The following is a 124,123-nucleotide window of genomic DNA, read 5'->3' as shown; positions in this document are numbered from 1 at the left end:
GAGGGCCATGTGACACATCAAACTTATTGGTAATGTCACAAGAAAAACAATGGTGTGCTTGGTTTCAACGTAACTTTAGTCTTTAGTAGAAGTAAGACTGTGTCAGAGAAGTTAAATTTGCATTTATAAATTATGCGTACATTATAAATATAAGAAAAGAACCAATTATGGATGAAAGAAGATAGTTACGCTAAAATAAAGAAGGTATTAAAAACAAAGGGCTAACTGTGAAATAGGCTGAACTGACCACACAGCTGGCAAAATAAGAATCTCATTTTGCTAAATTAAGTAGGGTTAGAAAATCAAACGTTTATGACATCATCCACGCTGCCTGCAAAACCTTTCTGATTTGGCTGCTCTGTTTTCTGATTTTACTGAGTGTCCGCTCAAATTAAAACTCTTTCCTCTGCTCAGTTCAGCTACAACTCTCCCACTGCTCCACACAGCCAGGTTCTCCATGAGTTCAATCACACACTCTGACCCAGCTCCAGCTCCCATCTGCAACCCATTCAGCCCTGCAATAATTGCTCATCTTTGATCTAATTACAGCCCTGTATATATTTATCTATCAGTCACATCTGGCTGATGTTACGGTATTCTTAATATCTAAATATGTATAAACAATGACTGTTGCTAGGCAACCAAGCATGGGCAAATGTTGTTTTACAAAAAATGACGTCCTCAGCAGTTTTAGATATTTGTCGTAATTAATTTTTTTTTTGCCAACTCACCCCAAAATTCACTCTATGATAAATAAACTAATTTTAGAAAACATCATGAAATATGAGATCATGGGTTTTAATTAGTGCTGTCAGCGTTAATCTCGTTAAAATGATGTTAACGCCATAACCTCATTAACGTGGCAAATCTCCGTTAGCGTGTTAGCGCGAATCACCCCATGCATGGGGCTGCACGGCGCCAACACGTTAAGGAGCTAACGGCGCTAACACATTGGGGCAACACGCGCTAACTCGCTAACAGAGATTTGCCGCATTAATGCGGTTATGGCTTTAACGTCATTTTAACGAGATTAATGCTGACAGCACTACATTTAATTAAACAGAGTTACGTGGTTTTTAAAATGCCAAGGGATAAAAATGACACTGGTTCTAGTGTTAAAGGTGAGTTTAAAAACATTGGTTACCTGGTAAAACACTGTTGCTAGCTGCTAACTTTACCAGAACATTTCGGTGCTAGTCTGCCTGCTCTCCCTGCACTCAGCCATATGCTCAATAAGGTTGATTTAATCTTCTTATATGCCATTCAATGTAAAGTAAATGTAAAGTTAGCTAGCTTTCAAGTAATTGTCAAGTTCTAAGCTTGTTAAAAATGTGTTTGTTGATGGGTATAATTTTACACATGATACTCTATAAAGGTGACATTATCTACAAACAATTTATTGCATGGAATTGGTGCTATAGCAGGCAGGATGAAGGACCCAAAAGCAGAACTTACGGAAAGAGAAGGTTGAACTTTATTGTGCTGTAGCAAAAAATACACAGTAAACGAAAATCGAAGACCAGAGAACTAGAAACTAAGGACGAGGAACTAAGACACCGAGAAACCATAAACTATAAACTAGAAGCAAGAGTGACGAAGAGCATAGAGGAAACACACAGTACATGCAGTGTTAGTATGACACAACAACAAACGAGAAGACTGAAGACTAAAATACACAAGCAGGATAAGGAGAGGATGGAGAACAGGTGGAAACACAGCTGGGACTAATCAGACAGCAAAACTCAAAACGAGGCTATCAATGTAAAAAAAGAAAACACCAAAGACATCTACAAGGACACAGACTCGACACTGACTGAGGACACACAGGAAACATGGAACATAGGAGGAGCACAGAAACACAACCTAGAGACTAAATTATGAAATAAAAGCCTATTAATAAATTCAAAACACTGGGTCACTGACCCAGGACCATGGCAAAATGTATTTATTTTTCAATACCAAAATGTTGATTGAAAGTACATAGAGGCATAAACAATAACACAATCAATTTTAGATCCATTTGTGAGTCTGCATTCCCAAAGTTTGATTGAATTCAGAAAAAGCTGCAAGTTGCAAAAGAGAAAAGCTATAAACTTTAAACTCCATTTAAAAATAAATGGTAAAAAGTCATCTTCACCAGAAAAGTTTAACATACATGCTGGTTTATGGTCTTTATATCTTCTGCTGCTTCCATCTATCTTCTACACAAATGCAAAAAATTCTATCAAAACACATTTTTTATAAAGAGAGGTTGTTAAGAATATTTGTATTTCTGCTGGATATGGTGAATCTAAACAGCACAAAATTATTTTCTGTTGTATCTAAAAAAAAAACGGTTCTACCCAACATCCTATTACTCCTAATTATACAGTGAAAACAATCACATCTTGCAACCAGATTAAGCATGTAGGCCAGCTTTACATATCTTTTCCTCGTGCTGTCCACACATATCTGAGTGGTATTGTGTGTCCTGTGATTGCCAGCTGTGTATTGTCTGTATTCCCACAGAGAAAGAAGCCCATGTGACTGAGCTCTGACATATGTCGCTTTTACCTAATGGGCCCACACAATCACTTTGTATTGTGTTTACACAATAAACAGACTAACACACACAGCATGACTCTTGGGATGACAAGACTATTGTCTTTATCAAGGAATATCTACAGTGGCAGAAGGTTATTGAGGACACCACACCGTAAATATATATGGACCACAGCTGCTCTCAATGTAATATTCGCTCCACACCACACTTTGTTTACAAATTTTTAAATTTGAATTTAAATTCCAACTATTTAAATGATTGGCGGGGGGAGGGGGATTGTTTATTATTGCTGTCAGGGTAAGGTTTATAGAATCATAGTATAATAACCGTAGTGTATGTCTGTTTGTATGTTCTCTATCATCTTCTAGGTGAGTGGACTGGTCCCTCCCCTCCAAGCAGTCGCAGCAGATGCTGCCCCTCCCTTAGCCTCGGTATGCCAGAGGTTTCTTCATGTTAAAAGAGAGTTTTTCCTTCCCACTGTCCCCAAGTGCTTGCTCAAAGTTGGTCGTCTGATGAGGTTTTACTGTGTTATTGTAGGCTCTTTACCTTACAAAACTAAGTGCCTTGAGGCAACTGTTGTTGTGATTTTGTGCTCTATTTAAAAAGCAAGGAAATTTAACAGGCAGCACAAATTTTTAATCTTCCCAGTGCAGCTAAGCAGCTACTGATTATCGATAAATATGGCTTATTTAGATAACTTGATCAATAATAAATAAAAAAGCTGAAGTCTAGAAAATATCACAGCAGAGCAACAGTATGGGACACTGAATGAAGCAGCCCTTGGGTATTAAATCTCAACAGGCTGCTCACAAAATATCACATATAACAAATTTGTTATATTATTACAATCAGCATTTTGTATAAATTTACCACTGTACAGATCATGACCTAACATTAAAGCAAAGACCCATACTGCAAGTGTTTCTTAGTAATTATTAGTTACAACTAAACAAATTCTGACCTTAAAAATGTAACCACAGAATTAACAACAGTGTAACATTTTTTAAAATAAATTAATATACACAATATTACCAGCTTCTTCTTTTGACACTCAGACATAGCTAAACAAATGAATCCTTCCACTTGGCACCATTTGGCCAACACTATCATTTAACTTCAATATAAATATTGAAATATAAATATTATAATACAGAAATACATATGAGATAATCTGAAATTGCATTAAAAAGTATTCAGAAATATTTCACTCCAGTTTCTCCATAAGAAAAAAGTTTGTTTTGTTCACAGACTTTTTCTGCTTTCTTTTGCGGAGCATTTGCCGTTAGTTGCTGCCCCTCCCTGAGCCTGGAGCCTGCTGGAAGTTTCGTCCTGTTAAAAGGGAGTTTTTCCTTCCCACGGTCGCCGAGTGCTGTTGTGATTTGGGACTAACAAATAAAACTGGATTTATAATTTACATCAACCAATATTATTCCTGCCCGCAAAGCCCCAGAGAAATGTTGCTAGGGGCTAAAATCCCAGTCTGCCAATATCTGTCTTCTTCTCTGTTGAGTGAAAGAGTAAACATCATTGAATTCTAATGGAAGCATTGTCTTAGACATAAAAGCTTCATTTAATAGACTGTATATTTAGAAATATCTATGCTGTAATGGCTTTGTGTATTGCCATTTTTTTAAGTGCTGTTGTTTTTTTCTGCCAAGGCTCATCTAAGCTTCTCCAAAGCAGCCTTGCTATCATCTACATACTCTAATACTCCCACAGAGACCAGAGCTGTTTGCCTATTTCAGCTGAGCAGAGGAGATCACAACTACCAGTCTATCCATCTATCCTCAGAGTCCCATGAGTCCAGCAAAGCTTCTACCAATGTCCCTGTGGTAATGACTAAAGTGGGGCCTCCATCAGAACTGATAACAATTCTCAATCCATCAAATGGTAATGTGTTTATGCAGTTGAACTGTGTATACTGCCCTGCAAAAGCAAAACAGAAAAAATACCCATTTAAAGTTTAAAGTGAGGAAATCTCATTTTTGGATTTATGCTTAAAATATTTTTCTGCAAATTTGACTATAAAAATTATTCATTTTGCTGATACACTACTCATTTGCTCCTGCATACTCATGTCATACCGTGCTCTTGTGAACTAACTGTGATGCATTACTGCTTCAAAGTGTATCAGCTCTCTGATAACAGTTTGACTGTGGGTCACCTTTGGATACTCTGCATTACCTTCAACAGCATGTTTAAGGTGGTCCAAGTCACTACCTGCCAGTTTTCATGCTTTACCAACATAAAACCATTAAAATATTCAAAATCTGAACATCTGAGTCTTTGCTGTCAACTTACTCCTGAATAACTCAGTGTCACTCCAACTTCTACATCTGCACTGTTATGTACACTGGGGTTCCCAACGGAGGTTTGTTTACACTGCATCCCACCCCAGCTCTTCTCTGTGACAGGCACTGGCGTCATCACAACAAACCACATTGTTGCCCGGCATCCTGAGGCGACTGGTCTGTGTTGGTGGTATTGTTAATTCCACGTGTTTCACTACCATTCTATCGTTAACAAAGCATTACTTGTACATGACATCATCACTGGCAGGAATATTAATTTTAAGTTCTTTACTTAGATATGGCAAAATTTTAGGACTTACACTAGTGTGGCTTGGACACTGCTGTGTGGTGGTGAGCTTGCTGTTACATATCATCCTGACATTGTGGTTTAAGAGCTGTCTGTACCTTCTGTCACCTCTTTTGAAAGAGTTTTTTTTTTTTACATTGGCTGGTTTTAAGCAGGTGTAGGTGATTCTGGTTTAGCACCTGCCAGAAGCTTACACTGTCTTCAGTTTTGGGCTGCCTGAGCTGCTTATCTTCGTTACCTCCTTGGGGACGTCAATGTCCATCCTTATAACAGCCCCTGTCCTGCAGAATTTATGTCACTCTTAGACTGCTACAGCATGTAAAAGACCCCACTCATGTCAAAGGTTATGCACCAGACTTAGTGTTTTCCACTGGTACAACCCCCACTGGCCCACAGTGTATTAAAATCGCTGTCTCTGATTACCACATCATTCTTTTCTCTGCTTCTGTCCTCCTTTCCCAGGCAGTGTCAGGTATACATCACATACAGGAACATCAAGTCTGTTAATACATCAGATCTAGCCAGCATCACTGGGATTTACTTGACCTCTGACACTCCCAACCACAAAGCGGATGGCAAAGTGGCGTATTACAGTAGTGTGCTGTCTCAATGATTTGACTCTATGGTTTCATCCTTTGTCTTGTGCCCTGGTTCACCAGTGCATTAAACTCTCTGCCATTCTCAGAATGCTTTCACTTCATTCCCTCTCCACTGGACACCTTGTGAAAGCTCAGTGAAAGCTAAGATCTCCAGCTGTCCTCTGAATCGCACGCTGGCAACCTTCATCAGTTCTTGCCTACCTAACCAGTGTACCATCATAGTTGACATCATCAACAAAGCCTTAGAAATCAGACTCGTACCCTCAGATCTAAAACAAAAAACCAAAACCTTTCATTCATCAGTAAATAGGAAAGAGCAGTCGCTGCCCAACTCCAGCACCATATGTCTATCCATGAACTTTTCGGAGCTTGTTTCAGACTACATCACAGAACCTGGAATGTTCTTATCAAGAGCACAAATGACCTCCTCATTGCTGCGGACTCTTCCCACGTCAGCATTTTTGTTCTCTTGTACCTTTCAGCAGCTTTTGTCACTCATTCCATCATTCTTGAGGGTTTATCTAACTAAGTTGGTCTCACTGGTGTAGCGTCCTTTCAGTCTTAGTCTTGCCTTAGTGGCAGGACACACTGTCACCTGCTGAGACTCGTGTTCTTCCTCTGCTCTAGTCAATCAAGAAGTCCCTCAAGTATCTCTGCTGGGGCCTCTTCTTTTCATCATTTGCATGAAAATTTCCCATCTGCAACACTTGTTCATCCTCTCATTCTCATCACATATTCTAGCCAGTGCCCTCAGACTCTGCAGTGGACACCCTGCATGCCCTCATCACCTCCTACTTGACCTCTATAAATGCATTCCTATTTGGTCTCAGTATCAAAGCCTTGGATGTGCTGAACTATGTTCAGAACTCAGCTGTCAGAATTCATAGCCGCACTAAGTCCTGGCAACCCATCACCCCCACCTTCTCTGCTTCCAATAACGCATAATGAAGTCCCACATCTATAAAATCTTTCAGCTTGCTATCTGTTCTTCTCCTTAAACCTACACCCCATCCCAGACTTGCAGACAAAGGCTAGCTCTTCATCCCTCACACCACAATACAGTCTTTCAGGGACAAAATCTTCAGTGCTGCTGCCTCTCTGCAACCGGCTCCTCTCTGAGATCCACAATGCCCCCAAATGACATAGGGGCACATGTGACAATATTAAAATAATTATGGACTGTAATCATAATTATGGATATATTTTATTTAAAGAAATGAGTTCTTCCACTTCCATCTTCCACTGCTATGTTGAAATGTCCACAAAGGCTTTTTAGGTTTCAAACTGGCTTAGTGTAATTTGATCCATGTGTTAAAGGGATGTCACTTGAATGGAATTTTAAAATCTAATGGAATTCTGATTTCTCCTGTTTCATAACAAAAGTGTAATCAAATAAAAAAGTTCAAAAAGGAATGTCCTCTTCAAAAACAAACAAGAGAGATTTAAATTTGGTTCAATTTTCATTGAGTACAAGTCCTTCTCTGTCCCCTGTGCTCATGCTTCTGCCATGCACATTGACTCATGTACAATGTGTCTGACCACCAGTGGGAGTTTGGGGAACTGAAGGAACTTGTAGGGAAGTAAATCTGTGAGTTGTGTTATGCGTTAAACACCAAACTGATTTGAAGATCATTGCTAATTTTGCATAGATGCAATTAGTTGTTTTTGTGGGGGGCAATTCCTTATCACCAAGAAATTTCCAGGACTTGATGTATTTGGTTGAGTAACATTTATAAAAGATGAACGAATCAGTACGTCAGAGACAGAAATCAGTTAACCAGTCTTGATCAGTGATCAGCCAAATAGTGATCTGATAGCAGAAATCTAACTGTGAAAAACAACTGATTGTTCTGCTTGACAGCAGCATGACCAGTAAAAATGCAAACTGATATGATTGCAGCATAATGGTTTGCACAAAGATATTTCCTCTAAAAAGAAAATGTAATATGTACTCTAACAAGTTGTAACTCTATCTCCTAATGCTAACACAGCAGCCAGTAATCCACTAATGTAGCATCTGCCATTTACTTGTTTTCACTGTTTTTCTTCCAATCCCAAATCTGTCAGTTCACCCATCTTACTTTGTTGTAACTTTATTCAACAAACATTAGCTCCAACAGGTCAACGAGTTTTGCTTGAAGCACATAAAGATGCCTGATATAACTTAGTGAACCTAATGTCAATAATGTATCTACTGCAGTTTGTATTCTAATTTTACAATGAAGCTCTGTCCCCCATCTTAACCTGGATTAATTTATTTTGAGATAACATATATTAATTATAATAGAGTAATGAAACACATATACACTGAAGAAAGTCATGTTCTTTGCTCCACCGGCACCCAGTAGCTCACCACAAAGATTACCCAACAGCTCGCATGGCCTTCATTCACTAATTCAAAATAACCCTTCCTGCCTGCAGCAGCAGCATAGCTCCCGCCAGCCAATCAAGGGGTAGAGTTCCATCGGCAGAAACACAACGGGTACCAGCAGCTCTTTTCATAACCAGTGATCCGAGACTTGTTAGCAGCCATGTAAAAGCCACACACACACCCTCTCTCGCTCTCTCCACACACATTCACACTGGACCTTTTACTGGGTACATAAAGAAAATGCTGTCAGCCCCACATAACGGAACAAAAGTCTTCTTAACAGACAATTAGGATTTTTCCTGCTGTTTTTGTCTGCATCCATGCATGCCTTCACTCTTTCTCCCACATTATCCCTATTTTCACTCCGGTCCCCCTCTTTCTGTCAGTGTCTCTCTTTTCAACCCCTAGACTGACCATCCTTCAGGCCTGTTTAGGCTGTCAGTTTCTGCTAACACCAAAGCAAAGGGAAATGAAAAAGAGACCAGAAAAGTTTAAACAAAGACCAGTGAGGGAATGTAATGTGGCTAAAGGCAATACAAATATGTCAATGCCATAAAGCCCTGTCCTCATCTGTTCAAACAACACGGGGGTAACGACTTGTTATACAATGTTATTTTGCTTTACTGCTAATATTAAGCTCTAGCATTGCACTAGGCTGGCGGAAGGATTAATTTTATAGTAAAAATTGAAACTGCAAAATCCCAAAAACTGCAGTCCTTGGATGATCCCTTGAGGCCGACACCAAAAGTGAGTGAATCTCTATGAATTCTCAAGTTAAAATGGCCAGCTTTACTTTCAGCCTGTTATAAAAATGTTTAGGTCTCTTTAAGGGATTTCCCCTTTTTAATAAATGTATTTTATATATATATTAAGCTATAGCTGATAGCTGTATGCTAGGCTTCTAAGTGTTTGATGAAAAGGAGTGATTTTCATAGTAAATGATTACCATGTGAAAACAGCACACATGACAACAGACTAAAGGGGGATTAAAGTGCATGTAGAGCTTGAGACCGAACACCACATGTTGAAATTAAAGTAAGGATGTGTGTGCACAAGTGTGTCTTCTCCTCTAACATAGCTTATGTAGGGTTATTGTAAGTGATTCAAGAGGAACATAGATATAATCCTCTGGATAGTGATCGCTACGCTGCAGCACGCACACAAGCTTTTGTTTTTCTCCCGCTCTCTCCAATCAGGTCCTTTGAAAAGCTTGTGGCTCTCTCCATGTCTTGCTGGGTCAGATTTTGGTGGCCCAGTGAGGCTGGAAAGATGAAGCGCTGAGCCGGGGTCAAAGCATCCAGAGATGACAGACTTTAGAAGTCCTGCTTGCCCGATGCCCCTTCTGTTTCATTAGCCACCACCTCCTCCCATCATCACCCCACTCTAATTTAGATGACGAGCGGACAAGCGGGTGAGGGTGCATGTGTGTGTGTGATGGTGGGGGCGGGTAGAGTTAGGACTGTTTGTTTGTGTGTGTGTGTGTGTGTGTGTGTCCAAGTTTTTTGGTGTGTGTTTGTGTTTTCCATCTCCCATCCTGACAGGATTCCTGTGATGCAGCTCTTGCTTTTCTCCCTGTGAACAGCAAGCAGCCCTAATGACCCCACTCTAATTGCACAGTGTCAATATTGTTGCATTTAGATTCCCATAGCTCTCATACAATATGCACAAAGATGGATGGCTCATCAGAACCCAATACGCTGCCGCTCAGCAAGTTGGCCGAGGTGCATAAATGCTGGTATCATGTTGCAGACTGCAGCTTTGGTGAAATCTTTACTTGTGCAGTGCGTTAAATTATATTTATTTCTAGAGGCACCCCTGTTTTTAAACTTCAGTATCTCAAAGTGATGCTGACAAACTATTTCCTGCATTTATTATTTCTAGGTTGGACTATTGTAATTCATTAACAGGCTGTCCTAAAAACTCCTTCATATAGTCCAAAATACTGCAAAATACTAGAATAAGACAGCATATTTCTCCCATATTGGCTTCTCTTGATTGAATCCAGAAACAAATGTAAAATCCTTCATATAAGGTCTTGAATAATCAGACGCCATCTGTTCTTAAAGACCTCATATAACCATATCACCCTAAAAGAGCACTTCACTCTCTGTGGGCCTACTTGTGGTTCCTAGGATAATAAAACACCCTCTTCTGTGAAACCAGTTTTCAGTTTGCTTGTAGAAAACAGACACCCCTCTCTCTTTTTAAGATTAGGCTTAAAACTGTTATTTTTGATAAAGCATTAGGCTGGATCAGGTGACCCTGAATCCTCCCTTAGTTATGGAGCAATAGGTCTAGGCTGCTGGAGGATTCTTCACTGTGTTTGTACTCTGCAGTTAACCATACGCTGTTATTAATGTCTGGATCTCTAAAACTGTGCCTTTTGTCTCATCCTTATAATATACGCACCTTTATGTGACTGTTGATGTGAAATTGAATTGAACCACCGTACAAGGGATATTTTTGCAGAAACCAGTTATCACCTCAGACCCTATTCACAGGCCTAAGACGCCAACGCTTCTTTTGGCTTGTCCTTTGAGGGTTCGCCACAGAGGATCATCTGTCTCCATCTCAGCCTATCCCTAACATCCTCTTCTGCCACACCAACCCTCTGCATGTCCTCTCTCACTACATCCATGATTACTCCCTGAGGTCTTCTTCTTTTCCTCCTGCCTGGCAGCTCTCTATTCAACATCCTTTGTCCATTGCATCCACAATCCCTCCTCTGCACACAAACCCTCTCAGTCTTACCTCTGTTACTTGTCCCTACTGGTCACTTCCAACAAAAATCTCAGCGTCTTCTCATCATATCAACCAGCTCTCACCTTTTATCAGCCAAATTCCCTACATTTAAAGTCCCTACCCTCTCATCATGACAGATATTACATTCTGATTGCCTAGAATTAGGAGCGTCATTCCTGCATCATTTCCATGAACAGTAATCTGTTCAAAAGTAGAAATAGAATCTGAAAGAATTCTTTGTTCAGAGCGTTCTCACTCCCGAGGCGTAACATGTCGACGTTTTGTCACGTCCCGCGGCGTTCCTGAGGAACGCGAAAGGAGACCTTCGGCGTTCTTATGGTACGCGGCGGGTTATGGCTGGAATCCAGTGCAATGACGCTCCCGCGGCAGTAGACGTTCCAGCCCTGTATTCCAGCCCTAAACCTAACCTTATCCCTAGCCCTGACCATAACCTTATTCCTGACCTTAACCAGGACTTTGATGATGTTAAATAGCGTGTTTCTAAGCGATTTGAAGAATAAGAGCGAACATGTGTAGGTTCAGTCCAGACGGTTCTCATATTTCCTCTTTTTCCGAGGTCGTCATTTAGGAACGTGGTGGGTAGCCGAGAACGTAATATGGTGACGATTTGTCACCTAGCGTAAAATGTTACGCTTTGGGAGTGAGAACGGGTTGCTTTGTTATATGTAATTTAATTTCAAATTCCTCAAACTTTTAATTTACAGTCTTGCATGAACTCTTCAGTCTTGAGACAGCCATTCCTACTCTAATCTTACCCCTGTAGCACCTTTTCAAATACTTTTTTCATGAGCCCTGCACACTGATAAAGACTAACGGGCTTAGGTTACAAACACAGTCCATTTTTTTGTCCGTGCAATCGAAAAGAGTAGATTATTTACAAGGACAGCAATAAAGCCAAGGCAGTGGCAGCGCCTGACATTGAACATTGAGTTACTACCCAATACATTGACTGATAATAGACAGACAATCAATAGAGACACTCGAACTTTATTAACATCTTCAGTTAGTTTTGAGTGGGATCGTTAAGAGAACTGTTACCGATGGTCACAATTAAACTTTAAAAAGAAACCATAAACTCTGCACTTGTCAAATTAACCCAAATCTATTTTCAGAACAAAGACTCTGGATTAGGACTGAAGGCTTTCGCCTGGCCAGCTGTAATGCTGATTCAAATCTCTCTGGTAACATAATTATATCTGCGCTCCCTCTTGATTTGAGGGTCATGAGAAACATTATAATACTTTTCTGTCTCAAAAGCAAGAAAATCGAAGGATTAAACATTAAAAATCCCTAATCTGTAACTAGCAGCTTGGCCGTATTCTTGCAAAAAACCCTGCGTCTGTGAGAAACTTGTTTCTGAAGTGCACGGATATGTGGGAAGTAGCGCTTGCTGGGATTTATGGGAGATTAAGGCAAACTTTCGCTTTAAGATTAAATATGTGTAATCTTTAAACCAAACAAGACTGAGGGATTAGGAAGACTTCTATGACTAAAGAAATCCCTTATCAACATGACGTGATGCTGTGATAATGCCTTGAAAGAATAGTTTAATCCTGTGTAGTTTGCTTAGGATGACTGGTTGCTTCTGTCCAAAGTCTTCCCCTTTGTGTGAATTTAATTCTCCATTTGGAACCAAATATTACACAAACAGATGTTTATTAGAGCTCAATCAGGTTTAAACAATAAATAGAGTTTGTTAGTTGGTTGGTAAATTCATCTTTTCTTTGAAGTCTTTGAAGGTTATAGGTGTAGCTTTATTTATTTTTCAGCAGATGCTATTTAGTGCATTTATATTCTGAAATTGCCACCCTGCGTTGTAGTTTTAATTGTCCTACTGCTTTTCACTGTCTTTTGAAAAAATAGTCGTTTTTGTTGCTTCGATGCATTATGGAGTACTTAAACCAAAACCTGCATTGTAAACACACTTGAAACGAATACAGATTAAAGTTTAAACTCTTGTGCAGTAAAATGTGTTGCACTCTGTAATTATTTCTCATTTCTTGTTGGCCCCTAATATGTTAATGTTTCTCTCTTGGTACCAGCCAATGTAAAAAAAAAAAAAAAAGTCCTGCAAATGCCCCTGAATTATAATAGGCCTAATGGCAACTGCATGTATAAACAAAACAAAGTGACAAAAAAAATTAAATAATTATAAATCAACACATTATGTTATATTCTGAATCATCTGGCTATACAGCTGTTATTTTTTATCTAAAATGTTTGGAACAAACAGATTACATAATTAGTTGTTTGCAGTTAGTTAAAACATGTTTTAAGTAGGCTGTAAAAATCCATTTTACAAAGATTTTCACCAGCTACTGTTTCTAAACCTAAATGTAGCATCTGCACATTAGCTTAGCTAGTTATTGCTGAGACTTCAAAAGTGTAGCTAAAGCTATTTTACTATTTTTTTTTTCTTGTTTGACAAAATGTAAACATCTGTTTGAATGCTTATCTCTTTATCTTTATAGAGGAGTTTATTATATTGAATAAATCAAAGAGTAGATTTTCCCCCCAGTTTTCGTTCTAGTCTTTCTTAGCTACCCAAAGCCTAACTACGCTAGCTTAGCAGTCTATCTTTTGATTACAATAGATTTTCACAATAGATTTTCACAATTCAAATACTTAACCAGTATTTGAATTACTTATTTTTTTTACATGAGGATTATTTTATTACATTATTAGATTAGTAGATATACAAATAAATAAATATGATTTCCTGAAAGTAACTTGGCCCTTTAGGACACTGCAGTCTAAAATTAGCTGGCATTCTGTTAGCTTATAATGTTATCTTGTTTTGCCGCTCTTGTCAGCTGTCCACAGTGGGTAGAATATTTCTTATCTGCTGTCAATAACGAATTGTGAGAATATCAAGAATAAATAATCGTCTTTCTGTAGGATTAGTTAAAATCCAAACTTCAGGAGAGAGGGTTTTAGGTGAAGAGGAAAAGGATGAGATGGATATGAGGAGAGTAGTGAAAATAAAACTATAAATATAAAAAATGTAAAATGATCAAATGTTTGAAATAGATACTGGTGACTTTAAAAATTCTAATTACTTATAGCTAATACAACTATTTATCTCCCTACTATTTATTTGATGCTGCTGTATCAGATAAATAGTTGGGGGTGATTGCTGCACCCAACAGCAGAATATAGGCACTGTGAGGAAAGAAACAGCAGCGATAATTTCCTTTAAACAACATAAGTTGTTGGACGTGATGTCACATGCCAAACTTCACTATATACATCTGCTCAAAATAGCCTCTGTGTGAGCTGACTGTCATAATTGCTTTTTGTTGTTTTTGATAACACGGTGGTTAGCACTGTTGCCTCATAGCAAGAAGGTCCTGAGTTCAATTCCACCATCAGGCTGGGATCTTTCTGTGTGGAGTTTGTGTGGGTTCTCTCCGGGAGCTCTGGCTTCCTCCCAAAGACATGCACTTAGTGGGAAAATAAGTTAATTGGAAACTCTAAATTGGTTGTCTATGTGTTAGCCCTGCGACAGACTGGCAACCTGTCCAGGGTGTACCCCTGCCTCTAAGACAGCTGCGATAGGCTCCAGCAACCCTGAAAAGGATAAGCGGATGGATTTTTGACAATCTACTTCCAGTATACACGCCTATGACACCTGCACATTTGTGGTAGTAGTGTTGCCACTCTATTATACCATATTAACATTAACTGCCTCCTATAGATAATCTATTCAGACTGATGGCTGTTCACATTCCCTTAAGAGCTAATATCTTCTCTTGGTGGTGGGTCAACTCCAGGGGTGTTTAGGAGAAATGAGTGCTTGCAAAGAACTGATGCTGCAAACTAGCAATTCATTAACAGCTTTTTGTGCAGATGTATGTTACACTAATTGATGTATGGCTGTCACAGCTGGACTTACGCCATTATTTGTAAAGTTCGTCATTAATGAAAGATTAAAACTATCCAAGTAAATGCAAAGCCAAATAAAAAGCTAGTTGATTGTGGTGTCTGAGTCTTCTTTGTGCAGCTTTTACTTCAGCTGAGGAAAATCCGTTCAGCATCCTGTAAATAATAATACTGAATCGATATTGAAAAGCATGCACGCTCACTGGTCATTTTTGACCCTTTTTCTGCAATATGTCTTGTTTTGCATGTCACAGAGGAGAATATAAATATCCAGATGGACAAAGAAGACATTACAGTAATGCTCAATGGCCCAGTAAAATCTGCTATCATCCAATATTTTAGAGTAAGAGCCAGCCCCTCTGGTGTTGTATGTGAAAGCTTAGGGAATCATTACCATGGCCTCTGCATAACCTCCATAAGTCAGGACAGTGTCAATAACCCGGGCTTTAAAAAATTGATAAGGGTGATCACCCCGCTCATGGAAAGAGCATTTCTGAGCAGCAGACGTCATTGTGAGGTGATTCTCATATATAAGTCATGGCTTGCATACAGGATGCATCTCTCTGAATATCGCTTCAGGTCAATCATCCCCGCCGTGTTGTTTGGGTCTTATCAACATATTGCTCACCCAGCCCAGACAGATGATTGAGAGAAACTATTAGGCTTAGATCATTCACAGATAGCCCCGTGCACCTTGATGCTTTTCCATTTGAGCAACCTTTAAGCAGAAATGAATGTGACAATTTTATGGCTGATATAATGCAGCGTGCTCGCAGTCTTCCCAGGAAACTCTTGTTAAACAATTATTCATATGTAAGAGCTGGCCTCTTTTGCACTCAATGCAACATACATGACATATGTGATGTATGTAAATGTGTCTGATCCAAATGCCAATTTGGTGACTCCAGCTGAGTGCCTTAAAGAAATCCTTCCTGTGTGACATGTGGAAATGTGTCAGGGCTGCATTTATTCATGTGAACACTGAAGGGGCATTCCTGTCCAGAGGCCCCGGAGACAAAAAAATGTGGAACTCCCCAGAGGAGAGTGACCTGGAGGACAGACTCACGCATACCAGCTGGACTTGGTGCACATATTCTCTCCCTTCCTCCCACACACACATTGCTTCGACCAGATCTGCTGGATTTACTCCTCATTAACGTCACGGTTGTAACAAGAAGAACTGGACATCCTGTATGACGTGTTGTCTCTGATATAATGTGCCAAATGTTCCAAGCACATGGGTGAATATTGATCCCAAAGCATTCTAGCAGCTCGTGTCCTGCAGCCCTGAAGTGATGAGAGCAATAAATCCAAGAGCGGCATGTAATTAGACGTAAGACATCTGTGTAAACATCATGAAAAAGGTCTTTGTCATGCAGCAGTTTTTAAAGGGAATAACCAGTGTTATTAACAAACTGGAATTCATATGGTTTCTTGTTTTTTGTGGGATTTTTTGTTTGGTTTTGGTTTTCTTATTTTCTATTGCACAGCAAAAACAGTTGTTGCAACAGTGGAGGAGAGGTGGCATAGTGAGACGTGACAAAAAACAAAATTGATGAAAAATAGGTCACAGCTTATGAATTTGTGTCTATTTATTATACATTATACATTTCATAAGTCAGAAATTAACAGAGGGAGTTAATATTTCATCAGAATAAATGCTGGGGCGATTTTTCCCTTGGATAAGAACTATGAAAGGAGGCTCATCGCCAGTCATGTGGTGGTTTCATAATAACTATGAGCTGCTGCCACCTGGAGGAAGCACAGGGAAATACATTCATTTATAGTTTGACTTTTACATACATGTGCCCACTTACGCATCTTTCTCATATAACGTAATGCTTCCATGACTCATAAGTAAATGTTATAGTTATGTTGTAAAGACATTGTTGAAGGGGCCAGGTGTCAGATGTGCATTTTCAAAGACGAATAGAATAGAATAGAATAGAATAGAATAGAATAGAATAGAATAGAATAGAACTTTATTAATCCTTTGGGGAGGGTCCCTCAGGGAAATTATGATTCCAGCAGCACAACACCAGTTCACATTAAATTCAAATAAGAAAGAATACCAAGCAGGTACAAATAATTAGGAACAAAATATCAGTAATAACAAGAATTTTAAAGGTAATATTTAAACAAAGTCCAGGAATTAAAGATTTTTTGGAGGGGGGTGTCAAAGTAATCAAATGACAGACTGAACTGAAGAACATATAAAGTTACTCTTAAATTTACAGCCACTTTACATCAAACTATTACTCCATGTAAACCTGACCTGAACAGTGTGCAGAAGAACACAAAACATTACTTACTGTTAGGTTCTGGCAGGTCTGTGTATTGAAGTTAGCAGAATCGGCATTATGGGCTTGTGGGTCCAGACCACTTCTATATATCATGAATCAAAAAGCTAACTGGCAACAATCATCCTTAGACCCATATAATGCATTAATAACCCGCTCAGTTCTTCTTGGATGCACATCTTTCTTGCAGCAACGCGGAGTCTCCCAGATTTGATTTGTAGCTATAAACATGATAATATTTTACCAAAAAGTGTATATCAGCTCCCATTTATTATTCCCAGTTCATTCACAACACAACAAGCAGAGAGATCGACAAAATAATAATTCAACTAAGTCCACTTGTACTGATAGCACCTCAAAAAAGAGAGAAAGAGAGAGAAAGAGAGAGAGATGTTGGGAGGAAAACAGTTTATTTAGACTCCCAACAAAGTGAACTCATTTCCTTTAGGAAATGGGAGGAGCACTGAATTAGGACCTGAAAGAAGGAAACAAAAGTCAGGCCCAAGGACCAGCCCTTCCATGAGAATACGGTCTGGTGGCATTTTCTAAAGATATATTAATGATCAGTGTAATTACCTGTTACCATGACTGCATGAAAAAGAAAAATAATTAAAGCTGCAAGCAGCGTTATGAGGGCCCTCGCACCCCCGGCACGTCGAGCCACTGCCAACACCTCAAACCGGCACGTCCGATGTGATGTCACATTGATGGATTTCATGCTTTTAATCACCAGCTAACATTTCATCTTATTCATTCATGATTTGTTAGTCGTTCCACTAGGTGGCGCTCTAACCCTTATGTACAAATGGCATAACAAACATTTCCGAACTCGAGTCTCATTATGCCTGCGACCTTTGGGTGAGATTGGACATTGTGTTTTTGAGTGACAGCAGATTACTTCTTTTTGGCGAGTGATTGAAACTCCACATGCCGCCATGACCACCCCGTTTCCCTGAACGTAAAAAGCTTCGCAATTTAACAACACAAAGGCCTTTGGATTCCACACACTGAAGAATAGTGCAATCTGATGAAATCCCTTGGAGGAGTTCGTCAAAGAACGATGCCTGAAAAGAGGGGAAAATGTTGCCAAAATTGCACATTAATTTTAAAATGGCTGACTTCCTGTTGGATTTGGGATATTGCTCCAAGAGACTTTTTTGTACATCTTGATATCTCCTATAAGCTTACCAGGTTTCAGACTCATACATAAAACACAGAGCAGGGGCTGTGATTTTGAAATTTTGTAGGGGGCGCTGTGGAGCCATTTTGGGATATTCAATGAAAATGATCACATAACAACAAAGCCTTAACCACATTGGAGGTGTGCGCCAAATTTCAAGACTTTTTAAACTTTCCAAGCCCCTCAAAAGCCACTTCATCTTTCATGGTGAACCGCGTTGCCACCAGGGTGCGCCGTTCAGTTTAAAGTCACAATTTTTGCACTGAAGCATCACGAGGGACTGATGGTGATATTCACCGCTTTTGAGGTGGCCACGATGAACCTGTGAAAATCAGTACAACAAAATTAAAGCCATGACATTTCCTGTTGCCACTAGGTGGCGCTGTCCGTATTTCCGACAATGGGCGCATCAATCTGTTCAGGGCAGGTCTGACATCATGCCTGTAAAGTCTGGTACTGATCAGACTGGATTTCATTGAGTTATACTAATTTGTTTGTTCATGGCGTGACATCAAAGTTCGCCATGCTGCTGGGGTCACACCCTTTCGCGAAAACTCACAGTTTTCACTGTAACCCAAGACCAACTCCTTAAGGCTTTCCTGGAGAAATTTGAGGCTGCAGATGTCACCCATCACTATACTGTACCCCAAAGTGTAAAACATGACATTTCCTGTTCCCACTAGGTGGCGCTGTCCTTGATGTCAAATATGGCAGTTGAAATATGTTCAGGGGTGGAGCCTTATCATATGTGTGCTGTTTGGTCCAGATCGGAACATGTATGACAGAATGAGAGGCAATAAGATTTTCATGGCGAGTCATCGAAATTCGCCATGGCGCCACGGCCTCATAGTATTGTGAAAACTCAAAAGCTCCGCAATTTAACATGGCACAAGGGTGTAGTTGACACTGTCCAAATTTGAAGGTTATGAAATGAAACCCCAAGGAGGAGTTCGCAAAAGTTCGAGGCATGGAAATGGCAAAATTAGAGCCAAAATGTCACCTTCTCTTCCAAATGGCGGACTTCCTGTTGGGTTTGCGTCAATGGGCCCACAGACATTTTTGTTCGTCTTGGCATGATACACATGTGTGCCAAATTTCATACATGTAGCTCAAACGATGTGGTCGTAGGGCTGCATTTAACAAGGCATAGGTGGCGCTGTAGAGCCATTTCCCAGTGCTCATATGTAAAACCATTAAAATACAAAATTTTTCACCAGACCTGGCATGTGTGCAAAATTTCATGAGTTTTTGAGCATGTTTAGGCCCTCAAAAAGGCCCTTGTTTCGCCTGAATAATAATAATAATAATAATTAAAGCTGCAAGCAGCGTTATGAGGGCCCTCGCACCCCCGGCACGTCGAGCCACTGCCAACACCTCAAACCGGCACGTCCGATGTGATGTCACATTGATGGATTTCATGCTTTTAATCACCAGCTAACATTTTATCTTATTCAACCAGGATTATAGTCATGCCACTAGGTGGCGCTCTAACCATTATTGACAAATAGCATAACAAACATTTCCAAGCTCGAGTCTCATCACACCTGCGACCTTTGGGAGAGATTGGACATTGTGTTTTTTAGTGACAGCAGATTACTGCTTTTTGCGAGTGATTGAAACTCTACGTGCCGCCATGACCACCCCGTTTCCCTGAACGGAAAAAGCTTCGCAATTTAACATCACAAAGGTCTTTAGATTCTACACACTGAAGAATGCTTCAATATGATGAAATCCCTTGGAGGAGTTCGTCAAAGTATGAGGCCTGAAAAGGGGGGAAAATGTCATCAAAATTACACATTAATTTTAAAATGGCTGACTTCCTGTTGGATTTGGGATATTGCTCCAAGAGACTTTTTTGTACATCTTGATATCTTACACAAGCTTACCAAGTGTCAGACTCATAGATGAAACACAGAGCAGGGGCTGATGTTTTGAAATATTGTAGGGGGCGCTGTGGAGCCATTTCGCGCTATTCAAGGAAAATGATCACATGCCAACAAAGCGTTCATCCATTTGGAGGTGTGTGCCAAATTTCAAGCCTCTATAAACTTTCCAAGCCCCTCAAAAGCCACTTCATCTTTCATGGTGAACCGCGTTACCACCAGGGTGCGCCGTTCAGTTTAAAGTCACAATGTTTGCACTGAAGCATCACGAGGGACTGATGTTGATATTCACCGCTTTTGAGGTGGCCACGATGAACCTGTGAAAATCAGTACAACAAAATTAAAGCCATGACATTTCCTGTTGCCACTAGGTGGCGCTGTCCGTATTTCCGACAATGGGCACATCAATCTGTTCAGGGCGGGTCTGACATCATGCCTGTAAAGTCTGGTACTGATCAGACTGGATTTCATTGAGTTATACTAATTTGTTTCTTCATGGCGTGACATCAAAGTTCGCCATGCTGCTGGGGTCACACCCTTTCGTGAAAAGTCACAGTTTTCACTGTAACCCAAGACCAACTCCTTAAGGCTTTCCTGGAGAAATTTGAGGCTGCAGATGTCACCCATCACAATACTGTACCCCAAAGTGTAAAACATGACATTTCCTGTTCCCACTAGGTGGCGCTGTACCTGGTGTCAAATATGGCAGTTGAAATATGTTCAGGGGTCGAGCCTTATCATATGTGTTCACTTTGGTCAAGGTCAGAAAATGTATGACAAAATGAGAGACAATAAGATTTTCATGGCGAGTCATCGAAATTCGCCATGGCGCCACGGCCTCATAGTATTGTGAAAACTCAAAAGCTCCGCAATTTAACATGGCACAAGGGTGTAGTTGACACTGACCAAATATGAAGGTTATGAAATGAAACCCCAAGGAGGAGTTCGCAAAAGTTCGAGGCATGGAAATGGCAAAATTAGAGCCAAAATGTCACCTTCTCTTCCAAATGGCGGACTTCCTGTTGGGTTTGCGTCAATGGGCCCACAGACTTTTTTGTTCGTCTTGGCATGATACATATGTGTGCCAAATTTCATACATGTAGCTCAAACGATGTGGTCGTAGGGCTGCATTTAACAAGGCATAGGTGGCGCTGTAGAGCCATTTCCCAGTGCTCATATGTAAAACCATTAAAATACAAAATTTTTCACCAGACCTGGCATGTGTGCAAAATTTCATGAGTTTTTGAGCATGTTTAGGCCCTCAAAAAGGCCCTTGTTTCGCCTGAATAATAATAATAATAATAATAATAATAATAATAAGAAACGGAGCAGATACAATAGGGCCTTCGCACTCTCAGTGCTCGGGCCCTAATAATAATAATAATTAAAGCTGCAAGCAGCGTTATGAGGGCCCTCGCACCCCCGGCGCGTCGAGCCACGCCCAACACCTAAAACCAGCACGTCCGATCTGATGTCACATTGATGGAATTCATGCATTTAACCACCAGCTAACATTTCAACTCATTCATTCATGATTAGTTAGTCGTTCCACTAGGTGGCGCTCTAACCATTATGTACAAATGGCATAACAAACACTTCCAAGCTCGAGTCTCATCACACCTGAGACGTTTGGGAGAGATTGGACATTGTGTTTTTGAGTGACAGCAGATTACTGCTTTTTGGCGAGTGATTCAAACTCTACGTGCCGCCATAACCACCCCGTTTCCCTGGACGTAAAAAGCTTCGCAATTTAACAACACAAAGGTCTATGGATTCCACACACTGAAGAATAGTGCAATCTGATGAAATCCCTTGGAGGAGTTCGTCAAAGAACGATGCCTGAAAAGAGGGGAAAATGTTGCCAAAATTGCACATTAATTTTAAAATGGCTGACTTCCTGTTGGATTTGGGATATTGCTCCAAGAGACTTTTTTGTACATCTTGATATCTCCTATAAGCTTACCAGGTTTCAGACTCATACATAAAACACAGAGCAGGGGCTGTGGTTTTGAAATTTTGTAGGGGGCGCTGCAGAGCCATTTTGCCCTATTCAATGAAAATGATCACATGACAACAAAGCCTTCATCCATTTGGAGGTGTGGGCCAAATTTAAAGCCTCTATAAACTTTCCAAGCCCCTCAAAAGCCACTTCATCTTTCATGGTGGACCGCGTTGCCACCAGGGTGCGCCGTTCAGTTTAAAGTCACAATTTTTGCACTGAAGCATCACGAGGGACTGATGGTGATATTCACCGCTTTTGAGGTGGCCACGATGAACCTGTAAAAATCAGTACAACAAAATTAAAGCCATGACATTTCCTGTTGCCAGTAGGTGGCGCTGTGCGTATTTCCGACAATGGGCACATCAATTTGTTCAGGGCGGGTCTGATATCATGCCTGTAAAGTCTGGTACTAATCAGACTGGATTTCATGGAGTTATACTAATTTGTTTCTTCATGGCGTGATATCAAAGTTCGCCATGCTGCTGGGGTCACACCCTTTCGCGAAAACTCACAGTTTTCACTGTAACCCAAGACCAACTCCTTAAGGCTTTCCTGGAGAAATTTGAGGCTGCAGATGTCACCCATCACTATACTGTACCCCAAAGTGTAAAACATGACATTTCCTGTTCCCACTAGGTGGCGCTGTCCTTGAGGTCAAATATGGCAGTTGAAATATGTTCAGGGGTGGAGCCTTATCATATGTGTTCACTTTGGTCAAGATCAGAAAATGTATGACAAAATGAGAGGCAATAAGATTTTCATGGCGAGTCATCGAAATTCGCCATGGCGCCACGGCCTCATAGTATTGTGAAAACTCAAAAGCTCCGCAATTTAACATGGCACAAGGGTGTAGTTGACACTGTCCAAATTTGAAGCTTATAGGACCAAATCCCAAGGAGGAGTTCGTTAAAGTGCGAGGCATGGAAACGGTAAAATCAGACCCAAAATGTCACCTTCAATCCAAAATGGCGGACTTCCTGTTGGGTTTGCGTCAATGGGCCCACAGACTTTTTTGTTCGTCTTGGCATGATACACATGTGTGCCAAATTTCATACATGTAGCTCAAACGATGTGGTCGTAGGGCTGCATTTAACAAGGCATAGGTGGCGCTGTAGAGCCATTTCCCAGTGCTCATATGTAAAACCATTAAAATACAAAATTTTTCACCAGACCTGGCATGTGTGCAAAATTTCATGAGTTTTTGAGCATGTTTAGGCCCTCAAAAAGGCCCTTGTTTCGCCTGAATAATAATAATAATAATAATTAAAGCTGCAAGCAGCGTTATGAGGGCCCTCGCACCCCCGGCACGTCGAGCCACTGCCAACACCTCAAACCGGCATGTCCGATGTGATGTCACATTGATGGATTTCATGCTTTTAATCACCAGCTAACATTTCATCTTATTCAACCAGGATTATAGTCATGCCACTAGGTGGCGCTCTAACCATTATTGACAAATAGCATAACAAACATTTCCAAGCTCGAGTCTCATCACACCTGCGACCTTTGGGAGAGATTGGACATTGTGTTTTTTAGTGACAGCAGATTACTGCTTTTTGCGAGTGATTGAAACTCTACGTGCCGCCATGACCACCCCGTTTCCCTGAACGGAAAAAGCTTCGCAATTTAACATCACAAAGGTCTTTAGATTCTACACACTGAAGAATGCTTCAATATGATGAAATCCCTTGGAGGAGTTCGTCAAAGTATGAAGCCTGAAAAGAGGGGAAAATGTCATCAAAATTACACATTAATTTTAAAATGGCTGACTTCCTGTTGGATTTGGGATATTGCTCCAAGAGACTTTTTTGTACATCTTGATATCTTACACAAGCTTACCAAGTGTCAGACCCATAGATGAAACACAGAGCAGGGGCTGATGTTTTGAAATATTGTAGGGGGCGCTGTGGAGCCATTTTGCGCTATTCAAGGAAAATGGTTACATAACAACAATGCTTTCATCCATTTGGAGGTGTGTGCCAAATTTCAAGCCTCTATAAACTTTCCAAGCCCCTCAAAAGCCACTTCATCTTTCATGATGAACTGCGTTGCCACCAGGGTGCGCCGTTCAGTTTAAAGTCACAATTTTTGCACTGAAGCATCACGAGGGACTGATGGTGATATTCACCGCTTTTGAGGTGGCCACGATCAACCTGTGAAAATCAGTACAACAAAGTTAAAGCCATGACATTTCCTGTTCCCACTAGGTGGCGCTGTCCGTATTTCCGACAATGGGCATATCAATTTGTTCAGGGCGGGTCTGACATCATGCCTGTAAAGTCTGGTACTGATCAGACTGGATTTCATTGAGTTATACTAATTTGTTTCTTCATGGCGTGACATCAAAGTTCGCCATGCTGCTGGGGTCACACCCTTTCGTGAAAAGTCACAGTTTTCACTGTAACCCAAGACCAACTCCTTAAGGCTTTCCTGGAGAAATTTGAGGCTGCAGATGTCACCCATCACAATACTGTACCCCAAAGTGTAAAACATGACATTTCCTGTTCCCACTAGGTGGCGCTGTCCCTGGTGTCAAATATGGCAGTTGAAATATGTTCAGGGGTGGAGCCTTATCATATGTGTTCACTTTGGTCAAGGTCAGAAAATGTATGACAAAATGAGAGGCAATAAGATTTTCATGGCGAGTCATCGAAATTCGCCATGGCGCCACGGCCTCACCGTATTGTGAAAACTCAAAAGCTCCGCAATTTAACATGGCACAAGGGTGTAGTTGACACTGACCAAATATGAAGGTTATGAAATCAAACCCCAAGGAGGAGTTCGCAAAAGTTCGAGGCATGGAAATGGCAAAATTAGAGCCAAAATGTCACCTTCTCTTCCAAATGGCGGACTTCCTGTTGGGTTTGCGTCAATGGGCCCACTGACTTTTTTGTTCGTCTTGGCATGATACACATGTGTGCCAAATTTCATACATGTAGCTCAAACGATGTGGTCGTAGGGCTGCATTTAACAAGGCATAGGTGGCGCTGTAGAGCCATTTCCCAGTGCTCATATGTAAAACCATTAAAATACAAAATTTTTCACCAGACCTGGCATGTGTGCAAAATTTCATGAGTTTTTGAGCATGTTTAGGCCCTCAAAAAGGCCCTTGTTTCGCCTGAATAATAATAATAATAATAATAATAATAATAATAAGAAACGGAGCAGATACAATAGGGCCTTCGCACTCTCGGTGCTCGGGCCCTAATAATAATAATAATAAGAAACGGAGCAGATACAATAGGGCCTTCGCACTCTCGGTGCTCGGGCCCTAATTAAAGCTGCAAGCAGCGTTATGAGGGCCCTCGCACCCCCGGCGCGTCGAACCACGCCCAACACCTAAAACCAGCACCTCCGATCTGATGTCACATTGATGGAATTCATGCATTTAACCACCAGCTAACAATTCATCTCATTCAATCATGATTATAGTTGTCCCACTAGGTGGCGCTATAACCATTACTGACAAATGGCATAACAAACACTTCCAAGCTCGAGTCTCATCACACCTGCGACCTTTGGGAGAGATTGGATATTGTGTTTTTGAGTGACAGCAGATTACTGCTTTTTGGCGAGTGATTCAAACTCTAAGTGCCGCCATAACCACCCCGTTTCCCTGGACGTAAAAAGCTTCGCAATTTAACATCACAAAGGTCTTTGGATTCCACACACTGGAGAATGGTTCAATATGATGAAATCCCTTGGAGGAGTTCGTCAAAGTATGAAGCCTGAAAAGAGGGGAAAATGTCGCCAAAATTACACATTAATTTTAAAATGGCTGACTTCCTGTTGGATTTGGGATATTGCTCCAAGAGACTTTTTTGTACATCTTGATATCTCCTATAAGCTTACCAGGTTTCAGACTCATACATAAAACACAGAGCTGGGGCTGTGGTTTTGAAATTTCGTAGGGGGCGCTGTGGAGCCATTTCGCGCTATTCAATGAAAATGATCACATAACAACAAAGCCTTCATCGATTTGGAGATGTGTGCCAAATTTCCAGCCTCTATAAACTTGCCAAGACCCTCAAAAGCCACTTCATCTTTCATGTTGAACAGCGTTGCCACCAGGGTGCGCCGTTCAGTTTAAAGTCACAATTTTTGCACTGAAGCATCACGAGGGACTGATGTTGATATTCACCGCTTTTGAGGTGGCCACGATGAACCTGTGAAAATCAGTACAACAAAATTAAAGCCATGACATTTCCTGTTGCCACTAGGTGGCGCTGTCCGTATTTCCGACAATGGGCACATCAATCTGTTCAGGGCGGGTCTGACATCATGCCTGTAAAGTCTGGTACTGATCAGACTGGATTTCATTGAGTTATACTAATTTGTTTCTTCATGGCGTGACATCCAAGTTCGCCATGCTGCTGGGGTCACACCCTTTCGTGAAAAGTCACAGTTTTCACTGTAACCCAAGACCAACTCCTTAAGGCTTTCCTGGAGAAATTTGAGGCTGCAGATGTCACCCATCACAATACTGTACCCCAAAGTGTAAAACATGACATTTCCTGTTCCCACTAGGTGGCGCTGTCCCTGGTGTCAAATATGGCAGTTGAAATATGTTCAGGGGTGGAGCCTTATCATATGTGTTCACTTTGGTCAAGGTCAGAAAATGTATGACAAAATGAGAGGCAATAAGATTTTCATGGCGAGTCATCGAAATTCGCCATGGCGCCACGGCCTCATAGTATTGTGAAAACTCAAAAGCTCCGCAATTTAACATGGCACAAGGGTGTAGTTGACACTGTCCAAATTTGAAGGTTATGAAATGAAACCCCAAGGAGGAGTTCGCAAAAGTTCGAGGCATGGAAATGGCAAAATTAGAGCCAAAATGTCACCTTCTCTTCCAAATGGCGGACTTCCTGTTGGGTTTGCGTCAATGGGCCCACAGACTTTTTTGTTCGTCTTGGCATGATACACATGTGTGCCAAATTTCATACATGTAGCTCAAACCATGTGGTCGTAGGGCTGCATTTAACAAGGCATAGGTGGCGCTGTAGAGCCATTTCCCAGTGCTCATATGTAAAACCATTAAAATACAAAATTTTTCACCAGACCTGGCATGTGTGCAAAATTTCATGAGTTTTTGAGCATGTTTAGGCCCTCAAAAAGGCCCTTGTTTCGCCTGAATAATAATAATAATAATAATAATTAAAGCTGCAAGCAGCGTTATGAGGGCCCTCGCACCCCCGGCACGTCGAGCCAAGCCCAACACCTAAAACCAGCACCTCCGATCTGATGTCACATTGATGGAATTCATGCATTTAACCACCAGCTAACATTTCAACTCATTCATTCATGATTAGTTAGTCGTTCCACTAGGTGGCGCTCTAACCATTATGTACAAATGGCATAACAAACATTTCCGAGCTCGAGTCTCATCACGCCTGCGACCTTTGGGAGAGATTGGATATTGTGTTTTTGAGTGACAGCAGATTACTGCTTTTTGGCGAGTGATTCAAACTCTAAGTGCCGCCATAACCACCCCGTTTCCCTGGACGTAAAAAGCTTCGCAATTTAAAATCACAAAGGTCTTTAGATTCCACACACTGGAGAATGGTTCAATATGATGAAATCCCTTGGAGGAGTTCGTCAAAGTATGAAGCCTGAAAAGAAGAGAAAATGTCGCCAAAATTGCACATTAATTTTAAAATGGCTGACTTCCTGTTGGATTTGGGATATTGCTCCAAGAGACTTTTTTGTACATCTTGATATCTCCTATAAGCCTACCAGGTTTCAGATTCATACATAAAACACAGAGCTGGGGCTGTGGTTTTGAAATTTTGTAGGGGGCGCTGTGGAGCCATTTTGCGCTATTCAATGAAAATGATCACATAACAACAAAGCCTTAAGCACAATGGAGGAGTGCGCCAAATTTCAAGCCTCTATAAACTTTCCAAGCCCCTCAAAAGCCACTTCATTTTTCATGGTGAACAGCGTTGCCACCAGGGTGCGCCGTTCAGTTTAAAGTCACAATTTTTGCACTAAAGCATCATCAAGGACTGATGGTGATATTCACCGCTTTTGAGGTGGCCACTATGAACCTGTGAAAATCAGTACAACAAAGTGTAAGACATGACATTTCCTCTTCCCACTAGGTGGCGCTCTTCATATTCCTGACAATGGGCACATCAATCTGTTCAGGGCGGGTGTGACATCATGCCTGTAAAGTCTGGTACTAATCAGACTGGATTTCATTGAGTTATACTAATTTGTTTCTTCATGGCGTGACATCAAAGTTCGCCATGCTGCTGGGGTCACACCCTTTCACGAAAAGTCACAGTTTTCACTGTAACCCAAGACCAACTCCTTAAGGCTTTCCTGGAGAAATTTGAGGCTGCAGATGTCACCCATCACTATACTGTACCCCAAAGTGTAAAACATGACATTTCCTGTTCCCACTAGGTGGCGCTGTCCTTGATGTCAAATATGGCAGTTGAAATATGTTCAGGGGTGGAGCCTTATCATATGTGTTCACTTTGGTCCAGATCGGAACATGTATGACAGAATGAGAGGCAATAAGATTTTCATGGCGAGTCATCGAAATTCGCCATGGCGCCACGGCCTCATAGTATTGTGAAAACTCAAAAGCTCCGCAATTTAACATGGCACAAGGGTGTAGTTGACACTGTCCAAATTTGAAGGTTATGAAATGAAACCCCAAGGAGGAGTTCGCAAAAGTTCGAGGCATGGAAATGGCAAAATTAGAGCCAAAATGTCACCTTCTCTTCCAAATGGCGGACTTCCTGTTGGGTTTGCGTCAATGGGCCCACTGACTTTTTTGTTCGTCTTGGCATGATACACATGTGTGCCAAATTTCATACATGTAGCTGAAACGATGTGGTCGTAGGGCTGCATTTAACAAGGCATAGGTGGCGCTGTAGAGCCATTTCCCAGTGCTCATATGTAAAACCATTAAAATACAAAATTTTTCACCAGACCTGGCATGTGTGCAAAATTTCATGAGTTTTTGAGCATGTTTAGGCCCTCAAAAAGGCCCTTGTTTGGGGTGAATAATAATAATAATAATAATAATAATAATAATAATAATAATAATAATAATAATAATAATAATAAGAAACGGAGCAGATACAATAGGGCCTTCGCACTCTCAGTGCTCGGGCCCTAATTAAAGCTGCAAGCAGCGTTATGAGGGCCCTCGCACCCCCGGCACGTCGAGCCACTGCCAACACCTCAAACCGGCACGTCCGATGTGATGTCACATTGATGGATTTCATGCTTTTAATCACCAGCTAACATTTTATCTTATTCAACCAGGATTATAGTCATGCCACTAGGTGGCGCTCTAACCATTATTGACAAATAGCATAACAAACATTTCCAAGCTCGAGTCTCATCACACCTGCGACCTTTGGGAGAGATTGGACATTGTGTTTTTTAGTGACAGCAGATTACTGCTTTTTGCGAGTGATTGAAACTCTACGTGCCGCCATGACCACCCCGTTTCCCTGAACGGAAAAAGCTTCGCAATTTAACATCACAAAGGTCTTTAGATTCTACACACTGAAGAATGCTTCAATATGATGAAATCCCTTGGAGGAGTTCGTCAAAGTATGAGGCCTGAAAAGGGGGGAAAATGTCATCAAAATTACACATTAATTTTAAAATGGCTGACTTCCTGTTGGATTTGGGATATTGCTCCAAGAGACTTTTTTGTACATCTTGATATCTTACACAAGCTTACCAAGTGTCAGACTCATAGATGAAACACAGAGCAGGGGCTGATGTTTTGAAATATTGTAGGGGGCGCTGTGGAGCCATTTCGCGCTATTCAAGGAAAATGATCACATGCCAACAAAGCGTTCATCCATTTGGAGGTGTGTGCCAAATTTCAAGCCTCTATAAACTTTCCAAGCCCCTCAAAAGCCACTTCATCTTTCATGGTGAACCGCGTTACCACCAGGGTGCGCCGTTCAGTTTAAAGTCACAATGTTTGCACTGAAGCATCACGAGGGACTGATGTTGATATTCACCGCTTTTGAGGTGGCCACGATGAACCTGTGAAAATCAGTACAACAAAATTAAAGCCATGACATTTCCTGTTGCCACTAGGTGGCGCTGTCCGTATTTCCGACAATGGGCACATCAATCTGTTCAGGGCGGGTCTGACATCATGCCTGTAAAGTCTGGTACTGATCAGACTGGATTTCATTGAGTTATACTAATTTGTTTCTTCATGGCGTGACATCAAAGTTCGCCATGCTGCTGGGGTCACACCCTTTCGTGAAAAGTCACAGTTTTCACTGTAACCCAAGACCAACTCCTTAAGGCTTTCCTGGAGAAATTTGAGGCTGCAGATGTCACCCATCACAATACTGTACCCCAAAGTGTAAAACATGACATTTCCTGTTCCCACTAGGTGGCGCTGTACCTGGTGTCAAATATGGCAGTTGAAATATGTTCAGGGGTCGAGCCTTATCATATGTGTTCACTTTGGTCAAGGTCAGAAAATGTATGACAAAATGAGAGACAATAAGATTTTCATGGCGAGTCATCGAAATTCGCCATGGCGCCACGGCCTCATAGTATTGTGAAAACTCAAAAGCTCCGCAATTTAACATGGCACAAGGGTGTAGTTGACACTGACCAAATATGAAGGTTATGAAATGAAACCCCAAGGAGGAGTTCGCAAAAGTTCGAGGCATGGAAATGGCAAAATTAGAGCCAAAATGTCACCTTCTCTTCCAAATGGCGGACTTCCTGTTGGGTTTGCGTCAATGGGCCCACAGACTTTTTTGTTCGTCTTGGCATGATACATATGTGTGCCAAATTTCATACATGTAGCTCAAACGATGTGGTCGTAGGGCTGCATTTAACAAGGCATAGGTGGCGCTGTAGAGCCATTTCCCAGTGCTCATATGTAAAACCATTAAAATACAAAATTTTTCACCAGACCTGGCATGTGTGCAAAATTTCATGAGTTTTTGAGCATGTTTAGGCCCTCAAAAAGGCCCTTGTTTCGCCTGAATAATAATAATAATAATAATAATAATAATAATTAAAGCTGCAAGCAGCGTTATGAGGGCCCTCGCACCCCCGGCACGTCGAGCCACTGCCAACACCTCAAACCGGCATGTCCGATGTGATGTCACATTGATGGATTTCATGCTTTTAATCACCAGCTAACATTTCATCTTATTCAACCAGGATTATAGTCATGCCACTAGGTGGCGCTCTAACCATTATTGACAAATAGCATAACAAACATTTCCAAGCTCGAGTCTCATCACACCTGCGACCTTTGGGAGAGATTGGACATTGTGTTTTTTAGTGACAGCAGATTACTGCTTTTTGCGAGTGATTGAAACTCTACGTGCCGCCATGACCACCCCGTTTCCCTGAACGGAAAAAGCTTCGCAATTTAACATCACAAAGGTCTTTAGATTCTACACACTGAAGAATGCTTCAATATGATGAAATCCCTTGGAGGAGTTCGTCAAAGTATGAAGCCTGAAAAGAGGGGAAAATGTCATCAAAATTACACATTAATTTTAAAATGGCTGACTTCCTGTTGGATTTGGGATATTGCTCCAAGAGACTTTTTTGTACATCTTGATATCTTACACAAGCTTACCAAGTGTCAGACCCATAGATGAAACACAGAGCAGGGGCTGATGTTTTGAAATATTGTAGGGGGCGCTGTGGAGCCATTTTGCGCTATTCAAGGAAAATGGTTACATAACAACAATGCTTTCATCCATTTGGAGGTGTGTGCCAAATTTCAAGCCTCTATAAACTTTCCAAGCCCCTCAAAAGCCACTTCATCTTTCATGATGAACTGCGTTGCCACCAGGGTGCGCCGTTCAGTTTAAAGTCACAATTTTTGCACTGAAGCATCACGAGGGACTGATGGTGATATTCACCGCTTTTGAGGTGGCCACGATCAACCTGTGAAAATCAGTACAACAAAGTTAAAGCCATGACATTTCCTGTTCCCACTAGGTGGCGCTGTCCGTATTTCCGACAATGGGCATATCAATTTGTTCAGGGCGGGTCTGACATCATGCCTGTAAAGTCTGGTACTGATCAGACTGGATTTCATTGAGTTATACTAATTTGTTTCTTCATGGCGTGACATCAAAGTTCGCCATGCTGCTGGGGTCACACCCTTTCGTGAAAAGTCACAGTTTTCACTGTAACCCAAGACCAACTCCTTAAGGCTTTCCTGGAGAAATTTGAGGCTGCAGATGTCACCCATCACAATACTGTACCCCAAAGTGTAAAACATGACATTTCCTGTTCCCACTAGGTGGCGCTGTCCCTGGTGTCAAATATGGCAGTTGAAATATGTTCAGGGGTGGAGCCTTATCATATGTGTTCACTTTGGTCAAGGTCAGAAAATGTATGACAAAATGAGAGGCAATAAGATTTTCATGGCGAGTCATCGAAATTCGCCATGGCGCCACGGCCTCACCGTATTGTGAAAACTCAAAAGCTCCGCAATTTAACATGGCACAAGGGTGTAGTTGACACTGACCAAATATGAAGGTTATGAAATCAAACCCCAAGGAGGAGTTCGCAAAAGTTCGAGGCATGGAAATGGCAAAATTAGAGCCAAAATGTCACCTTCTCTTCCAAATGGCGGACTTCCTGTTGGGTTTGCGTCAATGGGCCCACTGACTTTTTTGTTCGTCTTGGCATGATACACATGTGTGCCAAATTTCATACATGTAGCTCAAACGATGTGGTCGTAGGGCTGCATTTAACAAGGCATAGGTGGCGCTGTAGAGCCATTTCCCAGTGCTCATATGTAAAACCATTAAAATACAAAATTTTTCACCAGACCTGGCATGTGTGCAAAATTTCATGAGTTTTTGAGCATGTTTAGGCCCTCAAAAAGGCCCTTGTTTCGCCTGAATAATAATAATAATAATAATAATAATAATAATAAGAAACGGAGCAGATACAATAGGGCCTTCGCACTCTCGGTGCTCGGGCCCTAATAATAATAATAAGAAACGGAGCAGATACAATAGGGCCTTCGCACTCTCGGTGCTCGGGCCCTAATAAGAAACGGAGCAGATACAATAGGGCCTTCGCACTGTCAGTGCTCGGGCCCTAATAAAATGAAATAGGTTATATGATGAAAATCGCTTTACTCTTCTATCATTTCATGAATTTTGTGTGTGTAGCTCATGAACACCACCATCATGCATTATATTTTCTTATGGGAAGACTCATTTCTGGAGAAGGGCTTATCTGCTAATAGGATGAGATAGCCAATGTGCAAGATACAAGACAGGAAACATGGTGAGCTAAGACTAATATTTATTGCAATTATTCCATTTTCTCTTGGTTTTGTAATCATCAAAAGCGCTTCCTGCTTGACTTGCACTTAATCAGATCCATTTCCCTGCAGGCATCAGTACAGTTTCACTCTAATCTAATCTATACATGAAATTTAATGTCTAAATTAAGAGGAATAAACAGGCAGGCAACATAAGATACGGTGAAAAAGCACAACCCGTATAATTACAATAAATGAGGAACATTTGAGGTCATCCCAGGTCAGTGATTTGATTTGATATAATTTCATTTTCATCACAAGCTGTTGAGCAGTGAAGACAAAGAGCTGGATGCTTGCTGGTGGAGATGCGAGAGAGACTATATCTTATCAAAAATCAGCTTGTTGGCTTTCTAATTAAATGCTATCATGTTAGCCTTTCAAGCTTTATGAGATTAATGGGTTCACACCTTGTTTCCTCTGCCACAAATGGGCAAAAACATCCTGTGTCTAAAAGCAACTATTATGAATTCATTCATTTAGAAATTCCTATTTTTCAGAAAGTTAAAAACAAAAATGGATTGATGAGTTGTGTTGAGCATTATCATTTGAAACTGAAGGGGCTTGTAGTACTTTTGTGTAAGATCAGTTGTACCACTAGATGGTGCAGTAAGTTAATGTAGCCATTATTTATAGGACAAAGAATTAAAGTGGCAGCAAAAAAGAAATATTACAAGTTAACCCTTTAGCTCCTAAGGTATCATATTTAGTACAAGAGGTTTTGTGAGTTTTTTAAACTTCTTCATCATCAGTGTGATGACACCACTCCTCTGAAAAACTTAAACAATAAATTGCACAATATGTTTTTAAGCAATAAATTATGACAAAAAAATGTTGTATGTAGCAAATATGATACAAATTAAAACTTATATGTCAGGAGCTCCAATAAAAACTCCATTCCCCCCCAAAAACGAGAATTTTCTGGTAATTGTTTCAAGGTTCATACTTTAAAAGGTTAAACAGCAGCACGTATCTCTATACAGCCACAGGTAAAACACTGCCCCCTGATGATAGTCATTCATTTCTGCAGAGGGTAATTCCAAAAAGCACCTTTAAGGCCTCTATCGTTGCATCTTAAGGTGCTTTACTGGTCATTATTAACAATCTGTTCAGCATTATTATTACAAACCCATCTGGAATCCTCAGGATATAGTCCTTAATACATTTACTTAATTGGCATATCCCCCCCCCAAAAAAAATAAGTGAGCTTTACTGCTCATCTCTTTCTCGCACACACTAGCCTTTCTTCTACTGCATCTGCTCAGCCAACACTGAGTCTTTCACTCCAGCAGCCAGCACAGCGAAGAGGAAGGGGGGGAAGAGGGAGCGCAGATGGAGAGCCACCCTGGGGATGGGGTGGACCAGCAGAACCTCCTTCCTCTTCCTGTTCACGGTTTGCATTATTTCATTGGCCAGGACCGACGGGCGCACACCGTGGGTGAGCTGTCTGGCAATAACTGCGAGAGGACAGATTTGTTTAGTTTTGCCTATGCACCACAATAACAGGAACATTTCATGCATTCATTCCATGAACCATTCAGTCACCTTAATGCTTCATTGCTACTGTTTTACTCACATTCAGCTACGGGGTTTGGTTTGGGAACAGGTTCCTCTACAGGCGGCGGTTCAGAAGCATTGATGAAGGTATGACTGATGGTGCTGACAATTATTCCATACTCTTCCACTTCAGCTCGCAGACAGTCAAAGAAGGCCTGCGCCGCATGCTTAGACGCGGCATCTGACAGGTATGAACACAAACACGCATAATGATACACTCACAAAAGAAGTGTGGCAAGCACGGAAGAAATCCACACATACCATACAGCATACTTTGTTCAATTGTTGCCTGTTTTGTCCTTTGACGCCATAGGTTGTACCTAGGCATACCTAACCATTAACTAGCAATTCCATATATGTTTAAATAATTAGGTAAAGATGATTTAAAATGGAATCACATATAAAAAGTAAAAATGTATTACTTGCAAAGATCTTGCTCACTGCTCTTGTTTTTATTCAGTGCTAAGTGTACTTCTAAAGAGTTGTAGTGACCTTTGCCGGGAACTCACATGAACTTCTGAATGGAACAGCCAGTCTGCCCTGGATGCTGTTGACCAGCACAATGTGGCCTGATCGTCTTGAAATCATCATTGGAAGAATACCTGCCGCATTTTTAAAAATATCATTCATAAGATCTTAATAATAACAAACTCAAAGAAATGCTACTGGATTTCTAAGAATGCCAACCCCACCTTTGGCTAGAGTGCTTGGGCCGAAGTAGTTAACATCCATGATATTTCTGTCCTGTTCCAAGGAGATACTCTGAACCGGCGCCTTCAGCTTCATACTGCTATTGCAGATCAGCACGTCCACACAACCATAACATTCAACCACCTCAGCAATCACGTCCTCCATACTGTCCATATCACTGAAGTCCAGAATTACCAACTTTGGGGCAAATGTCTGTCGATAAACAAGGGTTAGTTTAATTTGAACACGTGTGTAACTGATGGACAGCTATGTTTAGATAGACTGAAGCTGTTTTCCTCCTGCTTGGAGGTTTACAGGCTACTAAGCTAAGCTAATCACGAGCTTCATATTAGCGTTAAGATTGTCTTTTAGCTCCATTTTCACTTAACAAAATTTAGTATTCTATTCTTGGCTTCATATCAAATTAAAAAGCATTAGAAAGAGGTTATGAGGGTTAACTGAGCTTTTTGAGTAATTCTGTCACCATTCTGTCTTCAAAGATCAAGAACACAGTCCTTAATAAAAGAAAGGATATTCCAAGGATAGCAACCATAACTCTAAGCAGAAAGGTTTCAGCTTTGTGTCATACATATACTAGATTTCATCCCATAAACATCCATGTGCTTGGGCTTGTACATAGAAGGCATGTGGTGCACTACTTGCTGTCTGACATGATATCCTGCTATTGTGTTCTCCAGAGGAAGTGGTGACCTGTGAGGTGGTGAGTGAGCAGGATTACGGTAAAGACAAGGACAAAACCTGATATTCTGCTAATTAAGAAAACTGTAAAACTTGAAAAGCCAAGTTGGTGTCACATGTCAATTCCTGTCAGTTATTTTGGTAATTTGTTTTGGTATAGTAGGAGAAGGCTTTGCTGTGTGCTAAGGGTTATCACCTTATTGCAAAAGCTTCCTGCACATAATAACAGACATTAATTTTACTGAAACAGCCATATTAAAAGTTAACTGATAAATTCCTCACCTCTCTGGGGTCAGCATCAGTTGTCAAAGAGTCATACAGAGACTCCAGCTTATCCCAGCCAGTCCCACAAAGGATCAGTCTGGCCCCACCCTTGTGGAAGAGACGGGCACACTCTGGAAAAGAAGATTATGTTCATTAAATGTTGAGTTCAGATCAAAGTAAAATTAAAAAATAAAAACACAAGTTGGATCCCTTACCGGTCCCCACCCCAGACACAGCATCAGTGATCACCACCACTTTGTTTCGTACTAAGGACTTGGACATGAAGTGCAAAATCTCATTGTAGATGTAGTACACGCCTGCTGCCACAACGATCAGCAGGGGCAGCACTATCACCGAGGGGAGGCCCATGTTCTGTAGCAGAGAAAAAAGACCAGTCAGTGTGGGGAGAGTACTCATAAAAACTATAATATAATATCGTATAATATATGGTTTCAAAATATACCAGATGTCCTTTCTGATGAAACCTTCCCAGAAGTATGTACCCCCTCCTGATCTCCAACTGGAAATTTTTCACATGTTACGTAAATGTGATAACCATTATCCATAAACACTGAAAAAATAGTTAAAGCCTAACAGCATATCTGGAGTAACTAAGTGAAAAACCACATATATTTTCTTTTCTCTTTATTTTATTTCATTTTATTTATTTATTTTGCTGTTGTTATTTTACATACAAACTAATATGTTAAATAGAAATGTTGTACATTCGTATTTGTAGGTTAAATTTCTACCTTTAGACGGGCTAAGCTTGCTGTTTCACCCTGCTTCCAGTCTTAGTACTAAGCTGAGATAATCAGCTGTTGATCCAACTTATAATTTTGCACACATGTGAGGGTGGTGTTAGCAGTCTCTTCTAAACTGTAGCTGAAAAGCAGATCAGTATATACCCTATAATGACAAATGTCATTTGTACCTTCCCTATATTGAAAGACACTTTGAGACCAATATAGTAGGCACATTTGCTTTGAATGTGTTCTTCTGTTATAACTGTGTTAACTGTCCTGGGGTAACGGATTGCATTTGGAGGCCTTGCTACACACTTGCCATGTAAAGTGAGTTTATGGAGAACAGCTAAATATATTCTGGCCGTGATGCCGCCACAGAATTTTCTTGCACTATGTCACCTCCAGGATAGTGTCATAGGATACCCTAAGGGGGGCAGCCAGGGAGCCTCACATTTATAATGTAATATAATTTATAAATAAATTAAATAACCTTACTTTTCCTGCTTTACTTGAGGAAAACACATTAAGGAAACCCCTAAGCCATATTAAAACCGATGATCCAGAGATCCAATTCCCAACTTAGCCCCATGTTTGGACTGACACACAACTGGAGGTTAAGTCAGCTTGTGAAGTGCATATCTATAGCAACCACACAACAGGCATGCACAAACCTATAATCTGTGTTATTATTGGTTCACTTACAGCGCTGACCAGGAGCTAATCCTTCAGCAAGACTGGCCGTTGATGTTTTCAGGGTTTAGTTAGGTAACCGAGGCCTTTCTCCTCCCTCAGTGTCCCTTGTCCATTCACACAGCTCTGTTCTCTGTGTGTCTGACTTGCTGCTGTCCACTGGAACCTACTGCTTATAATAGCCTCTGCTTGAGTCAGCCATTAATACACACATATGTGGCGCGCAGCATCTAAGGCATGTTTCCTTGTTGCCAGCCTGAGGGGATGGACGATAAGTGAGTGTGACTTGCACTTGGTCTTCAGAGAGTTTGCATTGTACTGCTGTTTCGAGGAAACACATTTTCCCAAATTATATATTATTCTGTTGTCAATTTTTTCAAATAGGGGAAAACAAAAACATCTATCAATACATATTTTGAACTGTGTGTTGTTGTTGTGTTGAGCTGGCAAAATTTGTACACAATTTACACAAATCAAGAAAAGAAAACGGGGTTTTCTCATTTGTTTTAAAGTGGTATTAATAGTGGTATTAATTCTATTTTGACTATGCCTGCGCCCCCAAGCATAACTAAAACGTTTCATTTACTGTCTTCTTTCGGTGGGTGGCGGCAGTGAGCAGTTATCGCGAGAGCACGTAGAATTCCAGGCGCTTGTGTGTATTTGCGCTCTCTCTTCTGTCTTCTCCCCCCTTGCTCCGTTGGGAAAGAAGAAAATAAACCCAGTGCTGCTAACCAGGCTAGTTATGGAACCAAGCCCTAAGTACTCGTTTTGGCATCTGTGACTGCCCAAGAGGTGCTCGCCCTGCATACTGTGTTCCCACCTGGGAGGAAAGCACATGAAGCTTTTTGATTTTTTTGATCGAGTCTTTTTCTTTAAAAAGTTGAATACGCCAGCAAGGGAAGGATTTCATTAGCTAGCCTATCTGTGTGCGAGCTAACTGGGCTAGCTTAGCAAGGAGCACTGGATGAACTTCGCATGGACTGAGTGCTGCGAACGGGATAGTAGCCTCCTGTCTGACTGTGAGCCGCCTTTTGGATTGAGTCTTTCATATGGGAGTGCGTTGTTACTTAAATGACACTGTTTTCCCGGAGCTCGAAGGCCATAACTGTGTACAAATGTTGCTTTTGCGGCTCACACCATCACGTTATTGATCTGGATACCCATTGGAAAGCTAACAGGATATTAGCCACCTTCTTGCCGCTACGCTTTGTGGTTGCAGGCCATGGACTGAAAGGCATTCATCACTGAAGGATGAGAAGGCTGGCTTGATGGCAGCTAATTATTTATTGGGAGGCAGCAATTGGATACAGCTAAAGCGATAAAAGAAGCTTTGAACGTCGTCCCAGAACTGTTAAACTCTTGGTTTGGTCTTTCTTTTTTTTTAGCTTGACAATGCATCGGTGTGCTGGGGCTTTTTTCAAGTTAGGATAAGAAGAGACGCACAAGAAAACAGCGAGATTCCACCTTCTGCGTTTCCCCACGGAAATTATTCATTTTTTAAAATATTATAATTATTAAGAGGTGAAATATAATGTCTACCGCTAAAGAAAACCCCTGTAGGAAATTCCAAGCAAACTTCTTCAACAAAAGTAAATGTCAGAACTGCTTCAAACCCCGGGAGCTGCACCTACTGACAGACCAGGATTTGACCCAGGTAAGAAAAAAGATCAGAAGGCTTAATGATTTAAAAGCTTTTTCTGTCAAAGTGTTAAAATAACTAAAAAAATTTTTTTAAAAGAGATTTTACTGGTCGCTAATCAAGCTTTGAAGAATTGAGGTTGGCGGTGACAGGCTTGTTGCTATAAAGCTGTTATGTGTTATATTTAAACGACAAAAGGTTGGCACAGCCCTCTTGATGAGTCGAGCTGATTAACGATCACGTCAATAAAGAAACTGTTTTCTTGGCTTGTGATGCAACCAGTCTCCGAAAGACTTGCGAGACAGCATTGCAGTGTCTGCGTAGAGAAAGTCAAGGTTGTTTATTTTGGCTGAATCATAAGAACTCTTAGGATTTCTTTACTTCCTTAATATACAGACAGGTGAAAATCTAAAGGGGAAAAAAAGATTTTTTTTAACGGTCACCTATCCGAGGGGCGCCAGGAGTCACTGAATAGATTTTTATTGTCACTGTTACAAGAATAGTATGAGTATGAAAATGCTTCATTTGTGCTATCTCGAGTACATCTCTGAAATGAAAAAATTAGGGGGAAAAAGTGTTAGACAGCCATGACCTTTATTAAAAGACTATTTGAAGGAATGTGTATTGGAAAAATTGTGTTTGACCAGAGACTTGGAGAATCGGTGCCTACACTGGGACTAACACCTCTTTTCCACGGTGGTTGTGAGCAGTAGTGTTGCTCAGTTATTTCAAAAACCATAATCACAATTATTTTGGTCAGTGATTGTACTTTTAACATTTACCGCCTTTGTGGTAAACATTAGTAAAGCATTTATTCAACTGCGATGACCTTAAACTTCAAGTACAGCCCAATTCAAATGAAAAGGAAGTAAGTTAAGAAAATAATTGGTGTATTTGCCAATTTAGCCAGTCTCACCAAGCCTTGGCTGCATGCCTCTTGAAAATCATAAAAGCCCCAAAAATGTAGTTCTGTCCTGATTACGCAGATTTATCATCTTTGGAAGTCGAAATCTCAGGTTAACCAAGCATTTGACCGATGGCTCAGCCTTAGTGAAGTGCAAGTTCTGCATTTGTCACGTTCCAGGACCAGGATGTGTTTGAGGACTGATTGTTAGGTTTAGTTAAAACAAGCTCTTAATTTTCACAAGAAGAGAATCATAGTGGACAGAAGTGAACAGAAGCATTTTACATTGATTTTTTTCTCTCTCTTCTCTTTGGGTCCACTGTGGTGAACCCACTACCTAGATTAACGTCCTGTGGAAACAACGATACAGTTCACACCACAGTGGAATAAAACTACAGAAATGCCAAAAAATCAACAACAACAAAAAACAACTCCTATATTCACTTGTTGCTTGTACGATACTTAAACATTACAGCTTCACAGCCCCACATGGGTATCATTGAATGGGATTGTGAAGTGAGGCTGCATTCAGTTGAGATCATGTCATGAGCGAGTTTTTTCAGTCCCTCGCGCTCAGATCAGTTTAGTCTCTGTTGTATCCTGTAATTGATCCCAGATGATGAGGCCCAGATGGGCCCGTGAACGTGGCTTAAGAGCTGTAACAGCAACGTCAGCATCTTCTGTGCGAGTGTGTGGGGGGCATGCACTTGTTTTCTTTTTTTTAAAAAGAGTTTTTTGGATGTTAACTCTTACACCCCCAAGTCTGGATGGTTTGAGTAATGGTTACATCACTTCCTTTAATCTCCCTGTGACCTGGCCCGCACTCTCTCCCACAGGAACCAGAGAGTCTTACTTCTCTGGCATTCTAGAAATCAGTCTTTGCTCATCTCTGTTGTCCCAGTCGCTTATGGGCGACTGGGACAATGTCTCAGCTATTCAAACAGTTTACAGAAAGCTCAGTTGCATTAGTAAGGTTTGTGAGGATGCTTTCTGGACATTCTTACAACCAGTTAGCCCTCCGCACCAGACACCAGGTCATTACTGGCCTAAAGCTGTGTTATGTAACACCATTTAATCAGTGTTAAACTTCTGAGTCTTGTTCAGCAGGTCCAAGATGAGGGTTAGGAGTTATAAAATTGTTCCCAGTGTTGAGACACTGATCCAGGCAGAGACTGAGGGGATGAACTCAACAACCCAGAGAAAAGGAGGCTCCACTAAAGCTGCGTGATGCTGTTAAAACACCGTGACCAGCTGATTTGGCTAAGTGAATTTCAGTCCTAAATTAAATAAAGTTATTCAGAGCTCAAAAGCAGCTGAAGATTGCAGATTCAGCTTTGAAACACGCAGCCCGCATTGAAAAGTTATGCAAAGAGATGAGAGCCGAATGTCTGAAGGATAGTGTCCAGTATAAACAATCACTCGGTTCAGCGCTGTTGGAATAAAAGGTGGGTTGGGGGAGGAGTTTGCCTCAAATTCTTTTGTTACAGTCGGCATGCACCAAAGGAGTTTGTGTGCCCCGACAAGGTCCCCGTCTTTTGTCACAGCATTCAATCTGTGACTTTGTGCTCGCAGACTGGAGCTGGCGGTCTCTTCCCATTGGAGAAAACTGATCGTGTTTTCAGGGAGAGTTGGTGGGAGGCAAGACAGTGATGGAGCATGCAGTCAGGCGAAGGTTTACACACACGTGGGAGACCCGGAGAAAGACGAGCTGGGATGTGTTGGGACTTGAGGAGTGGGAGCAGGAGTCACAGGGAGAGAAAGGAAGTGCGGGGTTGGGAAATAGAGTAGAGCTCCCCACCGGCAGCTGCTCAACATCCCACTATTTGAGCTTATGAGCCAGCCTATAGGTTTAACATGTACCAAATGTTCCAACGCAGTTACTGACTGCAGGCTGCACTACACACCCAACGGGCTAGAGATCATATCCACGGCTCTGTGCCTGTCAGTTCTGTTCCAGTCTTTTGTGTGGAGGATCACTGCTGTGATAGTGGGATGGCTTTCACATGGGTCCCCTGGTGTCGCACCCAGCTGCGTTTGTTTTTGTCACCAACAAGCTGGGACAGTGAAAACAGCACCCCCGGCTAAATAAACGTACTTCTCAGAGTATCAGTTAGAACTACCACTCGATTCCTCTATCTGCATTTCAGTTGGAGGACACACTGCCTCAGTTCAAATTCAGCAAGATGCTTAGTGTTCTCTAAAGCTGCAGCAGCTTTTAGAGAACAGGATGTGCCGATCATTAGAGTATGATATGCATTTTGGTAGCTTCTGTTACTTGGCATTCCTCAAAACCAGCCGCTGCAAACATTTCTCGAAATTACGTCGGAGCAGACCACGAGATTTTCTGAGCGATGACTGACAAAGTCCAATTGTCCTGTATTGCAAAGGATGGCATGTGGAGGGTGTGTTTGCTTAATCTTGATTCTGTTCGACGAACTGGGAAAGTGGGGTACTTCCTGAATAACAGTTACTGTAAAATGACAGTTCCTGGGTCTTTTGGTGGATAAACCATGATTTCCACCTGTTTGTCAGGCCAGGCTTAAGTTGACCTGTGCCCGGTATCAGCACCAGGAAAAAGTTTTCATTTTTTAACAATGGTTACTGCTTTGTAAATTTTTACTTTTCCTCGTCTTTAAATTATGCTGTTGCTGTGTTAAGAATGAAGCAAAAATAATAATAAAATAAAGTGAATTGACTTTTTTCTTTTTGTTTTATTTAACTTGCTCCAGGCCATTGGACCAATGCAATATGTTGAGCCCTGAAAGTTACAAGCTTTAAGTAAATGTAAACTACTGTTAGCTGTTAGCTGTCTCAATAACCTAAAAAGGACGCTCAAATGGCAATGATATGTTTTCCTCTCATCCATTTTTTTTAATCCCTGTCGTCAGACTTTGTGGAGTTTGGAGTCTGTTTGTCTAGCTTTAGACTAAAATAAACGAACTAAAACTAGTTGGCAACCACCAATGCATCTCTCTTATGTTTTTTTTAATTTATTTTTCTCAACACCCTAATCAGAAAAAATCAGTACTGTGATATGCAGTCGAAGCCTTTTTGCTTTGTTAAAATATAATATATATATATATATATATATATATATATATATATATATATATATATATATATATATATATATATATATATATATATATATATGGTGTCTTCTGTGGGGAAGCAGTGCTCGAAGAAACATTTAGAGAGCTTTTTAACGATAACCCATGTACCTTTGTGCAACAGTGATGGTGAAGCCAACATTCTGTCATCTGTGTCAGTGATTGCTCATTTTGCATGTCAGTGAAACTCATCACACAACACTGTGCAGTCAGTGATATAATTATGTTTATGCTGCCAAGCGGTGGCACAATTATAGAAATGATTAAAGGTTTGTCCAGGAAGTACTTTTAGGTCCTGTTAGACAGCAGTTCTGAGCAGAGAACAGAATGAATAGTTGCACAGCAGGAAAAGATGTCAGCACCTCTGTTGTGTGTTAAAAGTAAGTGATCACAGAGACTAAAGCCTAAGTTAAGCTGGATTTACAGCTGCAGACGGCTACCACGTGGGTTTTATTCTGTAGGTGAGAGCTGGATTCCCTGTGTTGTCACCAGTCCAAAGATAAACTGAAGTTCCTATCCTCATGTAGTATCTGGACAACCACTGCAGTCTAAGGGGGTAGTGACAAGTACTCCATGGGAGGCATGCTTCGTGACCATAGCTGTGCCTTAAACCCTCAATGCACTGCTACAAATGCAATGTTTACACTTTCCACATCCGTGTTGTTGCATGACAAGAATTTTGCGATCTCCTTGTGTACATGTCTGTATGTGCAAACAAATCAACGCTGGTCACGTGAATGAATAGAACCACATTAGGAGTGTCTAACTGTATGAAGATCTGAGCTCTTGACCCCAGATTTGACCTGTATCACACCTACCCATGCTAAATATCCTTTATACTGGGTTCAGCCCACCAAAACTCAACTAAGTGGCATGCCAAGGCAAGTTGAACGAGGCACGTATGGATTTATGGTAGGCATGCAGTGACATGGAGGAGAATTGGAATAACACACTAGCAGTTGGATGCATTTACTTTCCAGAAAAATCTTTTTAGGTTGGGTTCTTTTGAGGAGGTGGGAGAGTGAGTGCTTGTATGCGAGACGCTTGTTAATGAATAACGTGTAAAGCACAGAGACCGTGTGACACAGAGTTTATGCTTGTCATTGCTGCGCTTGAGCCAGCATTTATGATGTCACTTTTGGCCCGGAGTGTGGCGAACCAGAGATGGTCTTGATCTGCTCTTCAGCCAATCGATTGGTTGCAGGACGGAGGGGTGTAAGAGCCACACCTTTTCTCTGGGTGAACTAAATCTGCTACAGTTCACGCTCCATGCCTTTTTAGTCAACATGAAAATAGTATTACACGTAGAAAGCTAATAGTTGCAGCATATTAAATCATTTAAATTTTTTGTACTGAAATCATAGTGGCAGACTCCGAGCCAACTAGAATGAACCAAATTCTTCTGATGATGAAATTCTGAGGAATGCAGCTAGTGGTGTCGTTGATAATAAGTTTAATGTTGTTCCACAACTTGTTGGTTGCACCCAATATACACAAGTAGGGATGGGTATCGTTTAGGTTTTATCCGATACCGGTGCCAAACCGGTACTTTTGAAACGGTGCCGGTGCTTAAACGGTGCTCAAACCGGTGCTTAAAGAATGGAGAACACAAAATTGGGCCAAAAACTCATGTTCAGCTGTTTTGTTTTGTTTTTTGGTAAAAAGATAACAATGTTAGCCTTTTCTGCAGCTATGGGGCATATATGGTATCATTCTTGGCTGGAAGCAGTGCTTAAACACTGGAAAAAACACAAACTTTGTCCAAAAACCTCTCATGTTTAATTGTTTTCCACTTTTTCTTTGGTCATTTTAGCCTTTTTGTCCAGGGTGAAGGGAGTATCTGCCATCAAACAAGAAGACAGCCGCATGTAGCTATGATGATGTTTGCTAGTTCACCTTACATGCATTAATGTAATAACGTGGTTAGCCTACTCAACGTAAATTACACACGAACAACATGAAGCTACTCACACAGAGAAGAACGGCTGCTGCTGCCATCATCATCCGTCATCATTTCTGCTACACCGGCAGGGCTAGGGGCCAGGACTCTCCTCTTCGGGTTTTTAGGGGATGTTGCAAACTCCGGGTCCGATAACAGGCACCACACCCGCAGTAGATGTGCACAGTGTGAGGTCTCGCAGCAAGCTATCAAATACGGCGCATTTCTCGGCTTTTAAAAAAAACGCTATGCGTCGCCAGGTGTTTCATCAGATTGTAGCTGATGCGAATTCCCAACCCTTATCCTTAGTTGGGCTTTACATACACGATACACAAATAATTTTTTTCAGTATTCAAATGCATAAAACGACAGGTGATAAAGCTGGCTTCACATCCAGCTTCATCTCAGTTTAGTTGTTGCTACTAGCAGACAAAAAACTGCGATCACATTTGGTGTTTATATGGAAGTTCTGTCCATCTTTTTCATTGAGGTACTTTTCAGTCAAACACGCCATCAGTCAGTTTGTCATATGAATCTCATCTACTGTGGTCACATGGGTTTAAAGAGGCACTGAAGCATGTCATCATATTGAGCTGATTACATTAAAAGACACGCAAAGTGGTTTTGTGTATAAAATGCAATGCATGAAGAGAGGCAACATCCAAAAAAACCCAAAAAACCTTCTCCCTCTCCTTCCCATCGCCTTTATTTCCCACTCTTTTCCAGTTTTAATGATTACCTTAATTGCTGTTTTGTTTTTTTCTTCCTCTTTCTTTTTACAGGCCAAACCTATTTATGGTGGATGGCTGTGCTTGGCTCCTGAAGGAACTGACTTTGACAATCCTATGCAGAGATCTCGGGTAAGGGCATTTGTTGTAGTCCTGCATGTTGCTCTATAAAATGTTCGTACAATGTACTGTATGGACATTAATGCTTGCATATCTACTTCCAGTTACCAGAAATGCCCTGAAAGAGGAGTACTGAGTATGATGCCTCTAAGTCGATACAATTGAGGCTAGCCACTAATACCTAATTTCTTCTCACAGAAATGGCAACGGAGATTTTTTGTGCTGTACGAACATGGCTGTCTGCGCTTTGCCCTGGACGAATCGGTGAGTAAAGGATGTTTTTTTTCTGCATTCCGTTCTGTATGGGCGTGGAAGCCAGGCTGTGAAGGTGAAAATCAAAATTGTTTTAGATCTTAAAGTTCAGGGCATAGCAGGTGTCCATGTCTGCGTGTTGTAGTTGTACAGTTTAGGGGTAGTGCAATTTCTTGGTATGTGTGATTCCTACTTCAAAAGACACTGAAAAAGTCAGCTTGCTGTGACTGAGGCTTTGCTGCTGAATCAGTTTTCACTGAGTTTCACTCGACCCATCAGGGCTTTCACTAACACTGTCACTCTCTTTCTTTAGAGGAGCATTTCCTACAATAACTGTTGATCTTACTTGATTATACTCTTGTGTGATGTCTATACAGATGTTTTGGAAACTGCTCATTAAGGCTTTGCAATATGGTTAAAAACAACCCTCCTATATCAGTATACTTAAGAGACATGTGACATTTAACCTGATTATATGTCAGGACATAAAAAAGTTTATAAAGACCGACGTGAGCTATGTAGAAAGTGGTGCAGATGTGAAGGTGATGTGCTAGCTAGAAGATGACTTTGTTGGCATTTGTGGATGACACTGTCTCTGCTGCAACTGTGTGGGAAGCTGCGGCTGGCAACAGTGATTATGTTACTGAAATCAACCATAAACTGTCTAGACAGACCCGAGATTCAGTATAACAGTTATTCAGATGTTGTGCACAGTGTTTGATGCCACAGAAAATGAAAAACTGTGCTTCTCCTCTACTAAGCTACAAGACTGGCTAAAATAAAGGCACTTGAGCCAAATTTGGTATTGTGTTTGTCAGTTTACCTGGGTATTTGGCTGCACAGCGTAAAAGATTTTGGGGTATGCAACCTGACCGGGATAACAGTAAGGTGAAAAGTTGGCTTGAACAGGATGGAGAGTAAGAGTGGAGCTCACGTTGATGAGGAAACAGGTGGGGGGAAAGCAGCATAAAAGCACAGATGGTGGCTGTAGGGGAACGTTTTTAAAACTGTTTCCCCTCACCAAGCTAAAAAAAACAACTTTGTTTTTTACTTAGAAACTTGGAGGAATTATATATTATAATTGCACCACGAAGCAAAAAGCAACAGCAGTGCATACAACAAACATAAGCTACCCACAGACCAGCTGATTTTAACACAGCTGCAAAGGCAACTTGTTATTGGTTAGCAGTTGAGAAATGTTAAAGCGTGAAACATTTAAATGCAAGCAGAAAGAGTTCTAATCATTTACAGGAACAATGGAAAACTCTAAAAGATTCTTAAATCAATCAGTCAATATTTGTATGGATGGTTTTTCACTTCATCCAATAAATTGTGCTCAGTTTAGACCCCATGCTTGCTTGTGTGTGTATAATGACTCTGATGCATGTTGTGGATAAAGCATGCAGTTAGTAAGCACTTCATATGGTTTGTTGCTGCGTAGTCAAAAGTAATGCAGCTACTAAAATCATGTGATGTGGCTTAATGATTTCTGACTCCCACATTTCCAATTTTAGACGTTCTCCTAGGAAGTTTGCTTGCTTCGCTTGCTTCTGCTGTGCAGCAGAAACATTTAGTGTTTTATTGTTTGTAGCGTGTTCTCAGTTCTGTCTGGGAATGTGGTCTTGATACTGAAGGTTGATTAAAAACACTTAGCAGTGCTGAAAATCTCAAACCGCATTAGAAACTTTCCTCACTAGTTCACAGAGGAGCGAATAGAACTGAATCATTTCATTGAAATAAGTAAAGGTGCATGTTTAATGTTGTGGAGACTTTGAGTTAAACATTTACTCTCTATAGCTTTTTTCCAAGCTATAGAGAGTAAAAGGCTGGGAAGTGTCTCCTGCCCGCTCTGAGCCTGCGCCTTGTGCTAGTGTAGCGCCAGGGGAATGCGACACGGGTGACCAAACCCATACCAGCCGATCAGGCTGGAGATTAGGCTGCTTGTGAGTAAACACTGGGGGCCGCACACTACCAACCAGCCTGCCGGAAACACAGAGAGTGACTTTCTCATGTATCCTGTAGAAATCATAGGTCACACGAGTGTTTACCTTTGCCTTTCATCTTTCTTTTTGTGAGTGAGCAGGACAGTGAGGGGGAGGGAGATGAGCTGACTTTACATCAGCACATGGTGAATCTCTTTTCTGTTGCCAGTGATGACAATGGGAGGAAATGTGGTGCTTGTGAGCGTGCGTGTGCACGTTTCCACTGTGTAATGTGTTTCCAGCGACACCCAGGCTGGTGTGCAGTTGTTTTCCTCTCATTGTAACAGGGATTCCAAAACTGTCTGCCTCATTGTCTTTTGGTCTTTTCATCTGCTCCACAAGGCAGGAAAAGTGGGTCAGGGAAGTGGCCGCTTTGTGCTCTAGACCCCTGAAGATAGGAACTCTCCAAGCCCTCGGAGCTTATGACAACCGTTACTGTTTTCAAACTCATCAGGCTCATGGTTGTTTACAGAGTAGCTCAAGCCACCAATGGAGGGTTAAAATGATGTGATTGAGGTTGACATTTATTCCTGTTTCTCTGACTTTCTCTGGCCTTGTTGTATCAGAGATTTAGATGAGCCACTCCTACTCGCTCTTTGTCTTTAACTGTTTTGATGGCATTCTCTACACTTTTATTGTCGCATGAAGGGAAAACGACACATTTGGAACCTTATTTTATAGCTTTGCTATCAAGATGCTTCAGAAGGGTTCAGTGTTTGTTTCTTTTTACTGACTAAGACTAAAACAATAGTTTTGATTATAATTATGGTTCACACTCATTCAGTCAGGTGGAGATGCTGTGTAAGGTTTTACATTTTGTAAAACTATTGACCAATATTTTGCACTGTGTAGTCACAGGGTACTATATGGCATTCTCGACTATAAATAATACTTTCTAAACTGTAGACCACTTGTTGCATTTGAGCAGCAGAATGCAGAATGCTAACCCTTCCTCTTCTTTATTCTTCCTTGTTGCTGCTTCTCTGCTAAACAGACAAGACAGATTTTTGACACACACACTTGCAAAGCCAAGCCAAATGTATTTATAAAGCACTTCAAACAGCAGCCACTAGCCAAAGTGCTGAACATGTGCGTAAAGACTATAGAATACAGCGCTGTCTCTCTCCGTCACTGTAGAGCTCAGCAGTATGACTAGAAAAAAATCCTTGGAATTGCCACAGTTCCTCCAATGTCTGAAACAAGCTGTTTAGTTGGGAAGGACAAGTAAACATTTGGAGTGACTGGAAACCTGACTAAAATCCTACCACACGCCGGTAAAATTTAAAAAAAAGAACAAAAAACAAGACCACGCAGAGTGAAACTCGCCCCAAAGGGCAAAGGATAGACTAACCTTTCATGTTTTGTTTTTAGTACAATATGATGACATCCTGTTATGCTGTCGTTATGCTGTCATTATGATGTCGTAGAGCGTAAAGTGTGCTCTCCGTGCCCTTTCGTATGATATATTACTCAATATGGTTTCTTGAAATTTTTTCAAGGTGAACTTTGGGCGCTGACAATGAAGGTCAAGGTCAAATACTAAGCCAACCTAGGTATTCATGTCCTCCCAGGCCTAGTATATTATCTCTTAAGGTTCTGCTGATTTTTCACGTTCGGCGTGACCTTGACCCACTGTTCACACTGATAAAATCAGGACTAGCTCTTATTGGTATCTGCCGTCACACAAAATATGAAAATGATATCTAGAAAACTGCGGACACTAGACTGCTAGCAAACAGACAGAATCGATTACACACTCCTTCCCTTCAAGGGCAGAATAATAATAACTAATGTTAATTAATATTTTAGACAAGAATTAGTAACAAAATATATAGTTTTTTTTAATGTTCTGGCTATTTTAATATTCAGAAATCATGCTCTGCTCGACTGTTTAGTTCCTCTTGCTTTACAGACACCCACATATAAGCAAGCTTTGTTCTGATTGGCTTCTCCACACAAACAACAGGTAACACAGGCAGGTTTCTGTGCTCACTGCCAGAACTGCGTGTTGGAGACGGCCACTAAGAGTATCCCCTTTCACTGAAATCTCAGGGATTAAAAGGATTAATTGGACTTAACTCTTTGGCTGCGTTTAATATGAGCGTCTGCCACTGGAACAGTGTATATACTGTACATAAGATAAAGTAAGAGGGAAAATGATGGGTTTCCTTGAATCCCAAGATCGTTTAACTTGGAGCAATGACGTCGTCTGATATTTTTCGCCATCTAGGCAGCGGTCTATCTGAAGCAGTACACCCTTAATGCTGAACTATTTTCTCCATGAAAAGAGGGAAAGATGCTTTTCTGTCTAATGCAGCATTCCTCCTTTAATGCCCTTATTTGGTGAACTGCAGTGTACTTGCAGCTCCGGGACCATACAGAGAAAGAGAAAAGGAGCACTAGCCCCTAAAAAAAAAAAAAAAAGGGAAAAAAACCCACAGAGGAAACGTCAGATATGCCCCAGACCCAGACATTCCTCACACACAGCCTGCCACAGTAAGCACCCTGCTCCGCTGATGCTGGCCCATCATAATGCTTCCCATACTTGAACGTCACTCTTAAACAAGTAAATGAATGGAAAGGGAGACATTTTTCATGAAGATCTAACACAGAGTGGGACCACCCTGAAAGCTTTTAGGTTAAAAGGTCAATGACCATGAGAACACGCTGAAGAAGAGGTCAGGAGGTGACCGCTTTAATCCAGAGCTGCTTCTGTTTTACATCATGTTTTAGAAAGGGAAACTGGGATTTCTGTCACCAGTGCTGCTAGAATAACCCACTCTAGCACATCTCAATCAGTTCATGGTTGTTTTAACATTTAGGCTTCTCTGTGTTAAAGGTTTTGATGATGGGGAACTGTATCGAGGAACAAGCAGCACATAAAACAGCAGTCTCTCTCCAGAGCCTGCTGTGGCGGATTTGCCTTTGGCTCTGCCTGTAAAAAGCCTCCTGGAGGATTTATCATTTATGGAGTGGGTGTACTCCACTCAATTCTACAGCTGGCCCACTTATTTTTTCATGCCGTTTTAACAGTTTTCTGGAAAGTTTACTGTTGGGCTGGGGCTGTAACATAAAATGTTTTTTTTTAAATACAGATTTTACCTAAAAGTCCATTTTCTTAGCATGAAGCATTTTAATTGTCAGTCTCGTGTGGGTTGTATTGTTTGAGTGCCGTTTTCTCTCAGTGTTGTTGTTTCTTGTGTCGTGTCAGCCAGAGATCTCGAGAGGACTGTATGAGAAAGTCGTTTCTTTTAATAATACCCCATAGCCAAGCTAAAATTAGTCACCACATGGAAGACGGACACAATTGGAGGATATGGAATTGGCCTGGTTTTGTAAAAATCAAACCCAGGACAATTCATTTGTTTTTGAATAGTAGCCTTGGCAGATACATCTCCTTTGTTTTGGTGCCAGTAGCCGAGGGCAGTTTCTAAGCAACAAGTTGCCTTTATGCTGTCAGCATCAGCTGGACTGCAGTAGTTCATGCTCCACCTAGCAGCAACAAAATACAGTAAAGCCACCTTCGGGCACAGTGAACAGCGAAATCAATCTTACTTACTGGATCAAACACCAGTAAATATATTACAAGAAATCCAGTTTTAACAAGTTTGCTTTTCCTAAAAGTCCACATGCTGAACACATTAAAAATAGTAAGGCTGCTGAGGACTTTGTTCAATAAAATATTTTACAGTCAGTATTTGCATAGGAAAACAGTAAGGCCACTGTATTTCAGAATTTTCAAGGGATTTTCTAGCAGGCAGGAAAACCTTCAGGAGTCATCGTCTAATTTTGAGCCTCTTAAGGAGGACATGAAGCACTAAACATCTATCCATCCATTCGCTTCTGCTTATCCTTTTCATGGTCGCGGGGGGTGCTGGAGCCTACCCCAGCTGTCAAAGGGCGAGAGGCGGGGTACACCCTGGACAGATCGCCAGTCTGTCGCAGGGCTAACACAAAGGCTAATTTACATCATCATCAACTCTGTCTGTGAAGCTGGATTTAAGAAATAAGTGCTTAATGTTAAAGTTTCAAAAGCATGTTTAGTGCCATCTGCTGTCAGTACTGAACTGATGTTGTCATGTGGTTTAGTTGGTTGCAGCAAATAGACATTAGCTTATGTTAGCTAACCAGTGAAAGAATTGATAACTCAGAGGAAAATAAGGAGACTATAACTAAAAATCAGTTTAAATGGATCACTTTTGTGCTGCCCCAGGCTGCAGCAATGAGTTTTATGTTAAAGCTGAGGATATACTGTCCACTTTCACTGTCTCTTTAGACGTAAGTGGCTCTACGGATTTTGGCTAGCTGCACTCAAACGGGAAAATCCAGCTGTTATCTGTAATGTTCGGGTTTGTAAAGCACTTTATGAATGAGATCTGTATAGAGGAGACCCTGTTTGAGTCACCAGACCGACAAGCTGGAGTTCACACTCCAGCTTTACCTCACCAGGCCGGGTGTAGCGAGTCGTGCAATCAGCCAGCAAAGCAGATCTTCGCATGATGCAATCAGCGCTATTTTATAAAATGTTCTCTTTTTTCCCAACACAACACAAAGTTTCCTGCATAACAGGTTACTACATGCGTATCACACCAACAAATCACTAACTTCTAATATGAAGTACTCCGTCGCACCCATCAAACATTTTTTTCCTGCAGACATGCTGCTGATGATTCCTAGTCATGCTTCGGCAAGAAGCGTAGTTATGTTTGCGGTGTGGTGCACTTACGTATGTAGTAAACAGTTTGGATGTGTTTGGGCAAAGAGAGATGATTTCATTGCATAAAATAGCGCTGATTGAGGCTGGATCCAACAGAGGGTAAAATCCAGGAGTTTTCCATGCTAAACTCCCAAATTTTATAACATTAAAATATAGCAGAAATGCAGGCTGCTAGAGCTGATCAGAGTCTGCTAGGCCTCAGCTACTAGGTTGTGGCCTAGTTACTATTGGGTGTGTGGGTGGAGCATTTTTTTTATGTTTCATTCCTTCATTCAGATCATTAAAATCAGGTGTTTGAATCACTTTAATGGCCACAGGTGTATAGGACGAGTATGAAACTCAGTGACCTGGCAGTATAAAGGCCATAAATGTCAATAATTGCATGCTGAATGAGTAAAAATGTTCAAACTGAGCAACATTACATTTATGTGTTTCGTGTGTTGTGCTGCACCAGAAAGACCGTGTTCTTTTTGGTGCAGACCCATAAGTCTCCACCCATTAAAGGGACAATATTTCTGTTCCTCAGCCTTAAAGCAGAGATAAAACATTCATTCTTAAAACTATCCGTGTACTAGGGCTGAACGATTATGGAAAATAATCTAATTGCGATTTTTTGCCCCAATATTGCGATTGCGATGCGATATGCGATTATTTTTTTAAGGTCTTTGTCTTCTGTATTATTAAACAAAGACAAGCAATACATCATATAGTATGGCCAATACTATATTACATTAATTTTAAACTGTTCTTTCCTGGAAGACAGACCTCTGTTATGATGACATGAGGTGATGCATGAATTGATGACTGACATTTTTATTTAACTTCTTCAATCACAACAGTATATTTGAACATACACAATAGTTTATTTTTAGCTTACAAACATCTGAGCATAAAGTGCTGACAAGGAACCCTGGTGTAAACATTAAAATGAAAGTCAGTACAATGTGCAGATTGCAGAAATATACATAAACAAAATCAGTGGCTTTACCACACTCAGTTTTTCGACATCTGTGAACTACTAGACAGTCATTCAATTAAAAAATAATATTAAATAAATAAAACTAATAAATAAAAAATACACACATCTTACTGATCTCTGCAGTCAGTAACATTACACATAAAGTGCAAACATAATAGCAATTGTATAAACACACACACAAACACGCCTTTAAAGTTTAAAGGCGTGAAATTGGACGGTCTAGCCTTCTGAATCAGAAGGCTAGTTCTGATTAGCGTCACCGCTGTCTCGGTGGAGTTTAATAAACTCGGCCGTCTGCTTCTTGCTATCTAAAATATAACCAGACACTGGTGTAAATTCTCGACTGTCTCATACTTCTGTTTAATAAGTTTTCTGTTTGACGTTTAGTCAGCTGTGTGAAAACCAAGGAGGAACCCACCCGGGGGATTAATAAAGTTTTATTTTATCTAATCTAATAACTTTAATCTCAGCCAAACCGATTTACTCACGAACAAACAAAACACTGAAAAAAGCCCAACAATAACATTTTTAGGTTGTCTAAGTGACTTATATATTACGTTTAACCCGAGCAGCGAAACTCCGCGGTGATCTGAAAATGATGTGCCGGGAGTTGTGCCGTTCTCGGCCGCATCAGTAACCCTCGAGCTCCCGGCTAGCTGTCGAGCTGGTGGGTAGCAGACGCCTCTGAAAACGTCGAAGCACTTTTGCAAATATGGGATATCTTGATAAACCGAGCAGATATTTGATGTTTACACAACTACTTTCTCGCCTGAAAATATGTTAAAAGTTTATTTTGTGACCCAGAAAGATTAGTATGAGTAATTTTAAAACTTAGTAGCGGCCGCCATTGCTGGAAACTGGAGTTTGGCTGGGCCGCGCTATGAATTCTGGGATATGGTAGTAATTTGGACAGCCTTCGGCGCGTCGCTGTGACGTAATCGGTCTACAAATGCGGCCTCAGGAGGATGCGGCCCATGAATTTGGACATGTCCAGAGTATAATCGCAGCCTTTGCGGTTAGAAAATTGCACTTGATCATGTCGCGATATTATCGCAAATGCGATATATCGTTCAGCCCTACCGTGTACCTGCTCTCATTTGCTGTTTGGTTGTTGAAATGGTTTTGTGAGCTTTAATCTGAGAATCTGGCGTTTCTGGGTTTTTCTGTGCAGAGTTTGCATGTTCTTCCCGTGTTTGCGTGGGTTCCCCGGGTACTTCGGCTTCCTCCCACAGTCCAAAGGCATGCAGTTAGTGGTGATAGGTTAATTGGAAACACAAAATTGCCCATAGGTACGAATGTGGGCGTGAATGGTTGTCTCTCTGTGTTAGCCCTGTGACAGACTGGCCTGTCCAGGGTGTACCCTGCCTCTCGCCCTAAGACAGCTGGGATAGGTTTCCTGAGCTTAGTTGTTTGTTTCGTAGAAAAGTTGAGTCAGAAAGTACTGATGCTGAGAAGAGATTACTAGAGTACACTGACTCAGAATTGTTTTCCACTTCTTAAAGCGCTGCTGGGCTTCAGCTTCTCTGATCACAGCAAATATCGTTCGATTTATTAATGTGGCATTAGTCTTGCAACCCTGTGGGCTTGCACATAGTTGTCAGCCATTTGGTCCTTATTTTCACACATGATCATTTTTCTTTCTATTAGAGGAAATTCTTCCACAGCGTCTCAGTTCTGAGGTACGACGCCATGTAATTGCCATATTTGGCAGGCCCTAGGGCTTTACAGATAGATCTTAATAAAGCTGGATCTGTGTTCAGTGGCCTTAAAAGGAGCTGGAAAAAGACCCAGCACCTGTTTTACATCTGTAGCAGGCACAGTGCAGCAAAGGCTGATAACAGAGCGGCAGGATTCTGAGAAGGTCGGAGAGGAAGTTTGGAGGGTTTTCTCGACATTAACGAGACTGTACAGGTTCAAATGGCAGTCGGACCACACAAAACATACAGGGAAGTGACGTCAGAGCTAGGGCAGGGCGATATGACCAAAAATATTTATCACGATATACATTTGAAAATTTGCAATAACAATATAACTGACAATATAATTGACACTAGACAAAATACTTTACAACTCCACAACTTTATTAATGCAAAAAAACCAAAAACCCATCAATGTATTTTCACTTAAACAAGCAGCTGTTTTTTATGTGCATTAAAGTTATATAAAAATTTAACAGTACAAATGCAAATTCCTCGCTGACAGTTTAACCAAAAGGCATTTCCAGTGGAAATTGGCCGACATATCCTCAGCATAACCATGTATAATATCCACAAAACTTAAAAAGAGGTTATACACACACGATACGGTAATATTATGTTGAAGCACAGTACGTATCACTCCGCCAGGCTCCTGCCTACGATAGCCATAATGCTCCGACAATCCATCAAGCGGTGCGGGTTCGTAGCTTAGCAAAAACATTTGACAGAGTTTCGAGCGCCGTGTACATAAAATCGTTTCGAGGTCGGTAAACACAACCAGAATTCATACATAAGGCACACGGGATTATAAGGGGCACTGTCGACTTTCAGAAAAATCAAAGGATTGATTTTAAGTGTGCCGTATTTTCCAAACAACACGGTAATAACGACGGCCCGCTAGCATGCGCTACCAAAAATAGTGCTTTGTTGTGTATCTGATGGACGAAAGCCAAACCAGTTCCACACCACTGAAGCTGCAGCATTTTTACAAACCAATTCTGATTCATCTGTTTCATTCAACGATCCGCTTTCGCCCTTCTCGTTCTGCGTCGCCGCCATGTGTGTATGTAAACAAAGGCACTGCGCATGCGCGTTTTACCCATATTCTATCGCGATATTTCATTTTCTTATCGTTGCCCGACAACACAAACAACACAAACGTTATACTGGTATTACTGTGAACAGTATAATATGGCCCTAGTCAGAGCTTTGACTGTGGTTTGTGCTTTGTGGATCAACCATGACGCTGAAAGCTATCAGTCTCCATGCTACAAACAGCTCTGTTCTTCACTGAGCATGCTGTTACCTTCACTTTTCACTCAGTGTGCTATAACAGAGGACTCAACTCGTTACCATAGTGACGTGGCGATAGCAGCCGAGGGTTCGTACAGTATGACAGAGAGATCTGAAGCATGTTTTCCTTTGGAACGTGATATGAGTATTTAGCTGGGCGAGCACACCACACATTTGTTCTCGCTCTGTTTTTAAAATGAACAGGTTTTAGGTCTCTAACCTAACACTTCCCTCCGCTTAGCTATGTGACGCACAAGCACAAGCAAATATGGAGGCTAATTTGTAGGTCTGTGCTGAGTACCATACATGCATGTTAAACATAATGATTGGCCATGAGGGAGATAGTAGAGATCTTTCACATGTCACATGCAAAAAAAAAAAAAAAAAAGTAAAACAGTTACCCATATCTCCAAAGTGAAAACTGGATTACCTACACAGTGTATAAATATCCAAATATTTGGATACGTCTCTGCTCATTTTTTCATATTGTGTCTTTTCTAGCCAAGCACGCTCCCTCAGGGCACAGTCAACATGAACCTGTGTACAGACGTCATTGATGCAGAGCCCAAGACGGGCCAGAAGAACTCACTGTGCATCATCACACCTGACCAGGAGTACTACATCAGAGGAGAGAATAAGGAGATCATCAATGGGTAATTTGTCCAGATATGATTACTGATGGGTTGTCACAGGGTTGGATGCTGATGTCTGATATTCAGAAATCTTTGGGCATGTGTGTTTGTGCACGCACACACCTGCAGGTGGAGTGAACAGCTGATTGTCTACCCCCGAACCAACAAACAGAACCAGAAGAAGAAACGCAAAGTTGAGCCTGCCACCTCCCAGGTAATCCTCCTCACAACACAAACGTTCAAAGGTCAGGATCATGCGCCACCTTCTTTAGGCCGTCATTTTTGACTTCATTGTGCATTCACATCCAGGAGCCGGGTCCAGCCAAGGTAGCAGTAACTGGGTCTGGTATCCCAGAAGCGGAAAAAGTTCCAGATTCAAGCTCCATCATCTGGCAGGAAGAACTGAACCAGAGGGAGGCTGAAGGGGCAGCAGTCTGGACTGCTGCTGAGCTACCTTCAGGATCACCACTGCCCCCTACAGGTAAGGAGAAATAACACATTATAAATAAGGTCAAAGGTGATATTCAAAAAGGATGTAACCAAGTGAAAAAGACACCACATTTAAGTTTTTCATTAGGCTTTACCCAGCCAGTTGTTTTCTAGATAATGGGTTGTTTATTATTGAAGAAGAAATTAAAGCAATTTAAAATGACATAAAAATACATGTTTCCAAGGTAGAGAGTCTAATCAAATGGGTTTTTGTTTTTTTAAGTCAAATTTATTCAATTAATCTTATTTTAAATAAATATATGGCATCATGACATCTTCTGTTCCTCATCTTTAGGGGACTCTGCATCTGCGGCCCAGGCTTCTGATGCAGGCTCAGTGAACGGTGATGAAGTGGACCGGGGCGGCCTGCCGTTGCACGGCTCCACCCCCCAGCCTCCCAGCGACCTGCTGTCCCCGACCGGCTCCTGCTCCAGCCTGGGAGGCATTCCGCGCTGCCTCTCACCAGCTCCCAGCGACCCCTTCCCCTCCGGCAGCTCCCTGCTCTCCAACGGCTCTCACATCAGCGGCTCAGTCAGCTCTCTCGACTCGGATGCCAGCGGCAGCACGGTGACGAGCACAGACAGCCACCCGGCCACCCAGAGGAGCGGTCACTCCTACAGCCACCACGACACGCCGCGGTCTCGGCGGTTGGAGGCTGAGGCTAGAAAGGCTGAGAAGAGGAGCCGGTTCAGGAGCCCAGACAGGCAGGAGAGAGAGGCCGTCTTCAGCCCCGAGAGGAGGTCAGTGTTCACTGACTTCTAAACTTTCTCTTATGTTATACAAATCATCCAGCAAAACAGCAACAAGTGAAGCATTTGGAAGCTGAGCTGTTTTCATTTTACATTAATGATAATCTGATTTCACAGATATTCGCAAGACGTCTCTCTTTGTATGCAAACAGCTGTTAATGCAATCTGACTGATTTTGTCACAAATTCAGTCAGACTGATCAGTGGAAATGGTGAATTGTGCAGCCTTGTACAGTTATTGTGCCGTCTTTTGGATCCATCTTGTCTCATCTTCCCAATATCTCAGAAAATAAATTACACTACCTCTTCTAGGTTGTAGCTACGGTCGATAGCCACCCTGACTGTCAATAAAGCTCTCTGGGAGTTGATCACGATTAGGTTAAGTCACACAGCGTTGTCATTTGTCCACAGACATTTAAATATAATACACAAACTATGAACTCTAGCTCTGTCTTAGTTGTATTTTTTGTGCTCAGATGGACTTGATTGAAAAAAGTACTACATGTGAGCATGCAGGTAGCATGTTGATAAGCAAAGGTGATAAGATCCTGCTGCGAACTAGCAGTTTAATCAGCATCTGATTAAACCTGATGAACCAGGTCAGTGGAATGCTTTCTTAGAATCTCAGCTCTCTGCGTTATATTGGATAGCATCAGTTTTTTACCCGTGTTTTTATGGGAAAATGTGTTCCTTAACAATCACCCCTGCCTTTCAACTTTTTCCTCCTTTTAAAAAAGCACACAGTGCAGGTTTTGTACTTTCCGTTCAGCAATCTGACTCTCTACGACTGGTTATGTTTGTGAAACGTCTCTCTCGCACACACAGACACCAGTGAGGGCAACACTTCAAACAAACCTAGTAGGTGAGGTTGTTACAGGGGTAGCGGGGTCATCTTTTTCCTCCCAGAGCCAGCTTCCTGTGCCATTCAGATAGCTCCATGCCTGCCAGGCCCAAAGGGAAAAGGAGGTGGAGGAAAGTGGCCCTTGAACATTATTAGTGTCCTGAACCAGTTCATGTTCAAGTGAACACACATCTGTCTGTACAGCAACCAGGGGAGCAGCCTAGGAGCCGCTTTCCAACACTTACCAATGTTAATGTGCCATTATGTAAATGGCACATTAACACAGCAGGCATCTGCATAGCAACAGCAGCCAGCTTTATATTTTTTGACATTGCAGTGTGGGGCCAAGGATGGAAAATAGACACAACAACTCGAAGATGTGGTCCCTGACTGAGAAATGTCATTAAATCCCGTTACGACTGAAATCCCTTTCCTGAAAGTTCATACTTATTCACTGCTGAGTTTGTTAGTTCAGCTCAGGATGAGATGATCGAAGCAAAGCCTCTGGTCAGCAAGATCCATCTAGAAGTAGATGTCGCAACAAGGTAAACTTGTGGAAGGATCATAAAGGGTTTTCTACAGCTGACTGCATGGCCCAGTGTTGGCAGCATGGCACTACTGTGTTAGTTTTCTGCTAGTTTTGAGTCTCCATCATTCACACTGGCTACCTCGTGCAGGTTTATCAAAAGGCACGAGCTTTTGTCCTTGCATGATGGGCTTACATGGTCCAGGCCTGCCTGCCTAACAGATGAACCTTTGTCATTTCGCCCCGTTTCACATTCAGTCATTTGGTTTTAATTTGAATAATATTTTAAAGTTCAAGGAAATTCCCTTTAAAAAGACAGCACGTGCCAAGTGGTGCTTTTCTTTTTCCTAACTGAAATGAAGTAACAGAAGCAACAGCACTTAGCCAGAAAGTGCATGTGCACTCCTGGTCCTTGTCTGTTCCTCATCTGATGTGTATTTCTGACAACTTCATGTGAGCCTGACTGGGGCAAACGGTGGCCTCCACACTGTCCTCATCCTCCTCCCCTCTGCTTTATTCCCTTTTAAGGGCAGCGACTGTAGCAGAAGTGTCCCCAAATAAGGGCAGCATTTAAGCAAAAGAGTAATATAATATTTCCCACTGCTTCTTGCCCTCTTCCTCTCTGTAATGCAGATTTCTGTTATTGAACAAAAGGCCTGTGTGGGAATGTGTCAGAGCAGGCGGTGTTGTGTGTCACAGACTGAGGAAGGTTGCAGATGGACTTGAGCGAGCGTAGGCTGTTCTCAGATCTGTGATCCAGCACTCATTTTACCCTTGAGAGATCGTTCTGTGAATGAGTTTCTTTAGCGTAATCTGTTGCAGATGATCAGCCTGTCCACTACATCAAAGACCCATGACTATTTACTGGGAACATCTCAACTCTTTACATTTACATTTGAAGTATTTGCATTTTTTTTTCCTTCGCCCAAAGAAACATTTCTTGACAGCACTGGCAGAGCAAGCTTTCATTTCCCCTTAGGAGGCGTGACTTAAAAACCTGCTGCTACAGTGTCACAGACCTGAAGATTAACCCATAATGACTTTAATCCTGCAGCAGCAAAAGCTTTCTAAACGCATCAACAACTTTACCTGCTGTTTGACTGCAGGGTCAGAAATATAAGCAAGTTTCTGCTTCCAGTATCTGGCACCGATGATCAGTGCCAAAGGGAAAAAGTTCCCAGGGTTTTAAGTATTTGGAGAATGACGCTTTTTTGGGGGGTAATTTTGCAAACATGTGGTCTCCACACAGAGAGGCCCAGCACTTTTGAATTAGGAATCCATTTGTACTATAATGCTACAGGTTGCTTTAAGCAGACCTGTAGATTTATACTCTATTATGAGTTAGTCAGTACTGTAAATCAACCAGTCTTAACAGCACAAGTCCATTGTGATCATCAAGACTGTAAGAACAGAAACAAGCAGATGATCCCAGAGCTAGGACAACTGATCTGATTAGTGACTAAATGTTTGTCAGGCTGCTGTAGAAGAAAATCTCTAATTTTCTTCCAGTTAACTCATTCCCAATTCCAGCGTCTTGAACAGTTTTTTTTTTAACACAGTACAAGTTAGGTCAACATGCCAGTTGAGAGCCTTTCAGTGTCATTACCATTCATGACAATTTATAGAAACTGAATGCCTTACATGTTTAACCAAAGTGTGCATTTGTTTGCAGTCGCTCCGGTGTTATCGAGAAGTTGGAGGCCTTGGAGTTGGAGAATCCAGAAAAAATGGAGGTGGAGGAGTCGGGGAGAAGCAGAGTCAGACAAGGCCGAAGTGAACACAGACGCTTCCAGAGAGAGGTAACGTGTGTGAGTGTGGGTGTGTTCAGTCCAACAGTGCCAATATTGTGCTGCAGTTCACAATAGATATGGTAATATGTGTAAACAGTGATTTTCAACAACATCACATGGAAAGCCAGATGTGTTCTCAGCAGTGGCCCTACCAGGACAAGTTTTGGTTCCCCCTCTGCCCCGCTGCTATCCCACCGCTCCTCCTCTTTCTTTTCCCTTATCCTCACCCTCTTCCCTCCGTCCTCTCCCTCTCTCTGTCCTGTCTTTGTTTTGCTTGTAGGTCAGAGGTCAGCAGGGGTTGCTGTATTCATTTCCAGTTTCCACTCTGTGGTGGGATTCCCCTGGTGATTACATTTTCCTTTCCCACCCTAGCCCCTTGCGCTAAGTTTGAGCAACTCGGGCCTGAGTTTAGCAAGACAGTGACCCGACACAGAGTCCCCACTCGGACACCACTTGGCCCTGGATCTGTTTCACCATAAAAATATTGCGTACACGTACGCAAATAAAGCAGCCAAGACTGCTTGTGTGTCTCTTACTGCACACAAACGCTCTGTTCTCCTTATTGTTGCGTTGAAACAATGCACACATTTCCAGCTGACGCATTTAGCCTCATGCTAACAGTGTGTATTTTTGTTTTCAGCCTCTTTGATTCAGTGCCGAATTCGGCCTCATAAAACACATGGGCTCAACAAAGTAGTGTTTGTCATGAGATTTCTCCACAGCTCATTAATACCCACTCAAACAGACCTGATTACAAAAGAATGGGTCAGTGATTCTTGCCTGTTCTGTGTGTTTTCTATAAAAACATTTGCCCGCTACTTATTACTTGCACTATTATGCAAACATTCTGGTAGAGCCAATTTACACAAATCTCACAGAAAACTCAAACATGCATCTATGCTTCCTTTTTTCGTCTGTACTATGGACTGTTTTCTATGTGAAGGATGCAGTGCAAAGTGTTATAAATTACTCATCACTTGTATTGTTGATGTTGAGCATGGGAATGCTGACTGTAGTTCACTAAATGGCTGTGGGTGTCAGTAGTGACAGTAGTTTCTTGGAAGTTGCTGAGAGCTTCTTTAAGGGTGTTTATATGCGTGTGTTGTTTAGGAACAGAGGCAAGACGTGGGTCAGGGTCTGGACTTTCCCTCTACCCTGCCCCCTCTGAGAAGAGCCAAGTCGTTGGACCGGAGGACCACTGAGTCAGTCATGACGGTGAGTGTTCTCTTGTTTTTGTAAAGTCTGCGATCATGATAAAACTCCAAGTGTTCCTGTCGGAGAATTGACCTCTCAAAGTGAGCAGTTTGTTTTCCAGCCTTACTCACTAATTGGCAAGAGTCACTGCAGCAGCGGAGATGATAAGAAGTCAGCTGCTGTTGTTTGCTCAGCATGTTGATGGGAATTGTTAGTTCGTCATCCCGCGTTACATCATTATTCGTTTGTTGTGTTATACGCTTGTCTCACACATTAGTTACCTAAAAAACTGTTTGTGATTTTTAATGAATAAATAAGATGATTGAAAAATTTGTTTATATTCATTGAACAATGTTGGCTTTACATTTAAAGCCACTCATAGCGACGTTTCACTGGGCTAAAAGAGCCCCGTTTATAGGGACTCTGGTAGGTTTCCTTTAAAAAAACAAACACTTTCCCTCCTCGTATACTTTGACAGTGGGTGGATGCTCATGTTAAACATGGTAAAATCAGAGTATGTACAGCTTAACCATGTCAGCGCAAGTAAACCCTGTGAGTACCTTTTCAGATTGGCTTAACGCAAGCTGACGCATCACAACTCATTACAGCTTGTTTTTCATTACATCAAGTAACACTTAACTAAGTGGAGTAGTTATAGCAACCCGGTCAAACATCACACGACGTCATTTGTATGCGATGGTAAATGTGTTGCTCGGTCTGTGGCTTTTTGTCAGACTCGGGGACACCCGTGTTGTTGTTTGTTTTTCTTCCATTTTCCGAGTTGCTGGTTTCAAAAATGACAGTTTTAGATTTTCGTGAAGGGGATGCTCTCATGACTCATCGAATGAAGCTGCTGACTAGCCGTTCAGTCAGCAGTCTGACGACGTCACATTCTCGGATCACCTCAGATTGCTTGGAACCCCCTGCCGAGTAGGTACTGCTGGAAAAGCACTACTTGTTTCAGTCAGTGTGAACTGAGGGGAAGAACCAAGGCTCATTAAATGAATCTTTATCTATGTTTTACACTGTGAATCATAAAACGCTACAAATCCATGAATACAAAATATGGAGCAGGAAATGGTAGCAATAAGTCCTCTTTAATCTTGAATTATTTTTAGGGAAAACCTTTGCCTAAAAATGAATCAACTTTAATATTAAAGATATTATTCAATATCTAAATAAAGATTAGATATTAATAAATATGTTAAGATATTTATTAATTTACTTAAAATATAGTTAAGCTGGAGAACAACATGAAAACTGTCATATACAGTAACTAAGAGTACGCATGAAGTTTCACATTTCCACACATCGCGTCTAAATCCAGTTTATTACTTTGACTCTTGTTTTGTCTTCAACAACTTAGCAAAGGTAGTTTTAAGCTTGCTTGACGCTTGTGCAGGTAGCAAACAGTAAGTTTATCAGGACTGTTTGGCTGAAGTGGGAGTTGAATATTAATATTTAATCCATAAATAGTAAAGTGTCTTATTTCACTGTTTTGTAATCTCTGCTAAAGCCACGCCATGCTGCTGCTAAAAGCCGCGGTGAACCAGTAATGAATATGGTTCAATAGGGTGATGAATAAAGGAGCAGGTTCAAAGTTTGTCCTAATAATTTTCAGACCTGAACGCTCCAGGACTGAAAGGTCAGTGCGTTCTGTCTGTGGCCTCGTAAACAAAGCTGCTCTTGTTCTGTTAAGCCGGAGGATCAGAGGTCAGCCGCAGTGCCAGGGCTTCAGCCGAGCAGAGAGAGATCGCTGGCTTGTTGTTGTTCGAGCCTAAGAGGCGTGATTCGCTTAGGTAACACAGTTAGGAGAATTAAACATTGAGCAAACTCTCAGCAGACATCACTCAACAGTATGCCACAGAAAACATTCTATAGACAGATTTAGTGGGGGTATTAACACTGATGGTGCAAGTGGAGCGTTACGGGTTTGTTGTTCTTTTCCACCTTGATATTACTCTTTTTGCACTACAAGTAGTCTCACAGCTCAAAATAGTTCTTTGATTTTTATTACTGGGTCTTGTGAAGCCCCTCAGTTCCAGCCACTATCTAAAACTTTCTGCTCATTCCTTCACAAACAGTAGGTTTGAATAACAGGTTGATGGAGCACACAACCAGCACTGTATGCCTGAAGTGACCGTATGAAGGATGCTCCCTTTCTTTGGCATCATTTAGATCTAAGTGGGGGGAAATGTCAGAAACTGAGCATTTAGAGTACACTGTAAATAAAAGAAGCACAAAGCCACCGTAAAGATACCCGCTGGTTTCTAGATCCCACATTGGAGGTTAAATGTCAGCATTTGGCTACACTTATCTTGGGTATCCTATTTGGATGAGTGTTCAATGAGAGCATGACACGCTCAGTTGTCAGCTAGCAGTCTTTTTTAGCTAAACTGCAGATGTTCAACACATAGACATAGCTAGTTAATACCAAGCAACATATGAGGCTTAGCCCATAGCTGTCCGCTTGCTGTACTAGCATCACTAGTAGTCAAACTAGCCCTGCCCCTAATTTTAAATCTTACCAAATAAAAATATCTTTTTTTTTTTTTTAATACCCCAAAAGTCCAACTAAATGGTGTATGTAATGAGAGTCTATGGGGACTGACCTGTTTTTGGAGCAAATCTTAAGTGACCTTTAAAGGAACTGGCAGTTTTATTTTTATTTTTTAAGCAGACTTATTTTTCAGCCCTAGAGTTTGCCTCTTGGAACTATGGGAGAGGATTAGGGCCAGTATTTTTTTATTATTATTTTTTTAACCACAATTCTGAGATTATTGTCAGATTTCAAAAAAGTCCAAAAGAAGTCCTCAATTTGTATTTTGGTCTCCCCCCCTCCTCTTCCAATGGCTCTAATCCTCTTCTGTATGGCTCAGTCTAATACACAGTTCGGATTTTTTATTTATATTTTTTCATTCTATCAATATATAACATAATATGTAATAATTTTTTGCTTTCTGTCTATGATTAAAATCACAATTTCTATAAAGTTTCTTCAGAAGACTGAAGAAGTCACTTGGATGAGTGGTGAAATGTTTCTCCAGTAGATAATGGTACGTTCAGATGAACAGAATCAACTTTCTCTGACTTCAGTCAGCTGTTCAGATCCAACCTTTCTCCTGTAAAACCTTCTGCAGCATTTTACAGGAGAAAGTAACTGTCCTTGCAGTTTATTGTGCAGGTAAACGGGCAACTGTGCAAGGACAGCACTGTTTCAGATCCTTCTTCTGACTTTAAATATGTAAAATCTCTCCACATTACTGAATTCCACTTACCTTTTTTTCAACACTGTCGTCTTTTGAGCCGAGGGCTGCTTTGATGGGAGCGTTAGCATTTGGTTTTGTCATGTTGTTGTTTATTTCACTCATGCTCCTAATGTGTTGGTTTGTAAAACTACAGCAGGCCCAACATTAGCACATGTGCTGCTGCTCACGACGTAGCGCTAAATCCATTATCATCGGCCTTTTTCTGGTAAAATAAGGTTGGAACAAGTTCTGTTGACTTTATATTGATCATCAGCCATAGTCTGATGGAAATAAGATTGACTTTAAATGGAATATCTGATACAAACCAACTGTGACCTCTGACAAACTTTATCAATGTGTGATTTCTTTCCTAATGTTCCTTGTTGTGGTGGTGCAAGGGTGCTGTAACCCCCGTGCTGCAGGGCACGGCGCAGCCCCCTGCTCTCCCCCTGCTCTCCCCCTGCTCTCCAGGTTATTCTTCTCATCCTGCTCTCTCTGTGTGCAGTTTGTTATGCTGCGTGAATTCATTCTGCTAGATCTAAGATGGAAAAAAGAGACTATGTCTGAGTGTGTATGAGCCCGTCACAACTTCCTACTGCTTCCTGTGGTCACTGTTCACGTGTGCGTGTCTGTGTGTGTGTGTGTGTGTCAGGCTGAGCACTTGGGTTCTGTGGGCAGCACAGCCCTGCAACACATGTGGCAGAAGTTGGCCCCAGTCAGCGGTCCACATTTACATCCTCATCCTTGTCTGATCCGCTGGCAGGGTCAACTTCTCCCTGCAGCCGACTGAGTGAGCATGTGTTTTAGCTGCTGCTGATTTTTGAATGCTAGCAGTGAGGTATTGAACTTGAATTTGACACACTGCCACTGCATTACCTCTCGTTTTATTTAGGCGCTGTTTGTGAGAAAAGTTGAAGTCCTTATTGATGCTTTCTTTTAAAATGAAGATGGGTGGTGGTAGTTTGCTGCTGCAACACATTAATAAAGAACAATGAATGAAAAACATGTTGCTTTGTGACGTTTTCTTAGAATCTGTATCCTCTCTTTATCGATTTATTTCTGTATTTTTTAGCCGGACTTGCTGAACTTCAAGAAAGGCTGGATGGTGAAACTTGACGAGCAAGGCCAGGTACCATTTTTATTAGCTAATTAGGAGAAACGTAAAGAGGAAACTGGAAATGGTATTAACCATTGAAAGCTAAATGAAAATGATTGCTGGAGTCTTCAAAAAAATCAAGAGTTCAAAAACCTGAGTCACTGTCTGTCTGTAGCGTTCGATGGCCTTTACACACCTGTGGCCACACTTTGATGTTCCATCTTCAATGGACTTGAAAGACGAGGGTGGTGCTAGGAAGCTTTAAAATACTGTTTATAAGATATATAAAGAGACAAACTCTACACTGACACATAGGACTGTGTGGACACTCGATATGTGACTTGCTATGCTACCTTGCTGTATTACACAGCTCTGTTTTTAAACTGTAAATTTTTTTCTCAAGTGGAAGAAGTACTGGTTTGTGCTGACTGATCACAGCCTGAGATACTACAAGGATTCAATTGCAGAGGAGGTGGGCTTATTTGTTCTCTTTCACACCTTGTGTTTTTATTTCCTTCTACCTTTAAAATGCGTCTTTGTTTCTGTGTAACTCAGGCCTCTGACCTGGATGGTGAGATTGACCTGTCCACCTGCTACAATGTAACTGAATACCAGGCTCAGCGAAACTATGGCTTTCAGATTCATGTAAGAGGCTTTGCTTGTTTTGTCTCAAACCTTTCTGCTCAAGGAAAAATCTTTCAGTGTGATGACATTGTAACAGTTCGTGTGTTTGATTCTAGATTTTGTTGCACTTAACCATTAGCAATACTTAACATGTAATTTTGCTCGTCTTCTGGGGTAAATGCCAGATTTTCCACTCGATATCCACAGTAAAATGTCATATTGTCTCATCATATGGGTGTTTTTTGTCACTCAGTATTTAGTTTAAACAAGAAGAACATTTTCATTTCATGCATTTTATTTTATTTCAAAGGCATTGAAAAAAAGTGGCCACCAAGTGGTCATCTTAAGCCCTTATGTGTGAACAGTAATGTGAGACTGTCTGTTTGCTTTATTCTATAAATGCAGTCATAAAATCACCGATCCAATTTAAAAACTGCTTGGTGACTCAGAATGTAAGAGAGTGTGTATGTACCCTCCAATCTGCAAGAAACTTTCCCTGAATATTGTCTCACACGCACATTACTAACATCTCTCTGTTTTATATTAATTTTGAGTCGCCACTAAATACTGAATGAAGGCTTTGGAAAGTGCTGCAGGCACTTTTGCTAGTACTCCTTATACGCAACCACACAGCTCCATGAGCTGATGTCTCCACGTGGTGCGTTCAACTTTAAGTCAGAATTTCCAACTTCCTGGTTGGAATTTTTTTTTAACTGGAACGTCCCCTCAAGTCAGGCTTCCAACTTGGAAAGTTGGGGCAGCTCCATCAACTCTGACTTAACAATCAACGATGGCAGCAGCGCACGTAAAAACGAAACAATGAAAGTATATAACTTAGTCTGAACTGCTGTTGTTCATTGGACATCTATGAACGTGCTGCAGCTGTGTTTGTAGGCACATTTGTAGTGATGCGGGATTATTTGGGTTTTCTTACTTTTCCAGGTTTGCTACTAGAGAAGCGCTAATTAATCTGCTACGATAAAGAGAGATTTCTATTCAGGATTTTTTTGGCTGCTACATCTCTTCTCTATATCGCTCTTTCTCATCACTCTGTGTGTTCTTCACTGTGCTTTTTGATGTTTAGACGCAGGAAGGAGTGCACACTCTGTCTGCCATGACAGCAGGCATACGTAGGAACTGGATCCAGGCAGTCATGAAGAATGTCAGACCCTCCACTGCCCCTGATGTGGCAAGGTGGGTACAAGTCACAGTTATAACATGCTTCTCAGTTATCAAGAAACTCAATGCTTTCGTGTAATATTCATGTATATTAATACATTAAAAGATAGATTTCAAAGTTTAGAGATGAAAAAAGAACAGGAAAGCAGAAACTTACTTTGCTTTCTTTCGCCGTTTAGCTCGACCGAGGATCATGGCTCATTCTCTCCTTTAGAGGGTCTCGTCAGACCAGATGTCACTCAGGACTCTCCTTCTTCTGAGGCCTCATCTGTAGACAAAGAAGCCACTTCTGGAGTCATTAAGAGCCGAGCTCGCGAGCGCAGGCGAGAAGGCCGCTCTAAGACATTTGACTGGGCAGAGTTCAGGCCCATAGCCCAGGCTCTGGCTCAACAGCGGGCGCAGGAAGCCGAGAGTCTCCAGGCAGACATGGGGGAGCTCGAGCGCAGTCGGAGAAGAGAGGAGAGACGGAAGAGGTACGAGAACGTGACAAGCTCAGACCCTGCATCGGTTAAAGAAGGAGGGAGGACCGACGATGAGAGGGGAGACGAACCTCCGGGTTCGCTAGGTCCCGTATCTCTGGAGAGGCAGCAGATGGTGGAGGAGGTGATCGAAGAACACTGGCGACAGGTAGAGAAGACGCCCATGCGGGAGGAAAGGAGGGTGCCGCTGCCCACCGCAGTGCAACCTAGAGAGACTGTAGAGCTGGAGCAGCTACTGGAGAGTTATAAGCAAGGGGTATGTTTCCTTGTTTGATTTAGATTGTTGCTGTTGTTTTGAGTGAAATTCAAATATACAAAGTGAAGAATCCAGTCAGCAAGTACAGAGCTAAGCCTGTATTTAAGCTTCAGGGGGAAAATGCATTTTAGATTTTATTTGGTTAGTTTTAATCGGTTTAAGAGCTTCAGTAAATTTAAACTTGCCATTGAATTGATTGCTGCATACAGTATAACATAGTCATGAATAATAACTCTGTAGTGTAACAGTTTAGGTATTTGCTTAACAAGTGAAAGATGAATCCAATGAAGCCAGCATCTTACCAACAGTCAAACACGGTGGTGGTAGTGTGATGGTGTGGGGCTCTAAAAACAAAAACAAAAAAGACTGAAATCCTATTGAGATGCTTTTGCAAGACCTCAAACAAGAAGGAGAGTGGGCAAAATTTCTTCCCCAGTGATGTGAAAGACTGATTGCAGTTTTTGCAAATGCTTGGTTGCAGTTTTTGGTGCCCCAGGTAGCACAACCAGTTATTAGGTTTAGGGGGAATTCACTTTTCCTACATAGGGCCAAGTAAATTTGCGTAGCTTTTTCTTTAATAAATGAAGTCATCATTGTAAAAATGCGTGTTTGCATTTATTCAGGTTGTCTTTAAGTCTCCTATTCAAATAACCATATGGTCAGGGCCTTTCTGTGGGGGGTGGCATGGTCTCCTCCCTCCTCTCTGGGTACTCTGCCTTCTCCCACAGCACCAATAACTGGGCGTTTGCTGCAGTTAGTGAGGTTATGATAATTGGTGATTCAAAATTGCCTCTCACTCTATGGCAGCTGGGATTGGCTCCAGCCCCCCTGTGACCCTGAATTGGATAAGCAGAAGAGGATGGATGGATATATATATATATATATATATATATATATATATATATATATACACATACACATACACACACACACTACATTATATATTTTATATTCTAATATTCTTCCTGCCGTTTTTACAGATTGAGGACCTGAAGGCACAGTTGAAGAGCTGTCACAAGCAGCTCCTGGACTCAAATAAGCACAAACAGGAGCTGGAGATCCAGCTGAGAATGGCTCTGGAGAGAGAGCAGGATGACCGATCTGGTTACATCTCTCCGGTGAGTTGTCCCTTTATTCTGCTCTTATGGGAAGTCCTGTTGTAAACTCGATCAGTACATTCTTAACTGAGCAGTGGTTTCTACTTCATTTCGTAACATTTTCTGCATGTTGTATTTTATCGAGAGAAAATCGCAACCAAACTGACGAAGCTACAACGTGGCTACAGATAAACGCCTTTGCATGACTTCATTGCATGTGGAAAACGATAAGATTTCATTACTAAATTGGCTTATACTAGTTAATCTGCTCGCTTTGTGTTGTAGGTTTTTACTTTATCAGGACTCATGCAAGGAGTTATTTGAGTAATTTTCTTGATTTTGGACCAAAGGACTGTAGTTTTGCAGTTTCTGGAGAGGTGTTATTTCACTGTAAGTGTTAATTACATGTGAAAAGTGATAAACAGACACAAATATAAGAATAATGTTGAAGTGTGTTTAAACATTTACCGTATATGAGTTTTTTTCTCATAGAATCAATACAAAAAGATGAACATGAAATCAAAATTAGAAAAGCGGAAGTGAAATGATGGCATTTTTTTTTTCTCCTTGTAATTTTCTCTTTTGCATTTCGACTTCATCATTCAATTTATAGCAATAGAAAATGGAAAAAGCGAAACTTGAGTAGAACTTGTTTTCTTTTTGATTCATTTTTCAGTTGTTTGTTGCCGAATTCATGAAGAGAATTTTGTCTTTGAGTTTAGAGTGACATTTTCCTGCATAGTCTCTGGCACGATTGCTTCACTTGTTGAAATGTTTGTCTTGACATGGAATAATAACCTCTTGGCCTGTATTCTACTCATTTGCATGGACATCAGATTCTTCTATTAACTGCTATAAAGACATCCATTTGTTATTCTTTTAACAAATTTTATATGTAGAAGTGTACTGACATAAATGTATGATGTCGATTTCTTTGCCTGTGTTTTGATGTATGGATGGGTTCTTACAGAGTGAGGCTGAATGATGTTTTAAATACATATATATGTAAATTATATATAATTTTGTTTTTGGCAGATTTCAAGTATAGTGCTCTTACTCTAGACAGTGAATTATTTTGAGAAAGTTGGGAGGGTGTTTGAAGCATTAGATTTGAGCTGCATAATGCATTTCATTATCTCCTCTCAGACTTGGACGTGAAACCAGTGAAATGTGTGTTTGTAGGACCTGGTATGCCTTTCTATCCTTGAATAAACCACTCAGCTGAAACTAATATTGCATTACTTACCACTTAAAGTAACCTTTAACCATTAAATGTGCATGCTATTGGTATTAACTAACCCCAGCTATTTAAATCTTTCAGTTGCTTTTAATTTACACCTTTAAACCAAAAGAAATTTTTGGATTTGTTTTGAATCTGTTCATTTGCATAATTTGGTATTGTTATGTGGGAATGCTTAATGTAATGTCACTTTTTAATTTAATAATAATAATTTAAAGAGAAATAATTAGTAGTTAGCGCTGGAAATTATAAGCAAGCTTTGTGTCTCCCCTGCTGTGTGTTAACCAACTGTCTGGTCCCCTTTTCCAAGCTGGAGCAACCTTTGGGTCTGGAGGCTGATGTGACGCCCCAGATGAAGAGGCCCGAACTGGTTAGTTCTCAAGCGCAGAGTTTAACAAAGAAGTACCAGGAGACCAAAGAGCTCCTGAAGCTGCAAGAGCTGAAAAAGCGCAATATGCAGGCACAGCTTGGCCTCTCGCTTTCTCACCTTCCCATCAAGGACCCTTACTTTTCTGAATCCCACAAAACATCCATCCTGGAAGGCCCTCCCCCTGAACTTGTCCAAAAACCAGTTAGCTTTTTAATCCAGGACACCACAGAGGCTATTCAAGAACTAGAGGACTTAACGCATGACAATCCTCTGACTCTAAAGGAGCTGGCGAAAGTGTTGAAATTACATAGCTGTAATCAAGACACAGCAGAGAAGCATCAACTTCAGAAGCTGCTGGAGACCTGGAAGCACCAGCAGGAGTTAGAAAATGAAACCATAAAAAAGAGTTTAGCTAGAGCTGGAGAGAGCATCCGCAAATATGAAGCTCGTCTTCTAACCATGGAGGACATGGTGGGGAAAGTTCACAAGCAAAGTTTTGAAAGCCCAAAGGGCTCCTACAGTCTTCTGTCCAAAACTGAGAACTACTCAGAGTCGAGTGATGAAACTATTGGAATGCTGTCTCAGAGGATTGAACTTTTAACTAGTGAAAATGGAGCATTGAAACAGCGATGTCAGGAGATAATAAATCAACTGACTGAGGCTGACAGAGAGATAGACAGACTGAAAGCTGAACTCATCAGCCAGCAAGGTGGCAAACAGCATCACCTTGTCTTGGAGGAGCTGAAAAGACTAAAAGCTGAACTGGCTGAAAACCAAGCCAATGCCATAGACAGGGAGTATTACGAGAGGGAGTTGAATGAGAAGTCCTTGAGGCTCCATGAAGCGCTCGTTACATTGGAGGAGCTTGGCAGCATCCTTAAAGACACTGAAAAGAAGCTACAGTTAAGAGAGGCCACACTGAAAGGTCTGGGCTTCCAGGGAGATTATGAAGATGACGAATTAAACCCAGAGAAAGAGCAACTCCAAGAGCTGCTTGAAGCCTCAGAAGCAAAGTTATTTGAGACCAAGTCAAGCCTTCAGACTACAGAGCAGCGCTGTATGGAACTAGAAACTAGGAACAGTCAACTAGTTGAACTAAATCAGAAAATTGAGAAGGTCAGCAGAGAGAAGCTAGAAGAAGCAGAAAATGAAATAAGGGTGCTAAGAGAGAAGTTGGTAATGAGCATGAGTACAGATGAAAAGGATGCTGAATCTGTTGAGGCAGAAGAGAAGCATGTGGATGATAAAGGACTTTTAATGAAAGTAGTACAAGAGTTTGAGATGAGGTCTGCATCGATGAATCAGGTTGTGGAAATGTTAGAACAGGTAGATGTTGATGTTGAGAGTATGCTTGGTGAATTAAAAAGCACTTTATTTTCCTCTTCAGAGGAAGAGACATTTTACCCGAGTGGAAAAGATGCGTCATTCGTGTTAAAGGGAGAGTTCTGGAGCCAACTGTTGGGCACCACTGTAGCAAAATCAAAGGAAGACGGACAGAGCCGTGACAGAGGGGTAGAAGAACAGATGATGGCAGAGAAGAGCTTAATGCTCTTGATTAGGAGGATTTGTTCGCAGGCAGACGTTGGAAGTGACAGAGTGACAGATTTGGGATCGATGTATAGCTGGCTTGATAATGAAACAAATGCTCTGATTCTTAAACAGTTAAAAGAAATTCTGGAGGAAAAGTCGCAGAGATTTAAGCAGATTGCCTCCAGTTTGAAGCTTGATAAAGATGACAAACTCCATTCTTTGGCATTAGCAAGCTTTGGCCAACAAACACAATCTTCCGAACATCTGCGTGAATCTCTCAAAGAAGCATACATATCTTACTTGATTATTAGGCTCAATGTCCAGTATGAGAAAGGGCTAAAGAGAAAAGAGGAAGAAGTAAAGATGCCTGGCGTAAATTGTCCAAATTGTCCAAAATTAAGAGAAGTTGCCAGTGGGCTTCAGTCCAAATTGGCAGATCTTCAAAGTCAACTATCTGAGGCGTATTTGAAAGCTGCCCCAGGGTCTCAAACTCTGATTCAGATTGAAGGAGAATCCATTGATTCAGTCGATAAAACCATTGAGCTTCATGATATGATAGCCGAGCACAGGAAAGAGCTACTAGAAGTCAAAGATGGCTACGAGCAGGAAGTTGATAAGTTGAGGCAGGAAATAGCAAAAGCCAACGAGACACTTCGTCTCCGTTCAGAAGAGAATGTAAAAGAGATTGACTCGCTGACGAACTGTATGGAGAAATTGAAGGAGCAGCACGAGAGGGAGATGAGTCGTCTCCTGGAGAGGTTTGACCGGGAAATGGAAGAGCTGCGAAGCATGATGAATCTAGCAACTGCAGGCAGGAATGAAGCAGATGACAACGTACCTTTGGATCACGCCTTGACCCTGAAAGAGCGCATCCAAGAGCTGGTGACCCAAGTCTCAGTCATGACCGAAGAGATGAGACGGCGCGAAGAGCAGGGCGACGTAACCATTCTGCGGCTGAAATACGAGAAAGACCTGGAAAACCTGAAGGTGGAAGTGCTCCTTGTCCTTGCCATCCTCCATCTGTGATGCCTTGTTTTCCTTTGTGGCATTCCCAGATCCCCCTCCCTTCCCCAACATCTACTCCCTTCTCTCGCTCTTTGTTCCGTAAACCAATTTTCTTTTGTGTTGCATGAAAACTAACCTGCTGCAGGTTTATGTTATCACTGATGCTGCTTTAGTTGTTTATTGAGGAACCCATTTTGTTGATGTTTCGTCAAAGTTACCTTAATGAATACAAGACTGAAGCCTCAAACTCTGACTTGGAGTTTGAAGCTGATGGCTTCTCTCGAATTTGGGCTTCAGAAATCTGTCAGTGCCCGACTGTTCTGTGAAATGAGTTCCTCTATTGGTAGTTGAGTGTGCTTACTGATCTAATCTCGGCAGTTTTAGTTACAAAGCAAATAACTGATCCTTTGCAGCACCTTGAAGTCTTTTAGAGTTAAGAATTTTAAAAAGACCATTTCTGTTTTCAGATTAATATTAACTTTAATTCTTTTCCTTTTGCCGTTTCTACTGTTTATTCCATACTGTGACTGAAGACAACTGAGTACTAGCTTTTTTTCCTTGAACTTGTCAGCAGCTAATTGGCAGCACTTGTGATGAAACCCAATATTTTCTCAAGCAGAAAAATTAAATGCCATTCCTAAGATAATAAAGGCTTGTCCTCATATACAGGGTTGGGGGCGGGTTTCCCATTCGGCTCCAAGAGCTGCCCAAAACTGCACACCTCTGCAATGGGGAAAATGCCCTCAGTGACAAGACGTCACTGAATAAATATCTTGATCTGAAATTATTTGATATTTTCTTGAACATAAAGGACAACAGCTCCTAGTTTTTCAGTAGGATTTGTATTGGAGAAGGTTTAATACAAATTCCATTATTATACCCTAATTTGCAAAGGTATGCTTCCAAAAACTCCTGAATCCAGATAGGATAGGCTTCCAATGGTTATTTGTTCCTATGTTAGGCCTCACATTGCCATTTATAAACTACCAGAGCTAAAAGTAAATAAACCCATCCCCCATAAATCATCCTGCTATCAGAGGCACAAACAATCAGCCATACCTGTTTATTAAACACAGTTTCTGAGCACTTAATGCAGGGATGTTTAATTTGATATGCTTACATGAATGAGTGTTTGGGGTTGTGTCTGCTAAGTTTCAGTTTTGAGGTAGTAATTGTCGATCACAGCTACAGTACGTTCTGTGATAATGAAATCTGTGACACCATGAATTCAGTAGATGTTGCAGAAAAACACAATTCAACTTTAACAGGGCAAACGGGACCTAGTTATAATTTTGTATGTCTAAAAGAGGGAATGGACATACGGCTTTGGTCAAAAGTTTATTTACACTCATCGTGGATATGAGTGTTGTTATTAATAATGAATTCTTTTGGAATGATTGTATAGCATACATCTTTATTCACTTTATAAACAAGAATTGGGTGAACAATTTCAAATTCATTTTGGATTTTCTCTGAAAGGCTCAAATATAAACATATATTCATTAAAACCTTTAAGAAGTGGTCACAAAGGTTCTAATATATCTTTTAACTTGACAACACCAAGGCTTATTACTGTTAGTTATTTATTAGCGATCATGATTGACTGCAGCTGGTAATTTCTCTTTGCCAGTATTTTTTGGATTGACCAGTAACACCTAGAATCACCATCACGTGATATGAAATTGGCCAGAAAGTTGAGGACCAGCCCAGGAACCAGCAAGGCTCAAGTCTGCCATGAGCTGGAAACCGCTAACTGTCACTGTCCAGAGTGAAGCCAGCTTTATGTGGCCACGGACTAGGAGGGAGTTAACAAAGAAAGAAGCCCCTGTTCAAAAATCAAAGCCTTCAACCGCCACTCAAATTTGCAGCTATAAATTTGGAAGCCAAATGGCCTCTGGAGAACATTGTATATGGTCAGACAAGAGTAAAACTGAGCTGCTCGGCCCCAATGACAATAGGTATGTTTGGATAGAGCAATACAGACTAGTATAGTAGCAAGATTGCATTATGAAGATGACATTTTAATTCATCATTCACACAGCTTTGTAGCACACCAGTGAGTTTTACTTGTGTTGGCTCCTCATATAGTCTCTTTGACTTCAGGCAAACCGAAGGACCTGGATCGGGGCACAGCCACCAACCAAACACCCAGATTAGTGGCAGTGAATGCAGGACGGAAGTAGGGCAAGGTTTTAGGTTGGGCAAGTGCAAAGACTATTGAAATCTCTCCTTATTGAGGATTATTATTCTCCCTCACTTTATTCTCACCATCCAGAAGTGGCAGTTTTGCAAGCTGATTGGGATGTCCTATGACATGTAATGTTTGAGACACCCAGTTATATAATTGTCAGCTTAACCACACATTCCACCAAAGATTTGGCCTCCAGGCAGATTAGGATTTGTGTGTTAGCTGTAGGATACAAGTGCTGTTTGGAGTCCGGATTTCCAGAAGCTCGGATATTGTGCTGTGGACAGGAGATGGCAGCTTTTTTTTCTCTTACATCTCTCTCATTGTCTTTGCCCTTTTCTTACGTGCGTTGTGTATCCTGTCATTCCTTTTAATCCTTTTTGTACTCACACAGGCTCAACTTGCTCATGGCTGACAAGCTCAAGCTTGCAAGTGAATTGCTATAACTAAATTGATGATCTTTGCTGACATATAATTATATATAAAGGTCCAGGAGGTTTTTCCTCCTGCTCAGCTCCTGATCAGGAGAACCTTTTGGTCCCACGTTCAGGTGACCTGTAAACTCACAGCTGCAGTGTGCTCGCTTTTTGCCACAGGCCACCTGTGAGAGAGGTTTCGCTGCAATGGAGGAGTCTCACCAGAAAGTGATCGACGAGCTGCAGAAGAAACACCAGAGAGAGCTGGAGAACCTGAAGGAGGAGAAGGAGAGGCTGCTGGCCGAGGAGACGGCAGCCACCATCGCAGGTAAATAGAAAAAGTCGTACCAACTGTATCTTTTTCCTACTATATCTTTAGCTCATCATAACTTGCTTACAATGCGTTACAGTAAGTTTTGATTAAAAAGAAACTTTTTGTTTGTTATCTCAGCTATTGAAGCAATGAAAAACGCCCACCGTACAGAGCTGGAGAAGGAGCTGGAAAAGGCTCGCAAAACCAACAGCAATACGGAGAATGCAGACATCGAGGAGATCCGCAGACAGCATGAGTGAGTTCTTCTCATACCCATAAGCACCAAAGTGTTTGTAACCCCTCTCTCATCTCAGCTGATGAGGGCTGACAAACTATCAGGCTGGCTGAACCAGTGATCATGCCTGGTGGGACATGTCAAAAATGCTGTGAAGTAGTTGTTTGACAAGATACAGTGCATTGTATTCTGTGTCCTGATTGGCTGTAGACCACTGTCAATCAATCTCGTGCCGTGTCTCCTGTACAGTACAGAACGCGTTCAGCTTGTCAAATTTACATAAATCTTTGATCACTACCAGCGTGACTCTGAAGTGCTGCACCGTGTTTGTAAGTTTTCTCCCCAACAAACACAACAATGTCGATGAAACGTCGTCACCTGCAGGTGCCTTTGGTTTCATTCTATAATACTGGTCTTATTTTTCTAGCAGGTTTGAACTTTGAGAGTTTAAACAAGAGAGAAAAGTGTAAAAATGTTCATTCCTGTCTGAACAAAGTGTGTAATGAGGGGTTTTACAGCCTTAAAACATCTGTAATAACTGTAAAAAATAAAGTAGGCTACTTCGCAGATTTCACTTATCGCGGGTTATTTTTAGAACTTAACTCCCGCGATAAACGAGGGACCGCTGTATACTTAAAATATCTTATAAAGACAATTTTAGGTAAAAACTGAACCATTACTCCGTACGGTGTGGAAGTCTGTTATGCAGTGGTGGATTTTGGCTGGCACGGTTTGAGTCTATGTCCCTGACATTGAAGGAAAGCAGCCTTCCATGCAAATGGTTATAGGATGAATATTATGTGAGTTATGTTCTGGCCACAGCTGTCCTCAACTCAAATCTCAGCTGAGCTGAACACCTATTGCTAGCTATCAAAGCATTAAACTGCTTTTTTGTAGAAGAAATAAAATTCAGTTCATTTTATATTGTTAGGCACAGACCTTAATAATTCATTAATGTAGAGAAAATCCCAACAATCATGCTCGTCATGGATACATAAAAGAATATTCCTGTTGACTAAGTAGTCCACTGGACAGGAGGAAAAATTCAGATTAATCCGCAAGATGACTTAAAAAGGAGAAAACTGTTGGAATTGAGCCCAAGGTTAAAATTGTCTGTACAAATGTTCCACATGTATTTAAGAGTTGACTGAAAAAAGCAATGGTTCGTGTAGCTCGACTCTGAGTGTAAGATAATTGTACTAATAGGTTTCTGCTGACTGTGCAGGTGTCACTGCTGACTTGTTGGGACATGCATGCATGCACTGTGTTCAGCAGCTTGACACCCTGTGATGCTTCACACAGGAACATGTGTGGAAGTGCAGGTGTTGACTATAAATCACACTGCATTTAAACTGGCTTAGATTTTTTTACATTCTCTATTTTCACTCTGATGCCGGATAAAAGGAGAAGCTCTTTTTTTTTTTTTTTATTGCAGGGAACAGTTTGCTGCTGTTTATTTGCTCTGAAATAAAAGTACTCAGCATTAACCCCAAACTAACAGATGCTAAAGAACTGCCTGACCTTCAGGTTTTTTTCACTCCTGAAGTATTTTTTTCCTCTCAGCACGGTGTTGAATTGTATTTCAGGGAGGAGTTGTGTTCCTTCCAGCGGGAGATTGAGGTGTTGTCGGAACAGTATTCCCAGAAGTGCCTGGAAAACGCCCACCTGGCCCAGGCACTGGAGGCAGAGCGACAGGCCCTCAGGCAGTGTCAGAGAGAGAACCAGGAGCTCAACGCGCACAACCAGGTGCCGACAGAAACGCACACTGCTCACCTGAGCGCACAAATAACTGTGTTATAACTGCCCCAGTGGGCATGAAAGTGCACTGTCATTCTGAGTCTTCTGATTTGCTTCTGTGGGATGTTTTCAGGAGCTGAACAACCGACTGGCAGCAGAAATCACTAAGATGCGCTCCATGACCTCTGAGGATGGAGTGGGAGACACAAATACCACAATACAGGGGAAGGAGCTCTACGAGTTAGAAGTAAGGTTCAAGTCGCATAAGTTCCTGGATGTGAAACGTATGAAAACGAGTCTCTGCTAGTAAGGTTTTAATAGCCTCTCCTCAGGAAATGTTTCCACCCTCAAGGTGACTTGGCTCATATTTTTAGCATAATTTTTTCCTCGTCTTGTTTTCCAGGTTATGCTGCGAGTGAAGGAGTCTGAAGTCCAGTACCTGAAGCAGGAAATCAACTCCCTCAAAGATGAACTGCAAGCAGCCCAAAGAGTACATTTCAGTTTTTTTCTTTCCCCCTCATAAATTCATCACAGATCTAAAGATAAATCCTTTTTCTGAACTGCCAAACAATGTGCTTTCAGGATAAGAAATATGCAACAGATAAGTACAAGGACATTTACACAGAGCTGAGCATTGTCAAGGCCAAAGCAGAGCGGGATCTGGGCCGGCTCAGAGACCAGCTGCAGCTGGCTCATGAGGCGCTCGGGGAGCCGGCGCTGGAGGAGGTGGAACGAGGGGGCTATGGTACAAAAACGCGCCGCAAAACACACCTCATGTTGGAATCGACTCGCACCCAGACTCTTATCTTATTGTGACCGACACATTTTTTCCTCCAGATATCATGAAGTCCAAAAGCAACCCTGACATCCTCAAGATGGCAGCTGCTGCAGCGAAACGCTCAGAGCGCACCATGAGGTCAAAGGTGAGTGTCCTGTGAAGGGGCATGCAAAGAGTTTTATCAGATGTGTTAATTCAGGTTTTCTCATTGAACTCTATCACCCATTGTATCATTGCTCAAGCAACAGCAGATATTGAAAGTGGTTAACTCCAGCCTTCAAAAGCCTGAGAAGTTGTTTCCAGTGACTTGCTGCCACCTACAGGTCACCTGCTAAGTTGCATGCAGCATTGCATGCAAACCGGCTGCAATTTCCTGATCCATGTCGTGACTCCCATCAGAACTGCATTGTAGGCATTGTATTGCAAATGAAACACCGCAGTAGTCTTACACACACTTGCCTGTGTGTTTTCCCCCTTCTGTCTTCAGTCTGTGAGTCGAGACATGCCCTGGGACAGTTAGGGCTGCTGACGACGTGTAAGCTTCCTCCCCCTTCTCCTTTAGGTAAACCAAACCAGACGCACCCATGGGTGGATAAGCACACCCTCCTGTCCTCCACCTCTCAAGCCACTCAAAAGATCAGATTCTGCACATTAGTATGCACAAATACTCCACACTTGCATGGTGGTGAAGAATGAATGTCAGGTTTGGTAGAGTGACTGTGTATGTGACTTATCACTGGGCTTGATTACTAATATGTGGGTCCTTTCACTTTATCAGCCATGAACTGTATTGTATGAGGGGGTTACTTACACAGTGCTAAACAATGAAGTCCCAAACCTAATAAAAAGCTGTTTGTCAGACAAGTCAAGATGCACCTGAACTCTTAATTAATCAGCACTGTTAGGCAGGTGAATGATTAAAATGACACTACTAAGTAAAGTTAAATATTTTTTGCCTTCCAAATCACTCCGGGTACTTTATTGTTCACTTATATTGCCATATTTGGAATACTGTGTGGAAATTTGGGGAAACACATATAAAACTGCACTTCAACCAATATGTAAAATTAAAAAAAAAGCAATCAGGATGATTAATAAAGCAGGATTTAGAGACCATACTAACATCATGTTTTTGAAATTAAAAATACTGAAGTTTATGGATCTTATAAAATATAAAACTGCAAAAATTATGTACAAGGCCAGATACAATGTTACCAGGAAATATACAGAGGATGTTCTATGACAGAGAAGGAGACTATGAATTGAGGGGGAAATTGAATCTAAGGATTCTTAAAGCACGGTCAAAGGTTAAAACCTTTTGTGTCACTATTTATGGGGTAAAACTGTGGAATAGTTTTACTATAGATCTACAGCAATGCTCAGGAATTAGTAAGTTCATGAAAATACTTCGAAAACTGATTTTGGAAGAATATGATACCGATAAAGATGATCACCCATTGTATGTATAAAAAATATCAAATTATATCCAAATTATATCAATCACGGTAGCCAAGTTTATATAGGTTCTCCTCGTGTATCGTGTGGAGTATGTGATGATGGGAATTAGGTGAATTATGTGGGATCAATAAGATGTTGAGCAGGGGTAGGAATTAATAAGTATGTTCATACTTCTTCCTACTCCTTTTCAGACCAAACATTGTTACATTATGTCAGACGATTTTGTTTTATTTCATTATATATTTTTTGTTTATCTGAACACATACGTGTGTGTGTGTATATCTACATATATATTCGTATCTGTAAATGAAAATATATGTAGTGTGTATATATTGTTTTTTGTTTTATATGTCTGAAACAAATAAAGATACAATACAATACAATACAATACAATACAAGAACAACGTGGAAAAACTTTTCCTTCATCTTCACTTTCTCAATAAAATCAAAAAGTAATTTTGCTTGAATATCTTTAAATAGACTTGTTAACATGAGAGTTTTTGTCTTAGTAATAGTTTAATGTTCACAGTAAAATAATACTAGAAGTGTCTGCATCTAGTCGACTCAATATTTTGTTGTTCTTGTTGGTTAAACACATTTTATTAATGCACCAATGCATCAGTTCCCAGTTCAAAGATGCGGTTGGCGACTAACCAGCACGATCTCTATGAAGGGAAGTTGTGAATGAATAAGGGAGGAAGTAAAGAGGTCACAGCCTTGCTAACTGCCACAGTGCTTTGATGTGAAGCTGCCTAGCTTGGAAAATGCTTTTTCAGTTTGAGTGACTTCATGACAAAGGTAAATGTAAAATCAAATATAAAATGTTGGCCAAGATATGAACTTCAATCACAATGGTCATTTTATTTATTGCACATTTTGTTATACTTTTAATTCAATGTGCACAAAGTAAAAGCTTAAAAAGCAACATATGATTTACAGTGAAAAGAGCAAAATAAAATGCAAGTTAACAGTGAGAACAAAGAGGTTTGGAGTCTGCTTTTGAATATGTGCAATTAGCTGAACATTAAAAGAACTTATATATGTATAAGTTATAATGGAGAAACTTCGAGGTGAAGGAAAAGTGTTGACGTAAAACAGTTGAGTTAAACCCATTTTATGCAACCTTTTATCAGTTTTGGGACTCCATAGCACACATGCTAAAGAAGGGTTTGCTATCAGTTGTAGTGTGGTGTGTTAACACTCTATTTGAGAGGGATAACTCACTGGGTGACATCAGGTTTACACTGGGAGAAACACTGCTTGCTCAGAAACAGCACACGTGTCCAGAGTTGGGTTCATCATAAACTTATTTAGCATCTGCTTTTTCTCTCTTCATCCCACCAGAGTCTGAAGGAAGGGCTGACAGCGGAGCAGAGACTCCACCTGTTTGAAAATAAAGACACTAAGGAGTTCTGACAGTGACACGTCACGTCCCCCTACCTTGCTGCATGTTTAGAAGCCCACTATATTTTAGCTCTGTAATGACTTATTTAGTAACAACTACACACTGGTCACCAAACACAGATCATTTATTATTAAAAACATGCTATGAAGTTTGAATTTCATGTTTAGTTTGCATTCCATGCACTTCAGTTAACTGTGACTTTTTTGTATTTTTTTTCCTTACTGTAAATACTGTTTTTAAATGAGCATTTTTCATGCATACACTAGAACTATGACTGTGTAAGCTACTGTTTTAACTCTCTAGACTGTTGCTAGCCAAAAGCATAAATGTGATGTTAAATGGCTAAACTACAACTACATAATGACGAGTAATACTTGCATAACAAAACCGTAGGAATGAGTCTGGCGTTCAGTCTGCACGTTAACGCTCCTCCTCTCCGTTATCATTCCAGCACAGATGGAAGTGTTGCTCAGTAAACAAGCTATAGAACAAAAGTGCTTGTCTGCATTAGAAAAAAAGTGCTCACCCATGTTGCTGCTTTGGGTTACTTTGAAATTAACATCAAAGATGTTTCTGCAGTCTTGGGGAAAAAAATCAGATAAAATCAGTGCGCGACAGCTGAATGCATCAGGACAAGATTCACTGACTATAATTTAAATATATATGAAAGTTTATATAGATTTTTTTTTTCTCTCACTGCAATCATTGGTCCAACTGTATAGGAGTTGCTGGAGTTGGTTTATGTTTGTAGTCTTGTTCAGTGGCAGTCCCTTTGTATTTATTTAAGTGGTTGGGATTTTTCTTTCACATTCCCATTCCTCTGTACTCTATTATTGTAAATATAAAGCAAATATACACCAACTGACTACAGGTTTATTAGCAATAAATATTTTTGCACCCTTTTCTGTGTGTTTTGAAGTTTTGAACCACATTTGAACTCGGGGTGTGTTTTTTTTTTTTTTTTTTTTTATGGGGATAAATATTCTCAACAAACACTGAACACAACTTATTTTATTGTAACGCTTAAAGTCAAAGAGGGTCGGGCAAAGCACAATCAAATAAAACTTTAAAACTGACACCCACCCCCATTAAGAATATCTGGTAAATACAAAGCTGTACATATCTTCTGACTACTACAATCGCAGTGGTGGTAGGATCATGGTAAGAAGTCGCTTCTCTACAGCAAAAATGAGTCACGACGAAGGACTGAAGTTCACCTTTCAGCAAGACACCACATCCCAGATTTGGATACGGATTTCTCTCCTAATATTAGCTATTTGCTGATTTGTATGTATGACTCCAGACACATGAAAAACGTGAGAAACACAACCATTTAATTAGTGCTAATGACGCATAGTTTTTCCATGAGAAGGCATGCTGCAACGTCCCCTGTAACATGTTTTGAATGAAACAAACACAACAACCAGTTGATTTGAGCAGAATGTAAATGAGAAAATAAACAACTCCACACATAACAAATATTAGGGAATCTATTTTTTGGAATAAAAGTGTCTGCTAACATTTTCAGTATCATTATTCATCTTAAAAACTATTCACAGAAACCAAAACCCCCTTTTTTTGTACCAAACTCTAAACATATTTCATTCTGCAAAGTTGACCAAATTGAACATGACCCTATGTGAACGAGTGGAAGTGCAAAAAAATTACAGTAGAAGAACTATTTTTTTGTACTTCCACACTGGCTTCATTTCTCAGCTCCAAAGGTTGTCCCTTGGTGTCAAAGGGTCTGGCTATAGTCATACGCAGTAATTGCTGTGACATTCCTTTGAGGCTGGAGTGAAAAGGTTTTGGTGACAATGAGCATATTCTATTACTGACCATGGTTTAACAAATGGACGTAGTAATTTATTTAGTATAACCCAAAATGAGACTTATAATTAGATGTGTTGAGGTGACTGTTGTGATCTGGCCTTATATAATTAAAATGGAATTGAATAAACCCGGGAACATGTTTACAAAGGCCTGTTTTAAATTTCTGAAAAACTATTTTCTTGCCATTATTTACGACCTTCTTCATAATGGTCATCAGCTGTTTATTGTGCTTTAGCAAAACAATTCACTAGACAGTAGTATATGAACTAATTTTGTTACTTGCCTATGAACAGTCCTGTGGTTTTCATTTCTCTGCTGCATTAACAGGTTGCTTTGAGGCCATTAAAAATAACTCAGATCTAAGGCACGCTAAGCTATTTTCAACTATAGAAAACCTGTACAGAAACAGGTTCAAAGTTTAAAGTGTGATGTTATGATGAAGTAGTACATGCCATACTGCATATGTTTTGCATCCTGCATAGTACAGTACATACTTTGTGAAGGCAACAACCAGTCATACCTACTGCCACTTAGGATCACCAAGTAACCTAACCTCATGCATGTCTTTGAACTGTAGGAGGAACCCAGAGAGAACATGCAAACTCCACACAGACTCCCATGACCGTCTTGCTGGACGGTCACACATTACATTGTAACAACTGTTATTCACATCACCAAGTGATTTTAATGTAACTTTTGTTGTACAGTATGTATTATGTGTATGTTAGTGGTATACTAATTGATGGAATACTTCCTTATCTCAGTCTTACCACTGTGCTATTGAACCTAAAGTGTGTTACCACTTTGGATTTCATCATTATTTATTATTCATCTCTGGCTCTCTTCCACAACTTGTGTTTTGTCCTGTCTCCCTCACCTCACTTCCAATGGCTCACGGTGTGGCATGGGTCCCCTCCCTGAGCCTCTTCTGTCAGAGGTTACTTCCTGTTAAACGGGAGTTTTTCCTTCCCACCTTCGCCAAGTGCTTGCTCATATGGGGTCGTGTGATTATTGGGATTTTCTCTGTGTTATTGTTATTATTAGTAGTACCTCACAATATGAAGCACCTCAAGTGTAGTGACTTGATGCTAATATAATGAAACTGAACTATTATTATTATTAGTAGTTGTTGTTGTTGGCCTTTCTTTAATACTGCTATCAGTAGCAACGAAAGATCATAAAACACTCAAAAGTAAGGCACTGATTAGTACTTTCTATTAGATCACACCACTCGTCTCCCATAATGCCTTTCTGTTCCTTAGCCAAGTGACAACTGTTTCATTGCTCGGTTTGACTTGTCAGGGCACCCGATATCAGATGACGGCAATGCTGAATAAAAAGAAAACACAAAAAACTTTTCATCATCAGTGACTAGCAGCAGAACTTGACCTTGAAGTAGGCTAGCCTACTTCAAGGTCAAGTTCTGAAGCTTTGACAGCTTGCACGCAACCGCTGGATAACTGGCAAATTAATTTATCTGGAATAGATACTGAGTTTCATTTCGCGAAACCTTTTTTGTATTTGGACTTTGCTTTTTATTGACATGTTAAAATTTTATAGCACTAAACCTACTGGTAATTACTTTATTGTGAAAGGAGTGCCCGGAAGCCTTAGATTATGTACAACTTGACAGTGCTGCTATCAGAGTAGTGTGTTCCTGGAAAGTGTGTGGATCTTTATTTAATTTAGGGCTTTCTCACTTTGTAATTTTTACTGGGGTTCATTAGAATAGATGTGTTGCTGAAGGAGATGTGGGGCGGGAGGGATTCTTAACTGGACGTTTAAAAAAGCTGCGATTTCTCCCGTCCGGGTAAGTTTTGATCAGCAGCAGAACAGCACAGCGCATTACCTCCGCTCTGTCTTTGTTTCATCCAGCCGGGCCTTGCCCCGATGCTTGCTGTTCTCTTTAATTGAGAGAACGTCTCGCCAAACTCCATGAAAAGTAACCCGTAATTTGATAATACCTTGGTTTACGTGTTGTTTGGACCTCTACTAGCGAACAGGATGTCTTTCTCTAAATCTTTAAGATCTACTCTTCAATTCGGAACTCATTTAATAAAGCAAAGGCCACAATTTTAAACAAAATAAAACATCTTTAAATCTCATTGGCTGCTGTTTTCGCACTAAAGTTAGTAAGAGCCGCAGTAGGATGTAACCCACGGTGTCTGTCACTGAGCTATAAAAGTTGTCAATTTATCGGAATAATCACACTTTGCGGGCAGTGGACCTCGCCGAAATGAACAGTGGCTGTTGTCGATAAGTAGAAGTTGATAAATCACGTTTTGTATGATACGGTTTCCAGTCTTCAACTAAAAAGCCCTTAAAGTTCTCAAATCTTTAATGCAGTTAGAGAATGTTACCGGAGCCGGGCCTAGCTAGCGTTAGCTGTGGCTAAGCTAAGTGTGGTTAGCAAGCTCGACCTGTTAGTTCTAGTAGTTAAAAAGTCAGTCCAGCGTTCGGACAGAGATTATTGGGTAAACGTAACAACTTTTTATTCAGAACATTTAATACTATTAAGACAATTTGGAAATAAGCCAAAGCGTAAATTGTCAGTTAACCCTTGCCATATTCTCCAGCGTTAATGAAAATCAAGCACACGTCAGTTTCCAAGCTAATTTTAATAGCATGACTTCATTTGTACGGGGTTGTGGTTCAGTTCTTTGCTTCAAATGAAATAAGCTTACTTTTGAGTGTGTTGAATAACCGTGTAACAAAGTGTCAACTCAATGTAATGGTAAAAAGTAAAACTGTGATTTGGAGCTTTTGGGGGGAAAGAGTATTTGGTCTTAGGAAAGCCACTCTGGTTATCCTGTGTAGTGGTGAAATAAACCCAGAAACTGATCTCTGTATGCCACCATTTATAAGCTAACATGAATATCTTCTTCATTTTTCTACTGCAGTTGTTATGGAGCAGCCACCAGGGAGCATAGATGATCTACAGCCTCAAGAGCTCTCTACTTCCTGCATCCCCACTGTGATCGACCTGGCCAGGAAAGGGGAAGAATGTGTCCTCAACTCCACGACGGCTTTTGATGGCTTGTCGATGGTCAAGAGCCCCGGCTGGTTCCCAAACTCTGGGAACAGCAACCCTGGATTACAGGGATTCTCAGAGACCAGCTCCTCAGACATCGCACACCAATCAGGGGATCAAATTCAGCCAGACAATGCCTTCTCGCGCACTACAGTCACCCTTTCATACGTGAGCCGGTCTCACGTCTTGTCTTTTCAAGACACCCTATCTCAACACTCGCCTCTGTACAGTGTGTCGCCTATCAGCAAGTTCTCCCTCCACCCTCCTTGTGACACAGATAAAGGGCTCGGGGAGACCGGCTATGCAGTGAACCAGCATTACTTGGCGCAGGTTGAGGGGCCCGAGGACCTCGCCACACAGACGGAACTTTTTCAGTCATTGTCTCAGGCTCAAGGGGGACTGGAGAACAATGTGGACAGAACACAGGACTCTCATGAGTGTAACAGTGGAGTCACTTTCGTTGAGAATCACAGCCTTGCTGGTGATGACAGCCCACATCTGGATAACTGTTCAGGAGCATGTGCCGAATCCTCTCCAGAGACTGTCACCCCTGTCACAGAGAAGGACGAGGAGAAAGCAGGCGCTGAGGTGCTCTTTCTCATGTCTAAGACACCAGAGCAGGTGGTTGCCTCAGACAGTGCGGGTGCCAGAGACCTTTGTTCACTGAGCAGGGAGTATATAAGTCCTCTGGAGGACCCTGTTTCCCCCTCTGCTACCTCACTGGACGATGTGGAAGATGTATTTGTGCTGCCTCAGGCCTCGAGCTCACCCAGCGGCGACAACTCTTATCTTGAGACAACTGAGGGGGTCTCGTGTGATAGCTTGAATACAGAAGGGGCCATTCAGCCAAGCTCTGGCATCAGCGATGGCACCACAAGGTTGGATTCAAGTGATGAAAATAAACAGCCGGGCAGTAGACGAAAGGCTGCGCTGGAGCCTTTGATCGACTTGACAGATGATGTTTGTGCAGCGGAAGTTCCTGAAAACAATCACAAGACTGTTATTCCTCACATGAACGGGAATGCAAAGGCACTAGAGAGAAGTTTGAAAGAAAAGAAGCTGCCAATACGTTCCAGCAGAGGGACACGGCTAGAGGCCATAGTTATGAATATAAATTCAAGCAGGTATAAAGTATCAGGATGCATACGCACTAGTAACAAAGTTAATGCTTCCCAGTCAACATCTAGCAATTCCACTATATCTATTTCTAAGAAGAAAGACTCTGTGTTAGCAGGTAAAAGGAGAAGCCGAGTAAAAGTGTCTGCCTCAGCGAAACCAGTGAAACAGAAAGCAGTAACTCCTCTGAAAAGAGGCAAATCAAATAACCTGAATACTGACAGCTGCAAAGACTCTACCTCTGATTCAGAAATGATCGGTAATTCTAAAAAGTCACGGCGCAGCGCGCCTCCAAAAAGCCCCCGGTCTGCTGCGCGGAGAGAGAGTTCAAAGACTGAACCGGTGAATGTTTCCCAACCTGTGCACCCACCCGAAACTAGCCCTGTGAAGTCAAAGAGGAAAACCTCCCCACAGTCAAGTCCTCAGTTTGCTCTACATAATAACTCAAAGGAGGAGCCTGAACTGCTTCCTCAGCCAGACCCCTCAGTGGAAATCCAGGTGGCAAGATTTTCACCACCATCAAAATCTCCAAAGAAAAACCAAGGCAAAGCCAACAGCAGATCTCCTGCTAGCAAAGCGTCGCCCACTGCCAAGACGAAGGCTGCTCGCACTCCCAAAAGAAGGCGAAAGAAACATAAAGCGGGTCAGTCTTCGTCCATGTTTTCCCCAAAAGAGCCTGAGATCAAGCTCAAGTATGTCAACTACAAGGAGGATAAAAGGGATATGAGGCCAGACAGTTTCTCTCCGTTTATCCACGTGGAGCGTCAGCAGTCCTCTCCGTCGCTGTGTACTGTCGTCAATTACCCAGAGGAGGTAAGGGCGCAGCACAAGAAGGGCTCGCAGCAGCAGGCTAATACCAGCGGCTTCATTTCTGCAGTCGTACCCAGCACTTCCTGTCTGCAGCTGGGCCGGGTGTCCACTCACGGTCAGGATCAGCGCCCTCTTATCTGCTGCCTGTGTGGGCAGTCAGCCAACGCCATGGACTTGGGGGACCTTCACGGCCCTTACTTCCCTGAAGGTTACCAGCCGAGCACCAAAAAACCAGCCAGCACTTTAGGCCTCAAAGAGGATGACTACAGTGATTCGGACTCTTCATCTTGCAGCATGAGAGGAAGGGGGAGGAAGTGTGCCGCTGTGCCCGCTGTGCGGGCCCTGAGGCCTGGAGCTCAGCTGAAGAAGAGGGGCCTAATAGAGAACCACCGATGGAACATCAGCACCATCGGCACAGGCAGCCCTGCAGCTAAACGAGTGCGGTCAGATGCTAGCTCTGCGAATGTGGAGGACTGGTATAGCCCCCCTATGTTGCTTCTCCAACCTTGTGAATACTGGCTTCATGAAGACTGCGGCATCTGGTCTGCAGGCGTGTTCCTTGTGAAGGGCAAAGTGTACGGCCTGGAGGAGGCTGTCAAAGTAGGCCAGGAGACGGTAAATTTGCACTTTAAATTTGGAGTGTTGCACAATAGCACATGGACTCATAGCTGATATAATGAAGCTGGAAATGAAAGCAGCATTGTGATGTTAATGTACTGCAGGTGGCTTGTTTTCTGTGCCTGTAAGAGAGTTATATATTTTAAATGCTTTCAAATCACTGCAAGAGGAAATGTGAATAATTAGCTTATTAGCTCAGTTAGAAAAACACTGGAAATTATTGGTGCAGGGAAAACGACAGTGAGACACTATTTTTGGGGAGATCTCTTTACTTTTTGGCAAAGTTTTAACCATCTACACAGTAAGATGGGTACAGTGCATTCTCTTTTGAGGCCAAAAGTCAAAATTTGCAAATAGCCAGTCAGGATTTCTCACCTGGAACACCTCCCTGAACTCAGGCTTCCAACTCGGAAACCTGGAGCAGTCTCACTAACTGTAGTCTGTGTAGCTACTGTTGTATATTTTCTACTGGCTAAAATAGTCATATGCACTGACCCGGTTCTGTCTGTGAACGTGCTGCAGCAGTGTTTTTAAGTACTGAAATCCAAGCATAGGGAGTGTTGTTAGTGATGTATTAGTAATAAATATATACGCTCCCCCTTGCTGAGGAGCAAATGAAATCCGGATTTTCCAACTTTGCTACCAAGACTTGGTAACCTCGAGAGTGACGCCACTCCCGGTTCCAACATGGGTCCTCCAAGGCCGTTATTCTTAAGGAGAAAAATGGTGCCAGTGGCTTTACAACCATATAATTACAAGCACTGTGCAGTCAGAGTTAGGTTCTAATTTAGCTCTTTATAACCTATTTGATATAACCAGTTAGAAACCTTGTGAGAAAAGGCGAAAATGACCGAAAGTTGATTTAAAGGTTCTAGTTTCTGAAACTATCCTTATTCAGCATGTAGTTCAGATGACCTAGTCCAGAATTCCCCCAATGTTTCATTTGCCTCTTTTTAAGATAAGATCATTAAATTAAACATTGATCTCTTTTTAAGTCATTAGTAGAAATCTTGCATAACTTAAGGCCTTCGATATTTATATGATGATATCAAATGTGTGTTTCATAAAACAGTCCCTGCAAAATGTGTCACGGCAAACTTTTGACTGTTGGTTGAGGTCATACAGCTCAAGATAACCTGAGCTAGCTTGTGTTCATCCATTGTTCTACACATACACTTGAGACACTGCAGCTGGAGGAGCAGCTAGTGCCAGCATGTCCCTGCAGCCACCGGAGTAGGAGTTATGCATAGAAATTAATAGAGGTGATAGTATATTTTAGCTTGAGCATGCCTCGGGGACTTTTAGTTTGATGCCTGATACGACTGAAGATCAACATTGGCATCTTAAAGTCAAAGTGTCTCCTGTATGAAGGGTACACCAAGGCAGCGTTCTTTCAATTTCTCCCAAGGTGATAAGGTGTTAACCATCTTAAACCATCGTGAGTCAGACCGATGTCAGATTGGTGGTAAATGCAGCCTTTCGGTTTCGCTTTATTTTGAAAGACTGTTAAAGAGCCTCACTGTTTACATCAGCCATTGTACATTATGACGACTGCTGCTGAAGGCAGTGTTTTAATTAAAACTATATAGTAATTACCTTAGTGCTATATATCCTGTCCCATGTAGTAAAAATGGAAATCACAGCTTGCAGAAGTGTGCACGATGTCTTCTCTTAACCTCATCTGCTGTTTTTTCAGACGTGTTCAGCGTGCAATGACCCAGGTGCTACGCTGGGCTGTTTCTTCAAAGGCTGCCCCAACAAGTACCACTACAGGTGTGCTCTGGAGTCAGGTACGCAGCAGAGCAAAAACTCTTATCATGCCAGTCTTGTGCAATTTTAAAATTTGCATGCATGCTTAAGTTGTAGACTGCATGTAAAAGATGGACCCGAATTAATTTCATTGACCAATAATTTTCGTCATAGTTTGAAACTTTTGTCACGAAATGTCTGTGAAGGTTCTCAGTCATCCAGGTCATCGTAGTCAAAGGAGCTTGCAAAGAAAAGCATCTGGACTCCTTTAAGTTGCTTGAAGACGTTTCACCTCTCATCCGAGAAGCTTCTTCAGTTCTAAGGTCAAATGGCGGAGAGTCCCAGATTTAAACCCAGTGGGAGTATCCCCCCCACAGAGGGACAAAAGGACCCCCTGATGATCCTCTAATCACCTGAGCCAAGGTGTGAAAATGGGTGTGGGTCCCAATCAGCCAGGCTCCTTTGACTTTTGTCACAAAATAAAAATGAGATAATGCAGGGGAAGTGATACAATCTGAAGTAATCTCCTTGTGCATATTTGACTCTGGCCAATGCAGAAGTGCCTCAAACTTGGATTCTTTCTGCTGGCGCCTGTGTTTGGGGAAAAATGCTTTCAGTTGTGTAGAAGTCCGCGGGAAAATGGCCCTGGCTCTAGGTGACATCCGTAAACCTTTTACGGAGTGTTTTATAGTCTTAACTGGTAGTTCCAAGTTTTCTTAAATACAGCATTTTTTTCTCTAATAGTCAAAAAAGCGAAGTATGTTTTAGGGCTTGGTGGCCAGGTTCATCTTTTATATACAGTCTATTTTTTCAGGCTTATCTTGAGTGTTGAATTTACTTACAGTAGCACGCAGCCCTGCAGGTTTTCCTCTGGTGATTGGAATTTTTGCCACCACCCACACTTTGATGGAGTAACTTTAGATTTATGTATGCCATCTGCCCCTCTGACTACTGTTTTTACTCTTTCTTATTTACTTTTTTTGCTCCACATCTGAAGTCTCAAATTAAACTTTAACAGGTACAAAGTTAAAGTTGAACACATACACCCACGACTGTTGCTTTGTGCTCAGTGTGTGCGTGCACGCATGTGCACTGTTCTGAAAATAGCTCCTTTGTGAAGGGCTGTTGGCTCTTATCACTTCCGCTCAGGCTGAACTTGCACGTGGGGGCGTTTGAGCCTTGCAGATGAATCAGTGCATCGTTGCCAACTCCTGTTCTGTTCTTGTTCTGCAGACTGTGTACTCATTGAAGAAAACTTCTCCATGAAGTGTAAGAAGCACAAGGTGAGCAGCAGTGCTCTTTAAAACTGTATTTGTGTGCGCTTTTAAAATGTATCTTATTGAAGATTTGGCTTGTGATCATTTAAAAACGTAACCTCTGGATTTGTGATGTCTTCTTAGAACAAGACATTCAAAGGCCCCTCCAGGGAGCAGATGGGACGAAAGGGGACAGAAACCTCGTGAGGTCAGTAAATACTTTTTCTGCTTTCTGCTGATCAAACCACTGACAGTTGAAATATATCGGGCAACAAGAGAGCGTTTTTTGTATTTTTAAAGCTGTGAGCCAGTATAGTGGTTATCTTGGTTTGGAGTATCTGCTGAGCGGCAAAAGTACACAAGCTAATTTTAATTTAGCTCGTTTTCTAAACCCACAGTACCGATTTGCACGAGGCATCAACTTCCTGAAAAACAGTATTGAGCATGGTTTTAGTTTAACCTCAGCCACAATCAAATCATATGTAGACGTGCTGTTACCTCTAGAACATCGAAATGCAGCCAGAAATGAGTGATTTCATTTAACTGTTTCCATTAACTGTTCATGATATTATAACAATCTGGAAGTGAATGGGAAAGACAGCAACTCAGGTTAGCTCAAGAACAGTGTGTACAGAACTTAATGGAAAGGGTTTCCATGGCTGAGCAGCTACATCATCAACCACAATGCAAAGTGTTGGATGCATGGGTGTAAAGCATGTTGACACTGGACTCCAGAGCAGTGGAGACATGTTCTCTGGAGCAGCGAATCACACTTCTCCGTTGAGCAATTCGATGGACGAGTCTGGGTTTGGTGGTTGCCAGGAGAATGGTACTTGTGTGACTACACTGTGCTAAGTGTAAAGTCTGGTAGAGGGGGCATTATGGTGTGAGGTATGAGTTGGACTCGGCCCCTTAGTTCCAGTAAAAGGAACATTTTGGCCACTTTCATGGTCCCAACAGTTTGGAGATGACCCGCTCCAATTTTAACATGACTGTGCACCAGTACATAAAGAAAAGCCCATAACGACATGGACGAGAGAGTTTGGTGTGGATAACTTGACTGGCTTGCACAGAATCCTGCCTCAGCCCGACAGAGCACCTTTGAGATAAATTGGAGCAGAGACTGAGCTAGCTAGGCCTTCTCATCCAACATCAGTGTCTGACCTCACAAATGTGTTTCTGGAAGACTGGTCAAAAATTCCCATAAACACTCCTAAAACTTGTGGAAAGCCTTCCCAGAAGAACAGAAGCTATTACAGCTACAAAGGGTGGGCCTGCATCATATTAGTCACTATGGATTAAGAATAGTGTTCGCTCAAGTTTATATGCATGTGAAGGCAGATGAGTGATTACTTTAGGCAATATAGTGTATTTGTTAAAAACATATAAGCTAGTTTTATTAGATCGGAGGGTTTACTTTAACAAAGCATGGTTAAGTTTTTACTAAGGGAAATGGGAAACAAATGAGAAACATTGAGACAAATCGACCTGCTCTTATCACTCGAGCTACTGGTGGTTAGGATCCCGAACCCTGGTGTGATGACTCATGTAGTGGCAGCTGCTGCTACTTTTTTTGCTCTCTATGAAATGCATTGAGAGGGGGTTTTTTTGTTTTTGTTTTTCTCCTGTTAGAAGATTCACCTGCAGCATTTTCGCAGGCCTTCCCACCACCTCGCTGGTAACCATGGCGACACTGGACCAGGGTTGTTCTGACTGACAGCTAGCACCCGCAAACCTTAACTTCACCCTCTGTCCTTCAACTGCACTGTTAACCCCCACCAGGCACTGGGACTGGAGGACCCCGGTCACCTCCCTCAGTCCAGTCTGACAGTACTTATCAGCCAACACCACCCGCGGACTGACGAGAACCGTTCTTGAAGTAACATGCTGAATTTGTTATTTGTGTAGTTATTTATATGGGATGTTTTGGTTTCTTTTTTCTTCTTCTTCTGAATTAAATATGAATAACAATCAAAGATATTTAATTTTTTTTAAAGATTTTCTAAGTATTTGATTATATTTGGGTTATTTATTCTTGTATTGGTTTCTTTAGCAATTGTCAAAGAGGTTGGATTGAGTGTTGTGTTTTGTTTTTTTTAAGTTATTGCTAAAGCAGTTTTGATGTTGAATTAAACAGCCAGTCATGGAGACAGAAAGAAGGGGCTGGTGGTTCAAGGTAGTACCCTCCCAGAGTAAAGGTACCTGATTATCGTCAACACAACAGGGTTCCAGATTTAATGCAACACCTTGTTGGATCATTATGCTTTCTGTTTCCCGTGTAGATTCACCCAGCAGGTGTTACTGAGCGAGCCGCAAAGCGAATGTATTTTCACAGGAAGCACTTTGGCCCTCTGCTCCAGCTGCAGTATTACTGTCTTCAGCTGACCACTGCCTCCAAACGTTGTTGGCTTCAGGCTCTTATATCTGGCTTTTGAGGCTCATTGGTCACCTTGTCAACTTAAAATAGTCAGATCCAACTGCCTGCCTCCCACCTCGGCCTGAGAGAATTTCTGCCTGTACGATCTTTAAATCAGTTTGGATCTTTACAAACTTCAGTCTGAATTGTTAGGAGCTGTGTTAGGGGTTTATAAATTATTAAAAACAAATTATTAAATTATTAAACAATTAATTTTCTTCCACTCCTTAAGGAAAGGGAATCCTGTGTTAGATTTCCCTTTCATCATCTCAACAAACCAGCCCCCTTAGACTACAGGACCACTCAGCTGCTCACTTGACTTCAGACCCAACAAGGAGGGGCAACAGTTACTCTGGTGTTCCATCAGTCTTAAATTGAATAGGAATGGCCGCGCTAGTATTAAGGTTCCTGATGTCTTTACTTGGGCCTACATGCTGCTTTTGAAGAAGCCTTATCTGACTTACCAGCGCTACATGGACTCAGTGTTCCTTCACTAGCTTGTGGTCCAACAACAAATCCGTGGATGTACTGCACACGGTGTTCCTGAGGGCAGCTTGCATGCACTTTTATGCAGCAGACTCTGTTGTTAGTAATACCAGATACGTGCTGGGCCGCCTCCTAGTAAAACCCTCTGACTGCACAGGTGCTCACCTACTCTGTGGGACTGGCTCAAACCCAGCGTACCTGTTAAGGACGTCAGACTCTGTTTTTTGTTTTAGAAGAAAAAGTCTTTGTGATCAGTTTTGGTGTTAAAGTCTGTGTACTTCTCCTTAGCGCCATTAGGAGCAGCGCTGTGCTGTGTGAGGCCCATTAAGCCATTACTCGATGTCAACAGACATCCACACAGAGGCAGCTGAAGGCTTCGTCTGCTTAGTGTCTCACCAGCAGCAGCAGGATACAAACACACACATCTCCCTACCCTGAAAACACCATGTCTGTTCCATTTGTGCCATCTTTCTGTTTTGCCGTTTTTATATTTTGTTGCAGTGAAATAATAAATGTTTTAATCAACCATTTTTAAGTAAGCAGGTGTGTCACTGAGCCTGTAGGTCTTTGTTTTTCGTTTTCCAGTTTCAAGCACTTGTACCAAATAGAGATTTTGGAGAATGTTTTATTATTACAGTCTTGCAAAATGCTTGGATTTTTTAAAACTATGTTGTATGTGTGTTAATCTCAGGGCTGAATCTCAGATATTCGAATGGGTTTTTATGTTTGTTTTCTTCTGTTGTGTCAACCCCACATTGACTGGAGCAATGACACATGTAGCAGGAAGTGCTCATCTCCTCAGATGTAACGCCTTTTTTCTGTCCTGGTTACACACTACTCGTCACATTCCAACGCCGCCTCCATGTGTCCGTCAGTGATGCGGTGTTTTGTTTTAGGACATGGACTGCTTCACTGTCACACTTTTGTCATCGTCTTATTTTTATGGTAACTTTTTTTGTATTGTCTTGTCCATTTGTTGGAGCACCAGAGGTCATGTAATTGTTTAAGAATAAATATTTTGTTCACTGTTTTTCTGAAAGAATTTTTTATCTTTATCTTGAGTAAAGTTTTTATCTCATAATATAGACATATTAGAATACTGCAAAGCATCAGAATGACTAATATGAAATTATATATTATGATAAAAATAAATGTGAAATTGATATATAGTTATAGCATTTATCCCTTCATCCTGCATACTGAGGTGATGTCCACAGTTTGGCTCAGTTTTTCCAAAGTTGAGACATTTTTGTCTTTTTATTTATATGGTTGGGAAGAAAGCAGACAAGGGACAGCAGCATAAACCTGCAGCCATCTACAGATTTTTGTTGAATGCAATACATAAAACAACCACACACCCCTAAAAGAGAAGGAAGGGATGAAAGCATTTAAACCTGGGACACCTCCAGTAACTGGATAAAACCGTAGATGCTGCTCTGGGCGCAGTCGTTTAAAAGATGTAATCTGAATAACAATTATCCAGCTTTGACAGGGCCCTTACTTAATCCACTTTGTCTTGGTTGTTCAAAAGGACATTTTATAAAATCACACTGATCCAAAACTACTGAAAGCCTTACTGGTAATAACCAGTAATTTTACTGGGATGCAGAGGGCGCCAAAGTTCATGCAACAGAAAAGCTCCCTTATTAATTCATGATATTAAGTTTGACATTAACAGCTGTTATGTGAAATATCTAGTTAGCAATGCATTTGCTGTTTAATTCATAACCATATTTCACCTGCTTTGTCTTTATGAGAATGTAACAGCTCACAAACACTTAGCAAAAACACAAAGACAGGTGGAACTCATGCATGAGTAAATCTACTATTTAAAAGCGCGATCGTGGCTCAAGAGTTAGCAGTTCGTCTTGTAATCGGAAGGTTGCCGGTTCGAGCCCCGGCTTGGACAGTCTCGTCGTTGTGTCTTTGGGCGAGACACTTCACCTACTGGTGATGGCCAGAGGGGCCGACGGTGCGATATGGCAGCCTCGCTTCTGTCAGTCTGCCCCTGTGACTACAACTGTAGCCTCCACCAGTGTGTGGATGTGAGAGTGAATGAATAGTGGAATTGTAAAAGCGCTTTGAGGGTCCCGAAAAGCGCTATATAAATGCAATCCATTATTATTATAAAACAAAGTGTAAAAGAAGGGCTACAATGCAGTTTGCCATTCTCTTAACTCTGTTTTCTTGTTTGACTGCCTTTTGACTTTTTATTTCATTTTTCCTTTGAAGTCCATTCTATTCAGTTTCAATTCAATTTTATTTATACAGTGCCAAATCACAACAACAGTCGCTTCAAGGTGCTTTATATTTTAAGGCTTCAGTAATACAAAGAAAACAGAGAAAACCCCAACAATCATATGACCCTCTATGAGCAAGAACTTTGGCACCAGTGAGAAGGAAAAACTCCTTTTTAACAGGAAGAAACCTCCGGCAGCACCAGGCTCAGAGAGGGGCGGCCATCTGCGGTTGACCGGCTGGGGGGAGAAAGGAAGACAGGGCAAAAGCACGCTGTGGAAGAGAGCCAGATATTAATAACGACTAATAACTGAATAAAGAATGGTGTATCAGTATCAGTCTGATTCCAAGTATTTGCTGGGATCAGAGTGATTTGATATTTTCAAGAAAATTGATTAGTTACAATGTCCTAGAGGGGCAGGAAAAGAACAACAATTATCAAAAATGAAAATAAAGTACACGGTTAGTGTCTGAGTAACCCACGGCAGTGCCCCAGCATGCACAACTGTGAAACTGAGGCAACTAAATTCAGCCGTCACCCACTGTGGTTACACAGCTGTTCTTTTCCAACGTCATTATGTTCATTTCCACTTAGTGAATAAGAAGTAAAGGGCCTGCTAATTTTCTTTATGTTGTATCAGTTTAAATGTTTGCTGTATGTACAGGAAAAATGCAAAAAAGTCATTTATATACAACAAGTGTTCTTCGACTGCACTGGGGTACGACAGGTTAAAGCAACTTTTTGCTAAACTATAAAACAAACGCTCTTTACTGTGATTTTTAGTAAAAAATTGAAGGTCACAAGCTAATTCATCATTAGCTGCATGCTATCAGGCGTCTATGGCCTCGTTAGGCTTAAATATTAGAAGTTAGTTACTGTGTCAGCTCCCTGAATCCAGAATTGAATTTAAAGTCCTCCTCCTGATATACAGAGGCATAATTCGCCATCATGTCTTAACGATCGTCATATTAAATGGCAGAAACAATTCTGTGCATGATTCTCCTCTTATCTGCTTTGGTGCAAATAATTTTTTTTTAACTTACTTTGAAAAATCCTGGTAAACATGATTGAACCTTTGCCTCGCGTTTGATAATTAAAGGGTTCGCCTTAAAACTGGTGCATTAACTAAAATCTGAAATTATTCTTCTGAATTATACTTGGACACTGTACTCAGCCACCCAGCATTTATGTTTCTATGGAAACATTGTAACATATATCCAAAATACTTTACTAGCAGCATATACCTTTATTCAAAATATTTTGTGGTTTCAACTCATACAATACTAGAAGTAATTTATCTACTATTCTTGTTTTATTCATTTATAAATTTCAGTGCACTATATGAACATCATTAACCTGAGCCCCCATATTAAAATTTAAAATTAAACCTTTCCTGCCAGAGGTCTCTTCCTGCTAAAAGGAAGTTCTTTTCCCCCACCATCACCAAGTGCCTATTCACAGGTTACCATGGAGTGTTGAAGTTACTTATTTCTTCTTGGTTATAAAATTTGTCCACATTCTTTATGGTATTATGTGCCCCTAAAGATTCCCTTGTGTGAATGCGATTACATAATTTCACCTGTATGAAATTCAATTGCATAACAAAGAACTCTTGGGAGGGGAAAAACAAGAAAAATGCAAATATCACTCGAACAAGAATTCTTATTTTATTGACTAAATCTCAGCTTACAGGAAGACAGTTGAATTGCAAAGACAGAACCGGGTACAAGTTCTAGTGCTGTGGTCATCTACTCACTAAAACTCCACAAAAACCATGATGCTTTGAAATACAGCTATGTCACCGGACAGAAAGACACTGGAACGCCATTACAGCACGTCACAATATGAATAGGATGAGGAGGCAGCGGTGGCTGACTCAGACGCTGGGAGGGATCAAGGGGAAGGTGGCGTATGACAAATGCACATCTCACTTTCTAGTTTTGTGTCACTCATCTTCTCTCCCAGCTTGTGAACGGATGTGTCCTCGTCTGCAGCGTACTGTATACTGCACTGGTATTTCATCTGAGCACAGTGCTTGTACCACAAGTTCTAGTGAATCATTTACTATCTTAAAATTATTCTGATAGGAAACTACAGCAGTACGGGGCGTGTCTTTCAAAATAAAGATTTACTTTTTGGTATTTTGATATTCTGTGTTTTGCTTGCTAACTCATAAAACAGGGACTGCAACTGATCATCATTCATTCATTAGAAATAACATCCTGTTGGCTAATTGTCTATAACTAACAACAGCAGTTACTTTGGATTGTTAGGTTAGACTGGAGGTTTGGGTATAATGTTTTATAAGACAACGTGATAAAAAGTCAAATTTTCTGTTTTAAAGAATGTTGGCAAGACGATGCTAAAACATCTGACTTTACCAATAGCTCTGTCTCCACTATCAAAATGTTAGCTAGCTAATTTAGCTACGGATGGTTCCATGCTTGGAAAAAAGAAGCAAGGCTAAAGAAGAAAATTGAATATTTCAATTTCAAAATACGCGACATAATTAAAATTTTACTTGTGTAAAAAGCAACATCAGGCTATTCTTACATTAGGGGTATGATAAGCTAATGTTGATCTCTTTACTAATGCAAGAGAATAATTCAGAAAAATCAAGCTGAATGACACCAAACTAAGACAGCTTAAAAACACTGAATTCAGGGGTTGTTTGACACAGATGAAAAAAATCCCGGATCCTGTTTGCTAAACACAATTTTCAAAACTCAACTGCCTACATAGCATAAAAGTAAAGGGAACCTTTTATTCATTTTCATGTCTTTGTCATAAACATACTGTTACAGTGTTAGATACTCATATTAATGATGCTTAGATAGTGAGGTCTTTGGATGTATAATGCCTGTGAGCTGAAAACTACCTTAAAACTTGTTTTAAACACTCAGGTTCTGATAGCTACCCTTGGATCAATATGATGTCACGAGAGGGAGGTGATATACTCAATACAGTCATCCCAGGAACATAGCTTTAGCTGCAGACACTGTCATCCCACCTGTCTGCTATTCAAACCTTCTGTTTACAATCGGCAGCCAATCAGAAGAAAGTTGTCTTAGAGGGGAGGAGCTAAAGTAGCTCGTTTCAGTTTAAAATAAATAACAATTACTTTGAAAGGAGCAGAATAGGTCCCCTTTAGTTATAGCAAATCTAAACTTAGCTTAAAGGAAAATGAAATATTGTAGAGCAGCATGAGAGCCTGTGTAGCCCAGAATGTGCCAAAGAAACAAAGGCTCTATTAGGGCCATTTTTTGTGTTTGAAATGAGGTGAAAGCCACCAGAAGTTGTATTGAGCTGCTGGCAATCTGCAGTCTTATCATTTAATATCACCGAGCCCTACGTACTGGCCCTTTTACAGAAATAGTATTAAAGGTGGCCATGGTGTCCATGTCTGAAAAGTGAAACCATTAAAGAGGTGCTTTAAACCCAAACTGTTTATACTGACCACCAGGCGATGATCCCTGTGGCTAAAATAGGAATTCCAGCCATGTGTGGTAAATGGAAAAAAACATCATTCGTTTCACTTTGCAAATTTTTGTCAGAAAAGCGAATTATGGAGGCCATGCTCATTGGCCAGTGACTTGTGACTGACAAAACGCATAACATGGCTTCATAGTCAGATCCACCTCTGGCTTGACACATCTGCTTTCCAAGCAAGAGCAAAGTGGTGACGCTGAAAACACAAATTCACAAACCAATCAATAATAATGTCTACACTACTGGGAGACTGGTTTGGTGTCGGCTCTTTTTTACGTAACAAGAATTGTCAATAAAACCTCCCACGTGTCTCTATTTACAAGAATCCTCACGTTGCTTATCGTTGCACGTTGCCATGGGTGCTTCAAGCACGTCACGTTTATTTGGGAAGAGCGCGAATGTTGAAAGATGGTTTCGGAGTGAACGCTGCAAAGGAACAATGACGCGATGAGGTAATGTGGCTTCATACGGTCATGCCAGTGTGGGATGTGCTTGGGCTCGCACGGTTTACTCCGCACAGCACAGCGCTGCTTGAAGTTGACAGATGGGGAGCAGTGTCCGCATCAGGACCGTCCTTTGTTCTGAATCAGGAGGCTGCCGATGAGGTCAGAGATTGTCACAAGATGCAGTTATTTACTCTCTCGCTGATCCAACGCATCATGCGGAGGGGCTGAGCTGGTCCTCTGTCAGATCCGAGCTGAGGCTACTGACGTGTTGTTTGTCACCGGTACACTAACTACAACTATAGAGTGCTACAGCCTGTGACGGGATAAACACTGAGCAGTTTTTCACAAGAGGGCTTTAGCACATACAGTTTCATGCAGTTTATGTCTGAAAAGCAACACAGAGAACATCCATTCACACACTACGCATGATCCACCCCCCCAAAGAAAAATAATTCAATTGATATTCATGAAGTCAAAAAGGAATGGATTAGTTTTGTTGTTGTTTTTTAAATCCAAAAGCAAAACATTTAAGTCCCTACATTTGATTCAAATTCAAATCTCTCGCTCTGTCTTCATGCTTAGCTTTTTTTTAGTTCCTGAAGGTGGTGAGATGAGCACACAACATTAATAGCATTACAAATACATCACACTGGTTAGAAACTAAGTAAGTATATTCAGATTTTTTTTCTTTTAGCCCTAGGATGTCTCAAGAGGTCATAACAGCAATATTCACTCTGGGACATGATGCAAGAAATTGTGCTACTGCAAAAAAAAAAATCACATCACAACATTTTACCTTTTTTTTCCTCCTAAAGCCAGTTCAGATTCGAAGTTTGAATTACTCGTCATGCAGTTTATAAAAAGTGACTCTTGAGTGTTTGCTTTTTTCCCCCTGCACTTAATTGGAACAGATCATTTTTCTTTTTCAGACAAAGTTTAAAAGAAAACACATTTTTAAGTGAAGGTCTGGATGAAAACGTGAGCAAAGCAGACAGATCTTTTTCTTGTTCTCTTTTGGAAAAAACGCTTCAAAGGAACATCATACAAACGGAATTTCAGGAGTGAGTAGAAAAAAGTCTTCCAACTGTGAAGTAGATATGTTCATGGTGAAGAGCAGAGACATCGCACGCATTCGCTCCATCTAGTCTGAGATGAAGGAAAGCTGTAGATCATCTCACATAATGCGCAAGTATTCAGTATGTACAGCAGCATACCACACCTGTTACACAGCTATACCTCAACACCATATCACAATGCTGAATCGAATGGGAAACAAAGAGAGCTACCTTACAAAAAAATAGAAAAAATAGATTGTGTAGTCTTTTTTTTTATTCTTTTTTTTAAAGATTCAAATAAATAATAAAATTCTCAAAGAAATATTAAACTACTTGTTTTAGATTCAAACGCACGGCGACGCACACGGACACATTCACACTTTCATATTCTTGTTACAAGTAAAACACTGAAACCACGGCTCAGTCAGTCTTTTTATCTTGTAAGGTGTTAGCTTGAGCTCTGTTTCGGTCAAAAACACGAATCTTTTGTCCCTTGGCTTCTTAAAAAAAAACTTCTTATCAGTGTTGAAGAGATCACGAGGAGTTCTGCCCAACTCCTGCTGACTTTTTTATCTTTTTATGTTATTTTAATTCATTTTTTTTGCTGCAAGTATTGCTTTAAGGAATATATTTTGGTCTTCTTGTCAGATCGATTTAGTGGTGAAATCTCTAATGTAGCGTTTTTTTCTTCATTTTTCTACACTTGCATTTTGAACGTGTCCTTGAATTCCAAGTGTTAAAACAGGACATTCGACCAATCATGAGGAATGTGTGCGTTCTACAAAGACGTCCTCGGAAGTCCTCCGGCGCGTGTGTGTCTGCGCTCTTCCTTTCCCACAATGTTTAAAACAGGAGACGTGTTAGTGCTTTGTTATCGCTTTGTTTCTTTTCCCATGCATGAACATCTACGTGGTTGGATGAGAGGTATAAAAGTGTGTGCCGGTGAGCCCTGACATGCTCAGACGCAGATTTCTATGGGTGTCGGCACTAGCATGCGGCCGCCAGGTGAGCCGTTTTCTCGGGGCATTCGATCGTAGCTGTTGGTGGATGACACGGAGCTGTTGGTGGAGACGGACACGAAATGGTGGCCCCCGCCGGGTTCCATCATCCCTCCTTTGGCCCCGCTGCCTCCGCTCCCCCTCTTCACCGCCACTGGCAACATGGGAGAGAGGGGCGACACTGGGGAGCGAGGTGACAGAGTCTGCTGCTTCATCCTCTCCACGAGATGCTCCTCGTCTTCTTCCCCGGACGATGATGACGAGATTGTGCCGTCCACCTCCCCACGGACTCCTCCTCCACCTCCTCCGCCGCCGCCGCCTCCGCCACTAACTCTTTCGCCGCCACCTCCAGCAACCATGTTGCCGTTGTTGTTATCGTTCTCCGCGTCTAACATCCAGGAGTGGCTGAAGTACCCGAACACTTCTTTGACGGAGCAGCGGCGGTCCTGCTCCACCGATAGCAGGCGGCGGAACATGCGAAGGGCCTGCTCGGTGAAGCGCCTCCACTGCGACGGCACCGTGTTCGTCCTCCTCCTCTGCCAACGGATGAACTCCTGGTAGAAAGAGTCAGAGGGGAGAGCCTTCTCCCAAGGGAAGTTACCAGTCAGCATGCAGAACAGCAGCACACCGAAGGCCCAGACGTCAGTGCTGTAGTCCACGCAGAAGCCCTCGTGGCGGGACACATCGCAGAGCTCCGGAGCTGTGTAGGGGATGGTGCCGCTCACCTGGAGGGAAAAACCAACAGGTTACAGTCACTGGAGGAAACGTGCGAATATAAAAGCGTACAAAACTCAAACACTACTCACTCTTTTCACTGGTGAGCCAGCCCGGCGAGTCATTCCGAAGTCAGAGAGCTTGACCTTGCGGCACTCTCGGTCAAAGATGAGGATGTTTTCAGGCTTAATGTCCCGATGGACCAGCTTCTTACAGTGCAGGTAGTCCAGAGCGATGGCTACCTGGTGTACACAGCGCTTTGCTACTGTTTCAGGAAGACCGACCTTGAGGGCCAAAGAAAGGAAAAGCACTATTTTATTCAGGGGATTTTACAGTTTTAAGCCAACTTTCTTCTGACTGTGGATCAGTAATCATCTGTATTACTATCGTTATCTGCGAATCAGCACCTGTGGAGGAATTATATCGAAGAGGTCTCCCGCCACGGCGTACTCCTGTGCAAACACGTAGTACTCGTCGGTCTCGAAGGCGATGCCAAACATGTTGATGATGAAGGGGCACGGAGACAGGTACAGGGAGATGCTGTACTCCCGTAGAAAAGACTTCAGCTTGGTTGTCTTCTTCTTCAGGAACTTCAGTGCCATTTTTGTACCTTTTGGGAAAAATACAGATGTTTTTTTTACAGATGCACAAAAAAACCAGTTTTTGTATCACGACTTTACTGAGGTATTATTTTAAATTACTCACTTATTTAGATTTTGTTGAGGCTTAAAGTTAAACCCCTGTGCTGATTGGAGTGAACTGAAACTCTTTGAATTCAATTCAGCGTTATTTATGTCACTAAATCACAGCAACAGGGGCCTTAAGACGCTTTATATTGTTAGGTAAAGACAGAGAAAACCCCCGAAATCAGATGACCCCCTTCAAGCAAGCAATTGGTGACAGTGGAAAGGAAAAACTCCCTTTTAACAGGAAGAAACCTCCAGCAGAATTAGGCTCAGGGAGGCGCAGCCATCTGCCATGACCAGTTGGGGGTGTTGTCGTCTATCCAAGAAGACCGTGCTTGAGATTTCTGCTATTTTAATTATTAGTCTGTAACTTTTCACTAAGGAGGTTTCTGTCTGTACATTTATGAATGCAGTTATTTAACCAAGCTTGCAATTTAGCATTCCATCCACTAATCTAACTATTAACACTTCTGTCTAAACAAAGGGACATCTCATTAGGAGCCAAAAGCAAAATTACACTTAAGGTGCAGAGACCAAAACAAAAAGGTGACAGCGCAATCACTTAAGACGTCATGTACTCTGTGGTGGTCCCTTACCTCTGATCTTGTGAATGACCAGATCCACCTTGCCATAGGTTCCCTTGCCCAGCTCTCTGATCACCTCGTAGTACTTGTTGACCTCTAGTCTCTCCAAATTTTGGGCAGCAATCAGCTGCAGCTCATCCAGGATGTCCATGTTGGCTCGAGAAACCAGCGGAGAGGAGGTCATGGTGCGGACTGCTTCAGGGTGCAAAAAAAACTGACTCGGGTAGGACAGGAGCAGCAATAGCAGCTAACAGCTGGTGTCACTGTACAGAAAGAAGAGAGGAGAAACATTTTGAAAACTGCTTCATCCTTCTACTCTTCCTCATTTCAAGTACAACAAGTTGGCTGTGATAGGACGGGCACACGAAGAGAAAAACAGGCTCTCGTCCTCTTGTGGGACCAAAACAGGAGCATGTCATATGTGATGTTTGTGTTGCATTCCAAGGTCGGCAATGCACAGCACGCTGTCGACACCGGAGCTCACAGCGTGCTGCTCTGATCTGCAGTGTGATAGCCGCTGAAAATGCTAATTATCTGCAGTGAAGGCTTAAGTAATTCTAAATGCTACTCGCCAAGGGGGATACCAGAGCTGAGCTGTGAGCTGAGTCACACACACACACACACACACACACACACACACACACACACACACACACACAGGCAGCCAATAACAGTCCTTTCTAGAAAATCCAATTCCTGCTGCAGTGTGATTATTCTTAGTGATTGCTTCCCTTTTTTCTCTTCCTGAGCGGCTGGACCTGCCAAGCACTGACCCTCACTGATCCAGGCGAATGTGGAGGAACTATAGGAGCGCGCGCACACACACACACACACACACACACACACACACACACACACACACACACACACACACACACACACACTCGTTACACAACCCGAGGTGCTGGAAAGCAGCCACTCTATATGAGCAGACACTTGGATTGGCTTTATATCTACAGCAGCCTCCTCATCATCAACACACTCGCCTGCCATTCCATGTACTTCACATATCTCATATTCTCCGCACACATCCACAGATGGATAACATTTCATTGCACAGTCTGGTTTTAGATGCAGAAAGTAACATTCAGTTGTATGCATCACAACGTTAAGTTGCCAACTATGTGATCAAACACACACACACGCAGCAATGTGCTACTTTACAGTTTTTTCTGAATGCTTAAACCCTAACTGTGATTCCTGTAGCACAATCTCTAAAACTATTCAGACTTATAGCAAAACCACTCACTGAGTTTGCAAAACTAAAAGCACAAAAACTGCTTTGCACTCAGTTTGCAATTTTGTAACACACACTTTGCAAAACTGTAGGCACAATTCACTGCACAACACTCAATTACCAAATTTCCAACACACTCCTAGCAAAAGTATACACATGTATGGCTATCATTAACACTAATTTGCCAACTGTCTGGCACACTTTCACATGTGAAAACTTTTTTAGATAATTAGTTCACTTTGCAATCAGCCTAAGCACTATAATACAGGTAAGCTGTGTGTGCGGAGTACAATGGAGGGAGCAGAAAGAGTGAGAAGTAGAGGAGGCCGAGGAAGAGGACGTGGAGGTGAAGAAGTAGGATGAAGAGGACGACAAGGACAAGGAGGAGCAAGAGGTTGACGAGGAGGGGGCAGAGGAAGATGAGGAGGGGGGAGAGGAAGGGTAGGAAGAGTAAGAAATAGAATTGCTGATGACATCAGAGCTACAATAGTGGACCATGTAATCAACCGTGGAATGACCCTGAGGGTAGCTGGCCAACGGGTCCAGCCTAACTCGAGCCGCTACACTGTAGCAAGTACCATAAGGACATCTTGAAATGAGAATCGGTGAGTACAGTCACTTCGCACAAAGATTTGTAGCACTGCCATATGCCAATGAGAAACACACCAATACCATTGATGTAAAAATACTGAAATTGTTACTTTACAGAATTGCTAGATGACCAGATGCTGGGGGCAGAGGAAGCATGTTCACTGCAGACCAAGTAACCCATAGAGTCATTATGGCGATTGCAAATAATCCTATACTTGGAAATAAACACTTGTGTTTGTTTTGATGTGTTTGAATAAACAGCAGTACTTGAAGTTTGGATTCCTCTATGCTTATGGATCTATGACAGAAGTAGCTCAAACTGACATAGCCTACCTTGTGCACAGAGGAAGCAAAAGCCAGATGTGTTTTGTATTCATACCATCAGTGTGCAGTTGGCGCATTGTGTGCTTAGTAGATGATGGCTTGTGTGTACTGTTTGATACGGAAACACCATTTTTACGAAGAGTTAATCTAGCTGTGTTTGCTTTTGCAAGAGAACTACAATGTTTTGATTATTGGGTGACAGGTTTTCTTATTTGTGTGAAGAGTTTTGCAAAATTAGCCAATAGTTACAATAAATGTGCTTAAGCAATCAGAAAAAACTGTAAGTACCCCGTCGCCCCTCCACAGACCTCTGCGTTCTCTGTGGGAGTGTAATCTTTTTTGCGTGTGAAGCGGACAGGAAGAGAGGCTGACGGCAGCAGGTGAGGAGAGATGAGTCAGTTTGGGTGATAAATGGCAGCGCAGAGAGGATGTACTGTATCTCTCTCTCTCCTCTAAATAAAAGCTCTTGGGTGCATGTGATAAAAACACACATGCACAGGAGGGAGTTGTAAACAGAAGAGACCGTTTGTTTCTGCCGGGGATCAGAAGTGCTTACTGTAGCACTGCAGGATTGTGCCTCGTTCTTTTTCTGAGTGTGCGTTTGGCTCTGGTATGTTATCACGATAACATTCATAAACGTACAATGTATATTCAGTCAATAATAACTACTTAAAGCTGCAAATTCAACCAAGCTAGCTGTTTTGAGTGAAAACTGGGGCAGTAAATTTGAACTTTTCCATTTTTTTTCCATTTAGCTCCATCAAAAAGCGCTAAATAACTGAATAAACAGTTTAAACTGATTTTCCAATAACTAATTAATTATTTTACAACAAGAATTACAGTTATGAGTAAATAGTGATATAGTGATTTAAGTGTTGCTAACAGTGTTATCTCTCTGTAGATGAGGAACCCAGATAAGCCACAGATATTGACACTCTGCAATGCTTAGAGCTAATTAGCACCAGTTAGCAAGCGCTAATGAGTCCTAAAGATGCTAACAGCTACCACAAAGATGGAAAGGGATTGTATTTCTCACATTGTTGTAGTTCTATCCTTTATAATATAAAGTGCCACTGTTTGAATAAAACCAAACTAGATTTAAACATGCAAAAAGACGTGCTGTGGTGGTTTGTACCATCGCGTCACAGCAAGACGTTTCTGGGTTCAACTCCACGGGGCAGCTTGGACTTTTCTGGAGCTTTTTGGTTTCCCCCCACAGACATGCATGGTGAGTTAATGGGTGAATCAAATTTTTATCTAAATGGATAAAAAACTAAAGTTGTGGACGCAGTAAACATGTTGCAAAAAAGGAGGAAACATGCACACTATTTGGCACCAAGTGTATCTTCAGAAAAATGGGAATTACAGTGGCTGTGAAGATAGCACATATGACCCAGGCTGACAAAAAGGCCCAGTAATCATCTCCTGAACCCGTATCTATTAATGCCATTGTACTGGTTCAGTTGTCCAGCACAGTCTGCAGACCTTTAACGACTGGCTAATGTGATTTAACTTATTTCGTACCTCTTTACTCAGGACGCCCTGGAAAGCAATATTAATACTGAATTGATTTCTGCCTTAGGTCTGATGATCTTGACTAGATTGAGTCCCTAATCATTTTAAGCATAACCGGATTAACGCACTTCCACTGTGCTCGACCAATTCGTTTAATGGAGCCAAACTTCCAGCCCGATTTCATTAGGTGTACACAACCAGGAGAGAGCACGGAGCGAATTTCAGCTTTGAGAATAAACTGGTTTCATAAAATCAAAGTAAAAGGAAAATTTTGACAAGGTACAGCAGCTTGTGTGGTTAGTTGCAGCAGTGATCTTCAAACTGTTCCCACAGCTCTTATTAGCAGATCTAAAGCTTAAGTTTTTCCAGCTAGTATGTGCAAAAAAAAGTCTGTGATGTAGGTCAAGCTACAGTCTCAAAGTTCAGAAGATTCTGCATCTTTATATATTTAATATTCACATCAAGATGGTGTGTGCGTGTGTAGACCAGACAATCCCAGCATTCATCACACTCTGCCTTTATCTAACACACTCTGTTTTCAGGTCTTTTTTTCCTTTTCCAGCTTCTATAGACCTGTGTGTTTTTTGGCCTGCTGCTGTATGCGTGTGCTTTCGTTTACCACAGCTAAAACTGCATCTGTATTTGTATAGAAGCAGTAAGACTCGTGTAGCTCAGTGAGTCATCAGGCCAGGATAAATGTCGGCTCTCCGTGTGGAGGGGAAGTCTGCAGTCCCACTGTGTGAGTGTATCACATAGGCTCACCTTTAACAATAGAAACAACTCGATGCAAAAGCAGCTGCGTGTCGCAAGTGCTTTGCATCGCTGGTAGGAACAACTGCAGAGCAGCTGGATGGGTAAAATGAGATGATCAAAAGGGTTCAAATTTGGTATTTTCCCTGCAGCTCACGTTCAAATAATGCTGGGAAACTTTTCAGGATGAGGTGAAGGAGAATGGCAGCCTCTGTCTCACACCACTGTTGTTGTACTTTTTGGTGTTTAGGAGTATAAATACATAAACAGATGTATTAAGTTAGGGGCAACTGCATACCACATACTGTAAGTTTATACAAAGTTATCTAAGGTTGAAATAAGCCTTTCACATATTAATTATTTGTTGTAATCATCTTCAACATTCGCTCCACTACACATTATTATACACATTGTTCATTTTCCCCAAAGCATATCATTGATCTATTCATCTCAAAGCGAATTAATCGTCAACAATTGCTATAATTGTTTAATATTTAATAAATTATTCGACAAGCACAAATAAGAACCACACGCTGAGTCCAGTGTATTATTGTGAAAGGAATATTTCTGGTTCTTTTTATACAATGTGAAGATGCTAACCTGAGTCATGGTAAATTCAGATTGTCTGGTCTCTAGTTTGGGACAGTTTTATGCTAAACCTAAAAAGTCAGTTGACAGATTGATGCTTGTGTCAGTCCTCCTTTCCTGCAGACTGTTCTCTCCGACAGCCTGCAAAATTCAACGTTCTGGGAACAGACACAAAATACAGCATGTTCCTTTCAGCTGACCACATCCCCCCAGCCCTCCCCACTCGCTCAACACTGACCCTCTGTGCCACCAGGTTTAACACTCTGTGGAAACAGAGCAGCGACCAGGGGCCGCAGCTGACTAAATCCCAGACTGCTTATGCAACCAGCGGGCCGAGCCGGAGCACATTCGACGAGCCAAGGCAACGATCACAGCCACGTCCACCCCCACTGATGCAGCCGCGCTGCCCTCCAACAATAACAGCTTAATTTTTTTGCATTTGAGTGACTGTTTCTATTCTCCTGATAGATGTGCTGCAAAGAAACACATTCCTGCCTTCCACGTGAGAAACTGCAGCAACAAAAATATTTAGCCTTTAAATGTTCTGGACACGTTTGATTTGTCTTCTATTTATTGAAAAAAAGCTGCTGACTGCTGCACACGCACATAATCAAAGTGACTGTGTGTAAATGTGCACTGGCAGGGAGCAGAGGGAGGCCAGCAGCAAAACACCAGTCAGTGTGTGTGTGTGTGTGTGTGTGTGTGTGTGTGTGTGTGTGTGTGTGTGTGTGTGTGTGTGTGTGTGTGTGTGTGTGTGTGTGTGTGTGTGTGGAAAGTGAACAAAAACAGAATGTGGTTGCCAAAATCTCTAGTACCTACTTATATTACAGCTCCTCAGCAGTAGATATTTACACCTTAGTTTGATTTTACAGATTTTATTTAGAACGTTTTAAAGGCCTGAAATCAAAATCAAGCAAATTTTACTAATAAAATAAATAAATAATAATAATATTTTTAAAAGGGATCAAAAAGAACAGTAAATAATACAAATTGAAATACTAAAAGTAAAAGAGATGCACTTGGAGAAATTTAAAAAAATATATGTTGCTGGTTATTTTTGGAGTTTGGGGGACAAGAAAGCTCTGTCGCCTGTACGAGCCAGTTGGGAATTCTGAATTACTAGAAGGTGCTGATCGACAGACCTAAGTGAGAGGCATAGGACAACTAAAGGATTTGATAGTTAACGTAGGCGAGCCCGTGTAAACACTTACACGCAAGCAACAATATTTTAAAATGAATCCTGTACTTCCCAGGAAACCAGTGTAATAGTTTAAGAATGGGTGAAGCTTCCGTGTATCTTTCAGGAGTCTAGCAGCTGCAGTCTGAACCAGCTGCAGACATGTTTTAAGTGTTTTGCTCAACCCAACATATAATAACTTGTAGTAATCCAATCTAGATCATGAAAAGAAAGAAGTTTTTAACTATATTTAATATCTTAATTTGAGAAAGCTGGCTATAACAACTGCTGTGATCTGTCTAATTAAGGAGATGAATCAAAGATAACACTCAGACTTTAAACCTGAGGTTTAAGAAATGAGTCTCAAGATCTAAAGGGATAGTGAAAAATGTAACTGGCTGCTTATTCGCCACAGGAATCACTAAAATTTCAGTTTTACCATCACAGGGTTGAGAGACGGGTTTAAGAGGGAGGTAAATCTGGGTTTCATCTGCAAAAAAGTAGTAAGGAACATGATGGGTTTTTAAAAAAAAAATAAACCCAAAAGGTGTGTGTACAACTGAAGTGGACCAAGAATGGAACCTTGAGGTACACCACTGGTTAAGGGGGTAGTTTTAGAAGAATAACTGCCAATGCTAATGGAAAACCACCTACAACTCAAATAAGACTTAAAACAGTTCAAAGCCATCCCACAAATAACAACACAATGAGTGTTCAAGATGTTGTAGTCCACTGTATCAAACACAGTGGTAAGATCCAGTAATATACGTACAGCATTAACTAGCATCAACAATAAACAGGAGATCACTGAAAACTCTTAACAGAGCAGATGCGATGAATTTGACTGAAAAACCTCACCAATATCATTGGTGCGTAAAACAGACGGCAGCAACAACTAGCTTAATTAGTATTTATGCTAACTAGGCTATATTCAGGGCTTCATCTTCATATTTAGCAAACAAAATTTAACTTGGTAATTTGATTTTTTAATCAAAATTGAATAAGGAAGATCTATCCTCTCAAAATCTTTATGGTAATACTGGTTATTTTCCATCTTCAACTAATTCAAATTCACCAGTCTTATCCATCAGTCGTCCTACCCGCATCTTCAAGCCAGTCAACCCAGTCCCTGTTCTTTAGAATCATTATTTAAACTCCTTCCCATCACCTCCTCATCTGGGTTATTCGGTCTACTTAAAGGTATGTGCTCACTCAGCTCTCCACCCGGCCCCTAGTTCAAGTTCAGCTGGCATCTCATCAACACAATATATAGGCACTGTGGATGAGCATTGAGGCATTGATTACATGATTTATCCAAAATAATGGCTTAGATCGGCTTGTATAGATTGGCTATAGGGCGTAACCCTTCATTTTTCTAAGCAAGTCCCCAAAATTGCCCAGTATAATCCAGCAAACATAGACAGCAGGTAGACCAGTCAGAATGTAAACATTCTGGTCTTGTATCATCCTCCAATCACTAAAGGCTTCAGCTTTCAGCAGGTCTGCATCGTCACCTGCAGTGTGTGTGCTCAGACAGCACTCACTGAAGGGACAACCACTGTCACTTTAGTGTAACAGAGCTTAGATAGCGGAAAGGAACAGACATGCATTAGCTCCTGCAGATACCTGACTGCCAACCCCCCTCCTCCACCCCTTCCTCCTCCTGCAAAAACACGGGATGCATAGTGGGGGTGAGAGAGGGCTTTTAGATGTTGTGTTGTGATCAATAATACAAATTCCACTACACAATCCGATACTGTAAACAACCTAAAATGCTTACAATCAATGATATTGTTGCTTGCTAGAGATCAATGACATTAGAAAATGTACATACAACATAGAGAAGAAATCACAGTTTTGTTTTCAGTGTGAACGCTGCTGTATGGCATTGGCCTAATGATGCACTGCATGCACACATCATAGCGGCACACACAGTAACGGAGCCTGGTCGGTCAGGGTGCAGGTGAGGATAAACGGTCAGCCCGGGTTTAATTCGCTACTCACCTTTCAGTTGATACCCATATGGAGACTGTGAAGTCCGCCCTGTCGGCCCAGGCTGCTACTGGTAAACACACAGGGAGATGTGAGCACATACTAAGACCAGGTGAGCCCAGAGAAACGTCTGATATCGGTGTCCAGCGACAAGCCTCCGAGCAGCGTCGGTGGATGTGGTGTCGAGCATCCTGCAGCCTCCTCCGGCTCTGCGTCCTATTGTCTCCGCATCGCTCTGTCCTCTAGGATGGGAGGAGAGCAGAGGCAGGGGAGGAGAGACAAAGCCCTCCCCCTCCTCGCTGGCCCGGCCAATCGCAGCGCTGCTCCGCTGGGAGCCGCCGCTGCTCGCTGTCTCCATACAGACTATGGTACATTCAGGGATGATGGGAAATCCAACTTCTTCCAAATACAGTCAAATAAATAAATATGTTACCAACAGATAGCTTGAACTGGATATTGGCTATTTTTAATAATAGCTAAAAAAAAAAAACATTATTGTTATATTATTATTATATTTGCTTTTACATAATTTTCTCTGGGATTAATAAAGCATTCTGATTCTGACTCGTAAACGTTTATGTAAACAGACTTTGCTGTGTATGTTTTTATAAAATGTCTTTAGGCAATGTCATTTGAGGCAGTGTTGGTTAGTACAAAGATATATTAAGGCTTTTGTGCCAAGAATAAACACATAAATCAATGGAGTGGTCTGTCCCAGCTATCACGGCCGAGAGGCAGGGTGCACCCACAAATAAAGACAGACAACAATTCACACTTTATCCCAAACCCATATGTGTCTTTGGACTGTGAGCGGAAGCTGGTGTACCGAGAGTGGCCCCACACAACCCCCTATGAATAAGCACTTGGTGACAATGGGAAGGAAAAACTCACTTTTAACAGGAAGCAACCTCCACCAGAACCAGGCTCAGGGCGGGACGGCCTGGTTCTGGTGGAAGGAAGAAGAAAGGACAAAAGACACAAGAGAGCTAGAGATTAATAAAAACTAACAATTAAATATAGCGTGATGTATAAACACATAGCGAGTGTAAAAAGGGTGAAAAAGAAACATTCAGTGTGTCATGAGAAACCTCCAGCAGCATAGAGCTATTGATGTGTAACTAAGGGAGGATTCAAGGTCACCTGATCCATCCATAACTGTAAGCTTTATCAAAATGGAAAATTTAAGCCTAATCTTAAAAGTAGGGCGAGGGTGAGAGGGTTCCTGTCTCCTGAATCCAAACTGGGAGCTGGTTTCACAGAAGTGGGGCCTGAGAGCAGAAGGCTCTGCCTCCCATTCTACTTTTAAATACCCTAGGAACCAAAGGTAAGGGAGCAGTCTGAGAGTGAATTGCTCTTCTGGGGTGATATGTTACTGTGAGGTAAAGATGGGCCTGGTTATTCAAGACTTTGTATGTGAGGAGAAAGATTGTAAAATTGTTACATTTAAATCACTTGGAGACAGAATGTTTCTAATTTTAGAGATAGTGTGTATCACACAATGGAAATTTGTATTTGTCTTTTATAACTGGTATTATTTGTGAGCGTAGATCTTTTTTGGATTATATTGGACATTTTTAGTGTTTTGTATGATATTTTTTTTAATCCACTGCGGCCTACTAGCTGTCAAATGGACTTGATAGAATAGAATAGAATAGAATAGAATAGAATAGAATAGCCTTTATTGTCATTGTACAGAGTACAACGAAATTGGAGTGCCACTCCCTTGGTGCAAGTTTCAATAATAAATATAAATGTAAAATATAAAAAGTACAAAAAAACAATCGTAAGTACTCAAACAATAGTATGTACAATATATACAGGATAGCAGCATTAATATAATGACAGTATGAATAGCAGCATAATATAATGACAGTGACGGTATGGAATAGGTTGAATTGTTTTTGTGCTTATTTACTACGGTGATAGCTCTGGGAAAGAAGCTATCCCTGAATCTGTTTGTCCTGGTTTTATGTGACCTGTACCGTCGGCCTGACGGTAATAGTTCAAACAGTTGGTTGCTGGGGTGAGAGTGGTCCTTGATGATATTGCCAGCTCTGCTGAGGCACCGAGAGTTTGCAGTGACCTCCAGGCTGGGCAGAGAGCAGCCAGTGATCTTCTGGGCTGTGTTGATGACCCTCTGCAGTACTTTCCTGTCCGCAGCTGAGCACCCTGCATACCATGTTGTTATGCCGTACGTTAGGATGCTCTCTATGGTGGCTCTGTAAAATGTCACCAGCAGCCTCTCCTCCAGGTTGTTCCTCCTGAGCACTCTCAGAAAGTGGAGACGCTGCTGGGCCTTTTTAACCACCGCTGTAGTATTTGCAGTCCAGGAGAGGTCATCAGATATCTGCACGCCCAGAAACCTCATGGAGTGTACCCTCTCCACACAGCTCCCGTGAATGTAAAGTGGGGCCGGGTCTGCTCTGCCCTTCCTGAAGTCCAAGATAAGTTCTTTAGTTTTCGTGGTGTTCAGTTGGAGGTTGTTAACTGAACACCACTCAGTCAGTCTGTTGACCTCATCTCTGTAGTCCGACTCATCCCCCCTTGAGATGAGTCCAACCACTGTGGTGTCATCCGCGAACTTTATGATGGTGTTTGAGAGATGGGTAGGGGAGCAGTCGGATGTGTAGAGCGTAAACAGGAGGGGACTCAAAACACATCCTTGTGGAGACCCGGTGCTGAGTGTGATGGTGCTGGACCGGTGGGGGCCAAGTCTGACAGACTGTGGTCTATTTGTCAGGAAGTCCTTGATCCAGAGGCAGATGGGGGTGGAGAGTCCCAGGTGAGACAGTTTCTGGACCAGGATCTCCGGGATGATATGATTGAATGCTGAGCTGAAGTCCAGAAAGAGCATTCTCACATAGCTTCCTCGGTGCTCCAGGTGACTCAGCGCAGTGTGGAGCGCTATGGTGATAGCGTCCTCGGTGGAACGATTTGTCCTGTAGGCAAATTGGTGGGGGTCCAGAGTGGGAGGCAGACCGGCCCTGATGTGCTGACAGACCAGTCTCTCAAAGCACTTCATCACTACAGGCGTAAGTGCAACAGGCCTGTAGTCATTTGGGCTGGCCACAGCTGTCTTCTTGGCGATGGGGATGATGGTGGAGGTTTTGAGGCAGGGCGGGACGGTGTTTGATGACAAGGAAAGGTTGAAGATTTTAGTGAAGACTCCGGTCAGTTCGTCAGCACATGCTCTGAGAACCTTTCCATGTATTCCATCAGGACCTGCTGCCTTCCTGGGATTCACTGACCTTAGAACACACCTCACTTGGTGCTCCCTAAGTGTTAGTGTGCCAGTGCTGGGGGCGGGTGGAAGTGGTGTGGCAGCTGAGGGCTTGGTCGTCTCAAAGCGGGTGAAGAAACGGTTTAGATCCTCAGCCAGTGAGGCATCAGATGTTGCCTGGTTATTGCTTCTGTAGTTGGTAATGTGATTGATCCCCTGCCACATTTTTCTGGGGTCGTTGTCAGCAAAGTGATCTTCAATCCTCCTCCTATAGGCAGCCTTAGCTTTCCTGATGGGCAGCCTTAGCTTTCCTGATGATAAAGAAGAGGGTAGGCCCAGATATGAAAAGGAAGGACTGCGTGGAAGCCAAGCGTGTGAAGGAAGGACCTGTCGCCCGATTGTCAGGTGAGACGGCTCGTGTGAGGATGCCGACCCAGTCCTGACAGCAGAAATGGCGACAGTGGGAAATAACGCATGTGATCGACAGCAGGGCAGAGGTGCACAGCTCGAGGGTGGAGCACAAGCTGAGCTGTGAATGGACGAGCCTGGTGGAGGGACGAGACGGAGATGGGAGGCTTCTTCTTGTCCTCCTGGGACCAGGTTGCCGTGGTCCCTGCTCTGAAGTGAAATTGCTCAGCTGTTTTCAAACACGAGGAACATTTGCCTTGGCTTTGTAGGACAATGCATCGCGGGACTGTGGGGGATTTTAGTGCACAAAAAACTGGCTCACATAAAGACATCCCCAGGAAAGGAAGACCACGAGTCACCTCTGCTGTTGATCCGACTCATCCGAGTCACCAACCTCAGAAATTGCAAGTCAGCGACCAGATAAATGCCACACAGAGTTCCAGTAGCAGACACATCTTTACATCAACTGTTCAGAGGAGACTGCATGAATCAGATCTTTATGGTCATATAGCTGCTAAGAAACCACTACTGCTTGTTGCTAAGGAAAAGCAACAAGCGAACAGATTTGTTTGGGCCAAGAAACATAAGGAATGGAGATTAGACCAGTGGAAATCTGTGCTTTGGTCTGATGAATCCAAATTTGAGATCATCGGTTCCACTCGCCGTGTCTTTGTGCGACACAGAAAAGGTGACCGGGTGGTCTCTACATCCATGGTTCCCACTGTGAAGCATGGAGGAGGAGGTGTGATGGTGTGGGGGTGCTTTGGTGGTGACGCTGTTGGGGATTTATTCACAACTGTGGTGTGCAAGATGGCCTGGCCTCCAGAGTCACCTGACCTAAACCCAGTCGAGATGGTTTGGGGTGAAGAGAGAAGGCAAAAGGGCCAACAAGTCCTCAGCATCTCTGGGAACTCCTTCAGGACTAATGGAAAACCATTTTAGGTGACGACCTCATGAAGCTCATTGAGAGAATGTCAAAGGTGTGCAAAGCAGTAATCAAAGCAAAGAGCAGCTATTTTCAAGAGTCTAAAATATAAAATTCTGCATTATTCCATATGTGTTCGTTCGTGGTTTTGATGCCTTTAGTGAAAATATACAATGTAAATAGTCATGAAAATAAAGAAAAACTTAAATGAGAAGGTGTGTGCAACTTTTGACTGGTAGTGTAGATCCAGGAAATTATAGGTCATCCAGGTCTTTAGTGTCTCATTCCTGCAGTTTAATTAATTGTGTCATCTGGCTTCATGGATATAGCTGGGCATCATCTGCATAGCAGTGAAAATGTATGAAATGCCTTCAAAGGATACTGCCCAGATAGAAAAACAGAAAGGCTTGTTTCCATTGGGAGACTTAAAAGGCGACTTCTGTGTGTCCAAAAGTAAAGTGTTAACAACTTTTTATCATTTAACTTAGCAGCTACTGGCACGTCTTCCGTGGTGGAAGCAGAGTCTGGGGACGAAGGGGATGACCCACCAATCTCTGGGGGCGAGGTCACCGAGGCAGTTAAACAACCCCTTGGTGGCAGAGCCCCTGGGGAGGACGAGGTCCACCCCGAGTTCCTGAAGGCTCTGGATGTTGTAGGGCCGTCTTGGTTGACACGTCTCTACAATGTTGCGTGGAGATCAGGGGCAGTAACCCTGGACTGGCAGGCCGGGGTGGTGTTCCCCATCTTTAAGAAAGGGTGTTTTCCAACTACAGGGGAATCACACTCCTCAGCCTCCCTAGGAAAGTCTATGCCAGGGTGCTGGAGAGGAGTGTTCGTCCGTTAGTCGAACCTAGTGGTGAGCGGTGGTCTCAGGATTTCATCTCTGCTTTTTGCAGATGATGTGGTTCTGTTGGCTTCTTCGGGTGATGGCCTCCAGCTCGCCTTGGAACGTTTCGCAGCCTAGTGTGAAGCGGTGGGAATGAGAATTAGCACCTCCAAATCTGAGGCCATGGTCCTCAGTTGGAAAAGGGTGGAGTGCCCACTCTGGGTTGGGGACGAGTTCCTGCCCCGAGTGGAGGAGTTTAAGTATCTCTGGGTCTTGTTCACGAGTGACGGGAGAAGGGAGCGAGTGTTGTGGTGAAGAGAGAGCTGAGTGTAAAAGCGAAGCTCTCAGTTTACTGGTCGATCTACCTCCCTGTTCTCAACTATGGCCACGAGCTGTGGGTAGTGACCGAAAGAACGAGATCGCTGATACAAGCAGCGGAAATGGGCTTCAGAAAAGTGTGGCTGGCCTCTCTCTTAGAGATAGGGTGAGAAGTTCAGCCATTCGGGAGGGGCTCAGAGTAGAGCAGCTGGTCCTCCACATCGAAAGGAGCCAGCTGAGGTGGTTCAGGCACCTGACAAGGATGCCCCCTGGGCGCCTCCTGGGTGACATTTCCGGGCATGCCCCACGGGGAGGAGGCCCCGGGACAGACCCAGGAAACGCTGGAGAGATTATATCCTGGGAACGCTTTGGTATTCCCCCGGACAAGCTGGAGGAGATGGCTGGGGAGAGGGAGGTCTGGGCTTCTCTGCTTGGGCTGCTGCCCCCGCGACCCGGCCCCACATAAGCGGAAGAAAATGAATGGAACTTAGCAGCTGACTAGTGAAACCCTTAACCCAGTTCTTAGATCAGAGCCCCGGGTTGTGAGCTGTTCTGATCAATATTTGTAGGGACTTAAAGCATTGCTTTCTTATTACATTTTTCTAACTGAAAGCTTCCCCGTGGAATTATTTTCAGTCTAAAACAAAGATGTTGTGGTGGACCACTAAAGGGCTCCACTCACACCCAGTGTAAAGGAAGTGTGTTCCTGTGTTTTGTGGCGCGATATGCTGAGTTGTTGTTGAGAGACGAATAAAGAAGGAGTGAGGACTGAGAGCTCTGTGTCGTTAATGCTTACCTCCACAATGTAAATAATCACACCACAGGGGAAGTCTGGTCACATACCTTTTTCGCCATAAGAATAAAAATATTGCCTTTTTTAATTCTTTAAAAAATTAGGCTGGTACCTTTAAGGGAATACAGTGAAAGTACATGTGGATACATTTAGGTAAAAGACTCATTTTAATTGTGTTAACTCTACCAATTAAGGAGAGAAGAAAATCCAGCCACCTCTGCAGCTCTGCTTTAGATTTATGAATTAATGACATATAATTCTCTTGGTAGATTCTGTCAAGTGAGGAACAAGCAGTTATACCGAGGTATTTGAAACTACCCAGGCAGTATCTGATCTGTTCTGTCATGTTAATTGGAAATGCTTCACTCTTAGTGTAATTAATTTTAGAGCCCGAAACTGCACTGTATGATTTGAGGCGTGCAAGAAAAAAATGGAAAGGAATTGTTCAGTTGAGCTATAAATACTAATAGATCATCTGCATAAAGTCCAGTTTATGCTCCTCGTGCCTATTTTTAAGCCTGTAATGGAGAATTTTGAACAAATAGCAATGACTAATGTAGGGTTTTTTATGAGAGAGAAGACAAATATGCTCCTATTATAAGTTTTCCCAATTTATAAACAAAACGGTTAGAATTTCAAACTAGTTTTACATGGCACCATGGACCTCCTCTCTCTGGCTCAGAGACAAAGGCTGCCACGCCTAGGAAGTAAACACTTTTCATTTTGTGTGATAAACAGGATACTAAGGTGATTGGTCAAAACAGTTTAGGGTGGGCTTAGGTCTGATGTTGGCTCACGTTTCTTCTTCCGCAACTTTCTTGGCATCTCCTTATTTGGAGATGCCTCTTTAACCATCACCATGGCAACCACCTCTTACCCTCCTGTCAGACCTGCATAAAGAGAAAGGCAGACAGTTACGACTATGTTTACCTTCTGGTGCCTTCACTCCTCAAATTCCTTAGAGAAGGGGGCTCCTCTACTGTACTACTATACTAAACTATAGTATAGCCACCTACTTCTAATACTACTCTACAATGTTTAACTGTGTGCAATAAAGTATAAAACACAGTTATGTGATGCTAATTATAAGATATTAGCCTTAAAGATGAAAATAAATCCCACCTTTAATGGCTCTGTAACTATGTAAAACAAGGCAGGCGAGCTTGGACATCTGTGCCTACAACCACGGGACAATGTGAAGGCGTCCGACAGAACTCCATTAGTCAAAATCCAGGATCTGGGACCATTGAAAAGCTTTTTAACAGATCTAATAAAGGAGTCCCCAAAATTCATGACCCTTAGTCTCAAAAAGAGAGCTAGGTTCAGTTCTGTCGAACGCCTGCTCAGCATCCATGGATAATATCACCAAGGGAAGCTCTCATTTTAGAAGTTTCAATTATATGAAACAGCCTCCGAACATTATCAGCTGCTTGCCTGTTTTTAACAAAATCTGTTTGGTCTGCTTGAATAATTTTAGAAATAACTTTTTCTATTTGAAATGCTATAAAAATTAGGCAATACCTTATAGTCTGACTCGAGGAGGTTGAGGGGCCTAAAATTACCTCTGTTAATCCTTCCCAGGTTTGGGAAGTCATATTATTGTTGCAGGCACTAAAGACCGA

At 41.7% G+C, this 124,123-nt stretch overlaps 4 protein-coding genes across 9 annotated transcripts; 2 read left to right on the top strand and 2 right to left on the bottom strand.

The window, feature by feature from the left end:
- Positions 1–33,398: 33,398 nt before the first annotated feature.
- On the bottom strand, positions 33,399–38,324 carry dhrs7cb (dehydrogenase/reductase (SDR family) member 7Cb). 2 transcript variants are annotated; one of them, XM_080305659.1, is made up of 8 exons: positions 38,090–38,230; positions 37,105–37,161; positions 36,857–37,013; positions 36,660–36,772; positions 35,681–35,891; positions 35,498–35,590; positions 35,008–35,169; positions 33,399–34,888 (listed from the first exon to the last, which is right to left on the bottom strand). In XM_080305659.1, exons 3-8 carry the CDS (start codon positions 37,008–37,010, stop codon positions 34,680–34,682), a joined length of 942 nt encoding a protein of 313 aa, XP_080161785.1. In that variant the 5' UTR covers positions 37,011–37,013; positions 37,105–37,161; positions 38,090–38,230; the 3' UTR covers positions 33,399–34,679. The 2 variants fall into 2 exon arrangements, with proteins under 2 accessions (XP_080161785.1, XP_080161786.1); XM_080305660.1 differs by lacking the exon at positions 37,105–37,161 and having other exon boundaries at positions 38,090–38,324.
- Positions 38,325–38,711: 387 nt separating this feature from the next.
- Positions 38,712–85,213, top strand: mpripb (myosin phosphatase Rho interacting protein b). 3 transcript variants are annotated; one of them, XM_080305658.1, is made up of 25 exons: positions 38,712–39,731; positions 46,452–46,529; positions 46,716–46,781; positions 57,939–58,090; positions 58,199–58,283; positions 58,379–58,550; positions 58,854–59,298; positions 62,346–62,472; positions 63,574–63,678; positions 67,978–68,034; positions 68,405–68,473; positions 68,557–68,646; positions 69,710–69,819; positions 69,984–70,539; positions 71,520–71,657; positions 73,187–73,246; positions 78,566–78,713; positions 78,837–78,954; positions 80,520–80,679; positions 80,804–80,917; positions 81,074–81,160; positions 81,253–81,415; positions 81,508–81,593; positions 81,936–82,010; positions 84,251–85,213. In XM_080305658.1, the coding sequence occupies exons 1-24, from the start codon at positions 39,609–39,611 to the stop codon at positions 81,966–81,968; spliced, it is 3,342 nt and encodes a 1,113-aa protein (XP_080161784.1). In that variant the 5' UTR covers positions 38,712–39,608; the 3' UTR covers positions 81,969–82,010; positions 84,251–85,213. The 3 variants fall into 3 exon arrangements, with proteins under 3 accessions (XP_080161784.1, XP_026033181.2, XP_026033182.2); XM_026177396.2 differs by lacking the exon at positions 81,936–82,010; XM_026177397.2 differs by lacking the exons at positions 73,187–73,246; positions 81,936–82,010.
- A 2,548-nt stretch (positions 85,214–87,761) lies between these two features.
- Positions 87,762–96,756, top strand: LOC113027698 (uncharacterized). Of its 3 annotated transcripts, none has more exons than XM_026177392.2 (6): positions 87,762–87,954; positions 89,045–91,716; positions 93,416–93,509; positions 94,702–94,751; positions 94,869–94,932; positions 96,357–96,756. In XM_026177392.2, exons 2-5 carry the CDS (start codon positions 89,050–89,052, stop codon positions 94,929–94,931), a joined length of 2,874 nt encoding a protein of 957 aa, XP_026033177.2. In that variant the 5' UTR covers positions 87,762–87,954; positions 89,045–89,049; the 3' UTR covers position 94,932; positions 96,357–96,756. The 3 variants fall into 3 exon arrangements, with proteins under 3 accessions (XP_026033177.2, XP_080161783.1, XP_026033178.2); XM_080305657.1 differs by having other exon boundaries at positions 96,383–96,522; XM_026177393.2 differs by lacking the exon at positions 87,762–87,954 and adding an exon at positions 88,480–88,618.
- Positions 96,757–105,620: 8,864 nt separating this feature from the next.
- Positions 105,621–116,287, bottom strand: bsk146 (brain specific kinase 146). Its single transcript, XM_026177388.2, has 5 exons — positions 116,024–116,287; positions 107,850–108,100; positions 106,975–107,177; positions 106,660–106,851; positions 105,621–106,578 (listed from the first exon to the last, which is right to left on the bottom strand). Exons 2-5 carry the CDS (start codon positions 108,019–108,021, stop codon positions 105,814–105,816), a joined length of 1,332 nt encoding a protein of 443 aa, XP_026033173.2. The 5' UTR covers positions 108,022–108,100; positions 116,024–116,287; the 3' UTR covers positions 105,621–105,813.
- Positions 116,288–124,123: the final 7,836 nt, after the last annotated feature.

This window comes from Astatotilapia calliptera, chromosome 8 (assembly GCF_964374335.1).
Source record: "Astatotilapia calliptera chromosome 8, fAstCal68.1, whole genome shotgun sequence".
NCBI lineage: Eukaryota > Metazoa > Chordata > Actinopteri > Cichliformes > Cichlidae > Astatotilapia > Astatotilapia calliptera.
This window is presented reverse-complemented; position numbering and strand designations above follow the sequence as displayed.

Coding starts and splice junctions, on each gene's coding strand:
- dhrs7cb (XM_080305660.1), bottom strand. CDS start 37,010: ATGGGCCTCCCCTCGGTGATAGTGCTGCCCCTGCTGATCGTTGTGGCA. Junction 35,892..36,659: donor CTGATGCTGACCCCAGAGAG/GTGAGGAATTTA, acceptor GTTTATCGACAG/ACATTTGCCCCAAAGTTGGT. Junction 35,170..35,497: donor TGTTCCATTCAGAAGTTCAT/GTGAGTTCCCGG, acceptor CATACCTGTCAG/ATGCCGCGTCTAAGCATGCG.
- mpripb (XM_026177396.2), top strand. CDS start 39,609: ATGTCTACCGCTAAAGAAAACCCCTGTAGGAAATTCCAAGCAAACTTC. Junction 62,473..63,573: donor ACAGACGCTTCCAGAGAGAG/GTAACGTGTGTG, acceptor TGTGTTGTTTAG/GAACAGAGGCAAGACGTGGG. Junction 68,035..68,404: donor AACTTGACGAGCAAGGCCAG/GTACCATTTTTA, acceptor TTTTTTCTCAAG/TGGAAGAAGTACTGGTTTGT.
- LOC113027698 (XM_026177392.2), top strand. CDS start 89,050: ATGGAGCAGCCACCAGGGAGCATAGATGATCTACAGCCTCAAGAGCTC. Junction 93,510..94,701: donor CAGGTGTGCTCTGGAGTCAG/GTACGCAGCAGA, acceptor CTTGTTCTGCAG/ACTGTGTACTCATTGAAGAA. Junction 94,752..94,868: donor TGAAGTGTAAGAAGCACAAG/GTGAGCAGCAGT, acceptor ATGTCTTCTTAG/AACAAGACATTCAAAGGCCC.
- bsk146 (XM_026177388.2), bottom strand. CDS start 108,021: ATGACCTCCTCTCCGCTGGTTTCTCGAGCCAACATGGACATCCTGGAT. Junction 107,178..107,849: donor GGTCATTCACAAGATCAGAG/GTAAGGGACCAC, acceptor TTTTCCCAAAAG/GTACAAAAATGGCACTGAAG. Junction 106,852..106,974: donor TCGATATAATTCCTCCACAG/GTGCTGATTCGC, acceptor TTGGCCCTCAAG/GTCGGTCTTCCTGAAACAGT.